General features: G+C 57.2%; 8 protein-coding genes and 2 non-coding genes across 18 annotated transcripts; 2 read left to right on the forward strand and 8 right to left on the reverse strand.

Annotated features, from left to right (window-relative positions):
- Positions 1–443: 443 nt before the first annotated feature.
- Positions 444–3266, reverse strand: LOC141475536 (perilipin-3-like). Its single transcript, XM_074163945.1, has 8 exons — positions 3231–3266; positions 2922–2979; positions 2470–2665; positions 2106–2188; positions 1724–2021; positions 1385–1575; positions 1179–1301; positions 444–1100 (listed from the first exon to the last, which is right to left on the reverse strand). Exons 2-8 carry the CDS (start codon positions 2970–2972, stop codon positions 756–758), a joined length of 1287 nt encoding a protein of 428 aa, XP_074020046.1. The 5' UTR covers positions 2973–2979; positions 3231–3266; the 3' UTR covers positions 444–755.
- Positions 3267–4318: 1052 nt separating this feature from the next.
- LOC141475537 (perilipin-3-like) lies at positions 4319–9279 on the reverse strand. Its single transcript, XM_074163946.1, has 8 exons — positions 9178–9279; positions 8107–8165; positions 7815–8013; positions 6963–7045; positions 6630–6861; positions 5874–6061; positions 5672–5785; positions 4319–5008 (listed from the first exon to the last, which is right to left on the reverse strand). Exons 2-8 carry the CDS (start codon positions 8152–8154, stop codon positions 4586–4588), a joined length of 1287 nt encoding a protein of 428 aa, XP_074020047.1. The 5' UTR covers positions 8155–8165; positions 9178–9279; the 3' UTR covers positions 4319–4585.
- Positions 9280–10469: 1190 nt separating this feature from the next.
- Positions 10470–11462, reverse strand: LRG1 (leucine rich alpha-2-glycoprotein 1). Its single transcript, XM_074163951.1, has one exon. It carries the CDS (start codon positions 11460–11462, stop codon positions 10470–10472), a length of 993 nt encoding a protein of 330 aa, XP_074020052.1.
- A 1917-nt stretch (positions 11463–13379) lies between these two features.
- Positions 13380–23253, reverse strand: SEMA6B (semaphorin 6B). Its single transcript, XM_074163922.1, is given in 17 exon segments — positions 13380–14362; positions 14474–14532; positions 14761–14838; positions 15095–15235; positions 15746–15940; positions 16682–16831; positions 17730–17861; positions 17978–18195; positions 18302–18390; positions 18494–18613; positions 18685–18775; positions 18908–19009; positions 19395–19457; positions 19549–19609; positions 19918–20047; positions 20409–20557; positions 23159–23253. Coding segments are annotated over 17 exon segments (2856 nt in total).
- A 36498-nt stretch (positions 23254–59751) lies between these two features.
- On the forward strand, positions 59752–67907 carry TNFAIP8L1 (TNF alpha induced protein 8 like 1). Of its 2 annotated transcripts, none has more exons than XM_074163953.1 (2): positions 59752–59960; positions 66407–67907. In XM_074163953.1, the coding sequence occupies exon 2, from the start codon at positions 66409–66411 to the stop codon at positions 66967–66969; it is 561 nt and encodes a 186-aa protein (XP_074020054.1). In that variant the 5' UTR covers positions 59752–59960; positions 66407–66408; the 3' UTR covers positions 66970–67907. The 2 variants fall into 2 exon arrangements, with proteins under 2 accessions (XP_074020054.1, XP_074020055.1); XM_074163954.1 differs by having other exon boundaries at positions 59767–59848.
- A 1823-nt stretch (positions 67908–69730) lies between these two features.
- On the reverse strand, positions 69731–74871 carry MYDGF (myeloid derived growth factor). Its single transcript, XM_074163952.1, has 6 exons — positions 74635–74871; positions 73303–73353; positions 72524–72585; positions 71679–71760; positions 71012–71084; positions 69731–70639 (listed from the first exon to the last, which is right to left on the reverse strand). The coding sequence occupies exons 1-6, from the start codon at positions 74869–74871 to the stop codon at positions 70560–70562; spliced, it is 585 nt and encodes a 194-aa protein (XP_074020053.1). The 3' UTR covers positions 69731–70559.
- Positions 74872–75230: 359 nt separating this feature from the next.
- LOC141475539 (procathepsin L-like) lies at positions 75231–80486 on the reverse strand. The gene is made up of 8 exons (XM_074163950.1): positions 80451–80486; positions 78261–78386; positions 77995–78117; positions 77633–77782; positions 77180–77404; positions 76935–77103; positions 76663–76777; positions 75231–75775 (listed from the first exon to the last, which is right to left on the reverse strand). Exons 1-8 carry the CDS (start codon positions 80451–80453, stop codon positions 75679–75681), a joined length of 1008 nt encoding a protein of 335 aa, XP_074020051.1. The 5' UTR covers positions 80454–80486; the 3' UTR covers positions 75231–75678.
- Positions 80487–81270: 784 nt separating this feature from the next.
- On the reverse strand, positions 81271–101335 carry DPP9 (dipeptidyl peptidase 9). 8 transcript variants are annotated; one of them, XM_074163923.1, is made up of 21 exons: positions 101248–101303; positions 97997–98250; positions 95208–95320; positions 94340–94513; positions 93966–94134; positions 93690–93803; positions 93271–93399; positions 92708–92769; positions 92064–92164; positions 89554–89731; positions 88578–88743; positions 88389–88469; positions 87424–87557; positions 86689–86841; positions 86339–86474; positions 85468–85613; positions 85024–85170; positions 84717–84869; positions 83617–83759; positions 83178–83289; positions 81271–82716 (listed from the first exon to the last, which is right to left on the reverse strand). In XM_074163923.1, exons 1-21 carry the CDS (start codon positions 101301–101303, stop codon positions 82624–82626), a joined length of 2814 nt encoding a protein of 937 aa, XP_074020024.1. In that variant the 3' UTR covers positions 81271–82623. The 8 variants fall into 8 exon arrangements, with proteins under 8 accessions (XP_074020024.1, XP_074020025.1, XP_074020029.1 ...); XM_074163924.1 differs by lacking the exon at positions 87424–87557 and having other exon boundaries at positions 88390–88469; positions 101248–101335; XM_074163928.1 differs by lacking the exon at positions 87424–87557 and having other exon boundaries at positions 88390–88469; positions 93690–93806; positions 94002–94134.
- A 2590-nt stretch (positions 101336–103925) lies between these two features.
- Positions 103926–103997, forward strand: TRNAG-UCC (transfer RNA glycine (anticodon UCC)). The gene has a single exon. It is a non-coding gene; the product is annotated as a tRNA-Gly (tRNA).
- A 297-nt stretch (positions 103998–104294) lies between these two features.
- On the reverse strand, positions 104295–104367 carry TRNAV-CAC (transfer RNA valine (anticodon CAC)). The gene has a single exon. It is a non-coding gene; the product is annotated as a tRNA-Val (tRNA).
- Positions 104368–137498: the final 33131 nt, after the last annotated feature.

Here is a 137498-nt window from a genome sequence, read left to right on the forward strand (position 1 = left end):
TGGGACAGGGGGCTGTGCCTGAGGCCCCCCCCCACGGGTCTGATTCTTCTCCCAGGGCTGAGGGCATCCTGGTGCCACCTCCTGCTCACCCGGGGCAGGGGACAGCAGCAGGGGGACAGGCTGGGGGTGGCACTGGGCCATGAGATGGGTGGAGGGTCCCCAGGACACAGGTGGCTGCTGCTCCAGAGCACCCCCTGCACTCACCCTCAGCCATAGGGTCTTCTCAGAGGGCGGGGGGGTGGAAAGAGGCCAGCGTCCTGGTCTCTCAGCACAGGACTGTCCCCTCCCGTGACTCCACTAGGAGCCCCAGCCCCTGTGAGGTCACGCAGGGCTGTGACATCACCCATCCTGCCAGCAGCTCCCCTGCCTGGGGTGGCACGCAGGCACGGTGACCCCAATGCCACCTTGGTCCCCTACACCCCCAAAAAGAAGACACATCAGCCCAGTGAAAACTAACCAGAGTTTATTGCTTCACAAGCCGTCCCCGACCCTACAAGACTTGAAGGCACCAAGGACGAGGGGACACAAGGGGCTGGAGGTGACCCCACCAGGCACTTGGAGGGGACCAAGGCACTTTGCTGCAGGTCCCTGGCACAGGTGACAAGGGACAGAGCTGCACGGGGGGGCAGGCAGGAAAGGTCCCCCGTACAGACAGGCACTAAGGTTACAGGCAAGGTGGGCCAGGCAGGGGTTAGTAGATGCTCCTATCTAGGCTTGAGGGGGACAAGATCCGTGTCCCCCCACCCTAGGGGACGCTACTTCATCTCCAGCTCTGCCAGGCGCTGGCCCAAGGGGGTGAAGGGTCCCACCAGCCAGGTCAGGGGGGTGTTGTGGGCCACATGCTCCACCAGCTCGTCCATCAGCTGGCGAGCTTTGGTGGCATGGGCACGGGCTTGGGCCAGCACGCTGCTCGTCACGTCCTGCAGGGAGGCGGCGGAGGCGAGGGAGGCCCGTAGCTCCTCCACATTTTGCCGGACCTGCCCTGCCTTGTCCTGGATGCTGGCGGGGAGGCCCTGGAGGCTGGACACCAAGGGCTGGCAGGAGCTCTGGAGCTGCTGCGTCAAGCCCTGCAGCATGGCCAACGTGCCCGACTCCACCGGCTGCGGGGAAAGCAAAGAGTTGGTGAGGGGTGGGAGGGACCCCAGGTGGCCCTGGGATCCCCCTCGCCGTCCACCTACCTCTGGTGGCACCAGGTCCTTGCCACCGCCCGGTTGCTTCTTGCTCCACTCCAACCACATCTGCTGCAGCTTCTCCTGCCCTCCTTGCAGCTTCTGGTCCATGCCCTGCTTGAGGTGCTCCACCTGGGAGGAGAGGCAGAGCCCAGCATGGGTGGTCTGCTCCAGCCCCCGGGTGGCATGTGGGGACACGTGGGGATGGGTCCTACCAGGTCGAGGGTGCGTTGGAGCTGGACCAGCACGTCCTGGCTGCTGCGGCGGGCGTTCTGCAGCTTGCCCAGCGAGTGCTGGAGGGCTCGGTGCCGCAGCTTGGTGGAGAGGGAGCCCAAGCGCACGAAGTAGCTTTGCTGCTGCTTCTGCTGCTCCGTTTCAAAGCCCTCCACGGCCGTGGCCAGCTTGGCTGTGGAAGAGGAACTGCTGAGGTGGCCCCGCCACCACCAAGCCCATGTAGAGCCAGCATCGCCCTGCCCAGGCTCTACCCACCCCTCTCCAAGTGGACCCCTCCCAGCCCATGACACATCTCCAGGGGGTTGTGATCAGCTCCTTACCCAGCTCCTCATCTGTCATGGGCAGGTAATGGTCCACCAGCTCCTCTGACTTCTCCAGCATGGAGCCCATCCCGCTCACCACCATCTGGCCCACGGTGGAGCCCATGACGGTGCTGACGCCGCTGCTCACCGCCGACTTGGTGAGCTCCATGCTGCCCTGCACAGCCCCTTTGGTCATGTCCATCACACCCGTCACCCGGCTGGTCACCACATCCTTGGCCCCAGCCACGGTGCTGGTCAGGACATCCTTGGCCCCCGTCACCGTGGATGTCACCAGCTGCTTGGTGTCTGAGATGAGCTGGTTGGGGGGATAGAAAACCCTCTGTTAGGCAGCACGGGGGGGGACACACCTCGGGGGCGTTTGCCCACCCCACCCCACTACCTTCTCCGTGGGCTGCTGCAGGATGGGCAGCTTCTCCTCCAGCTTATCCAGCCCTTTGCAGGCGTATTCGTTGGCGGTGGAAACTACAGACATAAAACCAAATGTTTTTAATATCCTGATGACTTGCAAGATCTTTGCTAAGGCCAGTTTTTGGGGGTACCCCAAAACTCATGGGTTGCTGCCCTTTCCCCCTCAGCTTCTCCAGCCCTTTACATCCCTATTTGCTGCTGATATAAACCAGAGACGCAAAACCAGATTATTCCCACCCTGCTGCCTTGCAGGAGCTTCAGTTTTTGGGCACCCCAAGTCCCATGGGGTGCTGTCCCCCCCTCTCCCTCCACCCACCCCCCCCAGCCCCACTCACTCTGGGGCTCCAGCTTGGTGAGGATGGGCTGGGCCCCACTGACCGCCGCCGCCGTCAGCGTCTTCACCCCCTTTTCGGCGGCGTCGCAGACGGATTTGACGTAGGGGTGGCTCTCCTTGGTGGAGGCGTAGGCGGTGGAGACCATGCCGTAGGCAGAGCTCACCAGGGGCAGGCTGGCCACCCGCGTCCCGATGCTCTGGGGGGGGGGGTGAGGGGGGGGAGAGGGGAGGCATGAAGGGGTCAGGATGAGTTGGGGGGGGGGGGGTGATAGACCCCCAAAGCTGATAGGCGATGGGGGCCACAGTGTGCCCCCAACTCCCTGAGGATGCTTTGGGGTACTCCAAGGACCCTCCAAGCTCACCCAAGGGCAGGATAGCTCAGAGCCCTGTTTGCAAGCAGGGACGGCACCTGGACCCCCCCACCCCAAGCACCCCCTTTGGGCCCCCACTGACCTGCTGCTCCTCGGCCTTGGGTTGCGTCGTCCCGGGCTCGCTGGTGGCCATGGTGGGGCTGGGGAAACCATGAGGGGGGGGGGGGTAAGTCAGACCCCTCCAACACCCCCCACTCACCCACAGAGTGGGAGAACCCCAAGTTACCCCCCATCCCAGGACGGGGCAGCTCCCACCCGCTTATGGCCCTCCCGGGACGAGTTCCCAGTAGACGGGGACGGGGACGGGGACGGGGACCGGGACCGGGACCGGGACCGGGACCGGGACCGGGACCGGGACCGGGACCGGGACCGGGACCGGGACCGGGCTCACCGCTGGAGGTTGCGCTCGGCTGCGGACTCGCCCCGCTCCTTCGCCACCAGCCTTTATAGCCCCGGAGCCCAGCCCCGAGCGCATGTGACCGGGACCGGGGCCCGCCCCACCGGGGCCGGCCCGGGGCGGTCCGGGAGCCCCGACCGGCTGCAGCGACCCCTCCCGGGATCGGGACAAGGACCTTCCGGAACCCGGCTACACCGGCCGCCCCGGGATCAGAGCCCCTGGGACCGGGCTTCACCGACACCACCCTCTCCCCGGGACCGGATTCCCCCCCCCCGGCACCCAATTCCTGGGGACCGGACTGCACTGATCCCTCCCCAGCACGGGATCCCCCCCCGGGAACGGGATCCACTGACACCCTCCCCGTGCCGGGATGTACTGATCCCCTCAGGACAGGGACCCCCCTGGGATCCCCTCCCTTAGGACTGGGCTACACCGACCCCCCCTTCCCGGGACCGGATCCACCCCCACCCCGGGACCAGGATGCACCAACACCCCCGGCCCTGAACCCCCCAAGCCAGGCTGCACTGACCCCCTCCCCCCCCGACAACTCCCCCCCGCACTGACCCCTCCCGGGTGGATCAGGCACTGAACCCCCCCAAAATCCACCCTCCCCTCCGGGGACCCCCCAGCACGGGGCTCCCGCTCTTCCCTTCCCACCTTGCCCAGTGAAGGTCAGACTGGTCCCAGTGGGTGCTGGTGGCAGGAGGACGGACAGTCCTGGGGGGGGGACCCGGTGCCACCCCGCTGGGTGCTGTGGCCACGCTGTGCCCGTGATATCGGGGATACCCCAGGCCCAGCCCCGCGGCGGCGATAACCGGGACGAAGTCCAGCGCCACACGGCCACGGTTCACAGTCCAGCCACCCCGGCACGCGCCGGCTCCCCCCACCCCAGCACCCCCCCCCCGCTCCCCTCACCCCAGCACCCCAGGGGCAAAACCCTCCTCGCGGGGTGACCCCCGCACCCCCAGCTCTGCCGCCCCTGCCGAGCCCCCCGCAGCGAGCCCAGCGTGACGTGGTGGCTCTGCCGCAGCCAGCGCTACGGGCCGTGAGTCATTTTAAGGCCAAAAAAAAGTTGTTTTCTTCCTCTTTAAAGTTGAAGGCACTAAGACAAGAAATCCCAACGCTCTCCAGGCTCGGGGACACCGTGGGGACCCCCAGATGGGCAGGGATCGGCACATGCTGTGCCCTCCATGTGCCACTGTCCCCTCCCTCCCCAAATAAGTCCCCTTTGTAGCATCAGGGGTCCCACGGCGGGTCACCAAGTCCATCGTCACCTTGTGCCCAGCAGGGAGGGGGTTCACTGCTGCGGGCAGGTGGGTGCTCCCCCACTTTGGTGGTGCCGGGAGGGCTCAGCGCTGGCTACAGAGCCGGGGGGGAGCAGGCACGTGGTGCGACCCCCCGACAGTGATACAACCCTCCCATTTGGCCATCTCCACTGGGACATCCTCCGGATACTCCACCAGGATGGGGGCGAAGGGTCCCACCAGCCAGGGCAGGGGCGCGTGTTGCCCCACGTACTCCAGCAGCTCGTCGATGCTCAGCTGCGCCCGCAGCACCGTCTCCCGGCTCTGCGCCAGCACCAACCCCGACAAGTCATGGAAGGAGCGGGCCCTGGAGAGGGAAGCCTGCACGCCCTCCACGCCGTGCCGGACGTGTCCCGCCGTCTCCTGCACGCTGTTGGGGAAACTCCGGGCGCCGCTGACCAGTCGGGTGCAGGCGGCGTGGAGCTGGCGCAGGAGCCCATGCAGCATGGCCAGCGTCCGTGCCTCCACCTGCAAGGTGGACAGTGGACAGCAGTGGCCCTGGGGTGTGATGGTCTCCCTGCCCGGCTCGGACCCCTGCACTTTGGTGTCCTCCAAGGGCATGGTCCCCCAACCTGTACCTTGATGTCCTCCATGGGCGTGGTCCCATATCCCATACCTTGGTGTCCTTCCATGGGTATCATTCCCTACCCCATACCTTGGTGTTCTCCACAGGTATAGTCCCCCATGCTATACCTTGGTGTCCTCCAAGGGCAACAGCAGCCACCACCCCATACCTTGGTGTCCTCCAAGGGCATGGTCCCCCAACCTGTACTTTGGTGTTCCCCATGGGCATGGCCTCCCAGCCCATATCTTGGTGTTCTTCCATGGTATGGTCCCCTACTCCATACCTTGGGGTCCTCCATGGGCATGGCTCCCCACCCTATACCTTGGTGTCCTTCACAGGAATGGTCCCCCAGCCTGTACCTCAGTGTCCTCCATGGACATAAGCCCCTACCCCGTATCTCAGTGTCTTCCAAGGAAAGGTCTTCCCACCCCACCCTGTACCTTGGTATCCTCCATGGGTACCCGTGCTCTGTACTGTGGTCTCCTCCATGGGCATGGTCCCCTGTGGGGACAGACCCCACCCTGCCCCACACCTCGGTGTCCCCCATGGTACCCCCCGCCCCGTACCTCGCTCTCCTCCATGGGCACAGCATCCTGCTGGCTCCACTCCAGCCACATGCGGTGGAGATGCTGCCGGGTGCCGTACAGGGGCCCGTCCATGCCCTGCCGCCCCTGCTCGATCTGGAGGATGGTACAGCGAGGTGGGGATCACACCAGGAGGGGGTGCCAGGCTGGGATGGGGCTGGCACGGTCCCCATTGCATCCTTACCAGCTCAAAGATGCGGTGGAGCTGGGCCAGGACCTGCTGGGCGCTGTGCCGTGCCCGCTGCAGCTCACCCAGCGAGCGCCGCAGGGCTCGGTGCCGCAGCTTGGCCGAGAGCGAGCCCACGCGGACGAAGTAGCTCTGCCACCGTCTCTGCTGCTCCGGTGAGGCCACCTCCACGCCCGCTGCCACTGCTGCGGGATGAGAACCGTGTGGCTGGACCATCCCGCACCAGGGATCAGAGCATCCCGTGCCGGGCACCGGAGCATCCCACCACCGGCGCTGGGATGAGCCCCCCGAGCTCCTCACCCCATCACTCATCACCCCGTCACCTTCGAACGGGGACACGGGGACGCAGGGGTTCCCACCCACAGGATGCTCGGCCACCAAGTCATGTGGAGGCATCGCCAAAAAGCCAGGTGGCCTCTCCGGTCACCTCTGCCGTGACACGGGGCCAGTTCTGCCCACCCCGACCCCGTGCTGAGCTATAAATATCCGGGGCGGGTGGCACGGGGCTATATTTGCTTTCTGGTTTCCAGGTGAGAGTTCACCCTCCGCCGCGCTGCCTTCCCCGGCTTCGGGTTCCCGATGGGTGGGGACTGTCCCCTACCTGGTGTCACAGTGGTCACAGGCACCCCAGGTACCACCGCGGGGGGGGGGGTAAGCAGGGCCACTGGGCGGTGAGCGACGGGGTGAGGGTCCCAGGTTGGAGCTTGGCACCCCCAAATTTGGGAGATGGTTTCCGGCACCGTCGGCACTCACCCAGCTCCTCGTCCGTCCCGGGCAGGTATCGCTCCACCAGTTCCTCCGATTTCCCCAGCACCGCGTCCACCCCCGTGGCCAGCAGCCGGCCCACGCGGGAGCCCACCACGCTGCTGACCCCGGTGTTCAGCGCCGAGCGCGTCCTCTCCACGCCGCCCTGCACCGCCCCGCGGGCCAGGCCAACCGCCCCGCTCACCGTGGACGACACCAACTCCCTGGTCCCTGCCACCACCTGGGAGGGGACAGCAGAGAGACGCCTCGTCCCAGCACCTCGCCCAACGCTGCTGGACACCCCCCCCCCCGCCCCGCCGTGTCCCCCAGGGGAGACGTTACCCTCTCCGGAGGCTGCTGCAGGATGGGCAGCTTCTCCTCCAGCTTATCCAGCCCTTTGCAGGCGTAGTCGTTGGCGGTGGAAACTAGAGATGTGAAAATACATATTTTTTTTTAATATCCTGATGACTTGCAAGATCTTTGCTGAGGTCAGTTTTTGGGGTACTTGAAAACTCATGGGGTGCCTCCCTCCCCCCCCCCCAGCTTCTCTTCCAGTTTATTGAGCCCTTTCTGGGTTTCTTTGTGGGTGGTGGAAACTGGAGGCGTGAAAATAGATGGGTTTTAATACCCTTCTGCTTTGCAAGAGGTCTGCTAAGGCCAGTTTTTGGGGTACCCCAAAACTCCTGGGGCATTGCCACTCCCACCTTCTCTTCCAGCCCTTCTTGTTGTTGTTGGCAATATAAACTAGAGACACGGAACCAGATTATTCCCACCCTGCTGCCTTGCAGGAGCTCTGCCAGGGCCAGTTTTTGGGGTACCCCAAAACTCATGGGGTGCTGCCCCCCCAGGCTTCTCCTCCAGCTTATCCAGCCCTTTGCAGGCGTATTCGTTGGCGGTGGAAACTAGCGTCAGAAAACCCAAATGTTTTTAACATCCTGATGACTTGCAAGATCTTTGCTAAGGCCAGTTTTTGGGGGTACCCCAAAACCCAAGGGGTGCTGCCCCCCCCCCCAGCTTCTCCTCCATCTTCTCCAGCCCTTTACATCCCTATTTGTTGCTGATATAAACCAGAGACGCAAAACCAGATTATTCCCACCCTGCTGCCTTGCAGGAGCTTCAGTTTTTGGGCACCCCAAGTCCCATGGGGTGCTGTCCCCCCCTCTCCCCCCACCCGCCCCCCCCAGCCCCACTCACTCTGGGGCTCCAGCTTGGTGAGGATGGGCTGGGCCCCACTGACCGCCGCCGCCGTCAGCGTCTTCACCCCCTTTTCGGCGGCGTCGCAGACGGATTTGACGTAGGGGTGGCTCTCCTTGGTGGAGGCGTAGGCGGTGGAGACCATGCCGTAGGCAGAGCTCACCAGGGCCAGGCTGGCCACTCGGCTCACCACGCTCTGCTGGGGTGGGGGGCAATGAGCAGGGGCTCCCAGAGATGCCCGCAGCCCCCCCTTCCCCCCCCCCCCCCACCTCAACCCTCCTTGCCCCCCTACCTTCAGCTCCTGCCCATCCTCTGCCAGCGCGGTGTTTTCGGCTGACATGGCAGCGGCGGCTGCAGCGGGAAGAGAAATATCACGGGGTGACACGGGTGGTTGAGCCCAATGTGGACCCCTGGGGTGGCCGAGCCCCTTGGCCACCCCTTGCCGTGCCACCGTGTGGTGGGGCTTTGCCCCCCCCCACCAAGTCCTTCCACAGCCCCTACCCCTCAGAGAGCTGAGACCCATCAACTCATGACAGGAGTGGGGAGCATCTGGAGGCCTCTGAGCCGCTTGAGGGGGTGTCATGATGGAGTCTGGAAGGGGTTTAGGGCTGATCTCCTGCATACCCCATCCCTGCATGGGGTCCTGGCCCCCCCAACCTGGCCCCCCATCCCTTCTTGCCCCCCCCCCCATCCCCATTTGGGGCCGGGGAGGGGTTTTGGGTGATTCACCCGGAAGCCGGGCTGGATTCGTCTTTCGCAACCCTGCAGTGGGGACGTGCCACCGGTCACTGTCATCTCGGCCGGGGCAGCCCCAGGACCCACCTCAGCCGGCAGCCCCCTCTCCTTCCCCCCCCCCCCCCCAGCAGCATCTCTGCCCCTTGGGGTGTCTCTCTGCCCCACGGCTGCACCCCGGGTCCCGTGGGGGACAGGGCAGTGTACCCCCCCCAGACTGACCCTATGCACCCCGGGGGCCAAGTCCTGGGAGGGGCTTTGGGGGGGCCCTGAACGCAGGTCCTTGGGGGCTTCAGGTGTCCCCTTGGGTCCCTGGGGGCAGGTCCCCCGGGGGCAGGTCTCCTTGGGTCCTTACGGGTGTCCCCTTTGGTCCTGGGGGGCAGATCACCGCGGGGGGGCAGGTCCCCTTTTGTCCTTAGGGCAGTCCCCTTGGATCCCGGGGGGCAGGTCCCCGGCGGGGGGTTCCAGGTCCCCTCGGTGTCCCTGGGGTGCTCCATGGCACCCATCACGGAGGGGCGGTGGGGACGGGGACAGGTAGGGGACACCTGGGACCCCCGGAGCCCCCCTGGGAGCCCCCATGGGCCCACTTTCCACCCTCCAAATACCGCCAAGGCCCGGGGACGGTACTTACGGGGGAGGGGGGGGCGGTCTGTCGCGACCCCCAGTCGTGATCGCGATCCCCAGTCGCGATCCCCGGCCCCCCCCAAGCGCCGGATTCATAGTTGGCGGCGGGAACCAATCAGCGAAGGGGAGGGCCGCCCTCCCACCAATTAGGAGGGAGGGGCGGGCCGGGAGGCGGGGTTTGGGGTGTGCCGCCACGTGGGGGCTCCCACGTGGGGCCGCGGGGGCCCGATCCTGCCCGGGGACACTGGGGGGACACCGGGGGGACACCGGGGGAAAGAGGCGGGGGGGGGGGGGGGGGGGGGGGGGGGGGAGAGCCACCTCCCCATGGCCACCTGTCCCCGCCCCAGGTGTCCCCGCACCAAGGGACCCAACGCTGGGTGTCCCCAAACTAGGTGTCTCCTTGCCAGGTGTCCCCATACCAAGTGTCCCCACCCCAGGAGTCCCCTTGCCAGGTGTCCCCATGCCAAACATCTCCCTACCAATTGTCCCCTTGCTGTATGTCCCCATACCAAGTGACGCCATACCAAACGTCCCCTTGCCAGACATCCCCATGCCAAGCATCTCCATACCAAATGTCCCCTTGACATGCGTCCCCATACCAGGTGTCCTCTTACCAAGCATCTCTATGCCAAGTGTCCCCACCCCAGGTGTCCCCTTGCCAGGTGTCCCCATGCCAAACATCTCCATACCAAGTGTCCCCTTGCTGTATGTCCCCATACCAAGTGACCCCACACCAAATGTCTCCAAGCCAGGTGTCCCCATGCCAAGCAGAGCTCCACAGGGTTCCAGGCCTCCCTCAGCCTGCCGTGGGTCCTCAGGCCAGGGGGCAGGGGTGTCACCTGGTGGTGAGCAATGCTGGAGGGAGACGGTGGTGGCCCTGTGGAGGAGCAGGCTGGCCTGGCCTGGAACTGGCACAGGTAAGGGACACAGTGGGTACGGGATGGGCACGGCTGGGGGACATGGTGTCCGTCACTGTCTTATCCCTGGGGACTTCATAGGACAACACAGGAGAAAGGGTGATGTCTTCAAGTGATGGCATTTAATGTGCTGCTGTGGGGTGGGGACAGGGTCAAGGGCCAGGCGGGACAGGGATGTGGGACAGCCTGAGCCAGGTGGAATGGGGCTGGGGGCCATTGGGATGGGCATCACGGGATGGGGACAGTGGCCTTTGGGCTGGGGACAGCCGCACCCCTGTCTCCCTGCCTCAGTTTCCCCAGGAGAGCTCGTCTCAGCTGGGGACAAAGAGGCAGGGAGGAAGGTGACATGCCCGGCCACCTGGGGTGACACCAAACCCCTTGCCTAGGGATCCGGCAGGCGCTGCTTGTCCCCCTTGGGCTCACAGCCCGTGTCCCCAGCCCGGCTCACGGCGGCCACCTCCTGTCCCTGGCGGTGCGCGGGGCTGGCACAGAGGGTGTCACGGGTGGCAGTGAGCCGCGGGGACACCCGCCGCAGCAGTGCCAGCAGCGGGCACTCGCAGGCCCAGGGGTTCCCGGAGATGTCGAGGTCCAACCTGGGGACGGGGGGCAGCTCCAGCTCCCGCAGCCGGTTACCCGCCATGTCGAGGACAAGGAGATGGCGCAGGGGGACGAAAATGCCGGTGGGCAGCGCCTGCAGCTCGTTATCCTGGAGGAAGAGGAGGCGCAGGGCGGGCACGGGTGCGAAGGTGGTGGGTGGCAGCGTGCCCAGCCGGTTCCCCTCCAGGTCAAGCCGCTCCAGCGCCCCCAGCCCGGCCAGCGCGTCCGGTGCCAGGGTTGCCAAGCGGTTGCGGGACAGATCCAGGCTACGTAGGGAGCTCAAGGGGTGGAAGACCCCCGGTGGCACCTCCACCAAGGCGTTGGCGGCCAGGTCGAGCCACTGCAGCTGGGGAAGGTGCTGGAACCAGGTGGGTTGCAGCGCCCGCAACCGGTTCCCCCGCAGCACCAAGTGCTGGAGGTGGCCGGTGGTATTGAAGATGCCATCGGGGAGGTCGGCCAGGAGGTTGTCCGTCAGGTCGAGGACGCGCAAGGTGGGCACGGGGTGCAGGAGGGGCTCGGGGAGGGTGGCGAGGCGGTTGGAGGAGAGGTGGAGCTCCTCCAGCTGGGGCAGCCCGGCCAGGGCGGTGGGAAGGAGGGTGGTCATCGCCGTGAACTCCACCGAGATGGCCAGGGTGGTGGGGGGCAGCCCGGTGGGGAAGGTGCTCAGGGTGGGCTCGGTGCAGACGAAACGGGTGGCGTCGGGTTGGGGGGAGCACGGGGTGGCAGGGCCCGGCGCCGCCAGCAGCAGCAGCAGCGGCAGGATCCGGCGCGGTGACATCGTGGTGCGGGGCTGCGGGCGGGCGGCCATCGTCACTCGAGGGTTGTGCAAGCCCTGCCACCGCCGTCCTGCTGCCGACTCGCCACCCCGGGGTGGGCAGGACACGGCTGCAGGCAGGGACATGCCCTGACCCCCCCCATCCCCCCCCTCCCTGACCCCACTCCGAGCCCCCCAGCCCTGCCCTCACCTTCCCAAGTGGCCGGCGAGGCTCCTCGGGGACCATCCTGTCTCCTCGGTGGCTTCACCCCAGGGGGTTGGTGGCTCGGCCCCACGTGCCGGTTGGGAAATCGCTGCCGTCACTGCCAGCTCGCAGGGTGCCGGCATCCGGGGCAAGGTGCTGGCGTCCCCCACATCTCTATTGCACACCCCCCCCCCCCTCCCCACCTGGCTCTTGGGGGACACAGCATTGACACCCCCTTCCACCCTCACCCCTCTCAGGGACCCAGGGGACCCCCAACATCTGCTGTGGCACCAGCAGCACATGGTGCTGTACCCCCTTGCCCCCATGGCTCCTGGGGGAAACTGAGGCACGGCATGACATGGGTGCTGGGGAGTGGTGGGACCCCATGTCACAAAGCCCCCATGATCCCCCCCCATGGCGTGATGAGCTGTGGCCGGTGGCTGCTGCGGGCTGAGGATGGAGGAACTCATTGCATGGGAGAGGGGACGGTGGTGGGTGGGTTGGGGTGCTGCGGTGGGGGAGCACCCCGGTGGGGGGAGCACAGTGGGGTGGAGGGGGTGCACTGAGGGTGGGGGCTGTGAGTGCAGCAGGACGCTCATATGCCCACGGGGCGGGGGGGGGTGTGTGAGTGCACGGAGACATGTGTAGTGTAGGCGGGGGGGTGTGTGTCCCCACGGGGACTTTGCACACTGGGGGTCCATGTCCCCTCCCCACCAGCAGCACCCCCTGCCCGGCCCCAGCTGCTGCCGTCCCCCGAGGCCATGAGGGTCTTGGGGGAGAAGGGGGGGTAAGAAGGTGCCGAGGCGGTGGCGGGGGAGTCGCCTCCGGTAAACGGGTGTTTATTGGGGCCACGGGGTACAGACCGCGGGCGGCCGCATGCATGGCCGCTGGGGGGGGGGGGGGGGGGCGCCCACCGCCCCCCACCCTATTTACAGCCTGCCACCCCCCCCGGGGACCCGCCACCCCAGGGTCGGGCAGGTGTGGCACCGAAAGGGCACCCTTTGCCAGCAGAGAGTGGGTTCGGTGGGGACCCCCCCCCAGCCCCAGCGGTGCCCCCACACCCTGGCTGTGCTTTCTGGGAGGGGAGAGCCAGGGGGGGAATGGATGAGCCAACCCCCCACCCCATCAAGCGGGCACTGGGCAGGGGTTGACCCCAGACCGGGTGATTGAGTGTGCCCCCTCCCTAGGTAACAGACATATTTGGGGCCCCCTCACACCCCCCTGCACCCCAAATGTTCAGTGTCCCATCTCCGCAAAAAATGCACCCCGGTGGCAGCCCCCAGCCAGGTGTCCCCAGGGTGCTGGCAGCATCCACAAGCCCCCCCAGGTGCAGCTGATGGGTCCGAGGGGCTGTGGGGTACTGGGGGGGGGAGGGGGGGGCACAGCCCTCCTCTTCCTCAGCTGGGCCCATGTCCATGTGTCCATCCTGCTGCCTCCCAGGGATCCCCCTCCCAGGGATCCGCCGTCCCTGGGTCCAGCCTGGGGAGGGGACGGGATGGATGGACACCCCCCCCCCCAGGATCAAGCAGCCGGAGCGCGGGGCACTGCCCCATGCCAACCACAGCCACCCCCAAACCCTACTTGGGGGCACCCTGGGGGTGCCTGTCTCCCCCCTAACCCATGCAGCATCTCGCCCCCTGCCCAACCACCCCTCCCTGTCCCCAGGGAGCCCGGGGGGGGGGGGACACAACACCCCATCGGTGCTCTGGGTGGGGGGGGACACACATGGTGGGACCCTATTTTCCCGAGGGAGTCCGCTCCACGCCGTAGCGCAGGAGGTGGTGCAGGTCCGTCAGCGCCCGGGGGGGCCCGGCGCCGGGTGCCCGGGGGCCCGTGCCGTGTCGCCCGTAACCGCCCGCCGACGCCTCGCCGCTGTTGAACGTGTGGTTCCTCTTGAGGTGGGCGCCGGGGCGTCCCGTGCCGTTGTTGGCGTTGAAGTTCAGCTGCTCGGGGTGCCAGGGTGGCCCCTCGGTAAAGTCTCCCCCCTCCCCGCCCGGCGCCGAAACCACCCTCCGGCGATCGGGGCTGGGGTGCGGCGTGCCGGCGAAGTCACCGTAGGAGCTGCGGGGCGGGCGGCGGGTGCCGGCGGGGGGGTGCTGCCGGGTGCGGGGACCCTCTTGAGGGTCCCGACCCCAATGGCCGTCACCCGAGGAGTCGCTGAGTTCGGCCTCCAGCTCCTGGTCCACCAGGATGGCGTGGCAGGAGAGGGGGATGCCACGAGCCGAGCGGCCGGAGCCGGCACGCAGCCGACCGGCACCGGCAGTGCCGGATCCACCGGGGTCCCGCAAGGCGGCGTTGATGATGTTGTGACTCTGCTCCCAGGTGCAGTTTTGGAGGGCGCCGGGGCAGCGTTTCTGCTGCAACGGGGTCTGCTCCGGCGTGGGCAGGACCCCCGAGTCCAGGTCGTGTTGGGTGACCTTCCCCAACTCCTTGGGCCAACCGTTGGGCATCAGCGGGGCCAGCAAGGCGCCGGGTTGCCCGCCGCGCGCCCGCCGCTCGCCCAGCCGGCTGACGCTCACCACCGACTCGCTGTGGGCCAGGATGGTCTCCTTGTCCTTGCGACGCGCCAGCTCCTTGCGGTCCCGGTGGCCGATGAACCAGCAGACGCTGAAGCCGGAGATGACGGCGCCGATGACGAAGGCGGCTACCGAGGAGATCACCAAGAGGTTCACCGAGACCAGCCCGTCCGGCTCGTCCACGAAGCTCTCCGTCACCAGCCCTGGGTGATGGCGGGGGGGACACACACACACACACGTCAGGGGATGGTGGTGGAGGGAGCCTGGCAGTGCCACCGCCATGTCCCCGAGCCCCATCCCTGCCCTGCACTCACCCTCGCACTCGCCCAGGTGGGACGTGCTGCCGCCGGCGATGTCCTGCTCGAAGGCCACCCTGGGGGGGTGCAAATTGGAGGGGGGGGGAGGGGGGGGCGGGTTAGCTGGTCCCTAATAGCCTGGCAGAAGGCTCCCATCTTGCTTCAGCATGTGATGAGTTTGCGGGGGTCTCAGCAGTAGGTGGGTTGCAGGAGCTGATGCTCTCTGGAGAGCCCCTGAGACCCTGCTGCTCTCCCCGTCACTGTGGCCCCCATTGTGCCCCCCGCCCCCGGCCTGGCAGCATTACCTGGGGCTGGGCTCCAGGAAGACGCAGGAGCCCTCGGGCGTCCAGCCGCAGTAGGGATCCCGGCTCCCCAGACAGTTCCTGGCAGGGAGCAGAGACGTCAGGATCAGCCCCGACACGGGGGGGGGATGACACCCCGGACGCCCACGAGGGACCCTGACCTACACCACACTGTGCCTCAGTTTCCCCTGGCTGTGCTCCCAGCCATACTGAGCCTTTCCCAGCTGGGTCCCACCGCAGGGCAGATTCCTGGGATGTGAAGGTAATCCCTCTCTGCTCTTTGCATGCCCTCCCCACAGAGAGCCACCCCATGTGTGCCTGAGACCGGCGCACTCACTTCATGCAGCCCGAGTGCTGCTGGCAACGAGCCACGGGCACCCTGGCCACGCACGGGGGGAAGGCCAGCAGCAGGGACCCCGCCGCCTTGTCCAGCTCCAGCCCCAGGAGCCGCCGCTCGTCCTCCGTGTCCCGGCCACACCTGGGGATAGGGCAGAGCTCAGCATGGCCATGTCCCTGGTCCTTGCCTGCCCACCACGGAGCCAGAATAGGCTGGTCCAGAGGAGGGCATCTCAACCACACTCCCACCACCCACCCTTTGCATCCCTCTGACCCATCCTCTCCAACCATTCATCCATCTCACCCATCCTTCCATCCCAACCACCTCATTCATCCTCCCCTCTCACCTTGCAACTGTCAATCAATCCCTACCTAAACGTCTCATCCACCCATCCATCCATCCATCAATCCAACCACCTCCCATCCGTCCAGCTCTCCAACCACTCATTGACCCACTCACCCACTCACCCATTGATTGATCGACCATCCATCCATCCATCCATCCAACCACTCACCCAACTCCACTCATCCATCCAACCAGACACTCACCCACCCATATGTCCATCTGCCCGCCCATCCACCCATCCATCCATCCACCCATCTGACCACCCCCATCCACCCTTCCCCTCCCTTCTGGCACCCCAGCACCCACCTTCCGGGCTGGTAGGTCTCAAACTCCTCCAGGAAGACGCTCTGGCTGCCAGGGGGAGCAGGAGCAGAGCTGGTGCTGGCATTGGGCTGGATGAGGAACTTGAGGATGGTGCCCGTGCTGGAGCCCAGGAAGACCACGGTGTGGTTGCCCCATGGCCCCGCTGTGTTGTCCACCACGATCTTGCGGAGCTGGTACCTGCATGGTGTGAATGGAGCAGGGGTTGGGGCCTGTGGGAGCCTGTGTGTCCCCGGGGAGGAGGAAAATGAGGCAGAGTCGGAGGCTGGGACCCTCCACGGGGATGGACAGGCTGCGGCTGGCCCAGAGCAGGGGGTCCCCAGGGAGCGCGAAGGGCCATGGAGATCCCAAATGGAAACTAGTCCAGATCCTGGCCAGGACCCATCCCAGATCCCGGCCAGGACCCATCCCAGGTCCTGCCTGGACCCAGCCTGGATCCCACCCAGATCCCCACTGGGACCCAGTTCAGATCCCACCAAGGAACCAGCCCAGACCCCCCAGTCCCTTGGTAGGATCCCAGATGGTCCCCATCCCCAGCCTTGTGTCCCCATCCTGGCTTCATGGTCCTGTCCCCAACCCTGTGTCCTCATCCCCAGATGCTTGTCCCCAGCCCTGCGTCCCCAGCCCCAGCCCCACGTGTGCCCTGGCTGCCCTGCTGGCGGGAGGCTACGGCCCGAAAGCGCCGCTTGATTAATTCCCCATCAAGCAGCAATTAAGGCAGATTTAATTAGGATGAGATGATCTTGACTGCAAAGTTTATGAGATTTATCAGGTCTCCTGGCGCTCTCCCGGCGCTGGCACATGTGTGCAAGGGTGATGCAAGAGGCTCCGGCCAGCACCCACCAGCACCCACTAGTCCCCCCAGTTCCCCCCAGTCCCTCCCAGTCCCCCCGAGCCCGGATCCTGCCCTGGGGCTCTCACCGGCTCATGGTGCGGAGAATCCAGGGCACGTTGCCCAGGGATGGCACCGCCTCATCCATCAGCGGGTGCGTCTTGACGAAGTTGAGGATCTCGTCGGGGAAGGTGCTGGAGGAGTTGTAGCGCATCCCCGGGGATGCGCAGCATCCGGGCCTGTGGCCACGGCACAGCTCAGCATCCCCATGGCCACGCTGGCCCTGTCCCCAGCCCTGTACCTAGCCCTGCCTGTCCCCAAACCTGCCACCACCAGCCCTATCCCCAGCCCAGCTGGTACTAGCCCTGGCTGCCACTGTTCTTGTCCCCCATCCCTGTCCCCGTCCCTGCTGGTACTGGCCCTGGCTGTCCCCAGCACTGTCTCCATCCTCATCCCCATCCCCTCTACCCTTCCTGCTGATGTCAGCCCTGTCCCCATCCCTGTCCTTTTACCCGTTACCACCACTGTCCCTGCCAGTACCAGCCCTTGCCAACCCTGCCCCTGTTCCCACCATCATCCCTGTCCCCATCCTCCCTGCAGGTACCAGACCTGATCATTCCTGTCCCCATCCCTGTCCCTATGCCCACTCTCATCCCTATCCCTGTGGGTACCAGCCTGGCTGTCCCTGTCCCTCTCCCCATCCCTGTCCCTATGCCTACTTTCATCACTCTCCCTGTGGGTACCACACCTGGCTGTCCCTGTCCCCATCATTATCCCTGTCCCCATCCCAACCACCCTCCCTGCAGGTACCAGACCTGATCATTCCTGTCCTCCTCCCCATCCCTGTCCCCATCCCTGTCCCTATGCCTACTTCCATCATTCTCCCCGTGGGTACCAGACCTGGCTGTCCCTGTCCCCATCATCCCTGTCCTCATCCCAACCACCCTCCCTGCAGGTACCAGCCCTGATCGTTCCTGTCCCCATCCCTGACTCTTTCCCTACTTCCACCATTCTCCCTGTAGGTACCAGACCTCGTTTTCCCTCTCCCCATCCCTGTCCCCACCTCCCTCCCCATGCCCCATCCTGCAGGTCCCAGCTTGGCTGTCCCCATCCCTGTGACTGCAGCGGGTCACTCACCGGGGCTTCGGCACCATGTCCTCGGGCACGGGAGTCCAGATGGACTCAGGTGACTTCTGCTCCCGGAAACGTCCCTCGAAGACGGCGGCCACTTGGGTCATGTCGAAGGCGCAGACGGCCGAGCCGGGGATGCTGAGGGGACACGGGCAGGGGGTGAACATCTCACCCTGTTCCCCGTGGGCACTGGGGCGCATGGAGGGGTCCCAGCCCAGCACTGGGGGTCTTGGTGGGACACAAGAGGGTCCGACCTGTTGGCAGGTGTGGAGAAGACGGCCAGCACCACGGGGCGGCCGTCCAGCTCCAGGATGTCTGTCACGGCTTGGATGACGTTGAAGTAGAAATGTGAATCGCCCGGCACGGAGCAGTTGAGCCGGGCCTTGAGGAAGGAGGTCCACTGCTTCTCCAACACCCGCTGCGAGCCCCCCATGTCGTTCTTGCACACCCGGGCCACCCGGGACACCACCACCTACAGGATGGACACCCATCACCACCTGGTACCCAACATCGATGACTGTCCCCTTGTCCCTGTCCCCACTCTGGGTGTCTTGGGCCACCCCGGGGATGTCTCCCACCTTCTCCAGGTAGTTGAACTCCATGGCGATCTCCCGAAAGAAGAAGTAGACGTGGCTTCTCCATTCCACGGCGTGCACAAAGTAGGGCTCTGTGGGGACAGTGGCAGGGTCAGAGATGTCCCAGGTTGGCGTCAAAGGGGATGGGGACGGATGCCGTGTGGCACATGGTGGGCACCACACCACGGGAGGCACCTTTGAACCATTTGGAGTCGTGTTTGACGGTGCGGAGCGTCGGGCTGTCCCCCAGGCTGCGGTAGATGACGGCGTCGATGGCCAGGAAATCCGTCACCGTGGCGGTGAAGAGCATCCCCCCTGCGCAGGAGAGGGACGTCAGCCGGGCATGGGGTGGGGGACAGGGACCCCAGCACGGTGCCAGCACTGACCTGTGAAGAGGGCCACGTTGGCGTGCTTGGGGTCGTAGGGACACCGGGCCATGCCACTGATGTTGTCCCCGATGGGCTCCAGCGTGTCCATCTACAGCGGGTGAGACGGGGCCGTGAGCGATGCCACGCAGGTAGGAGCCCACCGGTCACCCGGACGCAGCGGGGGTGACACGTGAGGTGCCAGGTGTCCCCGTTCTGGTGACGGGGGCGGGGGGTGACTCACGCTGTAGTTGGCGCAGACGGGGTTGAAGGCGTTGGTGCCGCAGACGAAGAGCAGGCTCTCGTTCCGCACCAGCAGCACCTTGACGAAGTTACGGCACTCTGCCTGCGCCGGCGAGAGGGGACCGTCACCCCTCGGCACCCCGTCCCCCTCCACCCCACCCCTGAGGGCTCCCACCCAGGCCCCCGTCGCTGGCTCGGGGGGTGTTTTCACCCCAAAATGGCATTTAAAGGACCTGGAAATTGGATTTCTGGCAGATGCCGGGCTGGGCCTGCTCTGATCCCGAAATAATTAATTACAAACCCAATTATCCAAGTGGCCGATAAATCACGGAGACACAACCGCTGGCAGGGAGCGGGGAGGCAGAGGGTGACACTGGGCGGGGGGACACACGACAGGGTGGCCTTGTCTGTGTGACACGGGGTGCAGAGGATGCTCGCTCCCCACTTTGGGGAGGGTCCCGTGGGGTGCAGCCCCTCCCACCCCGTACCTCGTGTTTCCCTTTCATCCGGCAGATGCTGATGTCGTGCTGGTTCGAGCGCCACGTCAGCTTCTGGTGGGGGGGAGAAAACCCAGTGTGGGGCTGGGGGGAAGCCAGCAGACCCCCCCGGTGTCTCCCCAGCACCTGGGGACACGGCACTTACTCGGTGGTAGCGCATCTCACTGGCACTGGTGGGCTCCAGGCTGACACGGTAGACGTTGTCCCTGGGGAGGAGGACATGGGTGTCACCACCCTGTGGGGGTCCCGGTCACCGTGCTCAGGGCACCCCAGTGATGTGCCCCCCAGTGAGGCATGTTGAGGGGTGCAGGATCCACCACCACCCCACTGGGGAGACATGGGGTGGGTGATGAGCATCACTGGGGCACGGACAGCCACGATGGAGCCCCCACAAGATGTCCCATGGCAGATTTTGGGGTGCCCCAGGGGTCCCTCCCCAGCAAAGAAGGTTGGGGTGGGTGTTGGGTGCCCACCCCCAGTGGGGTGGAAGGTTTTGGGGTGCTGGGGTTCAGACCTCTCCCCGATGAAGAGGGTCCGGTTGACCTTGAGGATGCGCTGGATGTTGAGGCGCTGGGTGCCCCCCGCTTCGGGGCCGGCCGGCCGGCTTGTCCCGTGGCCCACAAAGACGGCGTAGTGCTTCACATCTGGGGGGGGGACGACACATAGGAGGGGTCACACGCTGCTGGGGCACCCCCACACACCCTGGTTCCCCCAGCCAGTTGGGGCAAATGTCCTCACCCAGCCCTTCCCATGGGTGCCCCCTCCTGCCTTCACCCCTGAACCCCTTCCTATGGGTGCCCCCCTCCTGCCTTCACCCCTAAACCCCTTCCTATGGGTGCCCCCTCCTGCCTTCACCCCTAAACCCCTTCCCATGGGTGCCCCCTCCTTCCTGCACCCCAAAACACCCCAAAACCCCATCCCCTCTCCGTGCCAAACCATGTCCCCCGCCTTGCACATCGATCCAGCACCCTGACCCCCCTCTGCACCCCAGGGGTGGGCACTCACAGTCCTCAGGGGCCACGGCGATGGGGCCGGGCTCCTCGGGGAAGGTGCCGCGGACCGTCCTCTCCACCGCCAGCAGGAGCAGCAGGACCAGGGGGACGCGGGGTGGTGGCCCCATGGTGTCCCCCGCCGCGGGTGGGCACCCACCGCACCTGCGGGCACGGGGAGAGGTGGTGGGAGGGGGGCAGCACCCACCCGGACACCTGGGTTCCCTCCCCATTGTGTCACCCACCCGTACCCCCAAACCCGCCACCGGTGCCGAGATCCTGGGGGATTCTGTGGGAACCGGGGAGGGGGGGCTCAAGGCGCCGGTGCTGGGCCGGTGCCAGCAGCGAGGGGCCGGGCTGGGATGCGGCTGGGATTGGCGATAGGGAAGCGAGTCCTTCCCCGGCTGAAGAATTTCAAATATGCTGGGAAAAAGCGGCCCCCGCACCCCCAGCGCCTGCGCGGCTCCGCACTGGGGCTACTGGGCCCAAACTGGGGCTTTACTGGTGGCTCGCCACCCACCAAGCCATAGGGGAAGTAAGCCAGCACGTGGTGGCATGACAGGGCTGGGGACATGGGGACATGGAGACATAGGGATATAGGGACACAGGGACACGGGGGAAGCCAGTGAGACTTCTTCCGCATCCGAAATGCCATTGGGATGGCTCGGAAAATCCCTGGGGACACACTGGAGCACCACGTGCCACGACACCCCCCCAACCCGGACAGCCCCAATGCCACCACCACCATCCCCCCACTGCGCCAGGCCACCGTCACTGTCCTGCCACCCATCCCCGTGGGGCAGTGGGGATGGGGGTAGGGCTGGGTAATTAGCAGCCAGGCAGGGATTTAATTGATTATCAATTCCGTGAGAGCAGGGAGCGGGTTCGATCGAACCGTCGCCCTCCTGCCGCCGTGTCCCCTGCGGGGAGCGAGGACGGGTGACATTGCGCGGGGCTGGGGGTCACGGCGCCTGGACACCCGGCAGTGCCAGTGGGGAGACTCATCCCTGTCCCCTCTGCGGTGTCACCAGCCCTGGGTGAGACCCGGCACTGTCCCCATCCTGGTCCCCCCTGCGGTGTCGCAGCCTCTGGGGACACCTGACCCTGACCCTGCTGTGTCACAGCCCCCCGGGTAGGACATGACCCCAGTAGGACCTGACCCTGGTGTCACAATCCCTGGGGACAACTGACCCCATCCCCTCGGTGTCACAGCCCCAGGGACACCCAAAAACATCCCCACGGTGTCACAGCCCCCAAGGACAACTGACCCTGTCCCCACAGTGTCATGGACAGCAGGGACATCCAACAATGTCCCCAGGGTGTCACGGACTCCAGGGACACCCAACCCCATCCCCACAGCATCACAGCCCCCAGGGACATCCAACAATGTCCCCAGGGTGTCATGGACCCCAGGGACACCCAGTCCTGTCCCCACAGTGTCCCAGCCCCCAGGGACGTGTCCCCAGGGGCACAGATGGATTCACCTCCCTGGTGGCCTCCTAGGGATGGCCACAGCCATGGGATGGGTCCATGCCTCAGTTTCCCCACCTGCCCAAGGAGCAAACAGCTCCCAGCCATGTGATCGGTCCCTCTTGAGCTGAATTAGGGGGCTCCCCCAAAGCCACCCCTTTAGCAGCTGGCGGGGGCTCCTGATCCAGCCTCGTTACCCAAACGAGCCATCATGCTTGGGTAATGATGTCCCCATGCCATAACCTCCCCCCCACCCCCACCCCCACCCCCCCCAGCATCAGAAAAATCACCAAATTTAAGCATCCCCATGGGGTCCCCAGGCACCAGAAGGAGGGGGAGTCCCCAGGCACCGGGGGGGCCGGGGACACCCCAAAAAGCAGCCCAAGGGAAGGGCTCAGCGTATATCAGCCACCTGAGAATCCCCCCATCCCCCACGCTGGGTGGGATCTGGGGCGCAGGGTGGTCGCGTTGCAGCCTCGGGCGCCTGTAACCCCAAGCCAGGGGGGGTCCGGTGTCACTGTGTCCCCCCGCTCAAGCCTGGGTGGTGACAGCGAGCGGGCGCGGGGTAACCGGAGCCTCCGGCGACATAAATGCCTGCGATTGTGCAGGCAAAGAAAAGGCAGCGGAGAGGAGGGGGCCGGCGGGGAGGGGGGGGAACACGGTGGTGGGGATGGGTGACAAACAGGGACCCATTCACAGCGGTGGCGGAGGAGGGGGGACGGTCATCATGCGCGTCCCCAAGGCGGCTGTGGGGAAACTGAGGCAGCGGGTGGGGACAGGGTGGCCGTGCTGGGGATGTGCTGGGTGGTCCTAGAGGGAGGTCTGGGGGGGCCTCTAGCCCCCATGTCTCCGACACCGCGCGGCTGAACAGCCTCGGCCACATCCCTTGTCCTTGTCCCTGCTGCAGCCCCCTGCTCCGTGCCTCAGTTTCCCCATTTGAAAGCGCACTGAGCCCTCACCCCCTGCACACAACGCTTTGGCGGGGGGGGCAGCCGCTACCCCTGTCCGTTCCCCCCCACAAAAGCATCTCCCCGACCCCCAACACATGGGCGATGGGGCAGGAATGGGGGGGCAGTTCCCTGGTTTTGCCCCCAGGCAGTGATCCCCAAGCACAGTGGGGTCCCTGTGACCCCAAAGAGGGGACTGCCAGCCTCCCTCCCGCCTCCCTTCCTGCTGGGGGGGTGTGTGTTATGCTGCCCCCATTCCCCTCCCAGGGACGGGAGCCCTTCTCCATGGTGTCAGGGCACAGCTCCTGCCCGCCCCACCCCCGCCTCCCCCGCACCCCACTCTGCCCACCTGAGCTCTGGCGGCCACCTCCGCTGCTGGCCCTATGGCACGGCCACCGCTGTCCCCACCGCTCGAAGGGGGGGTCCCGGACGCCTGGGTCCCATAGCTGGGGGTGGCTTTCTCCCCTCTACTTCCCAGGACGCCCCGACGGCGCTGGGGGGGGGGCTCCGGCGTCCCAAAAGCGGCTCAGCTGTCACATAACGACCCCCCCCACCAGGGACCCCCAGGGGAGGGGGGGCCTGCGCCCCCCACCCGTGCCAGGTGGGAAGGTAGGGCTGATGTCACCGTAACCGGAGCCACCAACCCCTCTGGCAGCTGTCACCGCAGCCGGGGACCCAAGGCAGGGGGGGGCACCCATTGGACCCCCCGAGCGGCACCGCAGACCCCCCCCAATCCTCACCAGCCATCGCTGCACCCGAAGCTGATCCCGGCTCATTCCCATGGGATCCCAGATTCCACCCGCCTCGGCTCAGCCTCAAAGAAACCCATTTGAAAGGCACCAGGAAAGGGGGAGACACTGGGAAACTGCGGGGTGGGAGATACTGGAAGGGAGGGGGGACACTGGAAAACGGGGGGAGGACACTGGGAAATGGTGGGGGGGGGACATCGCGAAAGAAAGGGGGACACCGGGAAATGAGGGGAACACCAGCCCCGAAATCCCTTAAAATACAACTTTTTTGGGGAATAACGGCAGCCCTGGCCCAACACAGTCAGCTACTGGCCCTTAATTAATCAGGGCTCGTTAGGAGGCATCTGACGATGTATGGGGGGGGGGGGCGGGTGGGGGGCACGGTATTATCTCAATATCTAAATAAATCCTTTCCCTTTTCACAGGGCTAATGCCGGATTTATTTGCTGTTTGGGGTAATTTCCTTTAGAAAGCATCCCGTGCCAATAAGCAATCAGCAATTAGATATGCTAATGAGGTCCTTATAAGCAGCATTAAGGAAAATGTCGTCCCCCCTCCCAACTCACCAGCACCCCCAAAATATGGGTCCCCAGAGCACCCCTTGCTCTGTGGGGTCACACGGGGGGCTTCCCCCATTGCCACATGGCAGGGCTTGGGGGTCACCAGCAGTAGTCGCCCCCCCCCAAATGGCTGTGGGGACCCCCCCCCCCCCAACCCAGCTGCTGCTGCCGCCGGAGTGGAGGGGCTCTTTCTCCCCCCCCCCCCCCCCCCCAGGTTTCCGTTCGGGGGCCGGTTCAGATGGCAGAGCCAGGAAGCAGCTGTCCCCCACGGCGGGGACGGAGCAAATGTCACCCCGGCCACCTGGCACCAAGGGCTGGCGCTGGCCCTGTCCCCTGCCATGTGTCCCCCCCCCCATCTCCACCAAGAAGCACCTCCTTGAGGCGGGGGGTGGGCTGGGGGGGGGCTGCAGGCAGTTAGCACCCCCAGAGAGCTCAGGGGGTGCCAAGAGGATGGGGGGGAGCCCCAGCGTTAGTTGGGTGACAGGGATAGGGGGGCCACCGGCGTGGCGGGGGGGGGGACGACACACACGACACACACGACACACAGCACCCGCCATTTACCTTGGCGCTTCCGCGGCCCCGCCGGCGGCTCAAATGTCCCCCCGGGCCTCCCGCTCCGGTTACCGGCTCCGCTTACAGCTGCCGTTTATAGCCCCCATCCCCGTCCCTGTCCCCTCCCCAGTGCCCACAACCCTCCCCCCCCCCCCAATCCCCGGCGCCCCCGGGTGGGGACCCAGGCGTTGTACCCCCCCAAGAACCAGGGGGGTCCAACTCCCCAACACAGGCTCTGGGGATGGTGGGGACCCTGCGGTGACTTTGGGGGGGTGTTTGTCCCCGCACCCGTCACCCACCGGGGGTGCCCGGGGGTGCCACGATGCGCTGGGTGCTGTCAGCACCTTTGACACCCGCCAAGTGACACCTATGGGTGCTGGGTGACCCCGACATGTCCCTTCCACCACGTCTGGGCTGGTGGCCGGCCAGAGCTGCAGGGTAATTTGCATATTAAATACATACTCATCTGCATATTAAGGATGGTTTCCTATCAAGGAGGTGTCACGCTTCACGCCAAAATAAACCCCGTGGAGGGGACAGCGGGGGTGGCAGGTGGGGACACCCTGGGGTGCTGTCCCCCCCAGTTCACAGCCCTTGTCTCCTGTTCCCAAGCACATGGCTGTTGTGTGTCCCCCCGCACAGTTCACAGCCCTCGTCCCCTGTCCCCGAGCACGTCTGTCCTGTCGTCCCCCCTCAATTCATGGCTCTTGTCCCCTTTCCCTCCCAATTCACAACCCTTGTCCCCTGTCCCCCCCGGGCACATGGTTCCTCTTGTCCTGATGGTCCCCTCAAGTCACTTGTCCCTACAGGCACACATCCCCCGATGTACCTCCTGTCCCCCCCAAGACAGTCACCCCCTCTTGTCCCCAAGGGCACTTATTCCCCTGTCTCCAAAAACACTCATCCCCCCCATCTCCTCCAAGACAGCCATCCCCCTTGTCCCCCTTGTCCCCAGAGTCACACATCCCCCCCTTGTCCCCAAAAGTACTCACCCCCTTGTCCTCTCTGGTCTTCTGTGTCACCCCAGAGGCTCTGCACCCTCCCTGGGTCCCCTCAGGCTGCCAAGTGTCACCCTGGCACCCCGCTTGGGCACCGCGTGGCCCCGGGGCTGCCCCGGCCGTGGGCGGCCACAGACAGGTCCCACTGGCAGGAGCAGGTCTGGCCACCCTGAGTCACCACTTCCGGCCGCCTGCCTCAGTTTCCCCTCGGCGTGGGAAGGGGGAGCCCCCTGCTCTGACCCTGTCCCAGGACCTCCCCTGTGCACCCCAGGGTGCCCTGTCCCCAGGGAGCCCATGTCTCCAGGGGTCTCTGTCCCCAGGGTGCCCCATCCCCAGGCAGTCCCATCCCTGGGGTGCCTCATCTCCAAGGAGCCCTGTCCCCAGGGAGCCCATGTCCCCAGAGTGTCCCATCCCCAGGGAGCTCATGTCCCCAAGGAACCCTGTCCCCAGGGAGCCCCATGCCCAGGATGCCCCATCCCCAGGGATCCCTGTTCCCAACAAGTCCATATCCCCAGGATGCTCTGTCCCCAGGGATCCCTGTCCCTTGCGTGCCCCCAACTCTAGGGTGCCCTATCCTCAGGGAGCCTTGTACTCTGGGTCCCCCCCATCCCCATGGAGCCCATGTCCCCAGGTTCTCCATCCCCAGGCATCCCTGTCCCTAGAGAGCCCATGTCCCCAAGGTCTCGCATCCCCAGGGTGCCCCGTCCCCAGGGAGCCCATGTCCCCAGGGAGCTCATGTCCCCAAGGAACCCTGTCCCCAGGGAGCCTCATCCCCTGGGTGACCCCCACTTTAGGGTGCCCTTCAGGTGCCCCCATGCCTATGGAGCCTATGACCCCAGGGACTCCCATCCCTAGGGATCCCTGTCCCCAGGGAGCCCATGTCCCCAAGGTCTCACATCCCCAGACAGCCCAGTCCCCAGGGTGCCCTGTTCCCCAGGTGGCCGAGGGACGCGCAGCTCCTGGTTCAACCCCAACGGACAAACCCAGCTCCACGTGGGAGACCCTACCATAACAAACCAGCGTGTTTACACCCAGCCCCAAGCAGGAACCCTACAATAACAAACCAGGGCACGGAGCCCCATCATTAACCAGACGGGAGGTTGCCGTACACACCCACACCTGTCAGAAACAACCCCCCAAAACCCCCAAAACAACCCCAACCCTGAGAAAGCAACCCTACGATAACAAACCCACGGATCCCAGCAGTCGGGGAGCGCCAGAGGAGCCGGAGGAGGTGCCGGGGAGGCCGGGAGCAAGCGTTCAAACCCCTCAGCCCTGCTCATTTTTTAAACCTTAATAAAGTTTAGTTGTTGTTTTTGACGGGTTTATTTCCATTCCGGATTCCCCCGCGCCGGCCGCGCTCAGCTCCTCTGCTCCGGCCGGGAAAATGGGGCTTTTAATTGCTCCGAGCCCGGACGCCGGCACCTCGAGTTCAGATTTCTACGCCCCAAAACACTTATTTGTAGTTAAATAAGATTAAAGATCCTGTCTGCTCGGTGAGACAGGGTGGGGAGGGGCCAGGGGTGCGGGTGGGGTTGCAGCCCCCGCGATCCCTGCTGTGTCACCGTCCCCAGCATCACGCTGTCCCCGAGGTGATGGTGGCCCTGGAGCTGCCACCCGGGGTGTGTTCCCACCTGGGGCACCCCCTCTATGAACCCCCCCCTCTCCCTCCCCTGAGCCACCCACCTCCTGGGGACACCAAGGGACGGTGACACCCCTGGGGACAGGAGTCAGAGCCACCACTGGCTCCTGGTGCAGGTGTGTGGGCCACGAGGGGTGACACTCACTGCCACGAGCCACCAGCACCCCAACACGGGGGCACCCCGAGCCCCAGCTGGGCTGTGGGATGCGCCGGAGCAGAGCGTGGGTGCTGGGGGCTGGCACTGCGGCACTGCCAGGGAGTGGGATGGGATGTGGGATGCGGAACGGGGTGCGGGGTGGGATACGGGATGCAGGGTGGGATGTGGAATGCAGGATGCAACGCGGGATGAGGGATGTAGGGTGCGATGCAGGACAGGGTGCAGGATGTGAGGTGGGATGCAATGTGGGATGCGGGCTGGGATGCAGGATGGGATGAGGGGTGCAGGATGGAACATGGTATGCAGGACTGGATACAGGATGTAGCCTGGAATGAGGGATGCAGGATGGGATATGGGATGCAGGGGGGGATGCGGGATAGGACACAGGATGCAGGGTGGGATGCGGGATGCAGGATGGGATGCAGGATGCAGAATGCAGGTTGGGATGCAGGCTGGGATGTGGGATGCTGGCTGGGATGCAGGCTGGGATTTGGGATGCTGGCTGGGATGTGGGATGCAGGATGGTATGCGGGATGCTGGATAGGATGCAGGATGCTGGATGGGATGTGGGATGCAGGCTGGGATGCGGGATGCAGGCTGGGATGCAGGATGCTGATGGGATGCGGGATGCAGGATGGGATGCTGATGGGATGCAGGATGGGATGTGGGATGCAGGATGGGATGTGGGATGTGGGATAGGATGCAGGCTGGGATGTGGGATGCCAGCGGCGGCGCGGAACAAAGGGCCATTGTTCGCGGGCGCCTCCGCGCTGGCCGCCTCGCCGGAAGGTCAGGTGTTTCCTCACTGCCCTCGAAACGGCTCCTTGTTCCCCTGCCAGCGCCGGCAAAGCCCCCTCGGCCGCTGGCACCCACCAGGCCGGCACGGCCACAGTCCCTCCCCACCGCCACCCGGCGCCACAGAGCTCACGGCAGGACGGGTGACAAAGGTCCCCATCCCCTGGGTGGCCCCGGCAGACGTGTGTGGGTGTGTGTGCACCATGTGTCATGTGTGTGCAGGTGCTGGTGTGTGCAGCGGGTGTCACACGTGTGTGCAGCGGGTGTCACGTGTGTGCAGGTGTCAGCACATGCACCGGCTGGCACACGCGTGCAGGCGTGTGGGCACCAGGTGTCACGTGTGTGTGCCGGTGCGTGTGCACTGCACGTCATCTGTGTGCAGATGTGTGTGCACCACGTGTCACAGCTGTGTAGGTGATGGTGCGCGCACCAGCTGGCACATGTGTGTGCCAGTGCGTGTGCACCACGTGTCATGTGTGTGCAGGTGTCAGCATGTGCACCGACTGTCATGTGTGTGCTGGTGTGTGTGCACTACATGTCATGTATGTGCAGGTGTTGGTGTGTGCATGGCGTACCATGCGTGTGATGGGTGTGCAAGGGATGGGTGCGCACACAGGGCTCTGTGTGTGCACGTGGGGCTGTTGTGCACACATGGGGGTGCGCACATGTGCACAGGGCTGGTGTATGTGCGCACGCGTGTGCAGGAGGCTGTTGTGTGCATGCGTGGTGCGTGCAAGCAGTGCTGTGCAGTGACCGGGGTGCTGCGGGGGGGGGGGTGGGAGCAGGGCACCCCCCAAGCCGGGCAGGATCAGGCCCCAGGCTATTCCCAGCACTGACCCCATGCCGTGCCACCTCAGTCCCTGCAGGTGACACGAAGGACAGGGCACAGCCGGGGTTCTCTGTGGCTCTGCGCTCCCGACCTGCTGCCCTGGGCAGGATCGGGCCCCGGGCGGCGCGGGACCAGGACGGTTCCCAGCCTCCCAAACCTCCCTTTTTAACACTTCCCGATTTCCCAGCGCTTTATCTCCATGTGCCCCGGCGGGAGATGATGGATGGGGCTGATAATAAAAGCCAGTTACGTTCCAACCGCCCAAACCGGGGCCGGATCCGGTCTCTCCGGGGAGCCCGTGGGTGCTGCCACCGCTGCCTCTTCCCATCCCGCCCCCACACCCCCCATCGCCTCGGGTTTGCTTTCGGCGCTGGAACGGGGGTGGCTGCCACCCCCCTGTCCTGCTCCCCAGCTCCGCAAAGTCACATGCTGTCCCCCGCTCCGTGCCTCAGTTTCCCCACCCGATGCCCGAGCACCCCACGAGCATCCGCAGCCCCACATCACCCCCACCGAGGATGTGCCCGCAGCCACCGCTCCCCCCAGGGCCACCGTGTCCCCCCGCCCCCAGATCCATCATCCGTCACCAAACCCGGCACCGAGCTCGGCCGCGGCGCTGATGGGTTTGATGAGATTATCCCGGCGGGTGGGATTACACAGGGAAGAGCCGGGGATTAGCTACGGCACATCGGCACGCCGACGCCACAACCGCAACCAGCCTCGCCACCAGGCGGGCCGAACTGGGCTGAACTGGGAGGAACTGGGACCAAGGTGTGACTGCCAGTCCCCGGGGCTGGGGTCCCCCTGGGACCTCCTCTGAGGACTGGTGGTTTCACCAGCCGCTCTTTAATTAACCGGCTGCCGGGAACTGGCACAAAGAGACGAGAGGGATCTTTTTTTCCCCTTTTTTTTTTTTTTTTCTTTTTCTTTCGTTTTCTTTTTTTTTTTTTTAATTTGACAAAATTGTAATTAAATAGGGAGTAAAATCCTGTTAGCACAAGGCAGCCCCGCTGGGATCTCCTCCGCGCCAGACGATCGCTCTTCCTCTCCCTCCCGCCTTCGCGCAGGGAATCGAAACCTCCATCACCCCTTTTGGGGGACGCAACCGAAGCCCGAAGGTCCCCGGGGACGAGCCCGGGGGGGTCCCCAGGGCCACCGGGTCCCCTCTGTGGTGGGACTGGGCGCTGCTGGGGATACGGCAGCATCCTTTTGGGTACCACGCTCCGGCAGCCGCCTCCATCTCCATCCTGGGGGTGGAGGGATGGGAAGAAGAGATTTTGGAGCCCCTGGGACGCAGCACCTGGGATGCCGGCGGCGACCGGATGATGCCGGCAGCAATCGGATGATGCCGGTGGCCATCAGGTGATGCCGGTGGCCATCGGGCGCAAACAGGTCAAGCAGGCGCAGCGGCACAGCCCGGATGGAACCGGGTTTGCACTTGCTTTTCTTTACTACTATTTATGTCACCGAACGCACACCGGATGCCACCGCGTCGGCACCGCCGCCAAACCATCCCACCCGGGGCCGGTGGCAACCCGCTGGCCACCCGCTCGCCCAGCACCGGGAAAGCCACCGGTGCGCAGCCGGTAGGAAAAAATCTCACCGAAGGCAACGCCGGGAAATAGATGGGGCTGGAGCGGCCCCGGTGCGGGAGAAGCACCGAGGGGCCAGCGCGGCTCAGCCCACTGAAAAATTAAATCTCATCCAAACTGGCAGGTTTAATTAAAAATATTCGAGCTTGTCTAAGGATACAAACCGCGTCCGGCACTGCAGCAGGGATCTGCATCCAGCTCCGGTACCTGGCGAGCATCGTGCCGGCACGGGCCTCGTGGCCCGACTCGGCCCCCCCCCACCCCCCGGCACCGGTCCGGCAGAGCTGGTAGGGAGGGAAGAGCTCTCCCAGGAGCCACTGGTTTAACTGGGAGCCAAACCATCACGTGGCACGTGCAGAGCAAGGGATGCCAGCTCGGAGGGCCGAGGGGGCGTGCGAGGGGGACGGTGACACCCAGGCTGGTGCGTCACCACCCTGCCCCGTGACTTCGGGCTCCTGGCAGGGCTTGGGGGGCTGCAAAGCACCCGAAAACCACCTGGTTTTTGGGAGAGCACCGGGGTCCCCGCAGCTGGGGGCAGCTCCACCACGGGAAGCGGCACACCCACACGCGTGCACGCACACGCACAAGCACGCACATGTGTGAACACGCGTGCACGGCCACCTCCAGCCCGCTGCGGTCACCAGGCAGCGCAGCCCAGTTTTGCCGGTGGCTTTGCCGCTGTCGGAGGTTGAATTTGGCGATTTGCCTTTGTTTATGGGATCGGCAGGAAAACATCTTGGGAAGCGGCTCCTCGAGGGGGGGGAAAGGAGCCGTGTCCCCCATAGCCGAAACACCGGCGGCACCGGCACTGCTGGTGGGGGCTGAGCCGCCCCCCAGCATCCTCACAGCCCAAATCCCAACCACCTCCAGCCCCCCCCCCCCACCTTCCCATGCACAAAACATCCCCCCCCTTCCCCGCTGCAGCCACGTGCCCCGGTGACAGCGGTGACCCAATTCCCGTGTCACCCCGGGGACGCTGCAAAAGGGACATCGCTGCTCGTGCTCAGCACCCGCCTGGATCCGGCCCCCAGCACCCAAGGGGGGGACACGCACCTGCAAACACCCCTCCATGGCTCGGTGACTGGGGGACACACACACACACACGGTGTGGCCGGGGTCCTGGCACCCAGGGACTGATCCTGCACCCCAGCCCCAAAGCTGTGTGCGGAGCCGGGAGCTGCCCTCTAGTGTCACCAGTTCCAGCCCTAAATCGTGGTTGAAATTGCCGAGGCGGGGGGGGCACGACACACAGAGGGGGCCCCCCCAAGCCAATGTACCCCTTCCCTACGGCTGTCTTAGCAGCACGGGATGGGGGGGCTCAGCCATGCCCCCCTTGGAGCAGGATCCAGCCCCACTGGAGCGCCCCCGGGGGCCAACCGAGATCCAAAGAGACTGGACCAGGGCCCCGGGGGGGGACACAGTGGTCCCAACATGCCACTATCAACCCCACCTCCCCCAGGTGCTGGGGACAAGCAGAGGTGGGTGACCTCGAGGGGGGTGCCGCTCATGGCAAGTCCCCCCCCCCCTTGCTCCCCGGGGTGGGTGGAGGAGTTCGGTGCAGCACCCAACACCAGGGTGGGGGGGCCTCCCCTCCGCACCCTCCTGTGTCTCAGGGCCTCTGGGGAAATTGAGGCACGGCAGGAGGCAGCGCTCACCCAAGGTCACCCCAAGCCCACGGCACAGCCCCGCGGCCGCCCCCCCCCACTCTCCTGGGGGGTGCTGGAGCCCCCCAAAGCCCATCACTCCCTCCCACCCATGGAAGGGGGCTGGCCGGGGCAGGTGGGGGCTCAGGGGGGGCCAGAACCCCGACTGCTCTGGGTTATGTGAGAGCGAGGGATGTCAGGCCGGGTTGGGGGGGCCGGAGGGGGTGCTGGGGTTGGGGGTGCCCAGGGCACCCCGGAGTGAGGGTGACCGGGCAGGATTTGGGTTGGGCTCAGCCCCCTCACCCCTTGTTATTTTAGGGTTTCCCTCCCCGTCCAAATTTGCAGACGGCGCGACGGTGCTGAGCCCCAAAAGGGGGGATGGGCCCCCCCCAGCCACTGCCTGCACGAGGTTCCACAGCCCTGCCCTGATGCCAGGGGTTGCCAGCTCCCCCCCATGCACCGGGGGGGGTGTCCCACTTCTACCAGGTCTGCCCCCCCATCTCTTGTCCCCACCAAGTTACAGCTACAGTGAGACGGAGCCAGGCACCCCCCCAATATGTGAGGGTTCTGTGGGGTTATTTTTTGGGGGGGCCCTATTGCCAGCCCCCTCAGCGCTGAGCCCTTGCTGCTCCCCTCCGCCCTTTCAGGGGCTGCATTGGCCAGCCCGCTCCAGTTCGGTCCCTCTGCCCCCCCCCCCCCCCCCCCCCCCCCCCAGCCCAGTTGAGGCTGCATATGGGGGGGGGGGCACAAACCAGCCCTCCCTCTCTTTCTGCCACCCCCCCCAAAAAAAAAAGCCCTGGCTGCTTCCCAAAGTGGCGGCGGAGGCAAAACGGAGCCTGATGAAGCAGAGACGTCGTCCCCCCCCCCATCTCCATCCTCCCAGCTCGGGGGGGGGGGCCCTCCCGACCCCTCCGCACCTCGTGCCCATCCCCATGTCCCGGGGCTGCGGTGGGGGGGGGGGTGTCGGGGTGCCGGTCCGGGGTGCTGATGGGTGGGATGGGGGCGTGGGAGGGGATGGGGGGGTGGGATTGGGTGCTGGGTGGAGGGAATGAGGTGGGGGGGGGGAGCGGGTGTGGGATTGAGGTGCTGGGGGGGAGCTCAAGGGTGCGGGGGGGGGGGGAAGATCGGGGTTCTGCGTTGACGACAGGGGTGCAGGATCGGGTGCTGCGGGGAGACGGGGGTGTGGGATTGGGATGCCGCGGGGGGAACGGGGTGCTGGGGGGGAGACCAGGGTGCTGGGGGGGGGCACAGGGCTACAGGATCAGGGTGCGGGGAGGGTCTCCGGGGTGCCAGGGGTGGGCTGGGGGTGCAGGATCAGGGTGCGGGGAGGCTCGCCGGGGTGCCAGGGTGGGCTGGGGGTGCGGGCTGGAGGTGCAGAAGGGTGCCCGGGGTACTGGAGGGGTCTGGCGGGGGGAGGATGGGGTGCCGGGGGGCCCCCCCAGGAGTGCTGGGGTGTGGATGGGGATGCAGGATGGAGGTGCTGGGGTGGGGGAAGGGGGGGGCGCGGTGCGGGGGGGCCTCAGGGTAAAGGGAGGGGGGGGGGCGAGGGGTGCGGGTTGGGGGTGCCGAGGGTGCCAGGGGGTGCGGAGGGGCCCGGGGGGGGCCCCTCCAACCCGTGACCCTTCAAGGTTCCGCCCGCTCCGCCCGGAGCCGCTAACAAAAGCGCCGCTTCCCAATGCAGCAGCAGCAGCCGCCGCCGGCGGGAGGGGGGAGGGCTGGGGGGGGGGGGGGGGCACCCCCCGTTCCCTCCCATCCCCCCCCCTGCAGACCCCTCGGGAGGGGACAACCGATGGGGTGGGGGGGGATAAACCCGGTGGACCGGACCGCATCTCCGGAGGTGGGGGGGGGGTGTGCGAAAAAGGGGGGGGCACCGGCCGCGCTCTTACCTCCGCCGTCCCGGGGTGGGGGGGGTCCGGTGGGTGTAGGGAGGAGGGGGGTCCCGGTGCAGCGCGCACCTGCGGCCGCCGGCAGCGCGGCTCGGCCCGGCCCCGCTCCGCTCCGCCGCCGCGGCGGGAGGCGCCGGGACACCGGAGCCCGGGCGGGGCGGGGCCGCGGGCGGCGCGGGGGGGGCCGCGGCCGGAGCCGGAGCCGGGCCCGCCCGGTGGATGCGGCTCTACCGGGGCCGCTCCGGCAACAGCGGCGCTGGAGGAGCCGCCGCCGCCGCTCCCGGAGCGGCTGCGCCCCCCCCCTCCTTCTCCGCCGCCCTGCCCCCGCCCCGGGGAGGCGGCCCGGCCCGGCCTCGGGGCCCCCCCCCGCCCCCGGCGCGGAGAGGAGGGGAGAGGCGGGGGGAGCCGTCCCCGCCTGCCTCGGACCCCCCCGGCAAAAAGGCATCCCCCCCTCTGCCATCGCTGGCACGGAGAGGGGCTGGGACCCAACCCCCCGGTCCCCTGCCTCAGTTTCCCCCCGTCCCTGGCACGAGGGGGCTTGGGACCGACCCCCCCGCCACAGTTTTCCCCCCATCCCTGGTACGGAGAGGCAGTGGGACGCCATCCCCTCCGCCCTGCCTCAGCCTCGCACCCCCCCAGCAACGGGTTCCCCCCCCAGCAACGGGTTCCCCCCCCCCCATTGCTGCCGAGCACATCCCTCCCCCCCTGCCTCAGTTTCCCCTCACACTGAGGGCTCAGAGCTGCTCTGTGCCCCACAGCGGAGGCCCAACCTCCCACCCCGGGGTGCAGGGGATGCCGGGGGGTGTCCGGGGGGGGCACATCTAGGGGCTGGGGTTGACACATGGGGTGGGGGTGCTTTGCTTTCCCTGCTTCCATGCTTCACCACCATCATGTCCTTCCCCGTCCCCCCCCCCCCCCCGCCATCTGCTTCCCCAGCCTGTTTTAGCTGAACTTTCCCTGAAAAAACCCAAATCCCGGCAGTCAGAAATAAACCATCCCTCCCTTTCCCCCCCCCAGGATGGGAAATCTCAGCTCAGCCCCCAAGGTGCTGGGGTGCACCGCGGGCGATGCCACCAGGCTCCGGCATCGGTGTCACGGCTCCGCAGCCCGTCGGGTTTCCGGGGAAGCAAAGCACGGATCCCGTAGAGCTTCCGGTGTCATCGGTGCACTGAGTTCTGCCCAGTGCTCAGCCCGCCCTGGGAAGCGGGAGGTTTCTCACGCTGCCAGTGATTCACCTCTTCCTGCCATTCCTCCGGTCCCTCAAGGTCCCCAGGGCGGAGAAGGGGACAGCCACCCCCGGGGAGGGGACACACTGGAAAGGGGGGTCTCCAGGGGAAGGAAACCGCAGCCGTGACTCAGCGCCTGAGTCACCGTCCCCAGGGGGACACCGAGGGGACACCACCGAACCCTTTGACCTATTCACACAACCCCGCGCTGGCCGAACTCGGGCTAATTAAGCTCAATTAACACTCCTCTCAATTAGTTCCTCCCCGGTTCCCGTGCCTCCTCCGAGCATTGCCGAGATGCTTTTTGCTGAACGTCACCGACATCCCATGGCACCCTGACATCCCGTGGCACCCTAATATCCTGTGGCACCCTAATATCCCGTGGCACCCCGACATCCCACGGCCGCCGTGGTCTCAGGAATCCTCCCGGGGAGGGATTTTGGCCGGCAATCTGGAAAACCGCAGCCCGGGGAGGGCTATTCTCATCCGCAGCCTCCGTAGCGGGATTTATTCCCGAGCCGTGGGGTTGATTTGACCTTTCGGAAACGGAGCGAGTAGCGCAGGAGCTAATTGCCTCGCCATAAATCCTGCGGCCACAGGTGTGATGAGCGGTGCCGTTCTCTGCTGCGGGGTGGAGGTGGGGGGGGTCCGGGAGGGAGGTCGGCCTCCCCCCCCCCCCCCCCCACCGTGTGCGTGTGCCCCGATGGCCTCGTGCACGCCGAGCACGCGGGGCAGCGCTGGGTGGGGCCACGGCCCCCAGGCCTGTCCCAGCATGCCTGCCGCATCCCGCACGGCACGGCATCTCATGCCAACCCTCCCTGCCCGTGTCCCCCCCCTTTCAGCCCCCTGAGCCCTGCTGGGGCCCAGACAGGGGTTTTGGGGAGCAGTGCCTTCTCAGCAGCCCCCATCCTTACTGGTTGACCCCCCCCCGGCATCAGGACCCCAATGGGGTCCCCTCCCCAGGACAGGGACCCCCCCACCTGCATGGCAGTGTACCCCTTGCCCTCCTTCCTCCCAGCGGGGAGGGGGCCTTTCGGGCAGGAGGATGCAGGGCTGGTCCCCAAAGGGTCCCCAGCAGGTCCTCAGGGAGACTGGTTGCCCCACCAGCCCCGGGGGGGGGGGGGGAGTCATGGAATGGCAGCTCAGGGGGGGTCAGGTACCAAGGTTTGGGGGGCCATCTCCTCCCAGTGTGCTCCCTCTGTGAGTGGGAACCAGCATCTTCTCTGTGGGGACATCCCCCATACCCAGTCCCAGGCGCGTCCCCCACCCACAGCCCTCCCCCGGGGCAGGGGGGGCACGCAGGGTACCCACCTCTGGTCCTGCCATGAAAACTCCCCCGCGCTCCCTTAACCCCAGCTAATTGCCTCTGTCCTAATTAGCTGCTGCTCACTGCCTGCCTGCACCTGCGGGAAGGCTCTGCCTGACCCAGCAGCCCTCTTAATGGGATGAACTGGGAATTGTAGAGCATCTTCCCAGGCGGAGCCCAGCCCCCCACCTTGGGGGGGTGCCCGTGGGGCTGGGTACTGGCCTGGGGATGCTCCGGGCATGGGGGTGTCATGATGGAGACCAGGAAAATAAATAAAAGCCGGAATGGAAATAGGAGAGAGACAGAGAGAAGGGGGAGAGAATTCCCAACAAACTGTTCCCCTAATTCCACCTCATCCCTGCCCAGGGCGGAGGGCACCGGGGCTGGGGAAGGTGGGGAAACTGAGGCAGGGGGGGACCCAGGGAGAGGGGCAAGGTGACAGGGGCAGGGCTGAGAGCTGTGTGCAGGTGTGTGTGCGTGTGTGTGCACGCCCGTGTTTGTGTGTGCAAGCGTGTGTAAATGTGTGTGTGTGCATGTATGTGCATGTGCATGTATGTGTGTGTGTGTGTGCATGCCTGGGCTTCTGTGAGCATGTGTGCACATGTGTGTGCATGTTCACTTATGTATGTTCATGTGTCTGCATGCTTGTGCTTGTGTGGCCTTGTGTGCACATGTATGTGCATATCTGCATGCAGATGCATGCAGGTGCGTGTCCATATGCGTGTTCATGTGTGTGCATGCATCCTCGTCCATACGTATGTGTGTGCACGCGTGTGTGTGCCTGTGTCCATAGGTGTGTGCACGCCTCCCTGTGCATGTTCACGTGTGTGCGTGTGCGTTGATGTGTATGTGCATGCCTGCGCTTGTGTGTGCATGTGTAAATGTCTGTACATGTGTGTAAACGTGTGCATATTCGTGTGTGTGTTCATGTATGCGTGCCTGTGCTTGTGCATGCATGTGTGTGCCTATCTGCACGCGTATGCATGCTTCCATGTACATGCGCGTGTGTGTACGTGTGTGTGCATGCATGTGCGTGTGTGTACATACATGTGTATGCGTGTGCGTGTCCCGCAGCGCAGGGAGCGTGTCTCCCCAGCCCCTCCAGCTGCAGCCGTGGCCGCTGGGGTGGGTGCCCGGCGCTGGCTGGTTGCCGCGGGCCCTGCGGCGCTGGGTGCCGGCGGCGAGGCGGCGCTGGCAGCCCCGGTGGGCACGCTGCCCGCCTTTCAGACACCCCGCGCTGTGCCAACGCCACCCACCTGGCCCCAGAGCCGGGCACCGCACCACAGAGACGCCTTTGTGCCGCCGGACGGGCGTGCAGGGATCTGTGCACATGTGCGCACACGCGTGTGTGTGTGCGCGCACACATGTGGCCCTGCAGTCGCTCACCGGGGAGCACTCACTCACCCTCCCCTCCCCACCCAGGACACCCCCAGCTGGAATCAGCCCCCCCAAAATATGCCATCGTGTCCCCAGCACCTGCCACCGGCCGTGGCTGTGCCCGGCCCTTTCCCGGCACGCCGTGGCGCTCGGGGAGGAAGAGTGGTAATTAAGTTAATTTGCACATGCAAATCATCCTTAGTTTGAATCTGTTAATTTTATAATTTGATGTTTAATGTACATATCTGCTGTGTTTTCCCAGCCAGAAACCCAACATTTTCTGGGTGCTAATGATGGGGGTTGTGCTCGGGGGGGGCGGGGGAGAAGGACCCCACGGTTGCACAGATGCTGGTGATGCACCAGGGATTAATCACCGCCGGTAACGGGTGCACCTGGCGATGTGGGTGCCCGGTGGGTGCGGGAGACGGGGCTCACCCAGCGCCCGGCCGGGCTCTGCCTTCTCCCCGCAACCCTTCGCCCACAACCGGCAATTTGAGTTGGGTTTTAAATATTTACAAATCACTACCTGTCGGCCAGGCTGATGCCGTCAGGGAGAAGGTGATGAGCTGTTTGGCACGGCCCCCCCCCCCGGTGCGAGGGAGGGAGTCACCACCTACGCATGGGGCATCCCCAAAAATGACTAAATTTGCCCCGTTCTGGAGGCAGCTCGGGGTTCTTTCCATCCCTCCTGCCAGGGAAGTGGTTTGGGATGCGGGTGGTGGCGAGCTGAGACCTGGCAACTCGTGTCAGTCAGGCTCTGAGGGATGGAGGGACATGTCAGCCGCTGGAGTGTCCCCACCCCACGGGGCCACCAGTTGCATTTCCCTGGAGAGCCCAGCACCAGCCCTCAGCGCCTCGGGCCTGTGGAGGACACGGCGTCCTCACCCCTTCCCGATGTGTCCCTGAGAGCTCTGCTGGCTTGTGTCCCCAGCCCCAAAAGTCCTGCCTGGAGATGGGGGACCGCAAAAACAGGGGCTGCGTGCTGAGGCTGAGCATCACCCCAAGGCTGAATATTGCCCTGAGGCCAGGCATCACCCCAGGTCTAAGCATCACCCCATGGTCAGGCATCACCCCGGGGCTGAGCATCACCCTGGAGCCAAGCATCATCCTGGGGCCGAGCATCACCCTGGGGCTGAGCATCACCCTGGAGCTGAGCATCATCCTGGGGCCGAACATCACCCTGGGGCTGAGCATCATCCTGGAGACGAGCATCACTCTGGGACTGAGCATCATCCTGGGGCTGAGCATCACCCTGGAGCCAAGCATCACCCTGGGGCTGAGCATCACCCTGGGGCTGAGCATCATCCTGGAGCCAAGCATCATCCTGGGGCTGAGCATCATCCTGGAGCCGAGCATCACCCTGGGGCTGAGCATCAGCCCATGGGCAAGCATCGCCCTGAGGGCGAGCATCATCCTGAAGCTGAACATCTTCTCCAAGGCCAGGCTTCACCCTGAGGCTGAGCATCACCCCAGAGCCGAGCATCAGCCCAGGGCTGGCAGAGGCCGACAAGCCACGTTCCTGTTTATCTGCGGTGCCGGCTGGGGTTTTGCATACGCCGGATTTGCAGGTTCCCTTTGAAGCTCCGGCTGCTGCCAACCCCTCGTCTCTGCCGCGGCGGAGATAAAGCGGTTCCCCGCAGCTACCGAGCTTGGGAAGGACGTTGCCACCCGCTTGCCCAGGGCTGGATCCGGCCGGGTGATCTCCAAGTCCCCAACAAGGCAGGGAGCAGCCCTTGGGGAGCAGGGGAGGGTGATGCCACCTTTCTAATGAAAAGCTAATCACGATTAATCCCATCTCATTGTTTACTTGGGGCTGATTTAAGCACATTTCAGGCTAGACTGAGCAGTTGAACATTTCTAATGTATTTTTCTTTCTGCTTTAATGACCTCGTTCCTGCCACCCCGCTGCCATCTCCCTTCTCCGGGAGATGAGTGGTAACTTCATCAAGTTCATCCGGAAAGAGAAAAAAAAAAAATTCCCTGGCTGCTCTGGGGATGGCCGGGAATGAACCGAGCCCCATGGGGATCCGGTTTGGCTTGGTGACCGTCAGGGCCACCCGTTGTCCCTGTCAACCTCACCCCGCCGTGGTCATGGCCATCACTGGGCTCTCCCATCCAGCTGTTCCCCAAGGCCAAATCCAGCTGTTCCCATTGCCAGCCCTGCCCAGCCCCTCTGGCTGCTCTCCCCATAAACCCAGGACTCTCCCCTCCAGATGTGCCCCCCATGACCCCATTCCAGCTGTTCCCACTGCCATCCCAGGGCTCTCCCCTTCAGATGTGCCCCCCCATGACCCCATTCCAGCTGTTCCCACTGCCATCCCAGAGCCAGCCATCCAGCTGTTGCCCCCCTATGCCCCTAAACCAGCTGTTCTCACTGTCACTCAGGGCTTCCCCATCCAGATGTGATCCCTGGAGCCCAGTCTCTCCCAATCCAGATGTTTTCCCCCAGCCCATGGCCGCACCCCTCCCAGCCGTCCCCACACCCCAGCCTGTCCCCATGTCCCCCCCCCAGACTCCTACTGAGCTGGGGCTATTTTTAACCTCCCCTTCAGCTCTCTCCTGCTCCATTTCCATCCGGAGCCAGTGACTTCGCAGCCTCCTTTTTCTATCCCAGAGGGTTTCTCTTCTCCCTCCCTCCGGCAATGAAATGATGCTGGGGGGGGCCCAAGGAGGTGCCCATCTCCTGCCATCAGGCCCCCACTGAGGGGCTTCGCCACACTCGCTTCTTCCTCCACCCTCGCTCCTCCCCAGCCTTTCCCCTTTCTCCCCACGAGGACAAAATACTTCAGGTTTCCGTATCCTGCTGAGGAAGAGGAGCAGAGTGAAGGCTTTTGAGGTGGGGAGGGGGAAATTTGCCTGCTGGGATGATGGGGTGAGGGAGCACAGCCCCCCCCATCCATCCTCCCACACCACTGCATCCCATTGTTCCTTTCCCCACCTTGGAAACCTCTTATTCCCACCCTGTGCCTCAGTTTCCCCAAGCAGCCCAATGCACCATGACCAAGGGACCCCCTCCCCCACAAACCCAACCAGTGGCACCAGCACCCCCCAACCGGGCTGGCCCCATGGCAAGTAGCCGGCGCGGATGCCACCGGCCCCCTCATACGGATGCTTTTGCCGGGGAAGAGCCGGCCCCGGCAGTGATTGTGATTTTCCCCTCAAGCGTGGCTAACACCGGCGCTCGCCGGGCGGCACAGCCAAAGCCAAAGCATTTTTTACCCCCCCCGGGGTAGCTCAGGCAACACCCGCTGCAAAGACAAGACCGGGGGGGGGCAGGGGGAGTGGGGAAACCCCTCCCACGGCCAGAAGAGAAAAGAACTTGCAAGAATTTCAGCCCAAAAAAAAGGCACAAACTTGGAGCAGGCTGCCGAACCCATCCTGCCGCTTATTTGTTGTCCCCCCCACCCGGTCCCCCACCTCCATCAGCTATTTTCCAGCTCTCAGCCCAGTCCTCAAGCTGTGATGTCCCCTCTCCAAGAGGATAAAGCCCCAGGAGCTGGGGACACGCACAGAGCTCTGTTCCTTGAACAGCAACCAAATTCACTAAATTCAAGGACAACCAGAGGCGAAGAAGCCGCTTTTAAAAAAAAATGTTATTTACTTATGCTATTATTACAGCCAGTTAGTAAAAAATGAGGCGCGCTCAGCTTTGAAGTGGAGCAAACAAACCCCCAGAAATGGTTAAAACCACCCAATTAAATGGTGAAAATCCCGCCCTTCCTCCCTGTGTAAGGACTGGAGTTAAGGTCAGCCCTTTCCTTTCCTTAATCTGTGATTTTTTTTACCTTGATAGCAATTTTCCCTGGGCTGCCAGCTGGTTGGTAAACGGCCTCTTTTGTCTTTAGCCCTTCCTTTCCTTTCAGGAAAATGGAATCCTTTTTTTTTATTTTATTTTTTTTATTTTTATCAGTGTGTTATTTAGACGCCGGTGACGCGGTACCCAGCGCCATGAGATGGGATGATGCTCCGGAGACGGGGTGATGCTCCGGTACCCGCCGCATCCCCGGGGCAGGGGATTAACCCACACTGGGTGCCACGGGAGCAGCGGGGCCGGTTGCTTTGGGCATCAGCCCGTGGCTTGTTTAACGTCCCCGTCTGTCACCGTGAGCGCCTGGGACGCGGTCCAGCGAGCGGTTTGCGGCGGTGAAGTGCCAAGCCGGCACGCTGCGGGCGCCTGGCAGGCACGGGAAGGTTTCATCGGCATTTCCCATGGCCGAGCATCACGCCGTTGCCTGTTCCCAACCCTGGCAAGCTTTGTCCCCAGGGGGGTGTGTGTGCCGGGGGTGGCTCAGCACCTCTGCGGGTGCATCATGCTGGGAACACTCCCCGCTTTGGCTTCCAGCCCCTGAGGTCGGATCCTGCATTCCCCTGCCCAGGGAAGCCCTCGGCCTCGCTGCCTCCCAGGGCTTTGCTCGGATCGATGCTCCAGCCTCTCTTAACACCTCGCAGGGATCGATGGACAAGGCAGGGAATTGCCTGCACTGGAGGGACATGGCTAATTCTCCTGGCAGGGCTCTGCCCGCAGCCGCTCGCCTTAACCCTGCCCATGCTGTGGCAGCCACCATGCTCTCCAGCAGCGTCACCCGCCTGGTGCCCATCACCCTGGCCTCTGGGCACCACCACGGCGTTGCGTCTCCAGGGCTCTGCCTGTTTTAGCTGCCTGCTCCCGTCTCTGCCTCTCCTCTCCTCCAGCTGCAAAGAGCTCCGACAGCCACTGAGAAAACACCAAAATCTACCGAAACCTCCCCAAAGCTGGAGCCTCCTGGTGACACTGAGGGCATTCCCCTGCCTGTGAGGATGACACCACCTGTCCCTAACCTTCCCCTGCCAGATCCCCTGCCAGACCCCACACCCCACTTCCACAGAGCGTTTAATCACTAAAAGGCAATTTGGTGCTTTAAAATCACCCTTTGTAAATGGGTGCTGGGGGGCCCACACTCCCAGGGGGCTCCCGGGTGGGTGCACGTCCCTGGTGGGGTCCGAGAGGGTGGGACAGGGCTCCCAGGTTCTGGGGACGGTGCTCTCCTGCACTGCCCACACAGCTGGAGCACCGGAGCATCCTTAAACGGGAGCAGGAGCAAGCTTAGTCATTGCCAGAGACCTGCTGAGCCCTCTCACAGCTCAGCACATGCATGAGTTCATCACAAGCAGGATCCAGGTCCTCAAGGGGTAGCACGGCCAGGCATTCCCGGAGACGGTGGTGGCCCGGCAAGGAGCTGGATCCCGTCCTGGGAAGTTGGCTTTCGAGGAACGGCGGTGCGGGGAGAGGGAAGAGGAGGCTGGAAAGGCTCCAAGATCAGCGGCGCTGATACGAAACCATAAATTATCCTCTCGGCTGAGCCGGCTGCGGGGAAAGGCAGCCCCTCGGAAAAGCCGGGGAAGCGGCACAACCGGCACCGACCCCGGTATTGCCATCGTCTCCGGCTAAACTGAGGCGAGCCGCCTGCCATCGTTAAGGGGAGCTGCAATTTCTCGTAAATCCAAAGCGAATAATTAACGGGCACCGGTGGCCGGGGCTGCTCCCCGCATCCATCACGGCACGTGGCCCCGGGGCCGGCAGGGCTGGTACCCGCTGTAAATCACCGGCACGCAGGCTCTGTGCCAAGGCAAGCCGGCCAGCACTGCCGCTCGCCGGCCCCCTCAGCATGAGCCAGTCCCTTGGTAGAGCAGAGACCCCCCCCCCAAATTTTTCAGGGGGCCGGGGAGCGTCCGCGGTGGGATGGGCAGTGCTGGGATGCACTGGTTGGGCTGGGATCACTCCGGTTCCCTTCATTCCCCTCTGGCAAGCGTTAGCCAGTGCCGCTTCCCGGCATCTCCGTGATCTAATTACACCCAAGATGAAGCAGGGAATGATACCTTGCCTTTAATTAATAACTCGGCACGGCTCAGAGCATGAACGCTGGGTGACAGCGGGTTCAGGGTGCTTAGGTTTTGGGGTGCAGATCCCCTGCACCCCACGGGCACCCTCCGAGCCTGAACGGGAAACAGGAGCTGAAAAACGACATTTAAATAATAAATCCCAGCTATTAAGGGGAGGCTGTACCTGGGAGAGCCGGCCAGCGCCAGCGGCCAGCCGGGTAATTAGACCGTGGATGAAATGATGAAAAGATATTTGCAGGCTTTGAGGCAGAGGCTTTGAAGCTGTAAATCCTGTGAAGGCAGCATCTCCGCACGCACCCGCCCGGAGATATTTACCCGGGACCGGCTTTCCACCATCCACGCCGTGCCCACAGCCTAGAAAGGAAAGTCCCCTCCCCGGGAGATGCTGAGCTCGGAGGGATATTCCTGGGGAGGGATGTTCCTGGGGAGGGATGCTCCTGGGGAGGGATGCTCCTGGGTTTGGGGAGCGCGTGGGGCTGGGTACCTTGAATTCTGTGCATCTTGCTCCGGGGAAAGGCAGCCCAGGCGCTGGGAATGCACCGGGGACCGCGGTGTCACGGAGGTTCAGCCAGAGGTTAATCCGGCACCGCGAGCAGGGCTGCCTGTGCCGGGGAGCGCCGGAACCTCATCCTACGGGGAGACAGTGGGAATCAATGAGTGTCGGAGCTTCTGGGATTGAGTAAAAGCCCCCGGTTCAAACCAGGGGGTGGATGAGACCAGCAAGAAGGTCAAGCGCCGCCGGGGAAGGGTCGGTGATGCTGGGAGTGGGGGGATGTCCCTTGGCCTGGCTGGGGCTGCTCCTCCACGTGTGGAAGGGCCTTGATTTAAAACACCCCCGCACCGTGTTTGCGTGTGAGCACACCCACGTGCACACCAACACCCCTGCACACACTCGTGCATCCACACACCCGCCTCTGCATACACTCATCCATGCACCCACCCCTGCACGTCCCCGTGCACTCTCATGTCCCTGCGTGCCCCCCTGCATCCACCCCCTCCCCGCACCCACACCCCACGGGCTCCCCAGCACCCCACGATGAGCAGCAGTGAGAGCACCACAGCCTCCCTGTCCATGGGTCCCACAGCCGGACACACGGACAAGCACCAGCACCTCGCCCCACACCTCCCCGGCTGTGGGTCCCGCAGTGGGACACATGGACAAGCACCAGCACCTCGCCCCACACCTCCCTGGCCATGGAGCCACCTTCGCTGCTCTCACCAAGGCCAAGGCCATGCAGGGATGGAGCCCGTCCCCGGGAGCTGCCAGACGGGCGCCCTTTGGTCCTTAAACACCATCCCAGCTGTGGCTGTGGGATGTGACCAGGTCCCTGGTGGACCAGGAGCATCCCGGGATGCAGGTGCCGGAAGGCGCCTGCCCTTGGAGAGGGCATCCATATGGGAAGACCCTTGGATCTGGCCGTCATCCACCCCATAAACCCTTGGCACAGGGGTCTCAGGCCAGCAGTGCCGGGGGATGCCGTAGGGATGCGGGTGGGATCCGTATGGCCGGGCGGGACAGCCAGACCCCAGCAGCAACGAAGCAGCAGTTCAGCACAGGGGTAATTAGCAGCTTGTGATTCCAGATCCTCATTAGGGGCTGGCACCCCCCGCTGTTGCGCTCCGTGCAATTAGTCGCTAAGTAACACACGGATATTTATACCCGGGCGAGGAACCGGGGCCGGCACGCTGCCGGCATCGCCGGGATGCTCCGGCTGGGGCCCGGCCAGTGTGGGGACGGTGACATTTTGGGACAAACAACTGGTTCTAGCAGACCAAAGAGCTGTGATTGGGGTCCGAGGGGCACCCTGGGGTGCTCAGCAGTCGGGGCAGCACCCTAGGATGGGGACACGTGTGACATTGTCACCCCGGGGAAGCCACAGCCCTGGAACCACCATGGGGGACTGGCTGCTCCGAGAGCCATTTCTACAGGGAAGATGTTTTATCTTCCCTCTCACCCCACCCTAATTAATTGTTTTAATTAAGGAAATGCCACTTCCACTCCCGACTGCCATTTGCCTGCAGAAACGTTGCTAATTACGGTGAGGGAAATGCGCTGTGGCTTGTTAAACCCGTTTGCAGGCAGCTGGGAGGGGGGTTGTGTGCGTGGGGGGGGGCGCTAAAAATATATGGGAAAAGGGAAAATAAATAAGCTCTAAGATGTAAATCGCCGACCAGGGAGCAGAGGGGGTTCGGGGGTCCCCTGTGAGGGCAAGGGGTGGCTTTGGACCAGGGATGTGCCAGGAGCTGGAGGTTTGGCACCTCCATCTATCACCTCTGCCCTGCAGCGGGTGGGCACTAACGAAGCCCCCTTCATTACTGTGCCCCCCCCCCCCCCCCCCCCCAGATGGAGCCAGGCTTGAGAATGAGGATTTAACCCTCAAGTTTGCAGATGTACGGAGCTGTCACCAACACCCCCTTCGCCGGCTTTGTCATCAGCAGCCAGGAGCTCGCGCTGCTTTCTGCTTTTTAACAGGTTTCATGAATTTTAATGGGCAGTCGCTGCCGGGTTTTTCCTTCCCTTCCCGTTGCCCCCCCGCCCCCGCCCCCCCCCCCCCCCCCACAGCCTTTCGGGTTGCCCTTCCCCTCCCCAGGGCATCTCCAGGCTCATGACCAGCCCTTGGCACCCTCTGAGCCCCCAAAACCCTTCCCCAGCATCCCCACCCCCCCAGCCCCAGGAATGGAGCCCTCGCCCCAAAGGCAGCACCATCGGCACGGGGTGTTTGCGGCGGTGCTGCCGGCACAGGGATGTTGCTGCTTCGGCCGGTGGTTCCGAGCACCTCGGTGGCTTTTCCCGAAATTCAATGGATGTAAAGGCTCTGGAGACGTCACTTCTGAAACATCCGTCTTTATTAGCAGCTGTTTAACACCTCCCCGAGGGACCATAACGAAGGGAAGCAACTTAATCACCGTCATGCAGCAAAGTGCGGGCGAGCACGTCTCTCCCGGCCGCCCGGCCACAGCCGTTCCCACCACCCACACTGGTGCTTCCCCGTGGCTGTGGTGTCTTCAGGAGCTCCCACCTGGTGACAACGTCCCTCCTGGTTCCACCCAGCTCTGTGATAATGGTCCCCCTGGTGTTTTCTGGTCCTCTAATGATGTCTCTCCTGGTCCCGTGTGGCAGCATCTCTCCTGGTCCTGAGGCATTGTCCCTAATGGTCCCTTCAGGTTCTCCTGGTCTTTCTTGGTCCTGTGGTGATGTCTGTCTTGGTTCTCCAGCAATGTCCCTCCTGGCCCCAAGCAATGATGCCTCCTGGTCCTTCCATCACTCTGATGATGGTCCCTCCTGGTTCCTCCTGCTCCATGGAGCAACATCCCTCCTGACCTTGCAACCACGTCCCTCCTGGCCCTGTGGTGACATCTCTCCTGGCTCTCTAGCCATGTCCCTCCTGGTCCCATGCAGCAACGGCTTTCCTGGCTCTGAGCAATGATGCCCCCATTGTCCTCCTGGCCTGCCAACGATGTTCCCTTCTAGTTCCCTCTGGTCCCTCCTGGCCCCACGCAACAACTTCCCTCCTGGTCCTGCAGCACGTCCCTCCTGGTCCCATGATGACATCCCTGTTGGTCCCTCCTGGTCCATGACAGCACCCCTCCTGGTCCCTCCTGGCCCGTGCTGCTCCTGGGCAGGGAATGCTCCGGGCAAACCCTTCACAGCCCGTCTCCAGAGCCCACAGATGGGCCACTGCTGAACTTTCTCAGGAAGGGAGGCTGGATCCTGCCCTTTTCCCCAGGGGAATTTGGGGTGCAAGGCCAGGGTGTTGCAAAGCGAAGGGGTTTGGGTTTAGGTCTGCAAGGGGAAGCCCATGGAGCCATGGCTCCTCAGACCACCTGCCCCAGGGATGGGGACACAGGGGCCGGCTTGTCACCAGGGATGGTAACACCCCCACAGCACCCACCGTGGTCCCACAGTGGGGGGAAAACATGCGGGTCTGGATGTGTTCTGATGGCACCTAAACCCCAATGCCCCTCACCACTGTTCCATCCCAGCTCCTGGGGGATTTCCAGGAGGCTTCACTCCCCCCTCCCAGCACCGGTCCCAGCCCCTTGTGGGACCCCAATGGCTCTCCCCATCCCACCCGAGCCGCATCCCGCACGAGGGGCTGGGAAGCAAGGGAAAGCTGAGCCAGGCTTTTTTCTTTCTCCATCTCCTTTATATTTGGGTCCACTTCCAAACACAAACCACCGCTTTGAAATGACTTGCGGTTGCCGAAGTGATTGAAATAACATTTTCTGGCAAAGACTTCGCTTTGTTTTTTGAAAATGCTGCTTAGAAATCACTCGGCGCTGTCAGTCCCTCCCCTGACACTGCCAAATCCCCGGAGATTTTGGAGCTGATCCTGTCTGGCACTGAAATTCCCCTTTTTCTTGGGAAGGCGCTGGGTGAGGGAAAGCCAAATTTCCCAGCTTCATCCCCTCCGCCAAGAGCCCGTGCTGGACCTGGGTGAGTTTTGGGACAGATTGGAACCAAGCCTGGGCTGCCGGTGGCTCCGCTTTGCTCCCTGGGCTGGGAAAAACCTGTTCCAGGAGGGTGTGTAGGAGGAGGGGGGGGAGTGGGAGAAGCTGGATCAATCCTTCCCAGAGCTTCTGCTGCGATGCTGAACTGGGTATGGCTGTCCCAGTACAGTGGAGGGAGTGTGGTCCCACCGACAAGTGTCTGTCCTTCCATCCACGGTCATTGAACTGCTCTGTCTGTACATGGGGAGATGGTTGTGGCCATGGGGAGATGGTTGCGGCCATGGGGAGATGGTTGTGGCCATGGGGAGATGGTTGTGGCCATGGGGAGATGGTTGCGGCCATGGGGAGATGGTTGCGGCCATGGGGAGATGGTGATTGTGGCCATGGGGAGATGGTTGTGGCTATGGGGAGATGCTGGTTGTGGTCATGGGGTTGGCGTCAGGTGCTTAAATCTGCAAACGGCTGATCTGGCCATGACGGGGCAGGGTCACAGCCTCATCAACTGTTTTGCAGCCTCCGTAGGTGAGACAGGGTGCAAATGGGCCAAAAGAGGAAAAATGGGAGGTACAGCAAAGAGAAGCTGCTTGCCCATGGTGCCGTATTCCCTGTGCTCCCCATTGGCACTACCCAGGGAGGATCTCCATCCTTCCCAGCCCTGCCTTCATCCCCCAGCCTTGATCTCCATCCTCCCCAGCCCTGCCTTCATCTCCCACCCCCCATCTCCATCACCCCCAGCCCTGCCTTCATCCCCCAGCCTTGATCTCCATCCTCCCCAGCCCTGCCTTCATCTCCCATCCCTCATCTCCATCCCCCCCAGCCCTGCCTTCATCCCCACCGCAGCATCCCCGCGCCCGCATTCTGCGGCTGCCACCAGCTCCCGCATCCCCGCGAGGCGAGGGAGATGGAGAGGAGCGCGGGGAACTGGCGCGCTGAAGATCAAGAGGAAAATGATCAAAGGAGGGATGTGGGTGAGCGCTGGCAACCCCGTCACCCTGGAGACGGGAAGCAAATATTTGGGCTAATAGCGCTCTCGGGGAGCTGGGCCGGGCGCTTCTCATTGTCAGGCGACAATAGCGATGGGCAGCCGCCCCGCTGATCCGCTGCGGGCCCAGCTTCATTAGACATCGCTGGCGCGGGGGGGAATTTGGGGTATCGGCAGGTTCGTTAAGGGAATTGGCCATCAGCCAGGGCTGGCTGCTTGGCTGGAGGGATGCTCGGCCAGGGGGATGCTCTACTGGAAGGATGTTCGGCCGGAGGGATGCTCTACTGGAGGGATGTTCAGTCAAGGGGATGCTCGGGCATAGGGATGCTCGGCCAGAAGAATGCCCTACTGGAGGGTTGTTTGGCCAGGGGGATGCTTGGATGGGGGGATGCTCAGCCGGAGTGATGCTCAGGCAGAGGGATGCTCAGCTATAGGGATGTTCAGCTGGAGGGATGCTTGGCCAGGGGATGCTCAGCTGGAGGGATGCTTGGCTGGAAGGATGCTTGGCTGGGGAATGATGGGAGCAGCGGGAGGGCAGTGGAGCCACAGGGATGATGCTCTCCCATGGGAGCGCCACGCCACAGGGCCACCAGCCCCCATTTGTCACCTCCCACAGCGTGCAGCTGTCTGTCACATCCCCGAGCTCAGCCTTTCCCCACTGACAGATCTCCCGGCTGCAGCCAGCCCTCCTCCAGCCTTCCTCCCGCAAGGCACAGCCTCCCCTCCTGCTTGCCCAGTGGATGCTCCTCCTGCTGACCCAGGAGGGAAACTGAGGCACGGAGCACTCAGACAGGCATCAAGCAGCCAGGAAGGGTCTGCAGGAGCTGCTCCAGCCCACTGTGGCCATATCCTGCAGTCCTGGGCCCAGCACCCCCTAAATGCAGGTGCCCCACACCGGGAAATCCCCGGCTGGGCTGGCAGGATGTGGCCCCCAACCTCCACCTTCTCCCTGCGGGTGCTGGAGCAGCCCCAGCACTGGGGGGACCAAATATATACATATACACACATACACACACGCATACACACATGCATATAGATATACATATATATCAAATTTTTTTTAAGTATATAATTTTTTTAATAAACTCAAGCATCTGGTTGAACACAGAGAAAAAAATCTCTTTGGAAACATAAATTTATCTCCAGTTTTAACCTGACGGTGCCCTTGTAGCCCATGTCCTTAAGGCAATGGGTTATGGAGAGCAGCCAGGCTGCCATCTCCCACCCTCCCGCCTGGCACACCCCACGGGGGTGACAGCACAGCCCTTGGTGGCCTCAGTTCACCCCCTTGCTGGCATCTGTGCCAGCACCAGCCTGGGCACCCACGAGTCTGTCTGCACCGGGCAAGGCAGGGTGGGCACAGCCTGGGGGCAGGAGGGAGGTAACGGTTTCAATATTAATATTCTTATTAATAATATTAATAAGAATGTATTTTTATGTGTATTATCTGTATTTATATTATTGTTACGATGTACTTATATTATTATTATTTTGTACTAATAGAATGTACTGGGGGGGAACTCTTGATGAGGGAGGGGAGCCATAGGAGGAGGGGGAAGGGTTTGACACTGACAGAGGGGAGGTTTAGGTGAGATCTGGGGAAGAACTTCTTTGCTGTGAGGGTGGTGAGAGCCTGGCCCAGGTTGCCCAGAGAAGCTGTGGCTGCCCCATCCCTGGAGGGGTTCAAGGCCAGGTTGGAGGGGGCTTGGAGCAAGCTGGTCTGGTGGGAGGTGTCCCTGCCCAGGGCAGGGGGTGGGACTGGGTGGGCTTTAAGGTCCCTTCCCACCCAAACCAGTCTGTGATTCTATGATTCTATGATATTTATTATATATTCTTTATTTTAATAATGATGCTGATAATAATACTAGTAGTAATACTAATGGTAATAATAACAATAACAATAATAATAATAATGATTCTTTAGCTGGCAAAGGGCCTTTGGCTGGTGCCAGCAGCAGAGCAGTCCCCGTCCGTCCCCGCGGTGCGGTACCTGACGTGCCGCCTGCCCGCCGGTTCCAGGAGCATGATGGAATTGGAGTGACACGGAGGAAAATCAATCTGAATGAATGAGGTCACCTGCCTTATAAATAATTCATCAAAGCCGCGTGTTAATACACCTCTCCCCTGCCGCGGGGGGGTGGGAGGAGACGCACAGCTGGGCTGGGTGCCGGGTGCCAGGGCTGGCTGCTGGTGATGGGTGCTGGTAACTGGTGCCAGTGCATCACAGCCGTGCTGGCTATTGGTAACTGGTGTGAGTGAAACAGAGCCATGCTGGGTGCTGGGTGTCAGTCCATCACAGCCATGCTGGGTGCTCGTGCTGGGTACTGGTCCAGCACAGCCAGGCTGAGTGCTGGGTGCCAGGGCTGGCTGCCGGATACTGGTGCTGGGTGCTGGGAACTGGTACCAGTGCATCAGGCAGGACCCTGACCCATCTTAAGAAGCCACGAGGTCTCTTAACAGCCCCCCACAGCACAAAATCCCTCGCTGGGATGGAGGTGACACCCCCAGCACCCGGCTGCTGCCACCAGCTGCCACGGGCACGTGTCCCCACAGTGGGCAACGCTGGCAAAGGGGCTTTTGTCCCCCAGGACCAGCGGGCAGGTGATGGAGGTGCAGGCAGGAAAGGCAGCGCAGTCAGGGATTACAGTGGGAAGAAAGCAATGCAGTGTGAGGCCAGCAAATGTTTTAATTCCCTTTAATTCCTTAGCTGCATGTGTCCCCGTGCTTGGCCACCACGGCTGGGGTCACCGTGGCCCCTCCATGCACACAGGGCTCTTCCCAACCTCCCTCCTTGGAGTTGTTTTAGAGGAGAGCGAGCAAAAGAGCCCGGCAGCACCAAAATGTTGCAAAAGAACATCTTGAAGCCGTTCTGCCATCTGTTGTGCTTTCAGCGCAATTAAGCAGGCAGTAGTCATGCCAGGCAGCGGGGAGCATCCCTGCCTGCCACACGCGTCCCCCCTCCAGGCCTGGGAAATAACCCTGTGGGGAGCAGCGGGTGGGTTTTCGGGTGCTGTGACTCCCCCCTGCCAAAGCCCGGCTGGTGCCGCGGTGCTCTGGCAGCTGCCTGGCAGCTGGGATCGAGTATGGATGCCCGGGGTTTGGTTGCCTGGTGGGTGCCAGCCCTGGTGCCCCATCCCCGGGGGCCATCAGGGTGCTCTGGGCTACGAGGCTTCATTTTGGGGTGCAGGTGGGGAGGGGGACAGCAGTGGTGGTGCCCTAAGGGAGGGTTGTGTCACTGTGTGCCTGCGGGGGGCTGTGACACCCCAAAACCTCCCCTCTTGCCAGACTCAGGCCTGGGGACACTTGGACAGGGGACCTGGCTCTCTGGTGACACCACACACCCAATGAGGCCACAAGAAGCTGCCACAGATGGGGCTCGGCGCTGGGCTGAGACCTGCCCAACTCGTGTCATGAGCCTCAAACCCTGCTGCCGTCCCGCCAGCCCCCCTCGGTGGGGGGGATTTGCCTACGGAGCCGCAGCTGCTGCCAGCCCAGGGCTTGTCACTGCTTCCCTCGGCTGCTGCCCGCGTTAACTTCCCTGGTAACATTGGTTTATCCCCTTGATCTTGACGGGAAACAAGGGGGTGAGGGAAGCGTCTCCAGGGAACCGCCGCCGCACGCGCCGAGCTTTAATTAGGGACGGGAAATCTCCGCCGGCAGCCGCGCGGGTGAGCGAGCCCTGCACTGGAAGGGATCAGGACCAAAATGAAATCGTCTGCTTCGAAATGGCGAGCAAAATGCTCCCGGCGCTGGTCCCAAGGATGCCGTGGGACTGGCACTGCGGGCATGGATTCGGGGAGCAAATCCGTACTCCCCCCAGCCACAGGGATCTGGGCAGATGGCTCAGACAAGGCAGTGAAATGCGGGACGGACCTGGCAAACGGCAGCAGCTGCGGTGAGGATGGCGCTGGTGTCAGCTCAGATGGGGATGGAGGAGCTGGTCCCCAGCCCCCTCTGCCTGTCCCCAATCCAGCGAGTGGCCCCAGGATGGCCTCGCTGGGGTGGGGACAGTGGGGACGAGGCCACATGCGTGCCCCAAGATGCTCTCCTGGGGGGTAACATCCCCGTGGGCAGCACTGGGATGATGCACCACACAGGGCTGGTCCCCAACACCCTCCATGGCACGGCCACCGGGGCAATGGTCCCCCCGGCTAGGGACATACACGGGGCACTGGGGACACAAGTGTCACCTCCACTCACATGGCACGGAGGCATGTGGCAGCCAGCCGTGCCAGCTGCCCAACCGCAGGCTGCCCGTCCCATCGTGCCAGGGTGAGTCCCATGATGACACCCACCATTTTGGGGGTGAAATTCTGCAGGTTTCGGGTCGCTAACACGTGCAGCAAGTGAGGCCATCACCCCAGCCCCATGGGGTTTTTCAATTGAGAATTGCCAGTCAATATGTCACCGGCACAAGGACAGGCTCTGTGGCCATGAGCTGGGGACACCGCTCTACGGGGCCAGCATCATCCTCCTCTTCCTCCTTCCTGCTCCAGCCCAGCCTGCCTGGATCCCTCTTGCTGCCCCCTCTTGATTGCCACCACCTGATGTCACCGATCATGCTGATGATGTCATCAATATCCTGCCTTACCCCCCGCTCCCCCCTCATCCTCACTGCTGTCACCCAAAAGGCTGGGGCTGTCTCTGTCCCGCAAGGTGACACAACAAAGGCTCTCCCTGTCTGATGATGTCATTTGTCACGCAGGCCCGTGATGATGTCACAGGCTCCCACGTTCACCCCGGGTGCCACCTGAGCGGGTTGTTGCCGGTTCCCGCTCATCGGGCTGGGAAGAAATTGGGCACGAAGGATCCTGAAGCCTTGGGGAGCTGCAGGGCACCCCCAAAACGTGGGGGGAAAGCTGGATCCTTCCCTGGCACTAGCGAAGAGCATCATCCTCCCCTCTGTCCCCAGCAGGTGACATCAGGGACGCAGCATCCAGCCGGGGCTGGGAACAGTGCGTTTGGGGGAGCCACGTGGGCTGTGGGGGGCAGGCGAGGAGGGAACGATGTCCCCCAGGGTGGCTTTAGCACGGGGAGAGCGCGATGGGGAGCGATAAAAGCATCTCCCCTGGTCCCCACGCAGGAATGGAGAACAATTAGCTAATTGCAGCAGGAGGTTGCTGTGGGCAGCTTCCCCGACCCCCCCTGGCACGGCCGAGCCGGGCTCCCCGTGCGGCAGCCTCATCGCTTTGTGCTTAACCTACATTTGCTTTTGTCCCGGCCGGAGCGTGCCCGGGGCCCTGTGCTCGGCTCAGCACGGCTTGGGATGTCACCCAGCACGGGGGTCCCTCTCCGCAGCCCCCACACCCCAATGAAGCAGCCTCACTGCCCCTCATGGGGCTAACGGGTGCAGATAAGTGTGTCACGCTCAGGTGGAGGTGGTGACATGGTGACATGCCATCAGGCCAGCACACGGTGTCCCCAAGATGAGGATGATGTTGTGCCTCCTCCCGGGGGGTGTAATGGCAGGACCCCCTTCCCCAGGAGCATCCTCCTCCATCCCTTGCCGGAGGCCGGGAGCGCTCAGCAGCCTCTCGAGGAGCGGCACTCGCTGACGACAGCTTCGACTGAGCTTTAATTATCTAACGAGTCTCGGCGCTCGCAGCCACTGCGCTGCGAACAAATAAACAGAAGCAGAAGGTGCCCGCTCCAGCTGTGGCATGGGGGCCAGATGTGCGGCAGGGGGCGGGGGGTGCCCAGGAGGGGTGGCAGAGGATGCTGCTCGGTGGGGACTGCTCTGTTCGGGGACAGGGCCCTGGGGACCCATGAAAACCCTTTGCTATGGGACAGGGGGGTCTCAGCAAAAAGGAGCACCAGGAGCAAAGGGATTAATTCCCTGGGTTGGGGACTGGGCCCCAGTGTCCCCCCAGTGCGTGGTGACAAGGACACGTTGGGGTGCATCTCATACGGCCATGCCCTGCTCCATCCCCTGGGGACACTCATCGGGCTGCATCCCCCACCCCAAAGATGCCCTCTACCCCGTGACTGAGCACCCTCAGTGTCACCCCACCCAGCGGGTCCTGGGTCCCCATTCACACCCCATCCCTGGGGATGCTGCACCCTCCCCTGCTTGGACCCAGCCCCACAGACGCAGCCGCCCCTCCAGAGCTGCTCCTCACAGCGGCAGCTCCTTAAATCATTCAAAACCAAAGCACAAACCCTTTTGGGGGGACTCGGTGCACCCTCCCAGCCCAGAAAGGGGCTCTTCCCACCCCAAACCCCCAGGAGAGGACACGCAGGGTTGGGGTACAGCTGTAATTACTGATGTAATTACTGCTCACGGCAGCCCAGGGACCAGCAACTCCCCAGGGTGTAGCAGGAACAACACCTCTAATTATCAGTCCCAAGCGCTAACGGCAAAACTTCCTACTGCTGCTACCAATTAGTGGCTCCTGGGGGGGGCCACACGCCACCATCCCCGCATCCCTCCATGGGTCCTGCCAGGGTGGCGGCTGGTGACACTGATGCCACCGGGATGCTTGCGGCTGTGCTGCTGCCTATTTTTATCTTTATTTTATTTGCGGTTGGACTCAATGATCTTAAGGGTCTTTTCTAACCTAAATGATTCTATGAAATGATTCTATCTCCTCCTTAATGAAGTTTGTTGGGTTGCTTCCATCCCCGGAGGGTTTAATAACCCCAGATGGGATCTGCAGCAGCAGCAGCAGCAGCACGTGGAGTCCGAAGGCAGCGAGGAGGGAGCAAGTGAGGCAGCACCTCCTGAAAAATCACCTCCGGATGCTGTGGGAGCCGAGTGTGGGGTCGTGGCAGGGAGAAAACACGTCTGTGGGTCCAAGGGATCCCTATTTCCCGTGGTGGTTTCTCTCCCCTGGGTGCCCCAGGCCAGGCGGGGATGAGCCTTTCCCCTGTCCCAGCATCATCCATCCCATCTTCCCCGGGATGCAGGAGCTGGATGGTCCTGCCACAGCCACAGCCTGTCCCCATGGCTTCGGGGCAGCCCCAGGGGTTCACCCGTCACCCTTCAGGTGCTGCACCCAAAGCTATCAACACCCCTAAGTGATGCCTCCACAATCCCTTTCCCCCTCATCCATCACCGGCTGAATATTCCAGTGCATCTCTGGGATAAATGGTCCAGCGCGTGCCGGGGGGACCATCCCCTGTTCGCGGTTCTCCTCCGGAGCAGGCAGATGTCGGGATGGATTTTATTTTTACAGGGATGAATTTTTCCGCCTCGGCTGCCGGTGGGGAAGGTTGGGGCTGGGGAAGGGGCTGAGGCGGCGCAGCCGGCACCGGTAACGCGGCAAGAAGGGGCCATTGTGGCGAGGCACAGCTGCGCGGGAGAGGAGCGATGGGAATGCAAAATCCCAGCCATGGAAAGGGCTTGGGGGCTTCACCACCCCCCGAGGGGGGTTCCCCATCCCGCACGTGCCCCGGTGACAATATGGTCTTTGTGGGGAGCGAGGCGGTCCCCTGCCCCAGGAGCTGCTGGGGTCTGGGATGTGCCATCCTCATGGGGCCACGTGGGTGTTGGGGACACCCTGTCCCCACCCTGTCCCCCTGCACAGCAAAGCGGGGTGCTGGGGTGCTCCCGGGGACCTGCTCCCCTTTTAGCCTGGGCTGTGCCACCACCAACCTGCTCTCGAGGCTGATGGAGAGGGGTCCTTGAAGCAATGTGACAAAGTGACAAAGGGGAGGACAGAGAGTGGCTCCACGCCCTCCCCAGCGCTCCTCTGCGACCCAGCGGGCAGCAGCTCCTGTTTCTCTTGCTGAGCTCTCCTGAATTATTCAGGTGCTGCCTCTCCCGGGATGCTCTCCCCTGGCCTGGAGCGGAGCCCCCCTGCACCGGGCTGGGGGCCGCAGAGGTGGGGATCGGCCACGGCTGGGGCCATCATGGATCGTTTTCCGGCCACCGAGGCGGGATGTGCCGTGCGAGAAGGAGCGGGATGAGACGTGCGACCTCCCCGAGCACGGGGCGATGCTCAGCGAGCAGGAGCAGAGCAGTTGCAAAGCATCATTTAATTTCATTGAAAGGAGGAGAGGAGGAAGGGGGAGGCGGGGGGGGGGGGGTGGGGGGAGGACAGACAGCGCACGAGCTGGCCCAGATCCTGTTTCTCCTCTTTTTTATTCTCTGCTTTCGCGCAGCGCCAGTTCTTATTCCCCACTGATCAGCAATGGCTGCTCCATCGACGCCGGTCGATGTGCCTGGTGCCACCTCGGGACGGATGGGGATCTGCTGGGGTGAGCCCCCCCACGGCCCTCAGCTGAGCATCACCCTCACCCGCTGCTGGGACCCCAGGAGGGTTGGGGGTCCAGCCCCAGAGGTGGAAAGATGTGCAATGCAGGGGACTGTCCCCAGGATGCTCCCGGGGAGGGGCTGGAGACTGGGGGTCTGCATGCTGGGGGTGTGCTGGGGGGAGCAGGGTGCCCCCTACATGCCCATCCCATCCCCCTTGGTAGTGGCCTGAGTGGGGCAAGCACAGAGGCCAGGGCTGTGGGGATGGCCCAGTGCTGGGGACACGGGATGGGACAGTGATGGGGACATGGGATGGGACAGCGATGGGGATGCAGAACAGGACAGCAATGGGGACATGGGACAGGGCAGGAAGGGGACGTGGGTTGGGGATGGAACAGGGATGCAGGATGGGGCAGGAATGAGGATGCAGAGAACAGGGCAGCAAGGGGGACATGGGACTGGAGAGCAATGGGGACACAGGACCAGGCAGTGATGGGGACAAGGTGCCGGGCAGAATCTGGCCCTGCCAGTGGGAAGCCGCCACATTCTGCTGGTGCTTCCCCAGCTCCATTCACCGCCTCCCCCCAGTCTATCACCATCTCCTTAACCCGCAGGCCCGTGCCATGCTGCTCCTGGCTAATGGCTTATTTCCCATCGCTGCAAGTGGCCACCAGGAACAGATGAGCACAGGAGGGTGATTTATGCCGGGCAGGTTGATGCCACAACTGTTCGGGAGAGCGGGAACAGCTGCTCCGGCTGTTCCAGCACAACGTGGGGCCAGGAGCAAATCCGCGGTAGCAGCAGGAGCGGGGGCTCGGGGCGGGCGATGCCCCGGGGGTGTCGGGCATCTCTGTGGGGTGGGGGGGCAGCAGGGCTGGAGGGAGCTGGGGAGGACCTGGGGAGGGGTCAGAGGTTCGCTTCCCAGCTGCTGCGTGAGACCAAGATTCAAGTCAAGGCTCTGGATAATCCAGACTTTAATCCCCTCTAAATCCCACCTTTAATCTGTTTAATGCCACCTTTTGGAATTAGGATCCTGCGAGGGGGCTCCTTCCCACCGAGCCGGGAGGAGGAGGAGGAGGAAGGAGGAGGAAGAAGGATGCTCTGACACTCCTGACACTGGGGAGCTCAGGATGGGGGTGCAAATCTCATCACGGCTGGGTGGGACTGTGGGGCTCATGGGGTCCCCAGCACAGGGACGAGCTGATGGCCACGACACCTTGGCCTTAAAACTCCTCCAGGTGGCCAACATTGCCTGGCAGCGGGGCCCGGGCTGCCCGGCTCGGGGGGTTCCTGGGGTCACCCCGGTGACAAACCCACCCTGCGCCCACCGTGGGATCTGCTGCCACCCACCACCCACGATGCCAGGCCCTGGGCAAGCGGAGGAGACGCCCATCCCTGGTTTGTGCTGGTGGTGGCGGGTGGATCGGGGCCGGGTGGGGATTTTAGGGGACGGCCGCCCCCCCAAACCCCCACCCTGATCCCCCCCACGCAGCAGCCACCTGCGCACCCTGGCACGCTGCTCCCGGTGATGGGTGGGAGCCGGGCAGAGAGGGGCCCGGTGCGGGGATGTTGGCACCGGAGCAGGCGTCCCACGGCCCCCCACGCACCCGCCCCCCCCCCCGCTTCCCACGGGTGTCTCGTCCCCGTGGCGCACCCTCACCCGAAAAGTGGGGACCTCTCGAGGGCTCCCCCCCGGTGCTGCCCACGCTCAGCTCGGTCTGCCAGCGCCCTCCTACGTTCTTCCTCAAAATCGCCCCGGCCGCCGACCAGCGTCTCACGCCGTTTCCACGCGTGACCGTCTCACCCACGCCGGACCCCGTCACCCATCGGGGTCCCCGTCACCCACCCGCGTCCCCGCCACCCAGGCGGCTCCGCAGGCACCCGAGGGAAACTCCCCCCCCCACCCCGAGCACGGCCCCGCCGAGCCTTGACCCACGGGCCGGGCTAACGGGACCGGCCCACGCACGCCGGGTCCGCGCCCACGGGGCCGCCCCGCTCCCGCCCCCGCCGGACCCCCCGCCGCGCCCTCCCATTGGCTGCTTCGTAGCAAGCCCCGCGCCGCTATTGGCTGGCACCGCCCACGGGCACCGCCCCCCGCCGCCGCCGCTCCCGGCCCCGCTCGGGACTTGGCCGCAGCCGCGGGCGGGAGGCCCGGACCCGCCGGGCACCGGGTACCGGCTGTGGGGGGCACCGCCGTGCCCGGGCAGGGAGAGGCGCCGGGGGTAAGCGGAATTCCCCCGCCCCGTTTCGCCCCGTTCCGTTCCGTCCCCGTCCCGCCGCGGGCACCGGAGCAGCCCCGGTCCCGGCGCCGCGCTCCCCCGAGGCAGGCAGCAGGTAAGGGCTGGCCGGGCTCTGCTGCCCGCCGGTGCAGCGCTGCCGGGATCGGGTTCCCCCCGGTTCCCCCCGGTTCCCCCCGGTTCGTGGGGGCGGGGGCGCTCGGTACCGCCTCGCTTCGTGCTTCCCACTCCGGGACCGGCAGCGGGGCGAAGCTTCCCGTCCCCCGGAGGCGAGAGCAGCCCCTAGGGCATCGTCCTGGTCCATCGCCCCCCCCCCCCTCCCCCCCACCCCGCGGTGTCACCGGGCACCGGCGGCCCCGCCCGGCCCACGGGAGCCCTGGCGGGGGGGGACACCAAGGGTTTGGGGAGCCCCGAGGGGCGGGAACTGCTGGGTGGGCAGAGCCCGGGGCGGCTCCCGGGATCCCCTGCCCGTGCCTCAGTTTCCCCAGGTGGGTAAAACACGGGGAGAGGGCGATCGCCCCCCAAAACCGGTGGGAAACCCGAGGGGGGCTGGAAACGCAGCTGTGTCTGGTGGGTGCCGGTTAACGGGAGCTTGGAGAAGGTGCCGGAGCCCCCCCGTGATGAGGACGCGGAGCCCACGTGCGAGGGCAGGGACGGACGCCCCATGGCAGCGCTTGGCGTCGTGCATCGCCCCGGCCTTCGCCCACACCCTCCCCGGGGCTCCGAGGGATGAAATTCCTCCATTCCCGGGGAGACAAATCCCTTTGGCGAGGCCGGATCCTGCTGGGAGCAACAGGGTCGGGTGTAAAACTTCCCAATTCCCACCAACCAGTCAAAGCTCCGGAGCGGGGAAGGATTTGGGGCCATAAATATTCTTTGCTGACCCCCCCCCCCCCCTCAACAAGCCCAACAACCGGATCCGAATTGTCCCACGGAGCTTTTCTTCCCACCCGGAGCAGCTTTGTCCTCGCTGATCCCGGGGCAGGAAGCATGTGATGCACCAAGGCCCCCGCCGCGGGACGGACGGACGGACAGACGGTGGTTTGGCCTCTGTTTCCCCCCCACAACCCTCCCCTTCGGCTCCGTTTTCCACTTCCCCATGAGTCTCCGTCTGCTCCGACCGAAGGAGAAAGGAAGTTGCTGCCGGAGAGAGCGGCTCGATAAAGAAAAGGAGGAAATGGAAGGCGAGACAGATGCTCCAAAATAACCCCCCCCTTCCTCCTCCTCCTCTTCTCCGCAAAATACTCCCCCCCCCCCCTTCCTCCTCCTCTTCCTCTTTCACCTCTCCGAGCTGCAGCTGCCTCTCCCCCGCCCCCCCCACCTTCGACCCCCCCCAAATGATTCCCCAGGATCCCGGGGGAATTCCTTGATATGGTGCCGGATCAGCACCCCGGGGATTGTCGCACCCCTCCATGTACCGCCATCCCATTCCCACGGGATTCACCCACCCACACCCCCGGGGGTTGGCATCGCCAGACCCCCCCACCCCCCCTCCCGCCTCGGATCGGCCGCCCGGTTCCTTGCACAGACACGTTGGAGTTGCCGGGGCGGATCGGCATTCCCAGGCATGGGATTTGGTGTCAGACTTCTGCTCCTTCCCGCAGGTGCCCGCGCCGGGGCTGCATTCGCAGCCCCGGTGCGGGCACCTACGGGAAGGAGATTATGGGATAGAGGAGTTTAGATCCTGGAGGTGGTGGGGACAATGTTGGGGACATGGCCAAGCGCGTTGGCACGAGCACCAGGAGTGAGCGGAGCGAGATGCACCATGTGGTGCCCGGCTGTGGGGATGCCAGTGATCCTCACAGCATCCCTGGTCCTTCCTGGAGTCATGGGTTTTTTCCCATCCTTGCCAAGAAATGGGATACAGGAGTTTGGATCCTCGAGATGGTGGGAACAATGATGGGGACATGGCCAAGCACGCTGGCACGAGCACCAGGAGCAAGATGCACCATGTGTCCAGCCGAGGCGATGCCAGTGATCCGCACAGCATCCCCAGTCCTTCCTGGAGCAATGGCTTTTTTTCCATCCTTGCCAAGAAATGGGATACAGGAGTTTAGATCCTGGAGATGGTGGGGACAATGATGGGGGCACGGTTGAGCATGCTGGCACGAGCACCAGGAGCGAGATGCACCATGTGGTATCCAGCCGAGGCGATGCCAGTGATCCCTAGAGCATCCCCAGTCCTTCCCAGAGCCATGTTTTTTTTTTCCATCCTTGCCAAGAAATGGGATACAGGCCTTTGGATCCTGGAGATGGTAGGGACAATGATGGGGACATAGTCGAGCATGCTGGCATGAGAGTGCGGAGCAAGCAGAGCGGGATGCACCATGTGGTGCCCGGCCAAGGGAATGCCAGTGATCCCCGCAGCATCCCTGGTCCTTCCCAGAGCCACGGTTTTTGCTGTCCTTGCCAAGAAACGGGATACAGGAGTTTAGATCCCGGTGCTGGAGATGGTGGGGACAATGATGGGGACATGACCAAGCCAGGAGTGAGTGGAGTGAGCGCCAGCACGAGCGCCAGGAGTGAGTGGAGTGAGATGCACCATGTGGTGCCCGGCCGAGGCGATGCCAGTGATCCCTGCAGCATCCCCGGTCCTTCCCGCAGCCGCGGATTTTTTTCCCGTCCTTGCCAAGAAATGAGTTTTTCCTCGGGCGAGTTGTTTACTCAGTGGCTTCCTCTCTGGCCTCACCCTGCTCGGCACACACGCGCCGGACCCGGCGGCTCTCGGTGCTGTTTGCACCCATGGCAACGTGCGAGGGACGGCTATTGCAAAAGGCAGCCTGGCTCCTTCCTCTTCCTCCTCCTCCTCCTCCTCTGCCACCCCAGCGCTGGTAAAACAGGGTCTGGAAACCGGTCACGGATGGTGGGGGACAGGCTGGCGACAGCGGTCGGGCTCTCCGGTTACATCCCGGTGCCGCGCCGGCGCTCCGACCCGTCTCCTGTAATCCAGCGCGGCGGCCGGGTTTAATTAATTAATAGGGGTTGGAGGTGCGGGGAGCTGGTGGAAAGCGATGCTGGGGGACGGAGAGCGGAGCAGCGGGATCCATCCCCTCCTCCCCGGGGTTTGGCTGAGGATTCGGGGACACCGGGGATGTTGGGGTGCGGAGCAGGGATGTTTTCCGAAGCAGTGGGAGGAAAAGGCACGTGGGATGGAGGGAAAAACGGGGAAATCTCGGCTGGGGGGACGATGCTTCTGTGTCAGAGGAAACTTGGAGCAAGACGGCTACAAGTTAATATGGCCCCGGTGAGGAAGAGGGGGAGGAAGAGGAGGTAGAGGTGCTTCTGCTCTCAGCTGGAGCTTCGTGGAGCCCTCCCCTGGCGCCGCACGCCTGCTCCGCGCTGCCCCATGAATTATTTAAGTGCTTTTGCTTTCCTGCATGAAATATTCAGCCCGCTGCCGAGGGAGCTGCGGGGGGGGGGTGGCGAGCACACAGAGCAGCTGGTGGGTACCCGGTGATGGGGACGGTTGGGGGTGAAGGATCTTTGGGGCAGGAAAAAAATAACCCTGGGATGGCATCGGTGCCGGATTCGGTCGCTGCTTTAGCCCTCGGCTCCCCTGCCCTGGCGTGGCGTGGCCGACGCGCTGCTGTGCCCTGGCGCTGGCACGTGGCCGTCCCCGGGGGAGCCCATGGCAGGGACTTCGCCTGTGTCACCACGTCCCCACCTCGCTCAGGGCATCCAGATGTCCCCACCTTCGGCCGAGCTCTCACGTGACCTCTCAGGGCTGCGAAAAACTCCCCAAAAACCTGTAAAATGGGTGGAAAAAAAAACCAAAACCCAAAAGGGCTGTGACTGTCACCAAAGCCACCGTTGGGACCACAGCCGTGCCGCGCTCTTCCGCAGCAGGGAGGGACTCGGTGAAAGCAACACCCGGCTGCTCTTTTTCGGGGGAAGAAGTTGTTTTTTTGAGGGTGTTTTCATTAAAAAGAAGAAGGCGGGGGAGGGGGGACGGGGTGGGGGGTGGGGGGTACGCAAAAAAACCCACAACAAGCCCTGAGCAGGGTTGGAAACTTGAGCGACAGGAAGGAAACGGGGTGGTTTATTTCGGTCTCGAGTTTGCTCGTCGGGGCAAGGCTTGCCTCTTCCGCGCACGGATAGCAGCCCCTCCGTGAACAATGGGGTCGCGGGGCCCTTCCCGGCAGGAAAACGCCTCGTTTCCAGTGAAATCTGCCAGTTGCTGCTGAGTCAGCAGGTCCCGGCGGGACGGAGAGTGGTACGGAGGGTGCCGGGTTAACCGGCCCGGTGCCCAGCGGGAGCCAACGTGCCGGGAGGAGGTGAGCTTGGGTTTCCTTGGGGGCTTGCAGCGAGCGACCTGCAAAAACACCCCGCGGGTGCTGGAGAAGGAGCAGGGCACGTCTTTGGGGGTCTAGGAAAGACACACCCCCCCCCCACACACACACCCACCCCCCATCGCTACGGCTTTGTGCCTCAGTTTCCCCCCACCCCCCCCGAGGGATGCTCATCTCCCCGCTCCCCGGCAGGAGAAGGGCTGCGGGGCAGCAGGGCGTTATTCGGTGCTGGGAGCAGAGGGCTGATGTGTTATTACAGTCACTAATTGGGAGCCGTGGGCGCGCGGGGCAGCTCGCAAGAGCCGGGGGTTCCTATTTTAACAGTTTTATTTTTTAATATGGGCTCCGTAGGTGGAGTTTGCACTCCCTTTATGGCTGCGGTGGCCCCACGGAGAGCTCAGGCGTGGGAATTCCTATTTATCCGGGCACCGCTCCCAGCCCAGGACACCCCGTAACCCGCTGTGGGATGCAAAGGAGGGGAATTCCAGGAAAAAGCAAAGCCCTGCTCCTTCCGGGAGGGGCAGAGCGAGTCCCCTCCGCAGCCAAGGGGGAGAAGATGGAGCCGCCGCTGCCTCTGCCCATCCTGCCCGTCCCTCCAGGCTCGGCTCCGGCAGCATCTCGCAGACGGGGCCGTCGGCATCAAATGAGCCCGACCCGCCTGGGAGCCGTCTGTGGCTCCGCGAGAGCAGCCTCTGCTTTGTCGTTCCTGTCTTATTAAGTGGGAGAGCCCCCGCTCGAAGCTCACGCTGGCAAAAATCAATGTTTTCGCAGCGAAGGAAATACTTACAAACCTCCGTGTTTTTCCTAAGGGCTGTAAATAACGCCACATGCGGCAGCTCATGCGGTGACGGCGGCTCCGTTACCGCTCACTTAATTCACGCCCTCGCAGAGCCTCAGCTGCCCTCGGGGTGGCCGGTGGCCGGAGGATGCCCGAGAAGCCGGGGCTCAGTTTGCACCATCGCCCTTGCGCGACCGATGGAGCCTGGGCCACGGTGGGGTATCCGAGCCCACGGGAAGCCAGGGTTTGCTCCCGAGAGCCCGGTGTGTGCCCCATGGCAGTAGGAATGGGATCCCAGGAGGGGTCCGGGACTGAGTGGTGGCTTGGCCGGGTGGTGGGGTCCACATGGCTGCCTCGATGGGGACGTTCTTGGTTCTTGCGCTGGAATAACTGGCGGGGCTGCAGATGAGCCCCCATCCTCTCCTCTCCATATCCATGGCCAATTTATCCCCATCCATTCTCACGCCAGCAGCATCCTTGAGCTGAAATAGCTCTTCTCCCCTCCCTGGTGATGGATTTATCGCACCATCCCATCTCTTCCCAGCTCTCGCTTTGCCGGGCTGACCGTGCCACGTGGGGGCTCTTGCCCCCGCCTCTGCCCATCCATCCTGGCGCGGGAGCCGGTCCTTATCAGGCTGTTCTCGCCCTCCCCGTGATTTGTAGCTCTGCGATTTCCCCGGGCAAGATGCGTCTCCGGGGCTGGTGGCATTTTATTCATTCACGGCGGTTTTTAAAGCCATCATCTGTCCGAGGTGATTGATTTGGCCCCCGCCGGGGTCTGGGGAGTCGGGTAAGGGGGTGAGTTTTCTGCTTGGCCGAATTATTCACCGCCGTGCGGTTCTCGTGCCGGCTCCGGAGGAAGCCGAGGCGGTGGAAAAAAAACGAGCCTGAGCTCTGATGGCACGGGCAGCACCAAGGGAAAGGGCTTCGCCGCACATCGGTGGGTGCTGCAAACCGGCCGTGCCGCCCCGGTCCTTGGCGAGCGCCGAGCTGGACGTCAGCACGTGGCTGTGCCAGCTGTGGCGGGTGACTCAGCCATCACCTGGGCTGTCCCCAGCTCACCCTGCAGGAAATGAGTCAGGTTTTAAGGAAGAAAAAAAAACGTTAAAAATGATGGGGCAAGAGTTCTTCCTGCACGGGGAGGAGGGCGGCGCCGGGCGCAGGAGGGAGACGGGGATGGAAGGTCGCGGGCGATGCTCAGGTAGGGAGACCTCGCTCGCCTCCGACGCTGCCCGTCGCACTGTAGCTTCTCCCCAGTTTGAGGGAAGGAAGGCGGGAACACCCAGTAGCTCATCCCATAAAAAAGCCCGGGGCGGGAGCTCAGTTCTCACCTGCCCTGGCACCAGGAGCTCCTCTCGGTCTTGCCATTGGCCAGAGATGCTCTTCCTCCTCCCAAAAGGCTGTGTTGGGAGGAGAAGTGACGGGGACTGATCCAGGGCATGGGCTAAACTTTGTGTGTTCCTGTTCCCCCTGCAGAGATGGACACCTTCAGCACCAAGAACCTGGCCCTGCAGGCCCAGAAGAAGCTCTTGAGCAAGATGGCTACAAAAACCATAGCCAATGTCTTCATTGACGACACCAGCAGCGAGATCTTGGATGAGCTCTACCGGGCCACCAAGGAGTACACCCACAACCGCAAAGAGGCCCAGAAGATCATCAAAAACCTCATCAAGATTGTCATGAAGTTGGGCGTGCTCTACCGCAATGGGCAGTTCAGCCCTGAGGAGCTTCTGGTGATGGAGCGGTTCCGCAAGAAGGTGCATACCTTGGCCATGACAGCCGTCAGCTTCCACCAGATAGACTTCACCTTCGACCGCAGGGTTATGTCGGGCGTGCTGACGGAGTGCCGGGACCTGCTGCACCAGGCTGTCAACGGCCACCTGACGGCCAAATCCCACTCCCGCATCAACCACGTCTTCAACCACTTTGCGGACTATGAGTTCCTCTCGGCTCTCTACGGGCCAACCGAGCCCTACCGCACCCACCTGAAGAGGATCTGTGAGGGGGTTAACAAGATGCTGGAGGAGGACAACATATGAAGTTGGCCAAGGTGGGCCATTGGCAGCGACTGCCGGACTCTGCCTCCTGTGAGACCGAAGACAGCACATATGCCTGTTTGGACCATCACCAGGCTCGATGTCCTCTTCTCCTCTGTAGTGCTAACTCATTTTCTCCTCATTTCTACAAAAGACTGAACCTTTTGACTTTGTCTAACCCTTGCCCAGGGTCTGCAAATCCCTCCCTGTGCTGGGCTGAGTCCTTTCCAGGTGATCCTGGCCTTCTGGACTCCTGCTGTACAGTTTGATTTCCTTTGCCCACCAAGTGTCCTTAGCTCAGAGTCCAAGGGACCGGACTCCTCACCTTGAACTCTATCGTCACCCTCCTGGGGGAAACCAAACCAAAGACTTGTGGTGTCTAACACCTCTAAGGTGTCTATGAATGGGTGGGCAGTTGCTTGGATGAGCGGTTGTGAGACCCTATTACCGGAGGGTTGTGGAGCTTCATGGCTGTCTTTCAGCAGCTCCATGACATGGTGGCAACAGATCATGGTCCAGGCTTGTGCTGCCCGGGGTAGGAAGGTGCTTCTGCACCTTGCAAGCTAGAACGGGCTTTGGCCTCCAAAAAGACAAGTCCTTGACACCAGAAGGATCCCACCTCACCTGGGCGAGTGGCTGTCCCTCGGGGCAGGGAGGGAGCTAGAGGGACACCCGTTCATCCAAGATCCAACTCCTCCCCACCAGCCTCCCGCGACGGTCCCACCGCGATGGCTCCGACACCTTCCTAGGTGGTTGTCCAAAGTTCTCCCTGGGATTTCATACGTTTTACGTGTCCTCGACTGAGTTGTGGTTGTCATTTTTTTAGCAAACTCTGTAGCCCTGATGAGTTATTTAAATAAACTCACCTGTTTTGCCCGGGTGCTCCACGCGGTTGTTACAAAGGCGGGTGACAGCGATAAAATGAGCGCTGGGGGTCGTTTATTTTGCCTTTTAAGTGGTGATTTCTCTCTGCAACCTGGGGGTTTTTACTCTCCCTCCCCCGGCAGCGCTGCCGGCCAGGCTGCCCCTGCTCCATGTCACAGCATCTCCCAGCTCTGCACGGCCGGGGCTGAACCGGCGGGAGGAAACGCGGTATAAAACCCAGCACAAACTGAGAGCGAAGGTCTGGGGTCCTGGGGGGCGGAGGGAGGGGGGGGACATGCAGACCCCCTCCCCCCCCGCCACGTGTGCTCATCTGCATCCCCGCGTCCCCTCGCTGCGCAGCGGGAGCTAGAAAAGCCCAGCCCCGCTGGCAGAAAGCAGCGAGGGACTTCGCAGAATTCAATACCTGGGGGTTGTAAAAGCGCCGTGCTCTCCGAGCGCGGGCGCAGCAGCCGTGGCCCGCTTCCAGCACGCCGACCTCGGCTCTGAACACCGAAAATTGCCCTTTTAGCACGCAAGACGCCCTACCAATCTCAGCCGGCTTTATCTCCGCGACCTTCTTGTGCCTCCTGTTCCATGGGATGTCTCCAGGCACGGGCGGCTGCCAGCGCTCGTGGGCAGAGAGCGGCTCCGCGGCTCCCCTTCGCTGCTCCCTTTCCACCGCTGGCTCCAGGCGCTGATAACTTTCAGCTTTAAAGATTTTTTAAAAAAAAAAAGAAATAAAGCCCGTATCTCCCCTATCTCTGTCATTTCCTAGGCCTGGCTCCGGCTATCGCAGCTAATTTAATTGCGCGGCGCAGCTCAGGGTGGGGGTAAAGCCCATTTACAGGTGGGCACGGAGGAGAAGGTGGCCAAGATCCACCGAGGTGTCGTCGGTCCCTCAGGGAGGGCAAGGTGAAGCCGGCCTTTGGCACGTGGCATTTGGGAACAGACGGTCTCGTTGCCCCCCCGCTGCCCGCCCCGGGCTCGCGGCAGCTGTCAGGTACGTGCCGAAGAGGAGCCGGGGCTGGAAACGGCTCGGTGGAGCTGTCGGCAGATGCTGCGAGGGGGCAGAGCGGAACGGGGCTGATGGATGCGGCGGCCGTGCTGACAGCCAGGAACCGCTCGGCACTTCTGTTCTCCAGGCACGTGTCGGCGTCAGCTGCAAGATGCTCCTTAATTGCATGAAATATCTCGGATGAGCCCCGACTCACGGCTGTTCCCTTTGTCCCCAGGGTTTGGTACATCCCAGGACCACGCTCAACCCACCACGTGCCTGGCACCAGGTTTCCTTCACAGGCGGGTGGATCTGAAACTCTTCCCCCGCACCCCATGGCCACACGTCGTTCCCAAACACCCACCTCGTTCCCAAACTCCTGCCTTTTTGGCCCAGGAAGTCCGGCAGAGCACACTCACTGCTAGAAGGGCCATTTTATGGCCTGGGTTTCCCAGCCCTGGCTGGACAAATCTGGGAAATGAGTACCTTCAACTGCCTTTGGTCTGGTTCCCTCCAAGCAACTGGTTAAACGGGGAGAAAAGCCAGAGACCAGCAACACCAGCGCTCAAAATGCGGCTCGGGGCTCAGGACGGGGGATGCACCTCCCCACTCAACAGCACTCCTGGGCCCTGCAGGTACTCGGAGATCCCCAAGGAGCCACACAGCAGAGAAAGACACATTTGGGAAGAGCCTGGAAAACAGAGCGTGTAAAAAGCCCAGTCCACAGCACCCCCAGACTGCCAAAAACCAGGAAACTCCCCCAAAACGGGCAAAAGAAGCTCCCTCTGCAGCCTCCAACCTCCTGGTGACATCTCAGCTCCTCCCGGCCAAGCAAACGCCAAAGGTTACGGCCCTCAATGGGCAACCGGTCGGAGAGGGCAGGAGTCACGGAGCAGAGCAAACTCAGGCGAGAGCACGATGCTTTATGTCTTTATTTGTGTTGTATTTACACAGGAAAGGAATTCCACGTTCCCCCACTGTTATTACTCCAGATAAGAAAAAAATCGCTTCTGTAGGTAGAAAATAGTCCTGCAGTTGTACTGAGACATGAAAGTGTTGCTTGGGTTGATTCCTGGGTTGTGTCAGAATAAGCAGCTCTGCCTTCCCCGCGCCAGGTTATCCCAACCCACGCTCTGCACTCGGGCAGGGCCAGAACATCCTCCCCAGAGAAGCCAGCGACGGTCTCCGGTAGCCACATTCAAAAAGGAGTCAGGTATCTTTGGCCAACTCTATCCCTTCCTTCCCCCTCCCACCCAATTTAATTATTTCCTCCCGTCACGCTCACAGAGAGAGAAATCCCGTCTCCCCCTCCAGAGACTACAGAGTTAACAACCTTCCTTTAGCAAAAGCGCGTTTAAATCCAGCCACTTATCTTTCTGCACTGCTCTTCCTCGCCAGGGAGATAAGGAGCCCCCCGTTCGAGGGGAGCTTTACCATATTCAGCAGATCAACCGAGCAGAAAGCGGGCGACAGAAGGGCTGGCTGCAGATCGGGAGCCTCGGGAGGAGGTTTCCAGCTGCAAAGCACGTCGTTACTCTGACACAAGACAGAACGCATCTGTCTTAACACCTCCAAGCCCCGCTCGCCTTGGACCCTTAGCACACTTCAGTACGGAAAACATAAAAGGTTTGGCCAACCCCCCCAAAAAACCCAACCCCCCGCAGTTAACAAGTAATCCTCTTTATCTGCCACACTCTTCCGGCCAAATCGCCCTGCCCAACACCGGCCTCGGGGGTCACAGCTCATCACGGGGCGTTTTTGCTACAATCATGAGTTTGGATAGTTCGAAACGGAACTTGCCTTCCCTGTGAGACACTGGAAAGAGAGAAAACAAGCACAGGATAAACAGATGGTAAGGCATGAACAAAACAGCCCTGCTGGTTCCTTTCCAGGACCATAAAAGCCAGCAAATCGGGCATTGCACTTCCTTCTTCTGCACACAACAAGCATATTGCCATAAACCCCTTCTTCCCCTGTGCTAATTTAATATTTACACTGGAATCGGACCTGGAAAATCCTGCTGCCAGCTATGGATCAAGAGCACTACACCCCCGAGTCCGTAACGAGCACTGTCCTCATCTACATTGTCATCCATCTGCATTAAGCTTAAACGCTCGTCTCCTGGTCGACAGCCAGGTTCATCCCCCACTCCAGCCCCTTTCTCACACAGTTCTCTCCGTCACAGACCTGTTGTTTCGGTGATTTCGAATTCTTCCTGTTTTAAGGGGACGTCGCTTTGTCCACCCACTGCGGCTTGAGACTGAAAACGGGAAGGAAGAAAGTTTATGCAGTTGAGGCAATGCAAGAAGTTACTGCATTTAAAACAAAAAACAGCGCATTCTGAAGAAGAATGAACTTGTATTTCAATAACATGGAGTGAAATAATTAAATCCACACAGGAAATCCGAAAGAAAATCTCTGGCTATTTTTCCATTTCCTATTAAACCACGAACTTGTGTCACTTGGGTGACTGGAAACCTCATCACTGAAGGCTGGGAAATGGAAGAATGAACTAGACAAAACCACCAGCAGAGGGTTTATTTACTTTGTCACGTGCAGTTTGTTGAGAAAAACCAAGGCTCCCCTCATGCAGGGCACCCTGGCACGATGGTGTCTTTTGGAGTCACCAACGCTGGCAAAACCAGAAGCAGCCCGATGGCATCAAGGGAGCAGAAATAAACTGGTGCAGGAGAACCTACCTGCAGCCACTCTCCTGCCTGCCACCACTCTCTAATTAGGGACGTGATGGAATAGGTTTTATTGCACAGATGTCTAATAAATGTTTTCCATGTCCAATTCATGTGTTACAGCAGCCTCCCACACACCTGCTTCCAAGGGATCAGCTGGGACTTACGTAAGCCATGGCGTACTCTATCTTGGCTCCTTTCACTTCGGCTTTAAACTGGGTAAAGAAGAGATAAGACTTCCCTTGGGGCCTGAAAGAAGAAAGCAGAGTCTTTGACATCTGCAGAGAGGGTGGAGGTGATGCTGTGAGGGCTGGAGCCCCTCTGCTGTGAGGACAGGCTGAGAGAGTTGGGGGGGTTCAGCCTGGACAAGAGAAGGCTCCGGGGAGACCTTAGAGCCCCTTCCAGTCCCTCAAGGGGCTCCAGGAAAGCTGGGGAGGGACTCTGGATCAGGGACTGGAGCCATAGTAGGAGGGGGAAGGGTTTAACACTGAAAGAGGGGAGATTTAGATGAGATCTGGGGAAGAACTTCTTTGCTGTGAGGGTGGTGAGAGCCTGGCCCAGGTTGCCCAGAGAAGCTGTGGCTGCCCCATCCCTGGAGGGGTTCAAGGCCAGGTTGGAGGGGTCTTGGAGCAAGCTGGTCTGGTGGGAGGTGTCCCTGCCCAGGGCAGGGGGTTGGACCTTGATGATCTTTAAGGTCCCTTCCAACTCAAACCATTCTATGATTCTATGAGGTGAATATGAGCTCAGGATTCATGGCTCCCTCCTGCCACAGCCACCTCTGGCTCTCTTGTAGCTCCATCTGGCAAGGAGGGGGAAGAGGGGGGACATGGCATTTATCAACCACCACCTGGCTAAAGAGCCCCCCAGAGTCACAGCATCTCTCGGGAGAGGAAACCCCCCTGGTGCTGCCCCGCAATGAGGCAAACCCAACCAGGAGGCAGGGTCCCTGGCCCAGGTCCCACCTGCCTTGTTGCTGCTTTTGCCTCAGAGAGTTTGGGTTTAAAGAACACACCTCCAGACGGAGCAGGAGAAGAGCTGGTTGTCTTCGCTGACTCCGATGTTCATCTGCCATTGCTGCAGAAGGGAAAGGTCCAAAGAGTTAACAAGGGTAAGAGCCTCACGCTTTCCACTTGCCCCCAAGGCCAGTCACCTCCTCTCCCAGCTGCAGCCTAGAGTTTCAACTCTAAAACAACACAACATAACTCCACAACACTTGCTGATGGCCCCTTTTACTTTGTGTTGCACAAAGCTCAAGGCCTGGTTGCCCTCTCCTCTCCATGATTTCGTTAGTACAGTTACAGAAAAGAGTTAAAGTCTCATTTCCCTTTGCACCAAAAGGACCTCATTCTAACAGTACTTGCAGATAACAAAGTACAAACTGTATCTGCACAGCACTTACTGCAGCAGCAACGTGTGATGTAAAAACCTTCAAGTCTGCTGAAGAGCACAGGAATTGCTCCTTCAAGGCCCTTCCTACCAACTGGGGTACAAAAATGTCACTCCCTGTTCTCCAGAGACATCCAGCCCAGAGATCTGTTAAGCCTTACAAATGTCACGGCCTCGCGAACCACAGCATCGTTGCAACACACGGAGGAGGCTTCCGTTCAGGGAGCAAATCCAACAAGTTGCTTTTGCAAACACACAGCACTGGAAATGGTGCAACCACCCTTCCTGGCAGCTCCCCGTCCCTGGAATCAGCTCATCGCAAATAAAATCGTCCTGAACAGCTTCTCACTGGGCAGGCGCAGAGACCGAGCGTAAGGGACACGCTCAAAGGTTTGCCCAACTCACCTCGTTCGTCCCTCCCTGAGCTGAGTATGTGAAGGTGCAGGTGTAATCCCCCTGGGAGAAGAGAAGAGAAGAGAAGAGAAGGTGGTGATGAGCAGCCTCGCTCAAGCAGGACCTTCTCTTTGTTCACCATCAGCCACTTCTTGCTGATGATGGGAGATGTGGGGACACCTGAATTACCGGGGCCATGGCAGGGTGCAGCCCCTGGCGGTCTCACCCTGGGGGTGCCCGAAGAGGAGCACACACCATGTCCATGCCCAGCCCTCATCAGAGAGCAGAAAGAGCCAGGGACCATGGGGACCAGGGACCATGCAGCCCTCATCCCTCATGGGGTGTCAGCAGGACCCCATGGTGCTGCACTGGAGACCCCCAGTCCCCCTCTTCAAAGGGCCCCTTCCCCTTGGTAAGCCTCCTTCCCATGGGGACCCTCTTTCTTTGAGATCTCCTTCCTCCTGGCATGTCCCCCCCTCTCCTTAGGGTACCTCCTCCCACTGGAAACCCACCTTGGGGACTCCCTTCTCCTTGGGGGCCATTCTCCATGGCAAACCTCCCTTCTTGGTGACCTCATTGCCACAGAGACTGTCCCACCTTGGGGACCTCCTTCTGCTGGAGACCCCCTCCCTCTTCCTTGGGACCCTCCTGCCTTTGGAGACCCCCCCATAAGGACCTCCTTCTCCTTAGAGACTCCCTTTTCCATAGAGACCCCCTTCTCCTGGGGGCCCTCCTCCCACCTTGGAGACCCCTCTCCTCCCTGCGACCCTCCTGCCTTTGGAGAGACCCCCTTAGGGACCCATTTTCCTTGGGAACCCCCTTCTCCTTGGATGCTCCCTTCTCTTTGGGGACCCTCTCCCTTCTTGGGGACCCTCCTTCCTCCCTAGGACCCTGCCTTTGGAGACACCCCTCCCTTAGGAACCCCCTTTTCCTTGCAGATCACTTTCTTCTTGGGGACTCACTTCTCCTTGGGGACACACACCCCCCCCCAAGACGCTGCTGCCTTTGGAGATTCCGCCCCCACCCTTTGGGGACCCCCTTCTCCTCGGGGTTCCCCTTCCCCTTGGGGACCCCCCCTCCTCCCTGGGACCCTTCTGCCTTTGGGACCCCCCTTGGGGACCCCCTCCTCTGCCCCCGTCAGAGACCGGCTCCCCCCGCCCCTAACAACGGGCCCCCTAGCAACCAGCCCGGATACCCCCCCTCCGCTTCCCGGACCCAGCTCGGCCCGCCTTCCCTCGCTGGCAGCCAATCCCCGTGGCGGGAAGCAGGAGCGACGTGCCGCTGAGCCAATCAGAGCGAGGCGCGTAGCCTCTCCTCACCCCCCCCCCCCTCCCCGCCCCTCACCAGGCTCCGGGAGAAGGTGTGAACCTCCCCGCCGGGCCGCACGTCGAAGTCGGCCGTGCTCGATTCCTCCGCGGCCCGGCCCGCCAGGCACAGCAGGGCGGCGGGCACCAGGGCTGCCCACAGCCGCCGGGCGCTCCTCCCGCTGGGCGCCGCCATCTTGGAAAGGAAGCCTCGGCTACGGCGGGCGGGAGGGGTCAAGGAGGGCTGCGACCGCTCGAGGGGCGCCCCGGCGGCCATCTTGGGTGTGGGCAGGGAGCCCGGGCGGGTTAACCCTTGGGGGGACGAGGGACTGTGTGTAGCGGGGGGGGGGCGATGGGACAAGGAACCACCGGGATATGGGGCAAGGGGACACGGAGACAGCAGCCTCCTCCCAGCCAGTGCCCACAGGGCCACGCTCTGCTGTGTGGTTGCCCTCACGGGGGACATGGGGCAGCTGTGGGGCATTTTGGGGAGCCCGCGCTGCCACAGGCCGTGCCCCACACCCCTGCGACCCCTCACACCCCCTTGCCTCCCTCCAGGCTGGTGGGCTGCGCGTGGCACTAAATGCCCCAAATTATTTGGGAAGGGGAGGAAATAAAAAGCATGATTCGGGTGCGGAAAGGTTCATTTTCTGCCTTGTCACGCAGGTTTAATGGGGTAAACCATTATTTTTCAAAGAGCTGGGCTCGCAGGGGCAGCGGCGTTGGCTCAGCCCCAGGGGGGTTGAGCAGAGGTGAAGCCACAGCCCCGGCTGGTGGCCTTGGGGATCAGGCTGGAAGGAAAAGGGGCCACAGGAGGGGAAAGAGATGGCCAGGCTGTGGGGAAAAGCATGGAGAAAGAGCCTCTCACCAAGCACCGTCTTTTGTCTTTCCCACCAGGAAAAACACCGGCTGCATCAGCCTTTCCTCAGCCACCAAACCCTGCCCACCCACCATTTGCAGGCGCAGAGTGATTAGCCGTGCCACTTTTAGTTGCTGCCCACCACCGCACACAAACGAAAGCCCCTTTCCAGAAGGAAACAGCCGTGGATCCACAGCCCGGGTGGGGAGGGAGGGCTATCCTGGCTCACAGCATGGGGAAGCTGGCCTGGTTGGCCACCCCACAGTGGTTGTCGCCCTTCAGCAGGCGGATGTAGCCCTGCTCGCCCCACACCTCCGACCAGCTGCAGGAAGAGATGGAGAATGAGGACATCCGCATTCCCACAGGCACAGAGACCCAGCCCAGCTTGGGGAGGGGAGCGAGAGGGGGCCGGGAGCCGGAGCACCCCCTGGGACAGGGATCACAGAGTGGTTCGGGTTGGAAGGGACCTTAAAAATCACCCAGTGCCACCCCCTGTCCTGGGCAGGGACACCTCCCACCAGACCAGCTTGCTCCAAGCCCCCTCCAACCTGGCCTTGAACCCCTCCAGGGATGGGGCAGCCACAGCTTCTCTGGGCAACCTGGGCCAGGCTCTCACCACCCTCACAGCAAAGAAGTTCTTCCCCACATCTCATCTCAATCTCCCCTCTTTCAGTGTCAAACCCTTCCCCCTCCTCCTAGGGCTCCCCTCCCTCATCAAGAGTCCCTCCCCATCTCTCCTGGAGCCCCTTTAGGGACTGGAAGGGGCTCTACGGTCTCCCTGGAGCCTTCTCTTGTCCAAGCTGAACCCCCCCAACTCTCTCAGCCTGTCCTCACAGCAGAGGGGCTCCAGCCCTCCCAGCATCTCCGTGGTTTCCTCTGGCCCCGCTCCAACAGCTCCATGTCCTTCTGATATTGGTGGCCCCAGAGCTGGAGGCAGCACTGGGGGGGGGTGTCTCCCCAGAGCAGAGCAGAGGGACAGAATCCCCCCCTCACCCCGCTGGCCACGCTGCTGGCATCTCTCCCCTCCAGCGTGTCAACCACTCCCCACAGTGTGGTGTCGTCCCCAAACTCACTGAGGGTGCACTCAGGGATGCTCCACGAGGATGCTCCTGCCACGCAGCTCCGACCCCGGCAGGAGTGGGGGACAGGCTGTGCACAGCAGTAGAAGGAGTGGCAGGTTTGGGGGGTTCAAACGCCCTCAGCCCTTACCTGTTCTTTAAGATCCAGTAGCTCACATTGCGCCCGCTCTCCTGGCTCGTGCCGTAGCCCACGGCCAGCATCCCGTGGTTCACCTGCTGGCTGCAGAGCATGCTGCTGAAGATGCCTGGGGAGAGCAGAGCCGGGGTGAGCTGGGGGGATGAGCCCCCACTGCTTCTTCTCCGGGTGGAAGCAGGGTGGTGGATCCATCATTCCCCTGGGGTGGGTACCCTGCGGAAACTCCAGTGCTCAACAAGCAGCCCACCCCCCGAGCCAGACGGTACCAGACTTGTAGAAGTGGAAGGAGAAGCTGCTGGCGTCCACCGCCACGGAGATGGGGCCCACGGCCGCCACCGCCTGCTCCAGTGCCACCTCGCTGCCCTGGGCCACCAGCCAAATGGTGGAGCAGTTTGCCGCCCTGTCCTGGGGGTCGTACCGGCAGCTGGAGGTGTCCTGAGAGGAGGGAGAGACCAATGCCAGGGCTGGGACATGCTCTGCCATGTCCCCGAGGCCACCCGCCATCCCTTACCGTGGCCATGTAGGGGTAGACCTGCTCCGAGTTCAAGCCGCCGTTCTCGTGCACGTACTGGAAGGCGCGGGTCATGTAGCCACCGTAGCAGCCGTTGTTGCCCAGCTTTCGGGAGCAGTCAATGAGGTTCTGCTCGCTCAGCGCTGCCAGCTTCCCCGTCCGGTTGAAGACGAGCCCCTCCAAAGCCCCCGTGGCACTGAAGGCCCAGCACGACCCGCAGTGGCCCTGGGCGAGATGGGGACAGCAGGAGGGTCACAGCATTGCCCCAAAATTCACCGGAGAGGGATGCTGTGACCCACCAGCACTGCTATCCAGCTGCAAAACTATGGGAGCTGCTTCTCTGGGTTGCCCAGAGGTTTTTTGGTGCTTGGGAGGATGCTGCTGCTTGTTTCTGCTGCCCAGATTCCCAGTACCCATCGCACAGCCCTGGCTGCACCCCCGCCCCGTGCCCACCTGGTTCTTCACAGGCGTCACGTAGCCCTTTGCTCGCCAGTCCACCTCTGCCGGGGTCTTCAGGTCCTCTGATGCCTGGAAGACCAGCATCGGCTCCTCCTGCCACGCTGGGGTGAAGCCGTTCAGGAGCTGGTTAAACTCCTCGTCTGTCTGCAGGTCATCAAGGGAAAACTCGTGTGATGCCACCAAGTCCTTGGCTGGCAGCACCGTGGCTCCCCACTGGCCAGTTGACCCCTGGGAAGCAGCCCAGCCTGGGGGGCTGCAGGTCCCAGCGGAGCAAGTTGGGGACCCCTGATCCTCGGATCAAGCCCAGGGTGCAGGGAGGCGTCCCCGGGGAAGGTGGTGGGCGCGTGGGCAGGTACCAGGTCGCCGTAGTGGTTCATGGCCAGGCGGAAGCCGTGCTGCCCCTGCGACTCCTCCAGGTTGTGCTGCTGGATGCGCCTCAGGTTCTTCTCCCAAACCTCCCGGCGGGCGGCCTCAGCCTCCTGACACCGGGCAGAGCGGCAGCAGGATCAGAAATGTCCCCCAGGAGCATGGGATGGGGTGGGGTGCAGGTGGGAGGCTCTGGGTAAGACCCCCTAGAGCCAGCCCCACACCTGTTGGGGGGTCTGGGGGGAGCAGGACCTACCCCTAGGTACTCCTTGGCGTGGAGGATCTTCCACCCTTCCCAGGCCTCCTCCAGGGCGGGATCCAGCGCCATGGTGCAGCCCAGCAGGGCCAGCAGCAGCCACAGCGTCGCGGCCATGGCTACCAGCTGGGGGGAATGGTGAGAGCTGGGTGAGGGAGGACCCCAGATTGAGCCCCATGGCCACCAGCTGGAGGGAATGGCGAGAGCGGGAACCCTGGGCTGAGCCCCATGGCCACCAGCTGGGGCCACAGGCTGGGAGCGGGACGAGTCCTTCCAAGCCCGGATTAGGGGTGATGGGGGAGGCAGAGAAATGCAAACAGAGCAGCCGAGCCAGAGGGAAGAGAGAGATGTTGGATCCTTGGGCTGGATCAGCTTTTGTGTGGCCGCGCCGCTGTTTTGACAGGAGCTTTAGGAGGTCTTAGCTGTCCTTTGGGTGGCATTTAACTGTCCTTTTTAGGAGAGGAATGAGCAGCTTCCTGAGAGACCAGAGCCTGGACGGCTGGAGGAGGCAAAGGCAGAGGAAAGGGCAGCGCGGGTGGCAGGGACAGTGCTGGGCCCCCCCCGCTCCCTTCCCCACTGCACTCCCTACAGCCTCTCCCCACTCTTTATTTGCAAAAACCCTGCTGTTTTCTTCGCCGCTGAACCATCCCTCTCTTCCCACAGCAGCAGCTCCCCTGGAACCACAGATAAGGCTCGCAGCCAACCGCCCCTGCTCGGGGAGCAGCGCCCAGCAGGACCCAGCCCCGAGGAGGAGGAGGAGGAGGAGGAAGAGAAGGAGGATGGGCAGGGAGGGCAGGATGGTACCCGGACCCCTCCTCCAAAGCAAGGTTTGCCTGGTGCCTGCAGACAACTTGGCCCCCCCAGTCCCAACCCAGAGTGGCTTCGGGACCCGAGGCAGCGCAGAAGAGCCCAGCGGAGTAAAAGCCGCAGCCATTGGGCCAGGGTGAAGCTGTTTTCACTTGAAAGCCAGCGGAAATCGGCACCAGCAGAAACTTGCAGCAGCCCCCGAGCAAGGGGCTGGAACCAGAGATAAGGGTGTTTTCTGCAGAGGTGGGGAGGCAGAGGAGCCGCCGCTCCGTGCCAATGACTGAAGCCTCGCATCTGTCCCAGTCTGATGCCCGGGCGTACGTGCTTCCCCAAAATCCTTCCCTGAGGATTTTCCAATATCAATTTACACCCTTTCTTTTTCGCCGGCATCCACACGCAGCCCTCCCCCTGCCCCCCTCCACCGCAGCCATTTGTCTTCCTCACATCGCCGTCCCGCGCCCCGCACCTCCTTTGATGGACCCTGGTATTTCTCAGCAACTTGAGTTATTCTGGGGGTGCTGCTCTGCAAAGGCACAGGGCACACGCCGCAGGGCAGGGATCAAATGCCTGAGACACCCCAAATCACCAAACCCAGTTTCCACTGACGTGGCTCCCCAAGAGCGAGCGCCGGCGTCGCACCTTTATTCCACACGCTCCGGGAATGGAGAGGTCAGAAAGTTTTCCATTCGAGCATCTTTTCAGGGCAACCAACCAACCGGTGGCTAATTTTGTAGCCCGAGCAGTGTTTTTGTTTTAAAAATAAGTCGTCAAGAACATCTGCTCTCCCTCCAACATCCTCCGCCTAAAAATAAAGCCCCACACGTTGGGTTTTCGTGGGAGAAATGCCTCCCAGGCCGCTCTCAGGCTCAGTCCCAGGTCTTGAGGAAGACTCCTTTTTGCCCAGTTTCCCCAGCACCCGCCGCTTCCCGCTCGCTCAGGAAATGAACTCAGCTTCGTGCTACAGCTGCAAATCCCCCACCCCGGCGAGATTCCCTGGACCCTGCTGCTCCGAGCTCCACACTCCCATCGCCCTTCCTGCGGGACACCTGGGCGGGGGCCTCCCACATCATTCCCCCCCCGGCAGAGCCTGTTACATATGGAAAAGCTCAGCATGGTGGCAGGTGATTTCCCAGTTAATGCCTCTCAGGATTCTCAGCCCTCAAAAGAAGAAAACCAACCCCTTTTTATGGCGTCAAATAATCCGAGGGCTTCGGAAGCGAGCTCGGGGGATCAAAGGAGCTGACAGATTTGTAAACTCTTCTAGACAAGAGCATTTTAAGAGCACATTGCAGACATTTTAAGACATTGCTCTTTTGGGCCAGGAAAAAAGCAGTTCAAATGAAGACTGAAAAGCAACGAGCTCTGCAAAATAAAGCTTCTTACCATGTACTGGCACCCACCCGGCTCTAAAGGCAGCAGGGAGGAACGGGAGCAACTTCTCTGCCTGCAGGTGCCTCTCAAGGAAACTTCAGAGATGTGCAACTTCCTCCATTACGTCCCCTTCCGCCCTCCCCGACCTCAAAAGCTGCACCAGAAGTTACCCGGAGGGGAGCGTAGTAAAAGCTAAAACACAACTGCAACAGTCGAGACAATTATTTGGGCAAAGGGACAATGAATACGCTCCTGGCCATATTCAGAGAACAAAACTCTCCGGCTGGAAGACGCTTTGCATTTGAAACAGAAGCCTCCAGCTCACATCTTCAGGGCGTTTAATAGCAGCTTAATTAATGCCTGACTCCTGCGCAGAGAGGAAAACAGCAAGGCCAGGTTTTGGAAGCTCCGAGCTCCGGAGAGGGCGAGCAAAGGCAAGCCCAGCACCTGCAGAAAGCAGCTCCGCGCGTCCCAGCGTGGGAGCAGGGCTTGGAAGCGCCTGGATGAGAGCAGCTGCATCCCCCCCGGTCACCGGAGGGAGCCGGGGCGAGGAGGCACCAGCCCCCAGCACCCACGAGGTGCCCGACTCGCTCAAGGTCACACAGAGCAAAGAACACAGTCCCGAGATTCCCAACTCCCCCCTCCCCGGCATCTTCAACTGCTCGGATCACGCTTCCCCCCCGAGGAACATCAGGGATTTAATATTCTCTCCACCGCTCGGCCCAGAAACGGAACAGAGCGCTTTGCTGTTGCTTTGGCTCTCGAGAGCCAGCTGCCATTTCCTCCCGAGCCCCCTCCTGCGCTCCACAACCAGGCTCAAACGCCAGCCAGCGGCTCTTTCCAATATTTTAATGAGTCGCTACATCTTACACTCATAATTATAAAAGAATAAGAATCCATAAAAATATTTTCTTTTCATAATACGCACTTAAAATACTCCAGGGCAAGTCAACGTGGTTCATCTGGGTGGGGTTGGGGTTTTTTTGTTGTTGTTGTTTGTTTTTGTTTTGTTTTTTGTTTGTTTTTTTTTTCTTTTTTTTTCTTTTTGCCCCTGGCAGAACCCTTGGCTTGAGGGGGGGGGGTATGTGCTCCCCTGAGGTGCGATTGCTCAATCCCCCCCCCCTCCCTAGAACTGCAGTTCCTGTTGACCAGGTAAATAAAAACCAGAAGAGAGCGTTTGCTGAGTAGACGGGCGAGGGGAACAGTCACTGACCCGCAGAGAACTGAAGCACAGCCAAATTTCAGTGCACATCTGAAAGCTCAGGGCGTCGGGGAAGGAGAAGGTGGGGTCAGGAGGCAGCACAGAGAACGGAGGGAGGGAGGATTTGCATAAATATCATCCATCTCGCGTTGCAAAAACCCAAATGCTGCTGCGATCTCCGGAGAGGTGATCTCTGGCTTCACTGCTCCAGCTGCCACGCTACCTGTTGGCACAACTCCACTCCTGAGCGGCCATTAGAGAAAGGTACCAGAGGACGCCGTTACCGACCCCAGCCACTTCCTCCATCTGCTCTGCAAAATTCAACTGAAAAAAAAAAAAAAAAAAAATAGAAAAAGACTAGTGTTGCATGCTTCTCGTAGAGCTCTCTCCACATCCTGGGGCTCCACGTTTGTCGCAGCAGGGCCAGGACATGGCGGCAGCAGCAGCAGCAGATCAGCTCCCCCCGGGGCTTAACGATGGGTATTTCTCTCTTCCCTCCCGCTCCTGGCTTAAGGCAGCGTGCTGATTCGGCTCTTCCACTTCCAACACAGGCACTGAGTTCTTGCAGGTGAGAGTAGGGGGACTGCGGAGGCGCAGAGGAAGGGGAAAAGGACAAGGGAGAGAGAGATGGACACAAACCTCAGCCTTGGGAGACACCACTGTCCATTGATTCCCAGGATAGAGGGGAGTAGCAGCAAAAAAAAAAAAAAAAAAAAAGCATTAACAGCCAGGCTGGAGGAGAGGAAGAGGAGGAGCAGCTTGGAAAGTGAAAGAAGGTGGCACTGTCCAAAGGGAAGGTGCCCTCCGCCCTCCCCCTGGCTCGAGGCAGGGGGGGACACCCAGCCTGGGGAGGGGGACACTCAACCCGGAGCGGGGCACTCGGCCGTGGGTGCGATGGCTGGGGGGGGGGACGGGACGGCGGTGGCAGGGCATGGGAGGGGGAAGGTAGAGCTGTCAGTGTCCGGTTTGCAGAGGCTTGTGCTCTCAGAGGTATTCTTGTAGAAAGTGCAGCAGCGTGATTTCATAGTGCTCTCCTGACTCGGGGCACCGAATACTGTGTCTCTCGTTGGGGTAGATCTGTGCAGAAGCAGAGAAAGAGGGCGGTTAGTTCGGAGCAGCTCCTCCAGCACCCATGACCCTCCCTCACATCAGCCCTTTTCCCTCAACCCAGTCTCCATCGGGACGAAGAGGTGCCAGGGAATGTTGAGAGCATCGTGCTGGTGGGTGCTGCCAGTCCCCTCGGCCACCTCTGCTGCCACCAGCCAAGGGAGATGGCAACAGTTCAGCCGAGAAGGAAAGTTCCAGGCCTGAGGGCAGGAGCCCTGTTCGCAAATGCTTTTAGATATATCTGCCAGCAATGAAACAGCCACAGTGCCACCTCCCGGCCACCTCTCAGAGTCAAACCAGGCATTTACTGTCATTACATTGCAGCAAGATGTGGGAGCATCTGCCTCCACCTTCTCCCGCCCCCAGAACACACAGCAGATAACTTTTTCCAGATTTAAAGGACCTTCCCACTTCTCTCTTGTTCCTCCTACCTGCAGCTGGTAAGGTTTTCCAGCCCGGATTAGCTGCGATACCAGGAAGTTGGTGTGAAAAAAGTGCACATTTTCATCCAAAAAGCCATGGAGGATGAGCAAACGATTTGGCCTGGAAGTGGGATGAGAGACAAGATAAGAAAGCACAGAAAAAGCTCCGCAGTGGGTCCAAGCTGCCGGTCGGCAAGGCAAAACTGAGCAAGAGACAAGCAGTTAGAACAGCGTTAAGGTCACAGATGCGGTCCTCAACCCCTCCCTGGCAAAGGGGGCTGGGGGCAGCGTCTCCCAGTTTTCCGCAGAAGGCAGCAACCAGTCCCCCTTAGTTAAACAGGATCAGAATCCATCCATTCTGCTGGGATTCAGCAGAGGCGCGACTGGTGGCACTGAGGAGGACCCAGGAGCAGGTTTTTAGGGGATCCCTCAAGCCCTCGGTACTCACTCGTTAGGAAGCTTTTCTACGTGTAACGCCACGGAGCCAGCTTCGTAGCCCTGCTGGTTGTTCTCTGGGATATCCATGTACCGCTCGGTGTACCCAGTGTCATATGCCATCCAAACCGTGACCGGAGCACCTGCTATAGCAATCTGTCAAACAAATAGGTGGCAGGAGACAGCCTCAATTATCACGTGCTAAAGAGTTCAAGTCTTCCTAAAGGGGCAGGAAAAAATAGGCTCTGGACTGCTCTGTCACTCAGACCAGGATTCTTCCACTGCAAATCGACATAAACCCCAGATTCCTCCTCCTGTTGTTCCTATTACAGTCATAGAATCATAGAATCGTCCAGGTTGGAAGAGACCCTTGGGATCATTGAGTCCAACCATCTACCCTACACTACAAAGTTCTCCCCTATATCATATCCCCCAACACCACATTTAAACGTCTCTTAGACACATCCAGGGATGGTGACTCAACCCCCTCCCTGGGCAGCCTGTTCCAATGCCCGACCACTCTTTCTGTGAAAAATTCTTTCCTAATGTTCAGTCTAAACCTACCCTGTTGGAGCTTGAAGCCATTCCCTCTCATTCTGTCATTAGTTACCTGTGAGAAGAGACCAGCACCAACCTCTCTACAGTGTCCTTTCAAGTAGTTGAAGAGAGTGATGAGGTCTCCCCTCAGCCTCCTCTTCCTCATACTAAACAGTCCCAGCTCCCTCAATCGCTCTTCATAAGATTTATTCTCCAGGCCCTTCACCAGCTTCGTTGCCCTCCTCTGCACCCGCTCCAGCAAGTCACAATGGGGCAAATTCCTGCATAACAGCACTAAAAGCTTCCCCTTTTGGAGGAGGATTTGTGGAATGATCCAGAACTTGGGAAGGGGATTATCTCACTGGATGCTTGGCTAAGTCCTCCACTGGCAGTCACTGTGGAACGACCCCATCCCCACCAAGCCTCAGACAGGGAAGATCTGAAAGAACGCAGGACCAAGGGACACTTTCACCCATCCATCAGAAACATTGAACAAAAAAGCCAACTCCAGACACCCAGAGTTACAGAAGCTGAGAGTTACGCGTTCCAGAAGGACAGCCCCATGTCCAGACTCACCTTGAAGACGTTGGGTTTACAGATGAGACCCATGAGGGAGAGGAACCCCCCGTAGGACCAGCCGTGGATGGCTACCCGACTCAAGTCGATGAACCCGTATTTTTCTGCTACATAATGTAAACCTTCCACCTGGTCCTCTATCTCCACCTGACCCTAAAAAGCAACACAGAAGCTCAAATTAGCAGCTTTCTAAATCTAGAAAATTGAGATAGAAAAGACCAGAGCAACACTCACACAGGAAGCACGCAGCCAGGCAGCCTTCGAAAGACAAACGAGCAGAGATTCATCAATAAAAGCGGTACATTACCATTTGGTTTTTCAGGGCCCCTTCAAATTTGAGTCCTCGCTGGCAGGAACCCCGTCCATCGATAACCACCACAGCATAGCCTAGGGACGCGAGCGTGTTTAGCCGTAAGTACTTGATTCCTTTGAAGGAGTTATTCACTAGCTGCACCTGCAGGAGGAGGGAAGAAGAGTTTCAGAGCCAAGCAGCTGCCTTCCAGTACCTTCCTCTGTCTGTCCCACTGTGCAGGGCCCTGAGCTGGACCACAGCCACTAACTGCACCCTCAGAGCCATGCAAATCAGACTAAATGCTGGAAAAATCATCTGAGGTTTGAAGCAGAGGTCAGAACAGAGGCCCAGGCTCATTGCTAACCAAAGTGTAAGTCCTGATGATGACCAAGCCACACAGAGCTCTGCCCTGGGCAGCAATCCCACGCCTGACACTAGAAATTAAATCTGGATTATTACCTGAGGGCCTCCATACACAAAGAGCACCGTGGGATGCTTCTTCCCAGGCTGGACATCATGAGGTTTGTAGACCATCCCGTAGAGCTCGACATCGGACTGGGTGCGGAAGTGGAAGATCTCAGGCGGGATGTAATCTGGGGGACAACCTGCAGAAGGAAGGTCAGACACCAGTGATGCAGTAACTGGCAGCAGCCTCTGCCTCCTGCCCCACCTGAACAACCTCATTCTGTTCAAACCTGGCCCCAGTCAGGTCTCCTTCAATATCAAACTGTTCCAAGCCTCAGCAATGCCTCTCAGAGAAGGATCTTGCTGGGAAACGACAGCCTCTATCTGTCCACACAGGGCAACAGGCCACACAAAGAGTGAAGGGATCACACAAGAACACGTCACCCGCTGGGTATCCTCACAGAAGGCAGGCCATGCCACACCAGCCAGACGTGGAAGGGTAAGAACAGGGAGGGGTGAAATGGAAAAAGCATTTGCAGGAGGGGTTCAGGCACTGCTATGACCTCCATCTAACTCTTTATAGCCTACAGCCTTAGAATGAAGTAGCCACTGCATCCCAGATACTTGCACCCTCCCTCTTCAGACAAGTCATGAATAAAGAAACACCTAAAGCCACAGCCATCTAAGCCCTGCACCCTGGAGCACCACTTTCGCTCAAAGCATGAAATAGTATCATCTTAAAAGCCCATATACCATTTCCTGGATGAGCTACCCGCTAACGAGATCTCCCCGCTAAGATAACACAGTTCATTTTCCCTCAGAAGGAAGTTACTTGGGCCACTTCCCTCTGCATCACCTTTGGCTACTATTAGTGGGAAGAGCATCACAGACAAAACCTAGCACTGGCACGTGCCACGGCACTTACTGGCTGCCTCCATCATGCTGGCCCAAAACTTGGGCTGCTTGTGGAGCGGGTCGTCATCGGAGCCACTGAGCTTGTAGACGTGGACGCAGGGCGGAGTGCTCACGCTGCTGTAATGGCTGATGAACATGTCAAAGTTCTACAGATGGGAGAAAGAGAAGAGTTAGGGGAACAAGGGCTTTCATTTCCCACATCTAATCTCCTCCACTCAGTTCTCAGATAAAAGTTCCCACATCTCAAGCAACCAAGACAAAGAAGCCCTCAGGACTCATTACTGGTCATGATTCATTACCATTCCCAGTTAGGATCCCCGTCAGTCAGGAGATGAGTCTTGTATCCAAGAAACAACCAACCTGGCTCATCGAACAGCTGTGGGAGAAGCCCGGCGTGGTGAGTCGCACAATTTCTCCGGGAGACTCATAGCTGACTACGTAGAGGTGGTGCTCCAAGGGGGTGTCCTTTGTGCCTTGGAAATACACTAGTTTCGTAGCCTCGTTGACCCAGATCTATGTGGAGAAGAGAAGGCTCAGCGACAGGAGGACAACTACTACTGCTCCTTTGCCGGTTCCAACAGCCTGGCCCCGGGAAGAGTGAGTTGAACACAAAAACAGACTGTGAGGGGCTACTCCCAGCATCAAGGACCCCACACAACGCCTGTTGATACCACAGGCTGGAGAACACATACAGCACCTACGGAAAACCCCATAAAGTCCAGTGAAGTAACAAAAAGCGGTCACTTAGCTTTTTTTTTAAAGAGACCCAAAGCATTTTCTTACTAACGAGCATAAAAATTTGGGCTCTGTTCCCCATAGGTGAAGATTCTGCACTTAAATATAGTGTCTTCCCGTAGAATGTCTGGATTATAAGGGTAAATATGTATTTTTTCCAGCAATCCTGATAATGAATTCCCATCTGTGGAAAGATTCGTCTAATAAGCTCTAACAGCACCAAACTTCAAGCCACATTAAAATACATTTTTAATGTTCAGATAAAGCCGATTCTAAAAACCTCCTTGGCCAGCCAGGAACAGAGACTACAGTTTTTAAATGCCACATTGATCCAGCAACAGTAACCAAACTGTTTTCCACCTTACACTTTCCAAATGCTGAAGCCCAAATGCTATTTCTGGCTAACCCACAGTTTGAAGACCTCGGTGGACAGCAAAGGGAACAAAATATCCAACTCAATTGGCCAGGAAAAACCGGGCAGAGCCCTGTGGAGCAACAAATGCATCAAAATAATTGCCGCTAACACAATTTTAGCCATAACACATGCAGGGAAGAGCTGTGGCCAAAATCAACAGCATGTACAGTGAGAATCCACATGGGGAGGGCCAGCAGGTTAATTGCAGATTGAGGAAAAGCAGCAGAAACCAAACGCACGGAGCTGCAGGCCTTTTTAAAAGCGAGAAGTGAAAATCCAGATTAATTGGAAATGAACAGACAAGGTCTTTATTTTGACAGAAACCACCTGGGAGCGTTAAAGATCAGACTCAGAGTTAATTCCTGAAGCAAAAATGGAACTAGGTTTCTACAAGATTAATAAAAATTCATTTCTGGCTATTCCACAACCAATAACAGATACAGTTTCTCCATATTCTAAATTGCTTTATGCTCCCTAGCTGCCTTCTTCCTAAAGGCTCTGCTGAGGAATCAGCTGGAGACCAAGAGTTCGCTCTAAGCACTGGACGTAATTCCAGTTCACCAGCACTCATTGGGGTTAAAATGCTTCGGCAAAAGGCAGCAATCCCAAGCTTCTCCACAAAATAGTTCTTTGTTGCTCTTGAACCTCAGACTCGTGTCCTTTTTTATGGCCTGACTCACTCAGGGGGTTTACCTAAGGAGCGATCTGAGGGCTGATTAAAAAGGCAATCAGTTCAATGTGCACTGGAGTACAGCACTTCTGGGGAAAGCCGAGGCAGCAATAAAAAGAGAAACAAAATGAAGCTTAAGTAGTTCTAGCTGGTCCCAGGCGTAACGCAGGGCGTAGGCCAGGACTGTGGGCAGACAATGCAGAGCTGTACCACTGCAAGAGAAAATAAAAATAACCACTACCTTCGATCCGTGCCTCGCCAACACTTCCCATTCCCCACCAGTCAGGGCAATCTCCTCTTTGATAGGACATTTGAAATCATCTAGAAGAAAGAAGATGAGAATAAGTCACCGTCTTCCCCAAAAGACAAGACAAGCAAATTGGAGAGGGAGCTCCCAGAGCTGAAAGGCTGATAAAATGCAGCTCTTACCCTCGCTGTGGACAAATGGCTGCGACCAGTCATAGCTGCCCTGCTTTAGGACCGCCGTGACTCTGTACAGGTGACAGAAACCTGTTTTGCATTCGTTGGCTCGGATAAAGCAGAGTTCTTCCTCCTCTCCCTCCGGTTGGATGAAAGGATAGAAGATATCGTGAACCTGTCACACAATGCAAAAGACCCACACGTGATTTCTGTGAGACAGCAGAGAGACAGCCAAGGGAGTCAGTGCTAAATCATTGGGCTTTCAAAGGAGAGGGCAGAGGGGAGAAATCTCTCAGACAAGCAGCTAAAAAAGCCATTTCATAGTTTCCTATCACCACAGAGAAACTCTGGGCCCATGTAGGAGACCACGTGCTCTGGGCTTTCCATGGCCACCACCAAAACCAGCACCAGTTTGCCTCCGAGCTTGACATTTCAGCTCTGGGACTGCCACAAGGAGGTTGCTATTCCAACACCTCAGGAGTGCCACAGTGTGAACTCCAGGCCCCTTTGTCACTTGAGTACCAAGATGCTTAATCTCAGAGGCTGAAGTTTATTCCCTGTCCCCTATATCCATTCCCTACCTAAAGAAGTACAACAAATTCCAGGGATTAGGGTGGTTATGCCTCAAGAAGCCGTTTAATCTTGTAATAAAATACCCCCAAAAGAATGGCAGTGTTACATCCAAAAGTGTTAGTGTCCGAAGGGCCTGTGTTCACCAAGAATGTTAAATGTTAGCAAGAATTAAACGAACCGCTCCAACTGCAAGGAGATGGCAGGATCCTCATCCCCTCCAGTGCTGACTGCATGAAAATCCTTCTCATGGCTTCATCAAAGCACCTAAATTAACCCCAAATCTGGCACTATTGAATAGCAAAGCGGTCTGCTGGAGCACAGACTGAACTGGACACACAGCCAACACGAAACTGGTTAACTGTGGGGGAGGAAGGGGCAGCCTGTGTTCTCCTCCCAGCCCTGAGCCTCTTACATTTATCCACACATCAGTGGTTTCTTCATAGATCACAAATGGCTGGACATTTTCTGGCACAGTTTTGGCAAATTCAGCACGCTGCTCCTCATTTTCTGGGACTGGAATGAAGAGCGCTGGAGGCAGAAGTATTAGCTGCAGCCGTTGCTGAGGTCTGTCTAGGAACATAGCCCAGGCGCTGGGGAAAGAAGTTGGAGGTGAATGTCAGTACCACAAAATAGATGTCCCTTTCTAACACTCCGAACACGCAAGCCTTTCCCCCCACCTCCCGCTGGCAGAGAGGATTTGGGCATCTGAATGCAAAGCTTTTCTCATCATTGCTGCTTTCTAATCTCCTGGAAGCTTTGCCAACAAACCCGTTACTGCCAGACATCTCTGGTATTTCACAGGGGTATCGGTCAGACAAGACGTCTGACAGATTCGCCAGTGTCTATTCCAAGGGAGCACCGTGAACAGAACCCTGTCTCTAAGAGAACATAGCTCTTCCTTGGGCAGCCCCTCCATCAGGAACCAACATTCTTTTTCTAGCAGGCTCCTAATGAGCTAAAATGATCGCTCTTAAAGCGATCCACTTTTAGCTTCCTCATTGCACGCTGCAGGGGAAGGCACAGACCTAAGACAACGGCCAAGAGAAGGAGTTCCTTCTGTCTCAGCCTTGTCTCTCTCCGAGGAGAGCCATTTGAAGTGGTGCTGCACTGCTGGCCTCTCACCATGACAGATCATAGAATGGTTTGGGTTGGAAGGGACCTTAACGGCCACCCAGTGCCACCCCATGCCCTGGGCGGGGACACCTCCCACCAGACCAGCTTGCTCCAAGCCCCCTCCAACCTGGCCTCGAACTCCTCCAGGGATGGGGCAGCCACAGCTTCTTGGGGCAACCTGGGCCAGGTTCTCACCACCCTCACAGCAAAGGATTTCTTCCTCACATCTCATCTCAATCTCCCCTCTTTCAGTGTCAAACCCTTCCCCCTCCTCCTATGGCTCCCCTCCCTGATCCAGAGTCCCTCCCCAGCTTTCCTGGAGCCCCTTTAGGGACTGGAAGGGGCTCTAAGGTCTCCCCGGAGCCTTCTCCTCTCCAGGCTGAACCCCCCCAACTCTCTCAGCCTGTCCTCACAGCAGAGGGGCTCCAGCCCTCTCAGCATCTCTGTGGCCTCCTCTGGCCTCACTCCAACAGGTCCATGTCCTTCCTGTGCTGAGGACTCCAGAGCTGGACGCAGTTCTCCAGGTGGGGTCTCCCCAGAGTGTAGCAGAGGGGTAGAATCACCTCCCTGGACCTGCTGGCCACACTGCTTTTGATGCAGCCTGGGGTGCAGGGAGCTTTCTGGGCTGTCAGCACACACTGCCAAACGCACATGACAAGCCACCGCTGCACAGCGCGGCCACCCCAAGGCCTGGAAGCTCATCAAAGGAAGTTTCATCATTAAGACAGACTTTCAAAAGATCCGGTTGTCCCCAGCATCCCAGTGACTGTGGATTTCCTGAACTGATGCATTCAGCACATTTACATAAGCTCTGGTGCAGAACGTAAGGATCACCTCTGGGATTACCTTCTGTAAAGCTGTATGAATTTAGTTTCCAGAGCAGAAAATTAATGATCATAGAATTGTCTGGGTTGGAAGGGACCTTTAAGATCATCTAGTCCAACCATCAACCTAACTCGGATAAAAAACCATCACGAACCCATGTCACTAAGCACTATGTCAACCCATCTTTTAAATACCTCCAGGGACGGTGCCTCAACCACTTCCCTGGACAGCCCATTCCAAGGCTTAATAACTCTTTCAGTGTCAAAATTTTTCCCTAATATCCAATCTGAACCTCCCCTGGTGCAACTTGAGGCCATGAGTTACAGAATGAGATCTTCAACAACAGCTAAGTCACCTTAACTTGATCTGGACAGAAACCAGTTAACAATCAAGCAAGATTTGAGGGGAAAAAATTGAAAGCTTTAAAATTTCAAACCAATCAGGTTGGTGTGAATTCTGTAACTCTTCAGGCAAAGTGGCCAGCACAAGGCTATGGATCGTGTTTGGAACGATAGTGAGCTCTGGGAACACACCGGCCCCAGGGCAATCTTCCCCTTGTACACATGAAGGGCTGAGCGCCTCACAAACCGCCCACATTCCCAGGGTAATTTGGCACCAATCAAACTGGACCAATGAAGAGTGATAAACCTGCTTATACTACACTCTCCAGCAGGAAGCGTATTGTACTCGTATTAAACATCTTCAACTCAAAAGAATTCCCTAGGACTGCCCGCTTAATATATCAACATCATTTAACTTTGTGGTTGTGACTTAAACCCCACAGCTTGTCAGTCCGGTCTACATTCCATTAATTCCTACATTTAGGATGTTATAACACTGAAGCAGCCAAATATTCACGTGCCATTTCTGGCACTCATGGCTTTAAAACTCAGATCACAACAACAACACAAGGCACAGAGGGCCTGCAACACTTCAGCCACGGAAGCCCTCAGGAGTGTTAGTTTGGAAGAAAAACTTATGTACTATTTGCCGTCTCGGGTCCATCCAGCACGGGCAATATACTCCACAGTCGGAAACAACGCAGCAAATGGTTGCACCAGCTCCTTGTCCTGAGCGCACACAATCTGCAGCAAAAAGAAGGTCCAATATCAGATCAGACTGTTCCCAGAACCTCCTCACCTCCTCCCAGGGGAGCTCAGTGGAATGGGAGAATATAGAAGTTTAACTATGGGCATCAGCAAGGGTCGGGCCAGGAGAAGCAAGCCCTGCTACAAATGGCAGGAAGAGAAGGGAAAAACAAGCTTCAAAGCAAAACGATTTTGGCATTAGGCCACAGAGAAGGACAGAGCCAGGGACTGAAGCCCAGGATTAGATAGGGCTTCAACCCTCCTGCTCCACTATCGACAATGTAATACATCAGGCTACCCCTACACTCCTCGCTCCCCTCCCCTCTCCCAGCTGCCTCTCCACCAGAACGATACTCTTCAGCATTTTAAAGATTTTTCTGCTTCTTGGATAAGCACGTTATAGAACCAGGTGTTATCAGAGGATGATAACAAAGGCTTACACTATCTACGATGTCTTAGTGACCTTGTCTTAATTCTAGAGAGCTTCAGAAGCCGCCAACCCTCCTGTGCAATATCCCATTCTGGGCTGTTATCACTTACCTTACCCTTGCTGTCCGTTTTAAATTCTGCCAGTTTTAACGTAATCTTGGGGTTTTTGCTGCCTGCAGGGAAGGAGTGAGAGAATACCAGGATGACCACCCTGAACACCCCACAACACAATTTCTAGATTAGAACTGACTCTGGTCCTACTAAAAGGGCACTGTGTGAATGTACAAATACCAAATTATGTATTCAGGCAGACATCACGATAATCGCAAGAGTAATTTGGGGTATGGAACAAGTTTGTTTTCTCCTTGCCTAGTTGGCTGTGCATGTTCTCAGGAGGGAGAAGAAAGATGGTATTCAAAATGTATTCCACGATACGCCACCAGACATATTCCATTTTCTCAGTAATCCTTTCCTTTAAGCTGAACTTTAAATCCCATTCCTTTCTGGCAGTAGATTTTGGGCTCCGAGACTCAATTAGGCCTCAACATTTACAACCAGCTTCTACATCGCAGTAAGTACCCAGATTAATCACGCAAAGTTTAGAGCCCAAATTCCACTGCTGCTGCCAGCAGGAGTCAAGAGTTGCATTAGCAGCCCCGCGGTACTTCCCTTACCTGTCCTGGGGTACCGATAGGAGTCTGTTTTTCTCTCCTCCAAGGCAGGTGAAGGAACATGAATTATCTCCACCTCTGACTCATCCACTTCCTCATACAAGATCCGCAGTGTTTTTAAATCCTCCGAACCTGGGAACAGAGGGTAAAGGTGTTTGCTGCGTTGTTTTCCAGCTGTTTTTGACTCGCCTGGAGCGTGGCGGCAGCAACACTCTGGTGCAGAGCGTACACCTCCTGCGCAGCCACAGCTCACAGTCACCACCCGCAAACACTCCTCGCAGCACAATTCCAACCCCTCCGCGTTTTGTTCCTTCAGGTGGCCTCCCCAGACACGGACCAAAGGAAAGCCTTGCTCAAAATCTCAGTCATAGCAGGGGCCAGCAGCAGTTACAGCATCAGAACTTTCTAAGTAGAGCACTGACCTTCTGTGGAAGCTGTGGGACACCACCAATAGCCTGTGAACCGATCAAACTCCTCCTGAATGACAAAAGTGGCTACACCAGCAGACTTGGGGTCATCAAGAACATTGGATAAGCCTGGAGAGGAACAAAGAAGAGACTGCATTTAAATCTCCTTGGAAAAAGCCGAGCCAAAAGAAGAATGTACTTGTAAGAAATAAGCTGTGAAGACACGAGCCCTTCCAGCCTGAATTTGTCAGAAAGAATTTCGTTTCAAACCTGGCAAGAAGCAGCAGTTACCTTTATGGCAGTACGTCATCCGCTTCTCCTCTCCTGTCTCTATATTTGCTACCCACAGATCGTTGTTATTAATGAATGAAAAGAAAGCAGGGTCAGCAGGGCAGATCTTGGGATCCATTCGTGGCCCTGTGCATTGAGTCTTGATCTCCAGAGGCTTCATTGGAGACACCTACAGCAACAGACACACAGATAGATCAACTCCAGCTTCACATTTAAAGGCCTAAACCACAGATACAGCGCAGCCCATGAAACGATGGCAAACACAGCCCCGACAGAAAAGAAATAGCCATAAGCAAACAGACACAGATGCGCAGCCACCTCCAACCAAAACCCATTAAGACCATTTCAGGTGATATTCATAAAATCAGACTTACCATGAAACCATTCTTGCCTCCATCTCGACAGTGAAAGAGGCTGTTGCTGGCCTGGAAGAGGAACAGGCCGCTCTCGCTGTGGAAATCATAAGACGTTATACCAAAGACACCAAGCCGCTTGCGTTCCCTCAAGAGCTCCTCTTCTCTAGAATACATCCCGTGATGAGGGGTTGCCTAGGATTGAAGGAAAGGAAAATCTGAAAGAATCTGCAAGGAAAGAAACTCTCACAGAACAGGAATGCTCCAAGACTAGCAGCAGTTAGTCTGTGAATGTCCAAAACACAATATACCAGCCCAAAACCGTCAGTGGTATGACCATAGAGGTCCATAACTGCTGTACTCTAGGCCACAAGGATGGCCCAGGGGGACTAAAGCAACCTCAGGCCCCAAAGTCCCCTCTACATAAAAGGGAAAAACTGTGAATCTGTCATTTCTGCAGTTGGCGCTTCAGCATGAACTGAGGACAGCTGCGCTTGCTCTGCTTATGCAAATCAGATGTAACCAATTAACTTAATGACGTTATCTACAGCCTTCACAAACAGTTTCCATGTCAGACACTGCAAACAAAAGCTCTTCCGGGGATCTTGAATTACCCTGAAGGGGACCTGCATTCCAAATGGGGTCACGACAGCTAAATTCGTTTCCACCCGGAGCCTTTCTAGTCGGGAAGACAGACAAACCCCCTCCACTCCCTTCTTCGCCAGTGCTGATAGTGACAAAGGACATTAAGATACTAAAATCAGGGTCTCACACGCTGCCACCCTGTTCTCTCCGCTGTTTAGCAGAGCAGGACCCACCGCACCAGCCCCACGGCATCAGCCACTTTTCCCAAGACCCGTCAAACCAGGCTCCTCGCACTTGGGCTTACCTGAAAGTGATCCAGCATCTGTTTCCATGACAAGAGTAGCAAGGCCTCCTTCCGTACCTTTTTGGGAATCTCTGAGTAAAGAAGGGAATTCTCTCGGCTACCATATGGCATTCCTATTAGGAGGACAAAAGCATCATCCTACTTAAGATTAGTGAGCCAGCACAAAGAGGACCAAGAGCAAATTGAAAAATAAGTCTGATAATGGAGGGGTTGGGGGTCTCCAGAGGCTTCTACCAGCTCAGTTAAACCACAGAAAAATACCTAAATTACTTATATTTAGTTATTCATTTATTTGGATGTTTCCTTAAGTAAGATTTAACATTAACCAACCTTTTCAGAATTAGTTCCGTCCAACTTTCCTCTCCGTGGACTGTTCAGCCCACGCCCTAGATCCACTCTGAAAAAGCCACTCCCTGAATGGGTGACTCAACGTTACTCCCCACATCACTCAGCCAGAATTTTGCTACAGGGACCTCGTTGAGGCCAAAGCACCAGCCTGCATGAGGGGAAGAAAAAGCTTGGAAGCTCTAGAGAGCCCATTCAGATGTGAAACAGTCTATTATACAGTCAAAAAGACCTTGCCTTTTTATACATAAGCCTTTGATTATGGTTATCAAATCAGCTGCTGGCCTTCATCCAATTTCCAAAACAACCACGAAAAAGAAAATAGCCTGACACGGGATTTTGGCACTTTCAACAAAATCAAAGACCGTGAACTTGCCCTCTAGATTTGCTGTAGAGACTCCCTAGATGGGAATTTCGCACAGGGAAACGTGCCCTGGTTGTCTACTCCGACCACATCCTGGGCAGAACAAAAAGGTTTCTGGGCCAGTTAAGCCAGCAGTACAGTTACTTAAAATTAAAACTGAAATATTAATAAGTGCTCAGGAAGCAAAGCAGTATGTGAGCATATAATCCTCAGAGATACAGAAACACCAAAGTGCTGAGCATGTGGTGTTTAATATAAGCAGCATCTGCCATGATACAACATAAAACTCTATGGGGACAGCCCAGGAATGATTTAAGATGTCCAAACAGAAAAAAAACTGCAGATCGGAAAAAATTACTATATATATGCACATTTGACACTCATGCAAATGTGACCTGGGCTTCCTTTCTCCTTATTATATTAGTACTTTCTACAGTGACCTCAGGCTGACTACAATCAATCAGCATTTCCAAGAAAAATCTTGCCTTCCTTCCCAAAAGACGTTATACTTTGCTCACAAGTGAAGGAAAGTATTAAAATTCTAGGCAAAGTTCTTCAGAATTCTTTATCCTATATGGTCACTACCAGTATTCACATAAAAACTTGAAAATGTTATTTAATGTTGGGTCAGTAATAGCATGCTGGTGTTAGAACCCATTTCAGCAGTTCAGAAGTGTCTGAGTGTTTAACAGCACTTGGTATTCAACTCAAAAGATGCTCATTATGGAAAAAGAAAGATGATTAGGGATGCCTGAGAAGAGGTTCTCCGGTATTACCCAACGGATACAGATCTTACATGATGGATCAATCCACTCTATGCCCTGTACATTTCCTTAAAGAGAAAAAACACTCGTGTATCTCCATTCCTGGCTCTGGCTCCCATCACACATCCGTGCAGGACACCAACCAGCTGGGTGTTGTCATTTCATACATCAGAAGAATATGAAAAATTTTTTAAATTAGCCACTTAGACCTTTAGTTTAGTCATCTAGATTAAAAACTGCATCAAAGTCAACTCGGCCTTGAAACACAGTCAGCTTTAAATCAGGTCTCACTGCTCAGACTCAACAAGAAAAATATGCTCACTGTGGATACTGCCCTTTCCAGTAGCACTTGTGTCATAAGAGTGTACGAGGAACTACAACAAATCAAGTCGCTGGCACACAGGAGCTGCTTAATGCCAAAACAAATCAGTCCCTCAAATCCAGCATCCTCCGTCCTACAGTGACCTACACTCAACGGCTCCAAAAAGGAAAAAAAAAATAAAATAAAAAAAGCAGGGTCACTTCAGGGAAGCAGTCGCTGCACGGAGTTGCTCATCAGGCAATTTCTTTACTGGCCCAGTAACGATCGGCTCATGCCCCAAAGCGTAACAAACTCTTTATAGTCTATAAAGCTTCCCATGTTACCAACCACAAAATTATCCAGTTACTAAAATCCAACCACTCTGTCACTAATTACATTGTGGCTCCAGCTATAATGAGGGACCTGTGCAACACAGCACTCTGCTGTCTCTCAGACCTGCTGTAAGCAAGAGGGTATTTCCCTGCGAATCCCATTAATAGTCCATTCCCACCTAATCTTTTTTTTTCTTACCCTTGAAAGCATTCTACCTACATGGAACTTAATAAAGCAGGGAGACACCACCACCCTGCCATTAATACCTAGAACTTGCAACATATAGTTAGTAATTACTGACAGCAAATTCCTTGGAAAGTCAGTCTGGTTGATCAATCAATCCCATTTCTCCAAAGCTAGGGAGGCACAAGACGGTGCTGAGTTTGAGGAACATCCCTTCTCTTCCCCCATCACCTGGGCTGAGCTGGGTTGCCAAAGGACACTGCATTCACACCTCTGTCACCACTGTCACCAGGTAGGTCTGACCAGCCAGCACTTTCCCTCGGAGCTGGAAGCCTGTGGTTAACGCGCTTGTCTGGGACCAGAGAGGTCCAAACCTTGAGCAATATTACTTAATCTCAGTTCCCTCATAAGTGGAGACACCTCAGTCCTTTTCCTCGCCTGTTTAGATTGGAAGCTCTCCCATAACAATTCCCACCCGGCATCTGGCGCGCTGGCTTACCCAGGTAATAGAGACGATGAGAGTGCGGGCTGGACTCTTCTGTTTTCCGGACAAACTGGAAATCATGGGGAGCTTTGTTCACTATCATGCCCGAATACTTCCTGCTGCTGTGAATAATGTCACGCAGCCCATCCCAAGAATGCTTTTGCACCTGGAATTGGGAAGGCACATCCTCCATCTCGACCACTTCAGAGCTGTCCGATAGCGCGTCCACTGCAGTCATCCTCTCTTCCCCTTCAGAACTGGACAAAAAACTGAGGGAGGAGTTGAGGGAGAGAATTAAGCCTTAAAATCAAGCAGGCATATTGTGTTGCTTAGAGAAAGCTCTAAGCATGCAACAAGCTTAAGAGAACAGGCACTCCTTAAACTACAGATCCAAGGATTCTCTGCACTCAAAGATTACATTTTAAACATACATCGACGTATCGAAAGGAAAAGTCCATCTCCCATCAAATATCGAGTCCTGTAAACAAATGTATTGACCTCGGAACGCTCACTCTCCCAGGACTAGCTCTAGAAATAAGCTGTTAAAGGAAGTACGAGCAGCAGATTTTGGTGCAGAAAACAATCAAGCTTGACTCAAAGGAAAACCAGCCAAGGAATTTGGATGGATAAGTCATCAAAGCTATGAGCTATCGTAAAGTCACACAAACTTCTGCCCTGGAAGCCCACGAAAGCGAAGTCCCCTTCCTGCCCTCCAGGAAACCCTGCTCATCACTTTGAGAAGGGGGTTTAAGCCCAAGCACGGCACCTCACTTACCTGGAGAGCTCCTGCAGCCAGGAGCGAAGTAGGAGAGATGGATAAAGAGGAAGAAAAGAGGGCAGTGGTCTTTGCTAACAGCAAGAAGTCAACAGAAACAGAGCCTGGTCATATCCTGCAAAACGTGGCACGCATTCCCCACGCGTTTCCAAGCAAGCGGTTATTGAATGAGTCTACCAGAACCGCCTCCACATGCAACTACAGCAAACGTTAATTTGAGGAGAGGTGGACTACCAGACTCGCCCAGGGTCAGTGATGTCATCTATTGCAAAGCAGGAATGAGCCCTGGACCAGGGAAACCAGTTTGTCACCCCATTCGAGAAGCTGGATTTCCCTCCATGAGGGCATTTTAGTTGTTTTGGGGGTATCTGGAAGAACGTCACAAATAATTTCAGCAGAACTTCATCTTACTGAAAAATCTGGCTGGAGAAGTTTGCTCCGTGGAGACAGAATCGCTACTTTTGACACAGCATCAAAAGCAAACCAGTGACTAAGGATTATACCAAAAAAGGCCTTGTCCTCAGCAGCCCCAAGATTTACATTTTCAAATGAGATGTTTCTTGAATGCCGCCTGTCATTTGGGAAGGTGACCTGCATCCTGACTGGAGAGCAGCTTCAGAGATGAAGGATTAAGCAAGAATTACACATAAACCGAATCTTGGAAGACTTCAGCCTCAGCGAGATGCACAAGTTCCCTCCCAGCAGAGAGAATCAGAGGAAAGGAGAAGGATGGTTATTTATATCAGCACAAGAAAACACTCGCCTCTGCCCATTTTCTACCATGAGTATTTTCCTGGAGAACCCTGACTGTTCCTTGAGGATTCCCCCACCAGCTTGCACCTTCTAACAAACTCTCTAAAAGGAAGTTCTCACCTAGTTTGACATCTTATGCAATTACAGCAAGAGATGAGCAAACCTAAAGCAAAGTACATCTGGACTTCCTTAAACTACAGGTGCACGGTACAAGGGCTGTAAATATAACCGTGTCTTCAAACCGCTAAGCCCCTAAATTGTACAAAAATGTGCAAATAATAACACAAGCACAAGCTCCTGAAATAAATCTGTCTGTAGGTACTCCTGGTACCTACTGCCCAGCAGTAAATCCACAGCTTGAAAATGAATAAAGAAGAGTGTTTTCCAATCAAAGCCAGGCAGGAAGCCCAAGTGAAACCACAAAAGAGAACGTGACGGGATGTTCTAACACAGCGAGTGTGTCTGTGGCCGCTACCGCCAATATCCAGAGTCTCCATTACAGCAACTCCAATCCCATCTGAAGGCAGAAGCGCTGCCCATCAGAAACACATGACAGGAAGACCATAAAACCCCATAAACTGGGTACAATTCTCTCCACCCAATCCCACTGCAGGTCAATCAGTCAACTAAAATAACCTCCCTTTGGCTCAAGATGCCTGACCCTTGGGTTACTCTCACCCAGCTGGTAAAATCGTCTTACTCAGCCTCCTGACTCCTCACGAGGGAAAGCTGCACCTTTCGGGGATCAAGCCAGTCCCCAAATGCAATACTGGTAAGTGTCCCAAACCGAACTGGAGCCTGAAGCCCCTTCCAGTCTATATTGCCGTGATTTTATGATTCACTAGTGAAAGGCACAACTCTTAGCGTGGTACCGCTCTCACCCTGGTGATTCTGATGCTAGAACAGGGCGGAGTAGTGGGATAAGCGAAGTAATTGTCACACAAAGGTAGGTGAAAGTGTTGGGAAATACCACCATCGCAGCCGGAGCGTGGTGGGCTCTCGCAAAACTTAGGTCCTGACACAATACAGAGTATAAAGAAAATCCAACTGCTTCATCCACTGCTACAGCCACCTCTTGGACAAAACACAGCAAGTATTTGGCAACACCACAGACGTAATTAAACAAGTATAAGGAGTAACTTATCTAACTGAAATCGCAGAGTGAATATTGGGATTAAATTATTCAAAGGTGAGATGGATCAAGACATGAATTTTAACTATCTTATTCTTAGACAGTCTTGAAACTTGGGCATCAACATAGTGCATCTGAGAACTACACCTTCCTGCAAAAACTCTGTCCTTTGCAGTCCTCACACTGAGACACTGATTTAGATGATTCAGTGTTGGTGCAGAAGCACTAAACCCACTCCCCAAAACCATCTAGTTGTCCCTTGGAGCTCTTTTTCATGCTTTTCCTGCCCTGCGCAGCCAGGTTAGATGGGTCAGGCACCCACCAAGCCCTCCTTCAGGGAGGACGCGTCAGTCTGAAGACAGCAAGCACAGCACAGGTGGGACAGCAGCACAGGAAAAACATTGTAAAGCTTGGAATTGGCAGGGAGTGAAACAAGTTATCTTCCTGAGTCACTTCCTGACCCACAGATCCCGACACAGAGCTCCCTGGGCAGAATTAGATACTTGGGATTCTTCAGAAACCTCATTCACTCCAAGAGGTGATTATTGCTCTGTCCCACACAACCTAAAGGTCAATAAAGGCCTTGGGAGTAACCGGGACACATACCTTCTCCAACTTCCTGCAGTCTCGTTTTCCAGACGAACCCTCTTTATCTTCTGCATTAACTACTCAGCGAGCTGGGCAGGACAGGAAACTGGGGAGGAAGAGGAAAAAAGCAAATTTCATATCACTGCAGTTTCTCCCGTCATAGGAATAAGGCTGTGTGAAAGCATTCCCCATAGGACACAATTCCAACTGAGCGTGGAGACACAAACAAAATCCTTGCTTTGCACTTTACGGTTCAAATCTGTTCTGCCACCACATGCTGGATATTAACAGCCCAGAGAAATCTGAGAGAAATTTCTTCACCTGAACAATGCGACTCAGCAAACTCTGTACCCTCTCTCTTTCTTTCCTACAAAATTCTTCTTAAAATCCAAGAATTCTCAGTACTGACCCTTCCTTTCATTCCCCTCCCCAAATCCTGAAATTCTCAGAAGTATCAGGTATTAAGAATTGAGAAAACAGAGGTCTGGTCCCTACACTTAGAGGCAAGAGTCAAACAAAGGACACCATAAGGAGCCAGACAGAGGGTCAGCAGCCCCACTACCAACAGCGTCACAGTCCCACCTGGGACATAAAAGCCACATTTGTCTTCCAAGCCAGACTCTGCTGCTTCCCTCTGCCTCAGCCTGATGCCACGGAGGATTCCTGGCTCGCCCTCACCAGCCCATTTTCCAGGAGACTACGAAGGCGCTGCCTTCACAATCGTCCTCTTTCCCCAAGTACACTAAAGTACAAAGATCTTTGTCTCTTCTTCAAGAGAGCTCTGAATCACAGACACACCCCAGACCTACTACTATCTCTCGCCAAGGCCCCTGCTCTGCCCAAACAGCCATTTCTCTACCAAAACCACACTCACAGAGGATCAGGAGAGACAAAGCATCACAAAGAAGCGCCAGCAGTGAAGTTCTGAAACTGCAGAGGAGAGCAGAGAGGGAAGAAGTAGCAGCATCCAGTAATTTAAGGGCAATTTTGGAGGCAAGGACGAAGGGCAACAGGAGCGATGCTCAGGAATGCTGAGTAACCTGGTCCCATCTCACAGCTGACCCTGCTTTGAGCAGGGGGTTGGACCAAGAGACTTCCTGAGGTCTCTTCCAACCTTGGTTATTCTGTGATTTTAATGATTCAGAGGAACATCTCACCCTCAGCCCACCCGCCACAGCTCCCACAGAGAAAAGGAACAATAACATCCTCCGATGCTGAGCCCAGAGAAAGAGAAACGGAACAAAACAGACAGGAGAGATCAGAAACCCGGCATGAATCATGATACTCGGTTGTCAGCGAGACCCCGAGGGGCCTGCTGGTGCATTCAGGAAGAGCCAAAGCAACACGGTCACCTAGAGAAGCCCTTACAAACGTGTCCCTGTCATGGCCGGGAGCTTTCAGTCCTCCTTCTCCAAAAATAAAAGCAACTGAGGGTGGAATAAACCAATGGGGGGGGGTCTCTACAGAGGGACGAGCTGTGGTGGAGGCTGCCAGCAGCCTGTGTCCATCTCCACGGCCCTGTGAGAGAGCCCTGACAGGGAGCTGCTGCCCTTGCTGGTGGGAGGGGGGGGGGGGGAAAGCCACGGGTTAGTGGGAGAAGGGGTGGGGGGCAGGGAGCCCCCCGTGTCCCCCTCAACTTCCCTGTGCTGCTGGAGGCAGCTCTTTCCCTGTGGAAAAAGAGGAGCAAGCAGCTTCTCTCCCAGCCGGGGAGAGCAGAGGCAGCTGGGGGGGCAAACACACCCCCCCAGGGCGTCCCGCCCCATCACCCCATCCCGGGGGTGGGCACGTTGGAGTTGGGGTGGGGGGGAGTGAAAGAAATATAAACCGCCCCCTGAGGGCCCGGGGTGCTCCCAGGCGTGGAGGGCAAAGCGTGGGAGAACAACCCCCCCACACCCCACCCGGGCAAGGAGTGGCCGCTCCCCACACCCTGGGGGGGGGGACACAAGTCACAGGGGGGGACAAACATACACCCCCCTGCCCTTAAGGCACCCCCCAGCCCAGGGGAGGGGGGGAACGCGGCCCACGGAGGGGACAAACTCTCCTTCCCCGGCCTCCCCCCCTCCCTAGGCCAGGCCCTGCCCGTACCGGGGGGGGGAACCCCGGGAGCTCACCCCCTCCCTCCTCACTCACCCCGGGGCGCGGCGACCTCCCCCTGAGGGGCGGGGGGGGCGGCTCCTCTGCGGGGGGGGGCGGCGGTGGCTCCGTCAGTCCCGCTCCATGTCCCGGACACTGGGGCAGCCCCGGAAACGGGGCGGGAGGGGAGGGGGGGAGCGGGGGGGGGGGGGGGGCGGCGGCCTGCCACAGCGCGACCTTTCACCCGGCGGCGGAAGTGGCGGGTGCGCGCGGGGCGGGATGGCGGGAGCGCGCGGGAGGGGGGAAGTACCAACTGGTGGTGGGGTTGCTGGGAGGAACCATTGCATGGGAGGGGGGAATGCCAGCGGGTGGACGGAACCATTCTGCGTAGTGAGGGGGGTAGAGAGAGAATTGAGGCTGGAAGAGGGCAAAAAAAGGCACGGAGAGAATATCTTTCACCGCCCAGCCTCCCAAGCGGGCTCCTAATTCAGCATTTATTGTCGCCGTGGGGCAATTGTGGTGCTGTTCTCGGCGCTCGCGGCGGCCTCCCCCCGCCCCTGGTGAATGGTTGGGTCCAGGCGGCTAAGGCTGCTGAGGCAGGCCGGGGAAGACTCATTCGTCAGGCGTTGGTGGTATAGTGGTTAGCATAGCTGCCTTCCAAGCAGTTGACCCGGGTTCGATTCCCGGCCAACGCAGCGTTTCCCTTTTTTGTTTCTGTATTTTTTTTTTCTGCCTTTTCCCACCGATTCCAAAGCTGATTCTGAACGCGGCTGCACGCGGAGCGCCCCGCCCGGCTGCGTGTTACCCACCCGAACCCCGGTGGTCGCCGGCCAGGCGCGGCGGGACGCGGGCGCTGCGGTATGTGATGCCGTTCCTTCTCGCCCAAGCTGGCGGAGGGGAAGCGGCGGAGCCTTGAGCCGCCGGGGAAATAAATAAAAACGAACGAAAAAAAGAAAAAAGTATAAACAAAAAAAAAAGAGATGGAAAACAGGTGTTTCCGCCCGGGATCGAACCGGGGACCTTTCGCGTGTGAGGCGAACGTGATAACCGCTACACTACGGAAACCCACGCTGTTATAACCTCCCGGGCGGCGGCTGATCTTCCCGCGACGGCTGAGGGGACGCCTCTGTCCCCCGGCGGGTCCCTCCCTCACCTCATGGCGACCCCGAACAAAACTTACCCTAAACGCTGAGAAACGCCGCGCGGGATTCCAAGTGATTCCCGTTAATGAGTAATTAGTGCTCCCGGAGGCCCGCTCACCTCCGGAGGTGGCTGAGGTGGGTGTCCCCGGGCCTGGCTCAGCTGAATGTCGGTGGTGTTTCCCCTCAGAGAGGGGACAGCCCCAAAAGGAACCCTCTGCTGAGGGGGAGCAGGAGGGGACTCACCCCAAACCGGCCTGGCCTGGCCTTGCACCCTGCTCCGAGCCACGGGGGCAACCAGAAGGCCTGGAACAGTTCTCCCCCTCCAGGCCCGGCCTCCCCCTCCAGGCCTGGGCACAGCCCCTGGGCCCACCAGCCCAGCCCAAAGCCAGGCCTGGAGGCCGGGCACAGGTTCAGGAAGGCAGGAGGTGACCAGGACTTTGGGCCGCTGTTGAAGAAGCATCTTTTCTTCCTAAGGCAGCTGCCACCAGATGTCGGTAGAATAGTGGCAACGGGGAGTGGAGCTCCCTGCAGATCCAGCCCAGGGGACAGGCCGTTTTCTGAGCAAAAGGATAGACCCTTGGCGGTGCCCCTCCGCTGGGGAGAAGTTTTCCCTCCCTGCAAACGAAGCTTCTCCAAAACACAATGGTCCAGACTTGGTTCTCATCACTGGTGTCTCTCCAAGGCAGTGGGAGCTGTGCAAGAGGATGGGGCAGAGCAGGGTGGTGCCAGCAGCACGCTGCAGTGAGTTTCCTTCATTGAGGTTTTGGGTAAAGTCCCTGTTGACAATCCCAGGTTGTTCTAGGAATATACTAGTTCCTCTCCTTTTATCATAACGCAGTGTTAACAACTCATATACCCATGGCAATCGTTCTTTTTTTGGTAAAACCTCAGCCCTTGGAATCAAGTGGTAATGTGAGAATTATTTTTCCTGTTTTGAAGTGTGTTTATGCTCTGTTGGCTGCAGAGAAAAGCTTAGAAGGGAGAAATGAATCATAAACCCAGATGAAAGTGAAAAGAACCTCACTTTTGATAACATTTACTTTTAATAACACTTACTTTTAATAAAACCTACTTTTAATTTTACAATTTTGTATCTAATCTCTTGATTTGGGGCCAAAAGGGGTAGGTAGAGGGGAGGTTGTCATGTGTCTTTGAACTACAGGACTTGCCAGTACTTTATTCTGATCTGACTTGCGATAAGGATTAGAACGTTTACATTGAAGTCCATGACAAACCTGAAGCCTTGGGATTTGTTTGCTTCAGGTTGCTGTACAGTATCCTGGTGTTGCAGTCTTTTTGCCTGCAGCTGGCAGAGCCGGCAGGAGAGGACTCTGGTGGCAGCCTTTGGACTGCGCATCAGCTGAGCGTGCTGGGGGCAAACCTAATCGATAGCCAGGGGCAAAGTCCTCTCCCTGGAGCAGGAGGAAATGGATCTGTAAGAGACTCGAGACCATCAATGGAAAGATTCATATGGGTGTTTTGTTTTCTTCCACAGACCTGGTTCAGTCCAGTGATCCGTGGAGAAAGGAGAGCTGCAGACCAGACAGCCCCAGGGAGGAAGCTCTTGGAAGGTACCCATGGGAGGCAGAAATTAGATAAAAGACATTGTGCTGCTGGTGTTAACTCCCAAATATTGCACTGGTCCTTCGTTAAGGCAGCACTAGAGTCTGGTAGCCTTGAGACATACCGTGTAGACGGCTGTGGGCTCTAGATCTTCCTTGCATGGGCAACTCTGGCTTTGAGGGCCCAGACAAAGCTCCCTCTTCAAACTGGTTGCCGCTCACTGGAATAACTCCCAGGGATGTTCTTGCTTTTCTTACAAAGATCCATTGTCAGTGACTGCTCAAACTTTGCCCCGCAGAACAAAGAGACTGGCAGCATTTCAGTCTCCCCTTCAGCCCCTGACCTATCCCACTTCCTCTGCTCCCAAGACTTACCACCCCTGTGGCGTTGCTCGTGTGTGAGACCCCCCTCTGCATCACCCCCCCTCCCCAAGGACAGTCTCCAGAGTGCTAGGAAGGGCTGTCACATAAATACCCAGGAAAAAAAAGAAAGCGGGGGGCTTATTTGGAGGTGAAGGATGGATATTCTCTCCTATTATCACTAGCATCTGCCCTTTCTGAACAAGGGAACCCTCCCCCAGCCAGCCTTTTCACCAGTGTACTGAAGGCGGCCATGCTCTGCTTTGTTTGCCTGACACACTGCGATGGCTGCCGAGTCCCATTCTCCCCTTTTCCTCCCTCCGCTCCCTAAACAGCCTGCACGGCTGTTACAAGAGAGGGAAGCTCGGAGTGTACTGTCGAGGAGGAGAGCTGACAATCAGGGGCCAGGAGACAACGCCGCCTTGCACAATACCCCCCCAATTAGCCATTCATTTCTGCTACCTCTGAAATGGGGAGCACAGCCCTTGTGCTGGGAGATAAAACAAGAACGGCTTCAATAGCACTGATTTAAATTAGGTCAGGCTAGCTTTTGTGTGGCGGGGACCACACAATAGCAGTCACACGACTGTGGAGGGGAGCAGCATAAAGGAAAAGAGGCCAAGCAAGTGGCACAGATGCTGGGAGTCGGTGGGTGCTGGGAGATGAGGGGTGTACGTACGTGAGTGGTAGCAGAGGGGCAGACGCTCCAACCCGTGTGCGATGCTAATACATAAAAGGGGGCACATGGTCAGCAGGAGACGGAGAGGTCAAATACTGTCCCTGCAGAAAGAAAATTATCGGCTAGTTCTGCTGCACCAAGGGGTGCAAGAGCACAGCCGTGCCTCCTTGGAGACTGGTCTTTAATCATAACTGGTTATGAGGCAAAGGGGTGACAATAATGTTGACCCATAACATCCTCCCTGAGCACTGGCACAAGCCCTGTCCATCATACGGGGATCAGGGGGGCAGAGACCCTCTGGGGTCTTTGTACTGCAGGACTTATTTCTTGTAGCTCAGGCCCAGAGATGCTGCTCTTCCTCTTGGCAAAAAAATAAAAATAAATTGCAAAAGGGACAGTAGTTTTTGTGGAGCACGCGGCAAGTCAGGGTACGATGAAGCCCCAAAGACCTGGGCTGCAGTCCCCACCGTTGACCAGGGTTTGCCATTTCTTTGCCCCAATAAGTTCATCAAAAGTCCAGCCTGAACCCCTTTTGTGTGATGAAATCCTACACTCGGTTCTTTATCCATTGGTGGGTTTGGGTCAAAATCAGCTACTCCTTCAAAATGATCTCAGAGACATCTGAGTATCTGACTGCCTTCAAAGAGAGGTCCTGGAGACAGTTGCCCAGGAGAATATAAGCACTGGAGACTAGTCCCAGTTCTCACCCCGGTATCGTTAATATTAGTATTGTCGTTATTCCAATAGTTATGCAGATGTTCGTGTTTATCTGGCACTGGGAGAGCACGAGAGCAGCACGCTCTCTTTAGCAATATCAGCGTGCTCAGGGCGATCAATAAGAGCCTGATCTTTTCAGGCCGGGCTGAGCGAGCTGTTGTCATGGTCTAAATGGGTTTATCCAGGTGAGTCCATATGCAAAGGAAGGTCGGGTAAGTTTAAAAACAAGAGTTCATCCCTGTAAGTCTCCCAGGGCAGAAACGTCTCTGACTGAATGGTCTTTTGTGATCCAGATTGGACTTCTCCAGGTAATACTTGGCTAAAGAACTACTGATGGGAGAAAATGTGGGTGTGGAAAAGTTGAAGGACATAATCAGCCATTTAATATGGCGTTCTTCAGCCTTTTTGAACCAAAGCACACCCTGATATTTTTTGGCAGTTGCAAGAAAAAGTTGTGAGCAAAGACAATACTTATCGTTTAAGCAAAATGTTTGTTGTGTTCCAAAGTCGTAATTTTCTCGCTAGAATTTACAAGCATTATAATGTCAACTACTGATAGTCAAGAAGTGGGTGAGCCAAAGACCTGAGTGTGCCAGCCAGTGCCAAAAGGAGAAAGCTAGGTTAAACTTTGAATTATCAATTATTCCCCTGCATTTGTTCACATATGAATGACTTTTTTTAAAACCCAAGACAACTTAAAGAGTCGTTCTGTGGCACATCTTCTGCCCCCCAATGGCCTACGCGTGGTTTAAACATGCCGCTTCCTACATGCATACACAGACGGTAGAATATTCAGTGGCCAGAAGCTGATATTGGAAAGATACACACTAAAAATAAGTTGTTCTTTTTTAACAGTAAGTGTAATTAAGTACTGAAATAGTGGCTGTTGTAGGGAGGTGGCCCTGAAGGCATCACGCCAAAATGAGACATGTTGCTAAAAGGTATGTTCGCGTTCAGCCAGATGGTCAGAGCTTTGATGCGTGAAGCACCAAGTGAAATTATCTACCCAGTTTATGTAGGAAGCCCGTCTGGAGCAACCATAATAGCCCTAATTTCTCTCAGAATACAAATACACGGTTGCTAGTTTTCACTGCTTTACTGCTCTGCTATTTGGCATATTTTTAGCCTTTTAGTTGTGAGAACACAACTATAACAACACAACAACAAAGTCCCACTTCTTTGGTTTTCATTTCGTTTTACTTTCAAAAGCCCCCGTCCGCGCTGCAGTCAGGACTGGAGGTGCCCAGATACCAAAAGCAGTACCTGTGGTAGCACAAAAATCGGTGTTATTTGATTTGTTCTGCTACTTTACTCCACTTGCTGCTACCTCCGGTGCCTCTCCTGGTACGTGGTGCAATACAGAGAGAGAAGAGACAAGATTCCGGCTCTTACAGAAAACTTAACAGATGTGATCCCTGTGGGCTCCAAACAAGAAGACATAAAAATTATGTGTAATCATGTTAATCGTACACACATCCATATATATGTATAAGTAAATCAGAGCTATACGATTAGGTGCATATATAGCTAGAGATCGTTATTCTCAAGCAAATGGCATGATTTGGGATGCTCCTGAGTTGCGATTTTGTAAATCCCAGCATTGCTGAGATGGACTTTATAACCTGAAATGCTCATTTGAGTCCTTCAGCTCTCCTGCAACCTGAAAAGCACTGCAGAAACAAAGATGTTTTGCAGAAGGCTCCTTTATTCCCTGGATATTTATTTGCTGGTTTGGGTTGGGGGATTTTTTTTATTATTATTTTTATTATTTGTTTTGTTTATTTCTTCTTCTTTTATCGGCTCCAGCTGAGACAGGAGAGGGTGGGAGGAGGGTTTTGTTCCTCTGGAGATAACAGGAGGCTGTGTCTGTGCAGCCATGGTGACAAGATCCAGGGCGCTTTCTGGCTTCCAAGCAATTTGCTCCCCACCCCTGGCTCCCAAGTAAAAGTGGGGCAGAGAGAGAGAGGAGCTTTTGTTTCTCAAGTGCTTCAGCTGTTGCTACTAATTAAGCGAAGAGCTCTAGTGCCTTGCCACCTCCCAAGCCTAAGGAGGATCTAGTTGGGGTGAAAGGAGAGTCAAGAGGCTGCACTGCTGCTGCTTCTCAGCACCCTGCTCCCTCTACAAAGCTCTTCTCTTTCCTCCTTGCTCTGCCACAACCTTGCTTGTGACCCGTGGCCAACACTGCGTCTCAGATTCCCTGGCTGCAGGGGGGAAGAAATGAGAGAGACCAAGCTCAGCACGAGGCCAGATGGAAGCTACCACCCTGCTGTTCAAGGTGTTATTATCGGTTTAATGCAATATGTTCCCAGCTTCTCAGACACACTGACTATCAGCAGATTGCTCTTTCCTTCTCCAGCCTTCCCTGGACGTCCTCCCCTTCTCTCTCTCTCTCTCTCCGAGATGCCAGCCCCTTCCCTGAGCTCTAACAGCATTTCTGAAACCTCCCCAGTGTGACTCTTTTTAACCCCCCTCCAGTGTCACCAGAATGTGCTGTAGGGGCTGGATGAGCTGTCAACAGCCAGGTATCGGGCAAATGGCTTTTGCATGGTGCAGTTTTGCTTTTTTGGACAAGGAGGGAAGAGTTAACGGCAGCGGTGAGGGCTGCAGGGGAGCTCTGTAGCCTCTGCCCAGTTCTGCAACAGGGAACACACACCCTACCAAAGCTTTGCGCGCACGTGGGAAGGACTGCAGAGATGAAAAGAGGGTGGAGATGTGGAGAGAAAAACAAATATAAAATAAATGTAGGGAATAGGAATGCTGCAGGAATCCCACAGCCCGCGGAATCAAGGTCCGAGACCTGGCTCAGCTCTGCAGGATGCCCAGCCACAAGTAGCAAACAAGGTCACGGCTGCTCCCCTCTGCGCCCATCGAGCTCAGCGGGATGTCTTCAGCCCAGGATCTCGCAGGAAGAAAATTTAGGGCCTTGCTCAGGAACAGATGGTCTCCCTCTTGGGCCCCATCTGCCAGGCAACACCGGAGCAGTTGGTCTCTGCAGCGCTGAGCAGAATCTTGTTTACTTTCCCCTCGTGTCAGCAAGGTGATACGTGGGGTAACCGAGCCCTGCTGTTATGGGCCTGGATTTCCAGGAGCGGCCAGGAACTCAAAGGTGCAAGAGGATAACCCAAGAGCCATTTTAGAGAGGCCCAGGCAACGTGGCATCAACCAGTCCTGACCTAAGGCAGAGATCAACCCGAGAACAGGGCTGTAGTTGCAAGGGGTCAGGATGTTGTTTGGGAAAGATTCACATGTAAGAAGAAAGCACATGGGCTAAAGGAGAACTCCTGAGTAAAGTTTCACCAGGGGCATCGTGCAGGAGAGCTGCCAGGAGCGACAGGCACGTGAGCCTTGTCCGTGATGAACCCATTAGTGCCCGGGCTGCTGAGAAACCCATGGTGTGTTTGGTGGAGGTCTTTGGCACTCACCTTACCTGGAGCCAAGTTCTGAGCAATGCATTCACAGTTCCTGAATTGAGGAAGAGGGAATAACAAGGCAGCAGCCTGCCTTCTAAGACCCAAATAAGTGCGATTTTCAGGGTGGTTTTGTCATTTGGAAATCCTGGTGAGCTCACCTTACTCAACCTCAGTGTTTCTGGCCAGGCAGAAAGCTAGTGGCTGCTCTGGAAAATTCAGCCTCAATCCTCAGAAATGTCTAGTGGAAATCCTTGTCAGGAAAAAAGGAGAGCTTGAATTTGCCCTTGTGCTGGACTCTTCCAGCACACTCATCAGCTTTCACAGATGAAGCTGGCAAGGAAAGAAGGAGTTGGAGAGACGGACCAGTACCTTACAGCTGCTCCTTCTGTCCCCACTCAGGGCATAAACAGTCCCCATCCACCAGGGATGTGGAGAAGTGTCTCCAGACAGCATTAAGTACACACAAAAATAGCAAGCGAGCCCAGCTCCCCCTTAGCAGCACCAGCCAAGGTTGCTGCAGCGCGGCTGATAAAAGAACTTCACTTATTCTTTTCTGGGTTCTGGTACTGAAGCCCAGGATCGAGGACTGCAGAGGATATCGTGCATCCGTGCACTAGCGCGTGTTTTCCAGAGACCTGGGCCTCAGAAGCCAGGCTGGTGAGGTCCTGCTCTCTTTGGCTGCCGGGTTAGGCAGGCAGTGCTCTAATGGTGCTTGGTGAGCAGAGGGCACGGAGCATTACTTTATCCCCTCCCCTGAGGGTTCCCATCCATAGAGTCTCCGGCACAGGATGCTGCCTGTGTCAGCTCCGCAGTAATCAGCCCAGAGGCCGAAAGTGGAAACTTTCGAGTTGCAGCCACTTAGTTTCATTAGAAGCATCAAAAGAGAAAACAGGCCTCAGGTGGGGCAGCGAGAGGCAGAGACACGCAAGAGGTGGGGGAGAGGGGATTTGCAGCTTTGTTTTACATGTCAGTGAGCAGGTAAGCTTCAGCTAAGGGCTGGAGAAGAGGGGCAGAGACAGGGTGAAACTAGGGTCTGTCATCCTTATTGTTCAAGGAGCTCTCAGGAGATGATGCAGCTCCGTAAAACCTCCTCTAACTGTTTCACGAGACCAGAAATAGGTTTGAGCAGAAGTCCATCCTGCTGCCCTGACACTCCCTCCCTGCCCCACATCCCTTCCGGAAGATTTTTGTCTGAATTTCTTTTTTAAAACCTCATGCACTAGAAATTGTACCCCCTTCCCAGTGCTCTGTTCCGGAACTTAATTGTCCCTATCCCTGCAAAGAATTTTCCCTGATGTCTACCCTAAGTCTTCCTTGTTCAACACAAACATGATACTGTTCAGAGGTAGGATATTAAGGGCTGGAGTCGCTACCATAATAACGTATTGATTTCGACGAAGCTGAGCTCAATGGAGAGGAGCCCGCCCAGCCTTGCTCCATCCCCCTTGTGCCCCAAGAGAATGTTTTGTGTTAGACTAAATGCCTCTGTAAGTGCCTCTCAGCTTTGCACTCAGCGTGAGCCGTTCTGCATAGCCGCATTGAAGCAGGCAGGGCACAGGACCAGGCCTGTCATCACATTTCCTTTTTGGCAGTAGGGATTTTATTAGCCTTGGTCTCCCTGGGCAGTTTGAACTGTCTGGCTGTGTGCTCTCCTGAGCAGAGCTCGTAGCCCAGCCGGGCTGGAATTCTTCCACCAGTAGCCGCCCTCTGCCTCTCACCTCCCGTTTCATTTGTGTCCCCACCCAAGAGCAGAAATTAACTCAACTGCACACCTCTAAGCCCTGTTTCCCTGCTTAGATTTTTCACTAAGCCATCTCAAATAAAGCAACATGTGTGCACCAGTGACTTTGGGAGGGTTTGGGAGCAGGACGGAGCTGTGCACATCTGGTAGGCAGGTAGTGGCTGGGCGTTTGCTTGCTGAACAGAAGCAGCAGCTGGGATCTTGAATCAGGGAAGATCCATCGTTTGATGACCGTCTCTCGTGGTTGATTCTGCTCCACAATATCTCCAGAGCTGAATCCTGCATCCAGCTCTCTGTAGGCAGCAGCATCTCTATGCTTCTTTCCAGCTGGGAAAGGGACCTCTTTGGCGAGATCTTAACAAGATGCTGGAAGTCCTGAAGACCGACATTTGCATCTCTAGTTCTCAGTGCATCAGGTTTCCATAGGGTTGGAAAAGAGAGCTGTAGGTTTGATGATGGCCACGACAGATCTGTGGCTGAGCTAGCAGTTGAACTAGAATTACTGAAACAGAAGGCAGGGGTCAGAGTGGGGTTGTTAAATACTGCAGTAGCTCCTGGATTCTGCTCTTGTGTCCACCAGTGACCCTGGCCAGATCCTCTTGCCTTTATATTTGCTCTGTAGGAAAGCAGGGATCTGCAGCCAGGGAGCATCAGCTATTTTGATAAGGCAGGAAAAGGTGACCAAGAGGTCCCAGAAGAACAGATCCCAGATTCCTGAGGTCTCACTCATGAAAAAGTGTTGCCTCTTGTTTCTGGTCCGTGCCTAGTTTGTGGACACAGATGTTCTATTATTCCCACATGGATGAGCAGTTGTTTTTATGTGAGCTCCTGTCCACGAGCCGCGCATCTTCTGGTTAGAAGGGTTTGTTTGTCAGCCTTGGAGATTTCAGCAGAAATAATCACGTTTGAAGACACCTGCCCCATTCTCCAGCCATCTCTGCCCTGAGATAAAGAGAGGCTTGGACAGGGAGTCCAGTCAGCCAGGAGATGGAGCAGCTTGCCTCCTCAGCATGGTGCGACCGGAGGACTAGGGAGAGAAAGCCTGGGCCCTTAGCAGGGTTCTTCTCTTTGATGAAGCAGATGTGACCGCTTTTTTATGCCACAACCGCTGTGTGTTTGCGGGGAAGCAAAAAGGCTTGCAAATTTGTGGCTCAGGGCTGGGACACGGGGCCTTTAATTTTCTTCAAGGGCTCTCAAGGAAGATCTCATTATACCTGCTTGGAATTAATTCTGCCAATCCCCGGTCTGAATACAGACTCCCCATGCTAGGGTTCAAGAGATGCCTTCCATTTTCTTTCTTCTGTCTGGGACAATTGATATCCTGGGATGGAGCTGCATCAACAGCCGGGACCTGATTCTAGGGGAGGCTACACAGGCTTGGCTTAGAGCCTCCAGGACTCGGATTCTCCAAGTCTCCCCTCAGCAGCTGCTGCCTGACAGCTTTGTCCCATTCCCCGATGCACATCCTTGTCCCCCAAGCCCAAGGACCCTCTCTGTGCCCCATCAGCAGAAAGTGCTGCTCTGTTTGGGGCTACCTCAGAGCTGCTGGCACAACAAAGCTGTTTTGTTTTTGGCTGAGTGCTCGGCATCTGAGCTCTCATGTGGTTGGAGCCCGGGTTTTTTTTTTTTTTTGTAAGAATGAAAACAGTGGATTAATGAGCTGCTTGTGGCTAATGTGCAGGGTTTCTCAGAACTGGTGCTATTAGAGCCCAGCGTCATGTAGGAGGTAAATGGCAGCACATGGTGAATAAAGCAGTGATATAATAGGTTTAAGTAGTCCATTTCCCTTTGGAGTGTTACTGATAACATGCCCAAATGCATACAAGACCATTACCTTAATGAATAAGACCACTCTGATAGAGCACACACTGCAGCTCCTCACAAGGAGTTTATTTTTCATCATTTTCAACCAAAAAAAGGCTTGGGTGCTGGAGTTGGAGTGGGGTGCAGGGAGGGTCCGCACGGAGGGGAAGAGAAGGGTAGAAGGGAAAGAGAAATTATGAAGGGACATGGATAAATGGAAAACAGGCACGATGTGGTTTGGACCGATGTGGTCTCCAGGAACACCAATAAGAGGAACTCATGCACACGCACACACAGAGCAACTACCGGACATTTAATCGTGTATATTGGGACATGTCTGTCTTTGGAAGCATCATTGTCTACTGCCAGAAGTGCTACAAATTACACAGTGCTCACTATTCTCTGCTTTAGATATTCAATGACCAAACGTTGCCATTTGCCTCTGGTAGTCCCAGTTGGTTCAGAATTAGCGTCAATTTTTGGTAAATCTACCCACATCAGCGGAGTTTCTAAGGACTTAGCCTCTCTGATCACCTCTGTGCTCACTAATTGCCAGCCTAATTCTGCACTAGTTAAGCATCTCTCAGCTTGTTGGAGATACTTCTCCCTGCATGCGAGAGTGGAATTTGCCTCTAAACCTCTTCTCGTACACAGTTTACTTTTCTCCTGGGATGGATATGTGGAGCAGTGTTGCCTGAAAAACCTCTTTGAGGCACAATGACCACAGGTTTTCTGAATTTCCTTCTGAGCAGCGTAGTGGGATCTGAATCGGACTGTCTTCTTACGCAGTAATAGCTACTCTTGTGCCAACTAAAGCCTTGTTTTCGCCACCTTCTTCTGGAATCTCTCTGCAGAGGGGACATGGGGTTCAAATCCGGTGTCAAATGACCCTTAAATTAACCGTTTGGCATTTACCATACGAGGTGAGTTCCACGGAGGTGTAATTCTGTTGGGGCCCAGTGGCAACAGCACCTAATTTGTAGCAGAATAAATGAGATGAGAATCGCTAAGGATCAGGGTTCCTGAGTGACTGATTATTAAGATCCCTCTGAAAGCCTAAATTGGTGATTCGTGGTGTGTTTAGAAATATGAACATGGTTTAACTGATCCAGAGCAGAGTCGCCGCTAACTCGGTGTATTGGCCCTGGCAGTAAGTAGAGGAAGATACTCAGTACAGAGCACGAGGGTGTAGAAGGACTAAGGCCTCTCCTACCTGTAGTTTTGTAGCTTCCAGCAATCTGCGAGGACTGCCTGGACATCGCATCCAGACTATTAAGTTTAATCACCATTGATAGACCAAGCCTCCATAAACTTGTCTAAAACCTTTTGAACCTATTTATACTTTCAGTCTCCACAATATCCTGTGGCAAACGAGCTCCAAAATTTAATTATGTGCTGTGTGAAAAAGCACTTCTTTTTGTTTGTTTTAAACTTCTCTGGTAATTTCACTGAGGCACCAACTTCTCCTGTTGTGAGAAACAGCATCTGAAATATCTACAGGACATAGAATCCCAGATTTTATTGAAAGGTCGTGTGATTTTGACTTCTGAGTGTTAAAACCACTTCTGAAAATGGAACCTGGGTTCTACTTTTAGTGCTTATGAAAATATTCCCGTCAGTGCTCTTGTTTGCTCTTCAGCTTGTTTTTTATTTATTTTATTTTTTCCCTTTAACCTCTGCTTACAAGCTGCTCTAGCCCCTGACAGATCCAGTTCTCAAGCTTCTTGTTTACCCAGTTAGCGTGGGCTTTGTTTCTACAATATTCTCCTTTTAACTGCTTCAGCAGCTGAGAGCCCATGGCTGGAGACACGAGCACGAACTCAACCAAGGACAGGCAAGTTTGTCTGAACGACCTCTTTCTCCTCATTATATTTGTCATGGTCTCAATGTCACGAGTTCAAGTACATGCACATGGGGTTTAATACAATGCAGAGATAAAGGCAGGGAGATAGACTTCCCCACTCTCCCCTGAGGCATGAACATATTCTGCTGCTGCTTGATTGTGCCTTTTGCAGACACCTCATTAAAAGTGTGCTCATTACACATAAACATACCCTCGTACTTCCGCAGGCGTGCATGCTCACACGCATAATTTGAGCACGGGGAGAGGTGGCTCGCCCTGACACAAATATGTCTCATTCCTTACGTACGCTCGTGCAGAGACCTTAACTCTAACAAGCAGTTGTTCATTTGTAGCCTTTTCTGGCCACCATGGAGTTGTATCTTCCTGGTTGCATCGTTAATTTACGCTGTCTTGTGTGCGGTTTTGAACATGCCACCTCTTGCTTAAGCCTTTGAACTTAGTCCAAATAACATTGCTTCTCAGTCTGAGACGCCTCCTGTAGCAAATGTTCTGATGTGGTGTAAAACTGAGCTAAGCGGCAGAGGAACCAGAGCCTTTGAATCTTCCTCTTCCCATCATGGAAATCCCGTTTGCTACGTGAAGCCATTCGCAGCTTATATTCTTGCAGGCACAAGCTCTAGTCTGGAAGATCAGATAAAGATAATGGATAAGCATCTCCTGAAAGCAGTTTGATCCAGAGAGTTAGCCAGGATGCGTTACCTCCCTGGGAAAAAGGAGACAGATGTTGGAAGGTAAAGGGGTGTGAGGAACCCGAGCACGTTTGAGACACGTTTCCCTGAGCGTTCATGTCCTTCAGCAAAGCAAACCATTGTGTCAGCGGCGATAAATCAGTGTTGCTCTACAAAAATTAGTTGAATGAAGCTGACTTTCGGGTGCCAAGGATCAGGTGTACGTGGGATCTGAATGGAAGGTCTCCTGGCACGGTGCTAACAACCTCTGCAGCCTCGTGGCGGCTGATGCTTACCCCACAACTAACAAAACCGGAGCACGTTAACAAGCTCGGGAAGTTACCGCCAGCGCACACAGCGCAGACACTTCCTCCATCATAGTGAAATCCTCCCCATCTTCCTCCATCATAGTGAAAGGGAAAAGAGGGAAGACGGGCTGTTGTAAGGCTGCCTGGTATATTTGGAAGTCTGATGTTACAGAACCACGCTACTTTGCCAAGTCAACTGCGTTTGCTAGTTCAGGGACGTTATTTTTGCTGCCAAGAACTGCTGGCCTGTGTACATGTGTACAGCACACGCCAGGCTTGTGAGACAATGCAGATGCAACCCCTGCAGCTACAGGGAAGGGGAGAAGAGATGGGGGGGTGCACCCCAGCAGAAGCCCCTGCCAGAGGTGTCAGGGTGTGCCGGTGGACGCCGACTGTACGTTTACAGGAAGCGATGCTGAGGGATGCATCACTGGCTGCGTGCTCGTAGTGAGCCTGCGGATTGCGGGGAGCGTGAAAGAAGAGTGTGAACATGTGTGCACACGCCGAAGGGTGTCTCCGTCTGTGTGCAAACAGGCAGGGATGTCTACAAACAAGGGTGTGTGAGTGTGAGTCTGCAGAAGGGCGTGCGCAGGGATGCTTGCGTGCGGAGTGTGTAAGGATGTGTGTCTGGAGGGGAGGTGTGAAGAGACGCGGTGTGTGTGTGGGAACCGCCACGCCTGTGTGTAGGCAGCGTGTGCGGGGAGAGGGATTTGGGGAGGGAGAGGAGATCGGTCTGTGCGGGAGCTCCGTGCCAGTCCCCAGAGGCAGGCTGGATCTGTGCGTGCAGAGGTGGAAAGCTTCCTAGGGGATCAGATCTCTGTCCGTAAAGGTCTCTGTAATACGAAAGAGAGTTTTTAAACACACCTCAGGAAAGGGGGTCTCAAATGCGCGCTGGAGCTCTGCGGAAAGAGGAAAATACACGGGGGCTGGGAGCGTGTCTCTGCCAGCACGTAGCTGTTGTTTTGTTTGCGATGCGTCTTCGGTTTGATGGGGCGTATGTCGGCTTGTGCATGAGCGATGCCTGCGTGGGTGGGATAGGTGTGCAGCAGCTCCGGCTGTGCGTGCAGGGGAGAGGACGGCGGGGAGGGCTGAGCAGAGGCAGTCCCGTGGCTCGGGGATTGGGGCACGTACCGCCGGGCTTTGCTTTGGTCCCAGGCGCCGTGCTGCCGAGCATCACTAAATTCGGTGCCGGTGCTATTTTTGGGGTTTCTCCACACACCTGGGCGTCAGGCCCTCCAAAGCGCGGCTCTCCCGCACTTGTTGAGGAGCATTGGCAGGAGAAGGAGCGGTTCCCTTGGAAACCTCTGGATGCCCAGCAACAAGTCGCTGGCAGCTGCCATGTGACCAGGTGCATTAATCAGACATGTTGTATGAATCAGGTCAGTTGGGGCCAAAGTCCAGCTCGCTCCCTCTTCGCTTTGTTGCTAATTACCGAGCCGCAAGGGCTGCTCTGAGTAGGGGGTGGAAAACAACTTGAAATAATTAAATAAAACGGTGACCTTTCCTGTTGTGGCTTCTAAGTTCATCCCAGACTTTCTCCACGAGAAAAATCTATCCAATCCCCTCTTTCAGTGAAACGAATCTAGAATGTAAATGAATGAGGCAGAGGAGTCTCCCAGGGGGGAGAAGCCAGGGAGAATGAATCTGCCATAAACGCAGTGAGTTTCTAGGTCTCTTCTCGCAATAAGCCCTACATTTCAAAGGTGTCTTGTGAATGAGTAGCTCGGGCTTGAGACAGTTTGGGCTTGACTCAGGTACACCTTCGTGCTCACAACTTGGATCCCTTTGAAAATCAGGTTTCTGAAGTCTCAACTGAAATTGCTGGCCAAGCTTACTAGTTAGATGGCACAGAGAGGACTTGAGTACAAATTCCTGCCCGATACCTCTAAAAGAAGCTACAGCTCTCAGGAAAACAGACAGTGCCTGTACACTTGTTGCCATTTGTGGACTCACCACAACTGCAAAATGGCTGTTCTTTGTAGATATGCAGCTGGAGGGTTTATTCTATATCATTTCTGGTGGCCCATTTCTTTAACCCCTTTCTCCATTTGACTCAAGAGTGGAGGAACCAAAGGCAAAACCAACGGTTTCAGCTCCTGTCCTTTTCTTTAACCCCAGTGGGGCCTTTCTGCATTTGACTCAAGAGCAGAAGACCCAAAGGCAAAAAGCTGGAGGAAAATCGAAGATGAGTTTGTAGCTGCGGCTCTGGGCCAGGGGATAGCAGCAGTTTCCACATTAAGACTGAACTGAGAGCAAATTGGGAGAGTCCTGGTGAGCAAATGAGGTAAAGGGAAAATTAAGGCTGAAGAGATGCAGCTGGGGTAATAACAGCCATGAGCACTGGTCTGAGTCCCTTACTCTGCAGTTCCATTCTGGTAGGATCTTCTGAGGGAATTAGGAACCTAAGTCTCGCTGTCCTTTTGGTGTTTGTTCTGGAGGGACTGAGGCACCCCTCAGCATTTTCCATAAAATGCCATTTACGGTTTCAGCTCCCGTCCTTTTCACATTTCCCCCAAATTCCTGCTTTGCCTGGATAAAGCCGGAGCAAAGGCTTCCGGAATGAAAATCTCTCACAGACACATGTTCAAGGCCAGGCACTAGCAAGGCTGTAACATCTTCTTTTACCCGTAAACCAGTCTACGTTCTTCGTGCCGTGACTAATGCATTGCAAGGTCATCGGGTACTGCTCAATCTCCATCTCCTCCTCCAAGAGATCAGCGTTTGAGCCTCCCAGGGTATTCACTGATTCATGTTGAAGACAAGTACATTCTGCTCAAAACCATCTTTTTGATCTTAGGCAACAACAAAAATGTCGTGGTGGTTGGTCCGACTCTCGGCTGATGTAAGCCAGCCAAAGGATTTGGCCCGTCAGCCACATGGTACTAAAGACCAGAGGGAAAAAAAAAAAAAAGGGTTGGAAAGAGAGCACCTGGCTTCATTGTAATCAGGCTGTAATTTGAATAGCATCCAATGAAAATAGCGCCCACTTGAAAATGGGCCCCCTTCATGTCATCTGCTTTTAGATCCAGATCTTGAGAGCCCGGTACTTACCTGCAGGAGATCTGTTTCTAGCAGGCAGCAATTTCCCCAAATCAGACCCGAACGCGGATCTCAAATATTACCTAGACCAAGCCTTTAACTTTGGACCGTTTTGATTTCTATCTAATTAATATTAAAATCAGTTCTTATTTTTTTCTTTGGTATGTGATAATATATCCTGTGCAGAGCATATACCAGAAGACAAAGCTTCACCTCCACATACTGACCGTCTAGGGCAATCCAGGGCAGTCTTGAAGAATCGATGTCTGCAACTTGTGTATTTGCAATCTAAGAGGCCCGACCCAAATCCATCCCAGCTGACACCCCCCAGTCAAACTCAAAAACATATGCCCATTCTGGGATGGAAGGGTTAGGAAATAAATTTGTGTTCAGTGGCGAGTGATTTGTTCTTGGGCACACTCCAGGGAATAACTGCCTGACCTCCTCACTCTAGGAACACAAGAGAACTGAATGGATTCTAGATCCTCGGACCTGACTCCGCAGTTCAGCTCAGCATCTCTGGGAAGAAATGGAGGGCTGGGTTTTTGTGCAGGCTCCAAAACCAGGATGATAAAGGCTGAAAATTCAGGGTGAAACTCGGCTCGTCCATTGGGCTGGGGAATCGGAGGGTACGAGCGACACAGGCTGAGGGACACTGTGGTAAAATGGGGGGAACAGGCTGTTAGGGTTTGGTCCTGGGAGGTACTGAGCAAGTGGCATCCACAAAGCAAAACATGCGGGTCCTTGCTCGGACTGAAGCACAGGAAGAATCTCGTTGGCTCTCCTGGCAGCCTCTCCCACCTCTACACAGGCAAAGCACGTGTCCCTCCAGGGTCCCTCACCCAATTCCCTGCCACTGCCATCTTTCCAAGGGGTCCGGGCGTCGCTCCCCCCATGGATAGACCTGTTGCTATCTGCCATCGCTCCTCCGACCCGCCTTTACGCGAGGAGGAGACTCTTACACTGAAGCGCAGGCAGCTCTCCATGATGTAATCTGTGCAATCTCTGCATTTGCAAGGAAAAGCAGCCTCCCGTTGGCCAAAGCGAAGAGTCCCCGCCTGGGTGCTCCTCCCGCCGCCCCCCCGGTGGCTCATAAAAGCCCAGAGGCAGAGGCAGGGCAGCTTTCCCAGCCCCTCTGCTCGCAAAGGTGACCCAGGGACAGGTGAGCTCCGGCGAGGGTGCGGAGACAGGCTCGGCCGAGGGCGGAGAGGGCTGGGCTGAGCCGGGGGTGCTGCGGCCGACCGGGGAAAGGCGAGGGGCAGCCTGGCCACCTGTGGAGCCGGTCCCGCCCCTGCCGGGGAGCCGGACGGCTCCTCCAGCGGCGGGTTGGGCAGAGGGACCCCGGGCAGGGTGCTGGGGATGCCCAGGGGAAGGGTCCGGGCTCCCCCGGCCCTTGCCTTGGGGGCGGCCGGGGCAGAGGGGCAGGGGAGCGGCGGGCGCAGGGCTGGGCTGCCCGGCCTGGCCCCGAGGATCAGCACCATGGACAGGGCCCGCGCTGCGCCGCCCGCCCGGGGCTGCGCCGGGAGCGGGGCCGGGCACAGAGCACCGGGTACCGGGCACTGGGTACCGGCACCGGGCACTGGGTACCGGTACCAGCCACAGAGCACCGGGTACCGGCACTGGGCACTGGGTACCGGTACCAGCCACAGAGCACCAGGTACCGAGCACTGGGTACCGGCACCGGGCACTGGGTACGGGTACCAGACACAGAGCACCGAGTACCGGGCACTGGGTACCGGCACCGCGTACCGGTGCCGGGCACTGGGCACTGGGTGCCGGCACCGGGCACAGAGCACGGGGTTCCGGCACCACGTACTGATCACTGGGTACCGGCACTGGGCACAGGGCACCGGGCATTGGTCATCGGGCACTGGGTACTGGCACCGGGTACCGCTACTGGGCACAGAGCACTGGCACCGGGCACCGGCACCGGGCACCAAGCACTGGGCACCGGGTACCTGGCTCGGCTGGTCGGGGCAGCACTGTCCCCGGGGGGGGCGCCGCCAGGTCCCTGTCCCAGAGCCCGTGAAGCGACGCCGGACTGCTTCCCGGGGACAGACGGGGCCAGGGTGACTCCAGTCCCTTAGGGGACAATAGGAAGGGGTCTCTGGTGGGGACAAGCAAGGCGAGCTGGAAGGGCACAGCCCCGGTCACCCGCACGATGCCCGCTGCTGGGGCAGAAATGCCTGTGATGTTCCATGGTGCAGCCGCTGGCCGGGCAGGACCACACAAAACGCGAGGTGACCACTCTGCTGCACCGAGAAGGGACACCGGGGAGGTGGGAGCCGGGAAAGTTGGGATCTGGCTGAGAGCCAAGGGCTGGATGTGCTGGGAAGGGAGACGGGAATAGGTTTAGCTGTGTTTTCCCAAAATTCCCTGGCAACCCCAGGTAAGGTACGCTCACGGCTGCGGGAACCAAAACAATTCAGGAAGCCAAGGATGACTGTTTGAATTTTTGAATGTAATTTACTCTTTCCATCTACTCCAGTATCAAAGCTTTGTGCTGAAAAACTCAACATTATTGTTTGGAAAATGTGCCTGGCTGGTAGTTTGTGTATAAAGTTCCTCACAAAATTCTCTTTAAATTCTTTAAATTCTCTTAAAATTTTCTTACAATTATCTTAAAATTTTGTTAAAATTCTCTTAAACTTCTCTTAAAATTCTTAAAGTTTATAGGAGAAATAGGATATTTCACCAAGGTGCTGTTTGGAGTAAATTCTTCAATGAACAGTTATTTGAAAATATTTTTCCTCAGTGGTTTATTCCACCTGAATACTAGAAATTTGTCTTGCTTCAGTAGTACATTTAGGGTCCATTGAGAGATTGTGTTATAAGTGCTCGATGGCTATATCTTAGTGGATTTTTCTCACAAAATGTTACCCTCCCCCCCCCCCCCCCCCCAAAAATCCGGTGGGATCAAATTAAACAAAGTTTTCATTTTTATTATTTTGACAAAATTAAAACAATAAATTCTTTAACTCTGGCTCAACTCAGACATTTAACAAAGCTGAAATAAACATTTTTCCTGTTTAGATTATTAAAGCATGGATATAATTTAGAAAATAATAAAAATAATAATAAAAAAAAGATAAAATGTTGAAAGTAAAGTGTTTGAGCACTTTGGAAATAAAGCACTTCATATCGCTGTTGTCAGATGAAGTGATTTGCTGCATTTGTTTTATTTCCATTTTTGGAAGCTGAGCCTATTCACTAAATGAATCCCTATTCATTGAAAATACTCACCCAGCTCGGTTAAACGTGCGTTTAAATACTTTGCTAAACAGAGGCTCAACAGGGCAATATAATCCAAGGCTCAGACTGTCCCCATCTCCTGCCCTTACACCTCTATTTTTCCTAAGTAGTATTGGTCTCCGAGAGGAAAAGGAAACAAGCTGTTCTCCATTTTAAGGAAATACCTATTTGCTGTTTCTAAATTAAATATTTGGGAAAAAAGAAAAACACCTGAAAAGAAAGTTGATATTTCCTTTAAGGCCTTGAACATACCTACAGCCTTCAGAGCTATACATGATATACATTGAACAAAGTGAGGGTGGAAATGCTTGCCTACGGAATTTGAATGGAGAGATATCTTTCTGTTTTCTATCTGTAAATCTTCTAACATCCTCCAGCAGTTCTGTGTCCGCATGGTGACTCACTTTGTGATCTTTCTTCGGTGCAACATAATGCTGAGTTTCGGGTTTTGTGCTGCCTCGTCTCTTACAACATCAATACAAGGTCTTTTCCCTTTGAAGTTCAGCTGTAAAATAAGGGCAAGAAATGATGTTTTTTATCTCCTGCCCCAACAAAGACACGCAAAAGAACTTGAGGAGAAGCCAGAAAAATATATTGCACCAAATACCTATTCCTGCTTTTAGGGGTTTATCTCCGCATTCTGGGAAATTGCCCAATCAGATTTCATATTTAATATAAAAAAAATATTAGGAAAGATGATATCATAACCTCAAAGCTAACTGAATTTTGCATTGTGCAGAGTGTATCGCTTAATCAAAGTCACATCTCAACTTGTCTAGGGCATATTTGTCACCTTTTTTTTTTACTAGCAATTTTCTGTAGATCTCAAAACAAACGCGTCTCATAAAAGGATACAATCCTGTCTCTTTTCTGAGAAATCCTAACACAGAGGTCTCTGAAGAACAGGGGACTCAGGGTAAGATCTGAACTTAATTCAATTTCATTCCTCACCCTTTAAGTATTTAGCAAAATGCGTAAACTGGAAATCAATCTGGCAGGAGGTTTCCAGCTAAAAGGAAACATTTTAAGTTTCGCTAGAAATAGGCACTGTGTAGATTTTTGTTATTTTATCCTGCAAAAGGTGAGATCCTCCTTCCTCTCTCCTCCTGCCGTCAGAGAGACAATGTGTTCCGCTCCCCGGGCTCTCTGTGCCTTGCACAAATATTTGTCTGTGCGTCGCCTGCCACTCCAGTAATGAGCCGCTTTTCCACTGCAATCATGGCATCTGGTAGGGTTTCGGGCTGTGAGGAGCTGGGAGACTGGGAGGTGCTTGGGAATCTCAGCAGGAAGAAAAGAGAGTGGATTTCAGAGGCGAGATCCGCAGCAGCTTTTGAGCTTGGATAAACACGTCGAGGTTCTTCTCTCTGTGGCAGGGATTTGTTCCGCCCCAGACACCTGAACCTGGGCGTGCGGAGCTGGGCGCTCTGCCTGCTCCAGACACCTGCGTCTGCCTGTGGTTTTACACTCAGCTTCTTCCCAACACCTGCGTTCACACGCACTAAACGTGTGCGTGTGTCCCCGTGTGCGCCGTGTCCGCTGCTGCACTGCGGCACCAGCCCGCTCCTACCCAGCCCCACGGTCTCCGCCGGACAACGGGAGACCAGGGGTCTGCCTCAGCCAAGCTTTTAACCGTACACTTCACTTTAAGCGCTTGCACCCATCGGCAAACACTTCAGCGGGATTTAGGTACGCAATCGGGGCCAGAACGAGATCCCAGGGAACAACTCCGAGCAAAAAATTTGGCTTCTCTGCTCGCTGGAATGGAGTTGGCTCCATTAAGATACTAAATTCAGAGCAATCCCTCCAGAGCAATCCATTACTAGGGAAGAAAAGGAAATAAACCTCCCGTGGAACTGCCCTGAGGTCCTGAGAAGAACCCAAAGCACAGAAGAGATGAAAAGCAGGTGATAAAATTGATGTAGCCATTCTGTATAGGCAGAGCCTCCCTTTTCTGATCCTCGTGCGACCTCAAAGTGCGTCATTGTGTAACACCTCCTTAAAACTGAAGGAGTTTAGAACAAGCGTTAGTGTCCTGGTGGGATCTGTAAAACGAGGCATACGCCTCACCTGGACGTAAGTAGGAGCGGCGTTCCAAATTCATTGGTAAATGCTATTAAAATGATCTGTCTTTAGATGCTGAAAGATCTTTGGAAATCGTGTCCTTAGTGAAATAGATGCCGCGATTTTAATTTAATAAAATTACCTAAATTTAGGCCTAGAGACAATATAGGAAAAGCAAAAAAATAACAACCAAGGAACAGTTAATACAATATTCAATATTGATGTTTGTGTTTGAGTACCCTAAGGCTGCCCAGGGTATCTGGAGTCCTCAGCACTGGCTGAGATTAAAAGGAGTTGCCCTCCCAGCAGCTTTGAAAGTCCTGGCCGTAGTTCACAGCTGACAAATCAGAACGGAGCGTGCATCACCCTGACTCCCCTACGCACCGAATACGTCCAGCCCTGCCTTAAAAGCAGCTCAGTCCTGTAGTTATAGGAGGAAAAAAAAAAAAAAAAGAGGAAAAAAACCAACCCTTCCTGACACATTTTGGTTTGACTTAGCAGAGCCTTGAGCAGCCGCCGGCTTAGGACTCGTTACCTCCTCGCGTGATTAGGGCTATTCACGTCCTAAAATCCTTGCCTGCTCACGCCCTGACTCCGGTGGCCCTTATTTACAGAGACCAGATGGCTCCGGCGAGTTTGGATTGTGAGATAGGGCTCCCTTCCTGCTGTGTAATGAGTATGGAGTTTTTGGTTTCCCCTTGTTTATAAACAGAGCGGGGTTGTGTGTGGTATTGGCCCAGGGTCAATACCAGCCTCTGAGCTGTGAGCGGAGGCTCTGCCCCGTGTCACCAAGACGGGGATTTTCGGATGGGCTGGGGATGGACGAGGGGAGGAACTGGGTGGGTTTTGTTTCCGCGATCCCTCGGTTCCTCTTCAAGTGCATGTTTGGAGCCACACGGAACCTTGCATTAATTCAAGCCCTACAGGGTGAGCACGATGAGCAGCGGGAGGCTGTCACCTCTCTGGGGCATGGACATTTTGTCCTGTGTTTGTCCAGCACTTAACGCAGTCTGTGACTCAGGCTTGGGGGTTTTTTTATGAAATGCAAAGAAAAGACATCTCATGGTACAGTCTGCAGCTCTACATGTGAGTGCACGGACATGAAGAAGGCAGCGGAGCCTTGTGTGTCCTGCTCAGCATCACGCTTCAGGATGGAGGGGAGAATTTTGCCATTTGTTTTATTTTAATTTGGAGACCTACTCAGGAATGTTCATAAAACAAACCTACAGTAATTTACAGGGTGTCAGGCCCCGCTTCAGGAAAATACAAATGCACTTGCAGAAACTTCAGCACTTAACTCCCGCAGGAATCAAATACATCCCTAAAGTTAAGCACTTGGCTGAACTGAGGATTAAAGGATGTTTCCATAATGTTATGCAAAGATCTTCTTTTTATCCTGTGTTACTTAAGGCTGCACCGTCTTCCCAAGTCATGTTCAGAAACAGAACACCCCTCTGTGATTTTCCAAAGCATTCAGTGTTTTCAGGTGCCCAGCGTGACATATTTCAATTAATCCTGATTTTCAGGGACTCCTAAGCGCCTGCCTCTCTCGGAATCGGTCCCCTTTCCAAGTGTCTCAAACACAAATGTAAGGTACCCAAAATTGCTAACTTCTTTTGAAAATCCAAAGCCGTGATGAACAGTCCACCTACAAGATTCCAGCCCAGGTGAAAATTGCATGGATTCAAGCCCCCCGAATCAGAAGCTACAGTCAGTACCTGCTACCGTAAAATGACAATGCACCCTGCCATTAAAGTAGAAAGGAGAGTTTCTCTTAAGAAGAAGGAGAAAATTGCACAATTCACAGGGAGAACAATTGCAAAGCTTTTCAGTTAAACTCACAAAATTATTAATGTTGTGGTCTGTAATTCCCTCGAATCAAATATTCCGTTGGTCTGTCTTGCCAGGTGAATGTACACGGAGAAATCGATGACCCAAAGCCATAGAAAACGTTTTGTAGGACCCACCGCTGGGTTCAGATGTCACCGTCTGAAAGGCAGAGGCTCCAGAAAAGGTCCCAGTGCTCTCCAGGCTGCGGAGTCAGCCCTTGCACTGGATCTAGTGAAGCAATGGGAATTTCTCCCGAGCCAGGAGAGCAAAGGATGGCTCAGACAAGCCTCCTCTGAATTCAGGAAGCGCCGTCATAGTCCTGAGCGTTTAACGAGCTTATCGCTTGCTCCTGTAGGTTGTTTAGATTTGCTCAGAAGTAATCTATATTGTGGAAGCAGAGGGGGCAGGAGGGAAGTTTCCCTGATCCCATCGCTCTCCAGATCCCAGCAGGAGGAGACCTCCGTCTGGACATCGCCTGGCGCTTGCAACAGTCACTGTCCCCAGCTGGGGACAGGAACAGGAACACTCTGAAGGAGGGGACAGGGCTCCATCCCGCTCTGGCTCGGCCGTGCCACCAGCGCAGCAGAGCCGAGGTGTGAAATCGCGGCTGTGGCTCTGATTTTACCAGCTTGTCTTCAGTGGTACCAAACCGCCCGGGGCACAGCCATCGCTAAGAATCAAACCAACGAAAGACAACAATTTGGCTGTTTTTTTGCAATCCTAATCTCAAATTTAAACCTATTCCTAAACCATGTACCTCAGCTCCTTTTTCTGTAAAAATGGACATAGTGATACCCATTTCACAGGGGTACCCAAAGGCCAAATTAAGTGATATTCGTAAAGCTCTAGAGATCCAAGAGCAACTGGAACTGGAGAAAAAGAAAAGGTTATTATCTTGTCATGTTTGGGCTGGGAAGAAGATTATCCATCTATCTTGCCAGACCTATTTATCGTCTTATTTTCTCCCAGCTTATCTTTTATCATCTTTCTAATCCTCTCCATCTAATTCAGCCAACATTTTCTTTCAGCACAGCCCTCACAACGTGCTGACGAAGGTGTGTTTGGCAACAGAGGTGTGTGTGCGGCTTTTACACGACCCGGCAAGGTGCAGCACAGGTAGGTAGAACAATAGCTGCCAACTAACGAGTTCACAGACTTTAAAAATAAATTAGCTGATTTATTTTTTCTAGAAGACAGGCATTATATTCTCCTGCTGGCCTACCAATGAGGGAAGGGTTTGAAAAGAACTTCCTTTTCCCAAATTTTGACAGAATGGACTCCATTCTGTGTAATGTACACGGATCTAAATAATGCATTTATGTTCTACCCCGTGAGTGTGTGTTTGACACACACACACACAAAATAGGTATTTAAGTGAATGTAATGGATGAAACAGGTTTCTGTGATGGGAAATACTGGGATGCATCATTTTAATCATGCAGGATTCTCAGATTAATTCGAGGTGGACTGTGTTTTCCAAGTATTGCTTGTGATTTGGCTGCACTGACTCATAGAAAACAATGAAGTTCAGGGGCTTCCAGTCCCTGACAGAGTTCAACAGCCAAATCACAGCATGCTGGAGATTTTCCCGAATACCAAAGCCCCTTGCATTTCTCCTTTTCATCTATAATCAAATGGCACTTTCCCCCCTCCCCTTGTTGCCAGTGAATACATTAGGGTGTAAACTTTATAATCTCCGGGGCTGTTTCCTGGAATAGATGCGAGCGGAGCACTTGGTTAGGGACAGCCGGGAGCCCGGGAGAGATGATTACCTTCAGGCAGTCTCCGCGGAACATCCCAGGGTTCCTGCACGCACAGCCTAATGCGGGACTTAGGATGCTGCACAGACTTCCATTAGGGGGGCTGGCTCTGTTGATGCACGTCCCCACGTAGAGAGCTCCTTGTTAAAATGCACACCAGTGGCTCCAAAATACAGCAGCTCGGTCGGGGTTCATTAGCAGCCAAATCATTCCAAGGGACATTGTTTCAGACAGGAAAGAATTTCATTTCTGTCAGGATTGGGTTTTTACTTGCATACAGCCTGGAGGTTTTGTTAAGGATTGTTTTTTGAAAGTCTACTTAGATGGAGACTGGAGCTTGGTGGAGCCACGGTGAAGGCTTTGGTGGGGTTAACTAGGGACGTACACGCAGAGTATCCCACAGTGGGACCCCAACTTACATGGAGGGGAGCACGTTAAAATCAATTTGTATTAAAGAGGTGGCCTTACAGCGTGTGTGTGCTGCAGAAATCCGTAGCTGACGTGAGAATTGCTCAGCTCGGTGTCATAGACTCGCGCTGCTGATGGAGGATCTCTGCCCATGACAGCAATGGGAGAGCAAATGCTCTTTGTTCTGCCCTCGATATTCCCTTTCAGCAGGAGCACCAGCAATTGCCCCAGACCTGCACAGCTTTTTGAGACGGTGAAGGGCTGCTGCGATGAGGAAATCTCAGTCCATTTTAATCAGCAGGTATTAAATAAACAAAAGAATTATCGCTAATAGATACAAATGGGTTTGCCACACAGCTTGAGTGCCAACTTTCTCTTACTTGTTTACCAGGGACCATGCACTGGAACACACAAGACATCTAATGGTTTAGTAATACACTGCAAGTAAACATCTAATTACCATGTCTAAGAGGGGAAGGAATAAAAAGCAACTAGGATGAAGCCATCCGTCATCATAGCTTTGATTTCTTGTGTGGAGCCTTGCATGAAACATGCTGGTAGCTCTCATCTCACACGTATGCCACTGCTTCTCAGGAGTAAGTCTGGAGCCTGTTCATTCAAAGCTCAGCTCTATTTTTAAAATCTACTCTCTCTGAAAGGGCTGTCTTTAAAAAAATACCAAAAAATTGTACAGCAAAAGGGACAAAATTGCTCCTCAACAAAGGGGCCTATCAACAGCCTGTCAATAATGTGCCAAAGGCCAGAACCTGCCTTTCAAAGAGGCTCTGCAGCCTCGATGTGTACTTTGAGAGCAATTAAGGGACGTGAGCAACATGATGATTATCTCATGGGTGACATTTTCATTGGCTCTTTGGGAAAAGAGAGCGATGGGTTTGAGATGGCTGTGATCAATGTTCATCCTAGTCCCACATAAATGGCAGGAGAACATGTGGTAGATGGGCCTGGAAAGCAAAATGTGCAAGAAAAGGAAGGGGTAGGGGGGAAGAGATGATGAAAAGAGAAGGATTTTAAAATCCTAGAAGCTGAAAGAAAGAAGTGAGAAGTAGAAGAGCACAACCTGAGAAATGAGAGTGGGAGTAGGAGTCAAAAGGGACAGAAGATCTCCAGAGGCTGGGGAGGGCAGGAATAGGAGAGGAAGAGGCTGCAGGATTCCTGGTGGAGAAGTACAGGGAGAAGAGGGGAACGGATCCCCCTGAGTGAGGAGAAAGACCAGAGACAGTGGCATAGACGTGTTGTGCTTGCATGAGGAAGTCTCTTGTAGGCACCTCACCATGGCTCTCCCTTGTCCCAGCACAGACCCTGTCCCCACAGGCAGCATTGTCCCAGAGGAGCCCGTGGCGTCACCCACCTTGTGACTTTATCAGGTCACAGTTGCACTCCAAGCCTACGGAAGGAGGAACAGAATATTCCCATACAGATTAAAGTGATGTCTTAGGACAGAAGTGCAATTACCACCACTCTGCTTTTTCACCAGCACATTCCCATCAGTGGTGTCCGTCTGTCCTTCCTTCATCTCTTCTTCCTTGTGCTGCAGGTACCAACCAAAGCCCAGAGCTTGGAGAGGCAGGAGCGTGCAGAGACAGGGCTGTGTCGATGGGAAACCAAGGCCGTTGGGGTGCGGAGACACGACTGCAGGTAAGAACCTCAGCCCCGCTTCTGGGTCTCACTGCGCGGTTACCGATTCCCAGGGGATGAGAGGAGTCTGGATTTCGACCCAAAACACGGGCTGGCGGGGCGGCAGGAATGCAGACGAGCCCAGCACAGACTGTGCTGCGGGGACAGGGAGGGCAGAGGATGGCACTGTATTGTCCTCTGGCAGGGACATGGTGTGCGCGGGGACCAGCACGGGAGCCGGGGCCAAGCAGAAGCTCAGATGTCGCGTAGGCCCAGCTGTTTTGGAGCTGGGCAAAATGTTTCATGGAAAACACATATGCAAAAATGCAGATTTGGTTATGCTGTTTCCCCAGTTTGCTGAATTGCTTGTTTAGGAAAACAAACTTAATTTTGGCAGAAGGAACTGTTGCTTTATTTGCTATAAAACAATCATCTCCTTCCTGCTTTTCATTTTATGAAAAAACTAAAAATGTTAATGTTGAGCAAAAGCAAAATTATTTTTTAAATGCTTGGAAATCTTCCCTGTCCCAGAAGATACTGATACATTTCCAGCTCCTGTCTTTTCCAGTGGTGCGTGTATCGGCACGTATAAGCATGTATATGCATTTCTGTGCACGTCTCCATTTATACACAAGTGCACGTTCACGTGCTGGGGCACCAATTTCAGGCAGATCCGACAGACGTGAGCTTCTGCTCTGCATCCTCCAGGATTGCCTTTTGAAGAGGATCTTAATAATAAAAATAATGTTATGTTACTAGTTAAACATTGGGAATAACTCTCCGTCGTAGGCAAACTGTGCCGAAGGCAGAAAACAACTGACACGTTGGCTCCGGAGGGGTCCCCTGGGGTACAAGCAGAATGCATTAACGCTGCATTTCTCCAGTGAGCTGTGATGGGAAGAGCACGGAGCAAAAAAGAAGGTAAAGTGGTTAAAAACAACTTGTGGTTTTAGACCCCAGTCTCCCCCAGAAATCTTTGGAGATGCTGAGCTCTCCGCTTCTGAAAATGGGGCCTCTTATTTTGCAAGCAGAAATTATGTTTTAGAAGTCCAGCTGAGACTCTTGTTTTTTTAAAAAAAACTGTCCATAATATTTTCCTCTAGACCAATTTGCTGTCCTGATAATTAATCTGGCTAATGGCTGGGTTGGTTGGTTTTTTTTTTTTTCCCGTCATCAGCAGTTTTGTTTTTTGTTAACACAAGCACAGAGAACACGAAGAAACAATCTCTTGAAGGATACAGGCTGACAGCAATATTGCCATCTGACTAAAAAGAAGTCAGACATAGGCACAATCCTCGGGAAAATTCATCTCCACCCTCCCCACAGACCCTGGTGAGAGCCCTTGAAGTGGTAATTAAAGTCTATTGAGTGGCAACTGCACCTGTTTAGAGAGGAGAGTGCGGGTAAGAGGTGCACAAAGGGAGATGAGCAGCACCGAGAGGAGCTGCTGGAGGAAGAAGGGAAGTGGAAAGGAGGGGGGGAAAAAAAAAAAAAGGTGTTTTTTTTGGAGAAGACAATCCCATAAGATGTGCGTTTCCCGTTCTTCCCTTTATTTGCTTTCCGCGCCTCTTCTCACCCGCGGCCGGCTCCTACCCGGCTCTCACACCCGCTGATGGAAACTCCAGGGGGTTTTCCCCAGCCAGGCTGAGCCCTGCTCCGCTGGTGTAAATCAACAGAGTTCCACCCAAAGTCCTGGTGGACTTTCCATCAGCTAGTGCTCATTTACGCCAGCTGACGATCTGTCCCAGCGACGCTCATTAACAGTCACCGGCCTCCTCAGGCCGGCAGCCGGGACATGCCAGTTCTTGTCTTTTTTTTTTTTTTCCCTAGAAAAGAGCACGTCCCTTTGTGTCGGCTCTGTCACCCCAGTGCAAATCCTGCAGCATCGGGGAGGATTAAATCAGAGATGTTTCTAGATTTCGGCAGACATGTTGGAGAGCAGAGTCTAGGCAGAAACTGGGGAAAATGGAAGAAAATAGAGGTGCAGTGCTGTGTCACCAGTAAGGCTGCTGGTTTTGCATATATGCATGGTTCCCATGTGTTCTGGAACCAGTGTCGCCTCAAATGTTACCAGGGTCTGTCGGTGAAGCTATGCAAAATGGACTTATTAATAAATAATACCGGTAGCTGTGGATTTTCCATGCCCTTGCAGACCACCACCCACCCAAGGACCACAACCGGGGAACCACTGGTGTATCTGGTGAATTGACGCTTCCTAGATAGACTTGGGGGCCAAATTCTGTGGTATCACAGGGCACAGGGCGCTTCTGCCACCTCCAATTGACCAGTGCTGGCTCGTGCCACTCCATAATTGCCCGATGGCTTGCTAATGGGACAAACCAGCAGATTAAGAGGTAGTACAATGTGGAAAGGACACACGAAGTGGTAGAGGGGAATCCTCCAGTGTTGGAGGAGGAGAGCAAGAAAAAGGGGACATTCTTTGGTACAGAAATCCGGACTGCCCCAGCAACCAGGGAGCCAGAGACTGGCACTGCACGGTCCGGGGAAATTGTCATCCTGAGACTCGGGGATTGATAGCAGAAACTCTGGCTCCTTCTGCCGTAATCTCAACTCATCTCTGACGCCAGCAAACGGGGTTCCATGCTGCTTGCCCTACCGGGCATTCAGATGAGGCTATAAAAACTTAGCACATCACCTTTGCGTAATTAGTCAAAGACTCTGACAACAGGGTTTTTTTTTGTAGAAATAAATAATCATCCCTTACACTCCCCATATACACACACACTACTGAAGCCTAATCATTTAACTCCCTTTATCCAACCTAAAAACCCTTGTTTTCTGCGATATTATGCATTTGCAAAGGCGCTGTAGTAATATAAACTGTCCCTTGTCACTGCAATTCTGTGTGTGCCCCAGCAATCAACTGGACTGAACTAGGATTCCTGGGGTGAGAATAGAAGAAGAAAGAGGTTCATCCTGAGAGCACCCCGAGGCTGAGCTGAGCAAATGATTCGGGCAGAATAATTTGACTGGTCTTTGCAAATTTTTCTCTCTCACTGGACTTGATGGCAGCCAGTCCCCTGTGAATCCCTGACCTTCATACTCCGCAGGCTGCCTGGGATGGTTGACAGAAACCACAGGAGTTTTTTCCCCTCTTCCCTGATTGTCAGAGCACACAACAATCCTGGAGTAAATGTTGTTGCATCTGCTCTCTACAAATACTATTAGTGCTGCCTCTGCAGCATGCTCTCCTGATAGCCGTGCCAGGAAATTCCTCCTTGTGAATGAAGATGGAAAGGAGCACGCAGTCAGCAAAAGCCAATTTTGGCTGTTAGGGGTGGGAATTGCAATTAGTTGGGTTTCTGATCCAACCATTTGGCTACAGTTAACAGAGACAGACAGATATCTCTGGACAACAAGTCAACCTACCAGTCAAGTCCTACCTCAGGGTGAGATTAATTTTTGCACTGGCTGCAAAGGGAGCCTACGTAACTCACTGAGCATTAAAATCCTAACTGTTAATAGGCTAAAGTTACATGAGAAGAATCATCCCTAAAACAACATGCTTGCCTCCTAAATTCTAGTCTTGTGCATTAACAAAGCCATTGGGTAGATGGATACCATGTGATATATTGCCTCATTTCTATCTTTTTGCTCCCAAACGCTCCTCATTTTTTTCCTTTCAGCCCTCCTGTTCCTCTGCCTTTTTCTCTTTCCACCTTCTCTCTGATTGCTGAGCAGCTTTTTGACTTTTTCATCAATAAGTCTAAAAAGCATTTGAACCACTCTTTCCCCCCTTCTCTCTTCCCTCCAGTTCCAAGTCAGGCGAGCTCATCGATCAGAGGAGCTCAGGAAATATCTGGTGTTTTGTTGTCAGGATGATAATAACATTGCAGTTGTGAATGGGCTGCTGCAGGCCTGATCATGGACACCTGCAGGGTTTGTTTAATTGCATTTAATGACAAATCCTATACAGAGGAGCATTGCCAGAGAGATTTATTATCCGCCAAAGAGGCAAAGCACAACAGCTCAAAATATAATTTGCACTGAGCATTTTTCCCCCTGCCTCTCTTTAAACCATTGTAATAAATAACAAATCGGGTAAAGTGGGCAACACCAGCCTGGGAAGGAGGTGGGGGGGCAGAGGACAGAGATTGAAACCAAAGGAAATAACAGCAATAAGGCCGCACTGTTCTTTCTGCCATCCCTGTGGTCTGGTATATAGGAAATACTGTTTGTTTAATTTACAGCCGGGAAGTGCAGCTGGGGATCTCTCCGTGATGAGCCAGCCTCTTCTAAGATAGCCGGAGGCTAAGCTCTCAAGTCCCCACTCTTTCTAACCAGGCTTTTTTCCCCCGTGTTCTGTAGCTAAGTTTAGATCCTATCTATATAAACAATTACGAAGGAACAACAGCGGCCTCTCAGCGCCACGGGGTTCATTGGCCGCCGTTACACGGAGTCATGAGCTTCCACACTGCTGAAATCCCTGGGACAAACGAGAAGTGGCAGATCCCACCCTGAAAAATATCACACTGAGAGATATGGCCCTACAGAGACAGATCACGCTCTCTGAAGTCTAGACAAAAGTCTCGCACACCTTTGAGCCGGGAATTTATGTTTTCTACTAAATACCTTGCTCCAAAGAGGGAAGGCACATGTGTAAAAAACAGCAGAGAACCTCATCCCTTGCTCCAGCTGAGCAGTAACTTCTTCTGTCTTGATTATTACGTGAATGTCCAGTGATAATTTGTGGCAAATCCCTTCCTGGACCTGGTGTACCATCACCTGGGCACTGTCGTTCCAGAACAAGGACTGCAAAGTGTTCTTGTCACCTGAAATTACAGTCCAGGTTCACCCTTCCCAAACCATCTTCTCTCTTGAGTTCATCCATCTTTACAATTCATCCTCTCTTCTAATTATCCCTGGCACAATACTAAATTGGTCTGGGCAGCTTATTTCTAAAAATTGTCTCCTCCCTCCCAAAGCGTTTTCATTTGAGGATGCTCTGGAGCTGGGCAGAGAGGAAAATACACGATGGTTTAGAGGAAATGCCTCAGTTTAGGAAATCCAAGCCCAGGCTGGGAAGAGGCAGGTATCAGAGAAAAGCCGTATTCCGTGTGAGCGAGGGGTGCGTGTCACGGCTGTTACACTTCATATTCAGATTATCATAGAATCATAGAATGGGTAGAGTTGGAAAGGACCATAACGATCATCGAGTTCCTGGGCAGGGACACCTCCACTAGACCAGGTTGCTCAAAGCCCCATCCAGCCTGGCCTTAAACACTTCCAGGGATGGGGCAGCCACAACTTCCCTGGGCAACCTGTTCCAGTGCCTCACCACCCTCACAGGAAAGAATTTCCTCCTAATATCTAATCTAAATCTCCCCTCTTCCAATTTAAAACCATTACCCCTTGTCCTGTCACTACGTTTCCTGACAAAGAGTCCCCCTCCGGCATGTTGCCCTTTAAACGGTGCAGCCCAGGAAATTTGGGGATGAGGACAATCTCGGAGAAAATATCCCCCTTTCTGCAGCATTTGGTCTCTATTTCATTGTCGGTAGCGATCAGCAGCTGGCAATGTCGTTACACAAACACGGTGTAGGGTAACACCTGGGCTGCAGTTTTATCTGATTTCCTGGACAATGGCGGTATCGCTAATACCCCCTGTTAAATGAGACCACCTGGACATCCCCCGGTATCAGCCCCAGCCATCGCAAACACGCTGGCTACCTAGGCTGGCACAATGGCCTCTTATCTCCCCAGCAGCACAAATCCCCAGATTGAAACAACCCATCTGGAGTTTGATTAGAGTGTCCACAGAAAGCACATATGTTAAAGAAAAAAAAAAAAAAAAAAGAAAAAAAGAGAGGGAGAGGGAAGAGAGGGAAGAGAGGGAAAAGGAGAGGGAGGGAGAGAGGGAGGGACGGGCCAGCTCCCTGCAATCTCCCCGGGGCACAACCTCTGCCAGCAGCAGCAAACCCTCACCTTCCACCCAA

Source organism: Numenius arquata, chromosome 25 (assembly GCF_964106895.1).
Source record: "Numenius arquata chromosome 25, bNumArq3.hap1.1, whole genome shotgun sequence".
Classification (NCBI taxonomy): Eukaryota; Metazoa; Chordata; class Aves; order Charadriiformes; family Scolopacidae; genus Numenius; species Numenius arquata.

Excerpts from the sequence above, each read along its gene's own strand:
- LOC141475539 (XM_074163950.1), bottom strand. Across the intron at positions 78,118-78,260 it reads ACGCCAAGGAGTACCTAGGG|GAGGCTGAGGCCGCCCGCCG; the intron begins GTAGGTCCTGCT and ends GCCCGGTGTCAG. Across the intron at positions 76,778-76,934 it reads CTTCCACTTCTACAAGTCTG|GCATCTTCAGCAGCATGCTC; the intron begins GTACCGTCTGGC and ends TGCTCTCCCCAG.
- LRG1 (XM_074163951.1), bottom strand. The coding sequence starts at position 11,462 with ATGTCACCGCGCCGGATCCTGCCGCTGCTGCTGCTGCTGGCGGCGCCG.
- TNFAIP8L1 (XM_074163953.1), top strand. The coding sequence starts at position 66,409 with ATGGACACCTTCAGCACCAAGAACCTGGCCCTGCAGGCCCAGAAGAAG.
- LOC141475536 (XM_074163945.1), bottom strand. The coding sequence starts at position 2,972 with ATGGCCACCAGCGAGCCCGGGACGACGCAACCCAAGGCCGAGGAGCAG. Across the intron at positions 2,666-2,921 it reads CCAAGGCCGAGGAGCAGCAG|AGCATCGGGACGCGGGTGGC; the intron begins GTCAGTGGGGGC and ends CCCCCCCCCCAG. Across the intron at positions 1,576-1,723 it reads CATGACAGATGAGGAGCTGG|CCAAGCTGGCCACGGCCGTG; the intron begins GTAAGGAGCTGA and ends CCTCTTCCACAG.
- DPP9 (XM_074163923.1), bottom strand. The coding sequence starts at position 101,303 with ATGCAGAAGATAAAGAGGGTTCGTCTGGAAAACGAGACTGCAGGAAGT. Across the intron at positions 86,842-87,423 it reads CAGCATTTGGAAAGTGTAAG|ATCTGGGTCAACGAGGCTAC; the intron begins GTGGAAAACAGT and ends TTCTCCACATAG. Across the intron at positions 85,171-85,467 it reads TTGTGTATGGAGGCCCTCAG|GTGCAGCTAGTGAATAACTC; the intron begins GTAATAATCCAG and ends CTCCTCCTGCAG.
- MYDGF (XM_074163952.1), bottom strand. The coding sequence starts at position 74,871 with ATGGCCGCCGGGGCGCCCCTCGAGCGGTCGCAGCCCTCCTTGACCCCT. Across the intron at positions 71,085-71,678 it reads TAGAGTACGCCATGGCTTAC|TCTCAAGCCGCAGTGGGTGG; the intron begins GTAAGTCCCAGC and ends TCCCGTTTTCAG. Across the intron at positions 70,640-71,011 it reads CGAAATCACCGAAACAACAG|TGTCTCACAGGGAAGGCAAG; the intron begins GTCTGTGACGGA and ends CTCTCTTTCCAG.
- LOC141475537 (XM_074163946.1), bottom strand. The coding sequence starts at position 8,154 with ATGTCAGCCGAAAACACCGCGCTGGCAGAGGATGGGCAGGAGCTGAAG. Across the intron at positions 8,014-8,106 it reads AGGATGGGCAGGAGCTGAAG|CAGAGCGTGGTGAGCCGAGT; the intron begins GTAGGGGGGCAA and ends CCCCCACCCCAG. Across the intron at positions 7,046-7,814 it reads CACCAAGCTGGAGCCCCAGA|TTTCCACCGCCAACGACTAC; the intron begins GTGAGTGGGGCT and ends TCACATCTCTAG.